We start from the raw sequence: 144,179 nt of genomic DNA, 5'->3' as shown, positions 1-144,179 counted from the left end.
ATGCAAGTCTGAAACAAGACTGAGGTGGCTGATTAGAGCTTTATATGTGAGGCAGGCATAAAAATATTAAAGGTATGTATGTCTTACATTTTAAGCTCTAATAAATAGCATAAGAGGGAGGAGCGTGCTGCTTTTGCAATTCTGTGTATTTGCTATTAGGCACAATCAAGTGCACTAATGTCAATGTTTGGAGCAGATAGAAACATTGCAGCGCTGCCTTTGCATATGTTATGTATAAATAATGGCATATTAGAGTCTGGCTTCTACATAATTTTGTTTAATTGCTCTGTTGATTGTTGATCCGCTGCTTCACAACCAATGCAGAGCATAAACCTTTTCAAGAAAACTTTGGTTATCATTTTTTAAAACTGTATTTTTTATTATTTTAATTTTTGTTATTAAGTTCTGATTAAAAAAATTGTAGAACTGAAGGAGGGTGCGTTATTTTTCACACGACTGTAGCTTCAGGATTATACGTTTTTTTTGAGATTATAAACCTTCCCACAATACCACCAATTGATAGATACAAGAACTCTTTATTTGTAAACCCTCATTTTAAACCATTGTTATTACACTGACAGTAACTAAGACCATTGACAAAACTCAATGAGGTTTTAACTGAGATCCTGCAAATGAACACAACAGTACTCGTGTTGTGGTTTTGTTCCTCCTTCACAGTTAACAGGCCTCAACTGCATACTGATGTTGAGAATTGTGCAACCTTTATGGGTGTTTTCAAAGATGACTCTAAGACAAACTAATTTTAGAGAGCTTTGAGCTTTAAACTTGACCTAGAAATGTACGATTATAAAACATCAAACGGAGTGACACAGACCGAGAAAGAGGCACATGCAGCTGCTGTGAACAACAACAGCTTCGTGCTCATTGTTAGTGAAAAAAGGAAAACAGAATTAAATTGAACTTAGAAGTGATAAGGGGATACACTGATTTACACTCTTGCATAGTTCTTGACTGATAACTGTGGCATTTCATGTAAACCTACCACGTTATGTAGTTTTAAATATAATGAATTTGGAAGGGTTGGCTTGTTGTGACAGTAAGTTTGGACAGATGTAAAACAATTAGCTCCTCATGCCCCTGCATGTGAGAAGTAGCTGAGATGTGAAATAAAAAAAAAAAAATAAAAAAAAAATATGTGTTATTCATTGGCCACAAAAAGCTAATTAGAACTTTTGGACCCTTGTGAGTTTGGTGACATATATATCTCATAAAAATACTAGTTAACTCACACTGACAGAATCACGTTAACTAAGTCAAGTTGAAAAATCTCATTCTCTTCCATTCTTTTCAAAATAGTGATTGGTCATAATCTGGAAGCTGTTGTTCTAATGAAAATAAATTTTAACTTGTCATGTGCATGTCCTCTTGTTATAGTTCAAGATTTAGCCTACATATTTAAAAGCCAGCCTTCCTTAAACAAGAAAAAAAAAAAAAAAAAGAGAAATCCCAAAGTTCAAGCATCCAGAAATATTGGCCATCTGGCAAAATATGTACCTACACCCTTGGAACGATGCATATTTACCAGCTTGCAGTGAGTTATTTTAGATTATGTTTTTCCTCTAAACTCAAACTGTGTCCCGAACTGCAGGCTTGTGTTTGTGGAAAAGATTCTTGGAAATGGACCCACAGACACACTAAAGATTACTGTTTCTCCTTGATCCAGGTCTAGGAACATAAACTAATCTTTGTTTTTGTATTTAAATAACGGTTCATTGTTGTGCCCTCAGAATTAAACTAACATGATTTAAATACTCTGCAAATTATCAAATGGTCAAAAGAGAATGGTTTAAAGTGAACAGATATGTTTAGTTTGCATGTGTGTGTTTTATCTTGTGAAAATTACGTCTTTTAAAAAGTTATAGGGTAAAATCTGAGTTGAACTTTGGTCTGAAGACATTATTACAAGGAGTGATGGTATACATTAGGCTGACCTTTAGTAAAATGGCAATTTATTTGACTTTGTTCATAAAAATTTCATGTGGTTCTCTGACGGCCGCAATAAACCCTCTTTTCTGCTTAACAAAAAAAGAACTTGGGTTCCTGGATTGATAATGATATGTTTATATTCATTTTACTCATATTGTGGTCTGTCAGTCCGTCATTGTCATCACATTTAAACACCACCTCACCTCTCTGACATTGTCAGCATTGAGGGCAGTATGAGTCATGGCTGTAGGACACTGCTGCAAAACAAAACACCAAATTGAACCCAGCTAGATTTACCACTGTGTGCCTGACCTTTTAAAGCAAAACAAGACTTGTTAGTGTCACCCGGAGAAAACCCTGCTGATTAATGTGGCTACTCCCCCATCCCTGACGTCATAATAAATCAGTGTTACCTGGCCACTGGTATTTGCATTGGTCAAATACTGCATCAGTTGTTGGGAAAACCCAGATTTAAGCTGACAGCAGGAGGGAAAGAGGTTAGCTCTCATATTTGCTGGAGTCTTTTTACGTGAAACTAAAATCTGGGGCAAAGTAAAGATCATGCTCTTCAAGTCAAGATAAAATCTTAGTGAGGAGTCTATGTGAAGAGCTGATTGAGGCTTTTGCTGCTTGGCGTAATAGAATATTACTGCTCTCATTTGAAAGCACAGACTAGAGCAAAATGCATCATTCAAACTGGCCTACGTAAACAGAAACAATTGGGTACATAAAAGTAACCCAGAAGAAATTATTTCCTACATTAGTTGTTTTTACATAAGGTATATAAGTGTGCACTATAGCATCACAATGCATGCTATGTACTTCCAAGGTAATGCCAGGCCATTGTGGACTAATATGTTCCCTAGACTAGCTGCACAAATGATCTAAACATAATGAACATCAGGACTGTAATGCAGGGTCCCTGGAACCTCTCATGAAAATCATAATCTGTGACCATGAGACCGATAACAACACTTATCAGCTCCATTTGAGCTGCAGAAAGCTGCAGCGGCTATAAAAACGTACAGAATGTTAAAAGCCCCATTTTCTTTTGGAGGAAAAAAAAATGCATGGATCCTGTCTTTGAAGTAATTTTTTTCTCTTCTCCTATCCATATTTTGTGATTCACAGAAGCTGTGCATTTTCAAATTCTTTGCCATCTGTATAAATGTGATACCTCTCCTTAGTACAATGAACTGGAAATGGAAGCTGTGTTTCATATAATCCCCAAATCCATCCGACTCTCACATCCTATCATGCAAATTTGGTGCAGTTTGAAGAGAATCCGGTCTCCCAACCATATGCTTGAGCCATGTAAAAGATACAACAATTTATTATGCATGCATTGCAGCAGGCTTATGGTAATAAGGTATTAAATTAGTGCTGGACATTATTGCTCTTCTATATCACTTCTGCTAAAATGAAGTTCATGTGAGTCACAAAAACAGAAAAAGAGATAAGATTTTTAAAAGAGATTTGTTGGTAAGCTATACCTGTATTTCCCTTTCATTAGTACTAATATTTGACCATTCAGAAAAACTCTTTTCTTGGAACAGTATTCATGTTTTAGCTTTTGGGATGTTATTAACAAAAAACTAAAAAAAAAAAAAAAAAAAAAAAAAAAAAAAACCCAAACAAAATTATTGGGTTATGTAATAAATAACTTATGAGTGAATCATTTTTAACCCACTGTGTGATCAGAGAATAAACTTATTGTAAATTTTATTTCTTGTCATATTCCATTCTTAAAAAAAAAAAAGAAAAAAAGGAGAGTTGACCAAACTTCTCACACAGAAGATGACAAAAGTTGCTGCAACAGTGTTGTGTCGGTGAGAAATGTTGTGTTGTCTGGGCAACACAACACCCCTCCCCATCCCTCCCAAAACATCATGCAGTTCTATACAATAGTAAGTTGAATAAAAATTAACTGAAGAAATCAAATACAGAATAAATAAGGATTTCTAAAACTGTACTTATGGCAGAATGTGTAATACTTATTTTGATCCACAGTCCTCTAAAGGACAAAACAGTGTCAAGTACAAGCACCTGGCTGGGTCTCCTTAAGTGTTTGAACACACAAAACAGCACTTCCACAACACCCAAAAAAATAAATCCAGCTGTTACCCAGAACATCTGCGCCTGTGCTAAAAGACATAGCCTACCAGTGTAGGACAGAGGACTAGAATGAAGATTATGCAGTAAGGTAAAGAAAAAGACATTGAAAAAAACATAAAGACAACAGCATGTGCTTTGTGTTTTACAAGAATATACAGCACTGTTGTGTCGTTCTTATCAGTTTCTTTCTTCAACATGGTCATGCGAATAATGAGTCTTGTTTTAGAGAAACGACAACAACAGACGAGAGGAGATTGTGTGACATGACAAGTTCGTTGTTAGCTTTCTGCCATCACTGCCATCTGAGAGCTCACACACTTGTTTGCGATACCGAACAAAGTGAGAGTGAGTACAGACACACAACCGCTATGGTGATTCTACAAGCTGAATTGGCCAAAAATGGAGATGGGGTCCAATAGGAGAGACAGGGCACATAGACTGATGATACAAAGGAGACAGATGCACATTTGACCACCCTTGACGTCAAAATATGACACTAATCTTACCAAACAACTCTCCCTTGCCTTTGCCAGATCAATTTGAAAACAGCCATAGTGTCAATTTTGGCTGACATAATTCTTAAAGTTTAATTTCTTTCTTGAAGATAAACCTCAAATATCAAAACCTGTTTGATGTGTTTCCCTCAAAAGAAAAGCTGAATAAAAGAAAAACCCCAAATTCTGCTTTCAAAGCATTCTAATGTTTCTACAAATGTAATTTGAGAAATTAAGACTTTTAAATCATAGAAATGCAACATATTCCAGCTACTTAATAACATGTGTTGGATGCTACGAAGGCCACCACAGTACGAACCCATTTTTAATGGAAATTCATCTATGAGACATAATGGAAAATGTTTCTCTTGGTTTACAGTAGAAAACTGACACAGTTGAACAAAAATGAGCTTGTTATGATATAACCTACCAAACTTTCACAATACTGAAACTGTTGCCTTGTTAGATTGTGTTTATGATGTGGAAAGACACAGAAGTGTGATTTCTGTAAGTTTCACATATCACCTCTAACTCTCAGGTTTTCATGGCTAGGTTAGGTTTGGTAGTTTCCCCTAGAACACAGCATTAACTTTCTGGCTGTTTTGTAATAGATAAACCTTATATTAGGCATTGTTTGCCAGAGAAAATAGAAAATAATTGCTGTCATGTTCGCACATGCATGATTTGTTACATGTTACATGAAGTAGAGCAACTACTTGGGAGTGCAGTATATGAACTTGCATGCTTTTTTTTTCCTTTATAGACCCAGGGTTTGCTCAGTGTGAAGTCACTCCCTGTGTTATTTTATTGCATGATTGTACAAAATGTGAGAAAACACCCACACTCTCCACGCTGCCCTTAACGTATGTGCTTGTTTTTCACCAGTGTAATCAAATGCCTTGTGGCTGTTTTTCCCATCGTACAGATTCACTGTGAACTTGTGCAATGCAAAGATTTACTTTCAGATCCAATGCAGAATCATTATGAATTTTCTCACCGATGAATCACCATTAGTAGCTTGTGATGCCAATGCTACTATTGTTGTTTATTTTGTTACTGCAAATTTGTAATGCATGGTCTTTAGGCAATAAATCTTAGGCAGGAGTTTATATGGTTGACTCATCAGTGAGAGAGAAGATGCTTGTGTAACAGCTGCCACTTTGTATGATGGATGGAGATCTGTGTTTTCTATCCATATATTAGGTGTGGCAGGGGTGATACGGTACATTGTAAGCTGTGACACTCATTACTCCATCTGTAGCCAAGACTGATTGAAAACGTTACGTATTAACTGTCTTTTCCTCCTAATCCAATTGTGTTCTATGAGATTAAAGTCAAACACTAATAAACGTTTTTTTAATGACTAATTAATGTCGCCCACCTTGCCAAGAATTATCCTCTTCCTCTACAAAATCTAATTGGGCCAATTAATCATGCGAAAGGTAATTAGCATAGCTTGATGTGCAGTAAAGCCACTGAAAGCCCATAAGGGGATTCAAAGAGCTTTTGTTTCTTGATACAAACAGAAAATTAGTCAAGGATGGAACTAGCGTAATGCCAAAGCACAGTGAATCACAGTACAAAGAAGTGTGTTCTATTGTGATGGTCTTTACAGGACTGACAGCCATATTTATACCGAAGGCAGATGTTCATTGCACGTGAATGAAGATGACTGTGGATGTTAGAGAATTCTGTACATTATCTTGGAGATTTAGATTAGGAAAGGCCATTCTCTAACACTCAGATGTACAATGAAGCATGCAGGAGCTTAATTGTCTGGCACACATTGGCTTTCAAAGGTCTCCTGTTGTTGTATGTAATGGACATGATTTAGATTTTTTGTGTGTGTGTGTGCTGGTCATTCTCTTTGTCAAATCATTGCTTAGAGCTCAGTAATTTCATGAAGATAGCTTCAAATTTTATATATACTAAGAGTGTATTCACTTATTTATAGATAGTTAGATAACCTATGAGTATTACAAAGAGTTACGAGTTATTCTGAAATAAACTACAAACAATAAACTACAAAAGATATGAGCAGTTGATATCTGCTGGCAGGAGAATTTCTGGAATACTAAGGCCACAAGCTATTGAAGATAATACATGCAATTAAGCTATATAAATCAGTCACAACATCACCATCATTATAAACTAAAGTGTGGAACTTGCTACCCTGATTGAGGAAGTGCCCCCTCTTGATTACAACTGAATTACATAACTTTAGTCATTCTTCGATCATAGTCAGTACAACGCAGACTTTATAGAAGCTATAACTACATCTGGATCACAATAACCTTTTTATAGTGGTTACCAGTCCTAAAGGCAGTGCTTTCTTTTTCTCATGTACACAATAAAGCAGATTTTAGATTATACAGCTCCCTTTTTATGGTCTTCATTTGCTCCTACCACAAAGTAGAAGCTTTTCTTACATAAAGGGAACAATTTTATGTCATAAATACAGTGGTACAAACAGCGTATAAGGTGAGTGATCATGACACAGATGTAACACTGGAGCTCACCATTACAAAATAACTTGTATGCATTGATGAAAGGTCTAACATAAATGCCAGCCATCATTAAAGGGTGGGGTTTGTTGAGGACTTGACTCATGTACCAGCAGCACACTGGCTGTCATTACACTACTGTGTTTCTAATTGTGGTATAAAATTAACCACGCAAGAAATACATTCTGTCAAGATTTTATTTATTTATTTTAAATCAAAGCCTTTTAACAAAACAGACAGAACATTTAAAGTACAATTACTAAAAGTACACAGCCTAGGAACGGCACATATAAATACAAACATATAAATATATATATATATATATATATATATATACAAATAAAACATAAAAATGCAGATAGTGACTCTTTTGCTTCCAAAGATATATTGTCATAAAGAATATGTAACTGAGTATGTCACTACAGCATAGTGACAGATTTTTAAAATATTTTCCACTGCAGATAGTTTATTAATGTATTGCATGTAAAAAAAAAGTTGTGAATGTTGTCCTTTGCCAGGGCTTTGTACTTCGAGAAAGTGAATGACATGTTATCTAAAACAAAGAAGGTTATAATTTTACCCAAACAAATGGAAAATACACTCTAAAATACACATTTTAGATATAATAATAATTATAATAGTATTAAAAATACTACTACTAATAAAAATAATAAGAAGAAGAAGAACTAAATGTTAGAAAATGTAAAGCCAATGAGTTCAAAAAGCTACTTGAGGACAAACAGATGTTAATGAGTCAGTGTCTAAATAGTTCAAAATCATCACTTTTCTGACCTGTCTATCTCTAAATCTGCTGAGTTTTTTTTTTTTATTTAAAGAAACTACGGCTGCAAAGTCACTGCAAAGTGTTACTGGCACAAAGCAATGACTAGTTAGTAATCTCTTACTGAGTTAACCACATGAAACAGTTGACACAGACTAAATAGTTGATGTTAATCTAAATTAACTGTCTGATGTGCATTTATGAATGCTATCATTTTCAGATTTCTTCCTATTGCTTCTTCATACCTGCTTAAATTCGTTCATCATTTTCCGGGCAAAATTGAGTAAAGATTGAAATATTTATGCATCCTAATGTTCTGTAGCCATCTTTCTTAGGGCTGAAAACATTATGGCCGGCTTGGTGATGTAATAGGTTTCTCCAGTGACTCAGCTGTGTGGCTTGTAGTAATGCAAACCATTCATCATGTCATGAACGAAAGCAATATATTATGTGGGAAATAACTTGCAATTTACTTGCTTTGATTTATTTATGCACAGTCGACACTGGCTGATAATCAATTTTAACATATCACAAAATTTTAAGGTTTTTTTTTTATTTTATTTTGATATATGGTTACTCAGTTTAAGAACATGTATTTTTCAGAGTAGGTTTGAGGAGTTTTTTATTTATTTTATGGAAAAGAGTCGCTTTTGACTCATGACAGCAAAAGAAAAAAGATATAAAAAAGAATTAGAAATCTCAAATGTAAATTCAATGACTTTACAAACTTGAATTTGTATGTTTTGTATTTAGATAATATTTTATCAAATGTTTTAGGGGTAGCTGGGCAGAATAACTAGAATAGAAATATATATATAGGCAAAACAGAAGATCATTAAATGTCTGCTCCAAGATGTTGCATATTTTTTATAAATCTGTTGTGGAGAGTGCAATCGGCTTTACAGCCATCTGTTGAAGCTGTGGCATCAAAACCAGAGACTTAAAAAGACTGAACAAACTGACCAAGAAGGCTGGTTCTGTGCTGGGGATAACTCTGGAGTCGCTGGAGCTGATTGTCTAAGAAAAACTTTATACAAGCTGCTAAAAATAGTGGATGGTTCTTCTTACCCTCTACACAACACAGTGAAGAAACAACAGTGTGTTCAATGTGAGGCTTCGCCAAGTCCGATGCAAGTCTGAAAAGTACATTCCTGCCAGCAGCTATCCCCCTCCGGAAGAGGGCAATATCTAATTATAATTAATTAAATTTGTTTTTATGTAAAAAAAAAAAAAAAAAAATCATTTCATAGATCAATATGCTGAGATAGCCCATAATACTGCATTATAGAGTGATACGGTTTTTGCACAGTTCATTTTAACCGCTTTAATCAATAATTAATCAGAGCTCAAATCATAAAAAGTCATTTAGAGTTTTGAATATTTTTTTACAAGACAATATAGCCCTACCATCAGCACTTTCAATCATCAGCAATCTACAGTTTAGCCCCTGCACATCTCTTATTATCTCGGTTATCATGCTCACATGCACCACAAAAAAAAAAAAAAAAAAAAAAGTGAAAAAAAGAAAATCCATGGGCAGAGCTAGTGTCAGCAAAAATAACAGGGTCTGTAATTTCCTTCTACAAGCTGAGGTTGATTATAATAGAGAAATTGGCAGCAGACCATGGAATATCCCTACGGTGATCTTTTTCCAACTCCAGCTCATTTCACGGGCCATCTCTGGGTCCTGATCTCTGGGACTGGGTTTACTTGGCAGTGGCCTTTGTGCTACTGGTGGTTTGATTGCTGTTTCATAGGCTTTCACGTGTCAGTGCAGCAGCACCGAAGGGAGCTGCAAGAAGGAAGTGATGCAACCACAAAGACATGTAAGGACGGCTTGAAAACACTGACACTGTGGTTTGCTGACCTCAAAGGAAGGAAAGAGACTAGTATAAGAAGAGTTAGAGACAGAAACAAAGAGAAAGAGAGAGTGACTGTTTAATAGGTGGTCAGAGGGTCTAAATGTCAGGTGGTGACAGTTTGGAGCATGAATGTCAAAGAGGTGTTGAGGATATTTTTGCACAACTGTGGTTTTGTTTCTCATGCATCTGTCAAACCCATAAGCATAACTCTGCAGCCCCGAGTGGCACGCGTAAATGTTTCCACAAAACTTGGATAAACATAAGACAGGTAAAACAAAACTAAACTGCTGCGATGTGAATTCTGACCTTAACAGCTGCTGCAGAAATATTTAATTTTGTGTAAATTACATCTGCAGTTAAAAGAAACAATCTTTGTAAAGAGAGCTTTATCTGTAAGTCAAGGCCATTAGCAGCCCTAGTTTCAAGTGCCCTGGGCTCCATAATTAACTCCGCTCAAGCGCAGCTAAACATTTTTGACATTTTTTTTAGTCCAGAATTAACTGTCACAGCACAGGGCAAAAGTAACCATCTTGTCACATTGAGTTTATCTGAGGATTGTGAAATGTTGTTTTTCCTCTTTCACTTGCTATTTGCTTTTCTTCCGCATTTTCTCTCTGCTCTCGTGACATAAATCTGCACACTGTTCCCAACCTGGATCACATTTCCAGTAATGATGAACAAGATGATGGAAAATGTGACTGGGTCTATTGTTTACACTGTTTAGTCAGTGCCATCATCAGGATACATTACACTATTACATTAGTTTTGAAGCAAAATGCATAGCTCTGACTTGTCTGTTTGAAGTACAGCTCTGGAAGTCACATGACACAAATAAAAAGTACTGCAAAAGATTTTATGGGGGGGACTTATCTAGAGCATGTTGCTTTATACTGCTTCTGCAAACGCACACATTGCACAGAGGTTGGGTAGAGAAGCAGATTCACCTTATTGGCTCAGCTGAAAAACAGACAAATGGGAGGGCTGATCTGAATGGAAAGGCCCAGGGTACTGTAAATATGTAGTATGCGTTCTGTCAACTCCCATGCCATCCTGGAACTGCTGGGTTTTCAGTAAAGAATATTTTCTGTGTCAGCACAAATACACAGTGTTTGAAGTGCAGTTTGTCAGAAAAAAGGACTAACTTTGTTATCATAGATGTGTGGGTAGATCACAAAGAGCTGATTCTCTATTTGCTGTGCATTACGCTCAATAATCACGATAAAAAATAAAAATAAAAATAAATAAATAAACATAAAAAAGTCTAATGTACTTAAACCCAGATATAAACATATGTAAGATGTAGACATATATTGTATATATATATATATATATATCTTGCACCTTGTTGCCTCTATTTTGCTTTGTACCTGTATATATTGTGTCTTGTGCTTGTCCTGCTTTACTGTTGGTGTTGTATTGCTGCAAATTTCCCTGAGGACTCTCCAAAGGGATTAATAAAGTATTTCTATTCTATATTCTATTCTATATATATATATATATATATATGTATTAAATTAAACTACACATTTTACAATTTATGTTAAATCATCATACATACAGATGATACAGATTCGCTTACCTTACCTTACAAATAAATAAATAAATAACTGCAAAAACATTAAGAAAAACTTTCACAGAAATTGCAGATGAAAAAATCCTGTCACAAAAAATTTTCTGTCTAGAGAACTGAAAGCAGCTAACAAACTATAAAGTAGACAGTAATTTCTATTCAAAAGCTGCGGCTGCTAAGCAGGATTTCCAGACTGTTGGAGAGCTCTTTAATGATGGTAGAGCTGAGCTTAGACATCACCCACACAAGTTAGTCATAATAAACGATTTCTGCTAAGTTTCATTTATTGAGAAGACTTCGCCTTCAATCATCCCAATATGCTGGACAGACACAATGAGTTAGGACGTTATGAAACCACATGTTAATGTCTGACAGGCCTTAAATGAAATACCACCCAAGAAAAGTCAGTAAGGTGCAAATTCCCCACTGATGAACATGCATTAAACCCTTCGCTGCACGTAGGATTTCAGTCGTCCACAGAACATTTCCTAGCGCTGTAATTATACCACATATTCCATATATTACTTTGAATGAAAGAATGCCAATTACAGTCCTTTCACTCTGTCTTTCTGTGTGTTGGCTGATGCCTACATTAAAGTCTGTAATTAAATTACTTACAGTAAAGCACTTACATTTTATATGACAACCTCTGACTCACCACTCAGCTACAAATTCCCCAACCAGCAGCAAATTTTCATTAAGGCTGACTTTGGACAGGTGGGTCCAAATGACTGAGAAAGACATAGGGGCGAGTCTTTTACCCTTGATGCTTTTAACTTAATTTCTGTTGATACAGATCTAACTTACCTACAATATATTTTATTTTAATCTGACAGGAGTATTAGACATTCTGATTTCCTTTTCTTTATTTATTCTTTATTAATTTTAATAAATCCAATGCGCTAGTTAAATATGCCAGTGAAGCAAGAGCGCAACGCCTGTGAATGAAGGGGCTCTCCAGATAAAATCATAACCAAAGGTTATTCAAAACCTTTAGCTTGATGTAGTTTATGCTTTTAACCACCTCAGACAGCTTTTCTCTCAGTTTAAATACAAAGTCTCAAAATACATGTACAGTAACTTTGTACTCCCACATGTTTCACTGAGGCTGAAAAATTCCCTCATGTGAGCTGAGTGACTGCTGCAGGCTGGTGTTGCTGCACTGATGAGCGCTGGACATAGACACACAAACAGCAAAGTAAGAACTTTACACTAAATTGTTAGCTTATTCAAGACATTTATCCCAGTTTTGAAGTATACAAGTCATTTTAGCTTTGCAGTGTGATTTTGCAGGGCTTTGGAAATTTCACTTCTATTTCACAGTGGAGAAATTCAGAAGTAGCTCAGATCACAGTAGAATGTGAAATGTGAGTTCTGGGAAGGAAGGAATGGGCCAGACAGGCACAAGAGGCCCTTCTGACAAGGACGGAAACCTTCACTTGTCAATCACGTCACTTCTCCTTCAATAGCTGTTTAATCCTCTGCTGAAAGCTGGTAGGTGCTGGATCTAAAGACAAATCTAAAGCAGGAGGTTAAAGGTGATGTAAATAACAGCCTACCCCACTCCGCAAGCTTTTTCTATTCACTGGTGCATATTTGGCTGAAAGGTAAGGTTTTCAATCATGTCATTGTTTTTATTCTTTTTCTTTTTTTATGGCCATTTTTTTCTTTCTTTTTTTTATGAAATCAGACATCTGAGTTATTAATATCAAAGCCATAGCTCTGCTAGTGACAGTGATACAGATGAAAGTGATAGTGAGAGGAAATGCAGAAAACCCGTTATCAACTTTTGCAGATGGCATAAAACATTGTTGCCCGAGAGCGGATCCTTTATACCATGCTACAGTAGCACAAAAAAAAAAAAAAAAAAAAAAGAAAAACAAGGAAAAAGGTGCATTGCTTTATACGGTTTCTATCTGAATAAGACAGAAGCTGTAAAATCTATTTACTCTTATGTGTGGGTATAAACAAATCATAATGAAATACACTTGTTTTGAACAAAAATACATTAGAGCTTATGTAAGCCCTATCGTCTCCATGACAACAGCTTTATTAGTAACATGGAGACGCATGATTTCTGTACAGCCACAACAGCATCTTCCAATTGAATTAGGCTGCACCTGTGCACATTATGGATGGAAATAACAGACTGAGAGTGACTGTTAGTGAACCTTTTGATGAGTAGATATGAGCATGAGGCTGTTTGATTCTGTGCTCTTTTCTTCACCACTGAGAGTACTTTTTTCCTCAGACACCAGACGTGATTCATGAAAGTAGAATATTTATTATCTGTAAAACAAAACTGATGGCACGATATTAAATTGTTCATTTTCACAATATCAATACAATAGTTATGTATCTTTTTTATTCATTTATTTATTTATTTGAACGTCATGTACAGTCCAGTTGTTTTAATTCTTTTGTGGTTTAGCTCTACATTATAAACATCCAAATCCTAGATTTTATTTTCTGATACATGACACATTCTCAAACTTGCATGGTAAAATGCACAAAGTGAGACAACATTCATATAAACATTCTCATTCTGAGCTTGTCCCTTTTCTGTTTACAATTATATCAGTTTTTAAACTCTGAATTTGTGGAGTGAGGGCAAGAGATGATATGCAACAAAAGAAAATCATGTTAGAAGCTGAGGGTGCAACATGTGGTTAGAGCTTTCTTTGACTACTGTTGGCTCTGTAGTGAATAACTGGATATTATTAGGCCAGATTATCAATACATTTAGGATAACAGTAATATAACTATGGATATTTATGATTAATGCATCAGTTCATGATATGTATTTCATGCCTTCATTGTATAAAATGAGGATTGAAGAGACTGAGAAAAATAACATTTTTATTATTCCTGCTTTTCACTTTTCAAAACAATAACTATTTTGCAACGCTTATACTTAGCTCTTCTTTCTAGTGCATGACGCATTTTGTTTTTCAGATAAGAAGATATTATGCATTTTAAATGTATTGTTCTGTAATGTGTCATGTCAGCCAACGAGTAATTTATTTTATGATTGTTATTTGTTGTTGCGTTGGTGTCAGCATTGTTTTTAAAAATAAGGGCATCTGACCTTTTCTAATACTTACTGGTTTTCCTAGTCTGTGGTGGTTTGAAAATATTAAATATGACTTTGAAATATTTTTTAACTAAATTGTAAACAGTTGTAGATGAGCATTGGACTTAATGACTCAACTGAGCCGACAGCACTAATAATGATGTTAATAACCATCAAAAACATTACGAGATAGAATGGAAAACCTTTGTCATGATGTTATATACAGTACAGTATGTCTCTATCAGGGGTGGAGAATGGTCTGGCTGCATCGTCTTAACATCTGGGAAAGGAGAAAAAAATGCTGTGAATTGTACAGATTTAAATTTGCAAAGACAAAGCTGTTCTTAGTGTGTCAAGCAGGAACATGCACAGGTTAAAGGAGGAAAAACATATAAAAGAATTCCTGGAAAATATCTTTGTAGGTCTTCACAACTTATGTTCAATAAGAACATGACAGGCCTGCATTATTGCATGATCCAAAATTTGTAATAACTTATCATTTTCAGCGTATAGTGTAAGCTACATAGTTAAAGTTCAAAATAGAAAACAATCACAGTCTCTCAAGTTTGATTAAAGTTTAATGTTTTATTGCACCCATCCACCCATCCTGCCTTCTTTCTAGACAAACTATTTGGAAGCATATACTGAGAAAGAGGTACAAAAGCTGAATATATATGGCATATGTTGACTCGTGGTCCTTTTGCTTTGTGCTTTTGGGCACAATGTAATCACAAAAAGGAAGAAATACAACCTATACAACCTTAAAATAACCACTGGGTTTCATATTAGACAAACATAATCATAATTTAAAAACAAAAGAAAAGAACAAAGCTAAACCCATTAAAAAAACATCTTAATTCCATTAGAGGCATCTCTGGTGGGGAGGTGGCTCACCACTCTAGATAAATGCTTTTGATGGAAGCCATGTCATAGTGCAGAAAGCAGATTATTTGGACAGGAAGTCAGATACAGGAAAGGTATCAAAAATCATTTCAGTTTGCAGTTTAAAATCCTTTGTACTTTCTTGATTGTTTACCACATCAGTAGACGTTGATGCAACTGAGTCAAAATTCACCGGTCAGAGGATTTTAACTATAGACTTTGAAAAATTTGACAAGTGGAAATCACACCTCATATGACATTAAATATCCTTTTTTTTTAAATGGAATTGGGCATTAAAGAGTTCAATATGTGGCAATTATTTGCAGATTTTTGGGAGCAGAAGGTGACTGGCCTAGTTGTGAGATACCACAGAAATGCATGATTCAGCCTGACTGATTCTAACTTGTACAATGCCTTTAACATGACAGCTTCACATCAGAGCTCTTAAAATTTAAACTAGCTACTCGTCAGCATGAAACCTAAGAAGTGCATTACGGTCTGACACCATGCTATTCATTTTTATGGAAATCAAAGTGAAATTAATTTCACTGAATGAGCAGTCTGAACGAGCAGAGAGCAATAGACTGAAGCAGACTCTGTGGTCAGTATAAGCTGCCAAGGAGATCTAGCCTGGTTCACAGAGGCCCAAATTACTGACATTTAGCACTCTGGCTGCGGACTCAACATACTTAGCTAAACCATTAATCTTGCTGTGAAGTGCATCCATCAGTCCCCTGTTACATTAGTTTTAAAATAAGATAAAATTTTAACACTTATTTCCTGTTTAAGCCTGAAGTTGCATGTTGCATTAATGTCCAGTATCAAAAATACAATAAAATGTATTTATTAATGGCAAAAAAATCTTAAAAAAAAAAAAAAAACACAAAGACGGGCTCATCAAATATTCCAAAATGTGCATTTGCAACCTTTAGTTCACAGTTTTAGTAAACATGACATTTATGTCTGAAATGTTATTACAAGCCCTCAAGTTGCTTCAGTTTGTCATTTTAAATGGAAAACAACATGAAAAGTTCACCAGGCAACATCCTGACAGCAACAAAGACTGTGTGCAACTCTTGCTTGGTGTGTTTGTATGATGGAGAGTGACAACTGATGCGATAAACATCACCTATGCTGTAAAATAATCTTTCTGAACAGTGAACAATTACATTAAAATGGAAAAGGGTAATATAAATATATATACATATACACACAAACATGCATTTTTAAGCCAATCTGCATGAAAACATGTAATAAAGGACTCATCACTTGCTAAATGTGTGGGCATGTATCAGTTGAAGTATAAAATATGACAGCTGCAGCAGCGACATAAGTGATAAAGCAGAAGTTTGGAATTATTGATATGTGCTGCAAATATGGTCATAATAGAGCTAGAGAAATGAGAGAAACAAAAGGCCTTGTCTTTTTGCACAAGTAGAAATTTTAATTTGTGATGTTGAAAGGGGGAATGAGATCCATGGAGGTATATGGCTGAACCGAGCAAGATAAAAGCAAAACCCTGTAATACACTGTGACACAAGGCTCACATCAGAGCAGAGAGGGGAAAAATGGTAAAACCGTTGGTCTGATAAAAAAGCCATGTTTTATGTCAAATATTAATGACTCTATGAAAGGCTTTACTCATAGCAGTCGCTGCTCTGAATTTATAAGAAGCTACAGTTACACAGAATAGTGATAAATAGCTTTTTCTAGCTCTACAACCACACCCCTTTCTCTTTTAATAGAAGGGTGCACAACACAAGCAGTCGTATCTGTCTGTGTCTCTCTCTCTCTCACAGGACATTGGGTGTGCATGTGCCCATGCATGTGCATGCGAGGCTTTGTCTTGGTGCAGTTTTGACTTATTTTTCACTTTTCCCTTTAACTTCCTGTGAGTCACCAGCAGTGGAGGAAATACTTTACAGCTGTACGTTTATTTTCATATGAAAACACAGCTTAACGCACATAAAGAACAAAAGCAGGAATTTGGTACAATGTTTTGCTTTACTTGTAAATTCCTGTGCACATACTTAATTTGCTTTGCTGCTCAATGGTAAAGTGCAGTTATAGAGCTGTTATATAACCTTGCTTATTTAAGTATGTCATGAGCATAGAGTGGCTTATGTAACTTTACAAGATGATATAAATCTGTAAATCCTCTCCTCTTTTCACTTATCTAAAATGCAAGATACATCTTTTGTGTGGATGGGAATTGCTCTCAGAAAATCTGTGAGAAAGGATCTTTGGTTAAACTGCATGAGATTAGCATTGCTAAAGTGCTGGCGTCTCCACAATTAATGCGATGTGCTGCAGTTGCAAATATTTCCTGTCACAAATGAGATGCAGAGAGATGAAAATAAAGATTATGCGTTATTTCACATGTTCATAATTAATGTTTTCAAGTCACCAAAAAAGAAATTAAAGCTCTTTGATGAATGTAGAGCTTGATAGTGGCTGTTAATTTAGTCTCTAACAACAACTATGAAGAGAGATTAAAATGGCAGCAGAATTTTGTTTTATTACTTGTAAAAAATATAAGAAAAACACCACCTTGAGTTTGAGTAAACTATGATCCTGTGCTTTGTAAAGGGTTGTGAACGTTTGAAGATGATTGGTTGTTAGTTTGGTCTTATGTAACTCATAGTGTATTGGGAGTGGTTGGTAACCTCTCCTATTTGTGGTTTTTGAGCTTAAATTATTTTATTTCTTATATTAATCATGACATAAGGTGAAGATTTTCACATATAGATGAATGTTTTTTCTCAGGATACATCTGTGGTCAGGCCTGACTGTGAAGTCTCTCACAACTATTTCTGCTCTGACAAAGATGAAGTCTGGTGTGAGTCAATGCTTGATTAGATTGAAAGGGGATTGAAATAATCCCTGATTATACCCGATATGGGTGTTTTAGGTAAGATAAAAAGTGAGAATAAGTATTCCTTATTCACGTTTAAACAATAACCTGTTCAGGGACTGCAGGTGGAAATTAAAAAGCTTTACTAAAACCTAAAAACAGGTTTTCTTTTGCGGTCAATAGATTGTTGTGCATGTCCATGTCAAAAAACATCATTTCATTCATTCATCAATAATTGATCAATAAAAAAATAAAGCTATTCCACACCAATGCCCTGTTTTTGTGTGACTGACTCTTTTTTTGTTGGAAGTATTTGTGCTCAGAATACAAATATTCTGGGTTTCTTTTTGTTAAATTTAATTAAAATTATGACCTTAATAAATTTTTATATATAATAACTTTAACAGCAATTTTGAACCTGTTGTGTCTGCGTCTGCATGTAAAATAGAAGCACAGCAGGTTTGTTTCCATGACTTTGTTTGGGGAAAATAGTTGTGCAGAGTCATCAGTATATGGAGGAATACAACGTGATCTGACTGCAGCATGTATAAATAGCACACCACCTTTGGCACTTGTACGTGTAAGTATTTAAAGTATTTTACCTAAAATGTATTCATGTGCATTTTAAGCTATCAAGATGTAATTTCACATTATTAAAGAAACAAACCAAATGGTTATGTTGGTGTGTGGTACAGAACTGGATGTGTCATTATCACAGTGCGTAGCATAGAAAGGTCAAAATAAATTGTGAAATGTTAAAAGTTATGGTAAAGATACATACACTACAAAGTGTTAACAAAAATGCTACACTACAAAAACTTATTTTAACAATGTGTCACAGGACTTGGTGTGCACAGATCAGCTCTGCTAGGCTATGCTGCACATTGCTGTACATAGTATTGTTTATGCTAACCAGAACAAAACTTTAATCTCTTAAAATCCTTAAATTTTGCATAAAATGTGTTTTTATGGAGAAAAGACTTGCTGTGGACCAACTGTTTCACTGGACTGCTTTTGCTGGACCATTGCTGATGTAACAGGGCTGTTTTTGGTGCAGTGGTAGTGGAGTACAGTGTGGCTTCAAAGATAAACTGCATTTGCGAATGATCAGAAACAAGTGTTTACTGACTCTAAAGCCTGGAATGGAATACATTATTCTAATCTCAAGAATCTTAGCTTTCCAATGGTGTATAAGATGTGTAGGTACTTGAAAGGGAGACTATAAAGGGATAATAAACTGATTATTTATGTGATCAGTCATGTGGGTAAGACTTATGTCTTACCACCTACTTTCGACCAAGGATCTATCAATCAAAGTTACAAGCAAACTTAAACCAGATGAATCAAAAGGAAGCATAGGAGCCAGTCAGTAGATAGAAGCTGTACATTTTGCTTGCTGCATCATTCTGTGGTTACCACCACAGGATGCTGACTGGTCCGACGATTATGTTTAGATTACAAATGGATAGTGTCGAGCCTGGCAAGATGGATCCTTTTATGATATTGAACTTGTAAATTTCATGAAGATTCAAGTCATTTAAAAAGAGCATCAACACAAGATACAGTAAGCTAGCTTACTGTAGCAGCAGTGTTGGGAGTAATGATATTACTTTTATGGGTAATGACAGTTGGAGATACGGGCTTTTGGTCAGTGGCGATATTCACATTATTTACAGCTCAGTCCAGTTTCAGTCCAAACTTGTGGCGAAAGATCCTGCTTGCCGGTCAGTGGAAGGAGTCATTCAGCAACCGACCCGTCTAAACAAGCTAAGCTTTTTTCAACATTTCCTGGAGCGCAGCAGCCGGTAAGACAGAAATTAACAAGCTAGTTGCAGGGTTTATTGTGGGAGACATGCTCCGCCTGTTGACTATTGAATCGCCCAGGTTTAGAAAAATACTAGATAAAATGATTATGAGACAAGTGTGCCCATTTCTTCCCACAGAAAGGAAAGTTGTTCTTACGGTTTCAAAGCCATTTTGATTACAATACACAATAAACACTATGCAGACAAGCCGTGGTGATTCGGCTATGATGTTTGTCTATGTCTACACAGTACATTAAGAAATGGTAAAGTAAAGTAATAAGTAGTGATGTTACTTTTCAAATGCAGTAACTTGTAAAGTAATGTCATTACAATTTACAGAAGTAATGAGTAACTAGTAACTAATTACTTTTTTAGAGTAACTACCCCAACACTGTGTTGCAGTAGCCAATTTATCACTGGTAAGACTTTTTATTGTGTGACATAATGGTATACGACAGTACCGACTGCCAGTAGAGGTGTTAGCTATAACGTTGGAGTAATTATATCCTGTATGATGACATTAGGATAGACAAGTCTTGTAATGCTCTAGATTATTTTGTTGAAAATCTTCTTGCCATGTTTGTGCTTTATACTTTTCCTTTCCTTTCCCTATTTTAGTCTGTCCCTCTCTGGCTATGTGGCGCAGTCTGGGACATTGAAAAAAAATCAGCTTGGCTTGGCTCGCTGCCTGACCTGCAGGTCGACTGGCCACCAGAAAAACTCCAGGCTTTCCAGATGGCCAATCCGTTTAGGAACACAAGTTACTGAGCCCTTCTGAACATCAGTGAAATCTAAATTTGAAATTATATTTCAGTAGCTTAATATTTTGTTATTAGAAACAAGTCTGAACATTGGTAAATTGCTTCGTACAGCTTGGTGGTTTTAATGGAAAGACGAAAAGTCTATCAGCTATTTTCTCTTAATTACCATTAAGATCATGAATGCAAGAAAGTTCTATATAACAAAGTCAATAGATACAAAAGGAAGTTACTGACTTTTTTGCTTCCTGTAGGATGCATATACTATAAAACAACCCCCACAGTATCAGTTCCTGGGCAGGATTTGTTCCAGACACATTATAATGGGTCAACAAAGCCTCTCCCACTTCAAAGGCCCCTCAAATATGCAGCTTTTTGTTGCACAAATTCTGAAGAAAGAATTTTTAAGACTTAACCAACCCATAAAATCCACAGTGAACCAGCCAGTGGTTTCATGAGTGTTCAAATGATCCCTGTCATGTTTTCTGTGTTGCATTTACAAGTAATTTTGTTTCAATTAGTTTTTTTTTTTTTTTAATCATAAGTTTCACATGAACGGAGCCAACGAAAACTTTGTGGTATAATGTAAATACTTAAAACCAGACATAAACACCATGATTCTTAAAAGCGTCTTAGACATGATGATCTATAACTTCGAAATTAAAGTTCAAAGTTTTTTCTGGTGAAGTATTTGACAGATGTTTACAGTATTATTGGGAAACTTCCACTGTAAACTTTGCTGTTGCAAACTCCACACACTCTACTATTCCTACTTTGTTACATATTACAGGGGTAAAGTTTAGAATATAGCATTTTTGAAGCTGACAAAAGAAACACCTGAATTTACAAGTTTTCTGCAAAGCTTAAAAATTATTTGGGGATAAGATGCAGCTTTAATCTGACCTTCAGAAACTGGGTCATGGCTCCTAGGTTTCTGGGGAGCGACTGAGTTGCTTTGATCTTTTTTTGGAGCGGTAGTTTTAGATGTAGATTTTTAGTTTAATGCAGTGCAGTGGCTTACTAAACATAACACACATCTCACTGATTATGTCTCTTAATAATGTCATTAGGATTAAACCTAATGATATGTTAATATATAAATCAATAGCATGCACATGTAAAGTAAATATGTTGCATTTTGCCACTGCACTTTTCATCGTTGTCAGTAACATGGATTAGTCACTGGGGATATTCATGTGAAGTGATGTGTTTAAACCATATGGTGTGCTGTGCTTCCAGAGGAGGTAAGCTTGGTCATCTATATTAATGGTCCTACACTGTGTCAGTATCTGTACGTTCATGTCATTTTTCTAAGTGATGTCTCTCCTCTCAAACATGTAAATATTTTAATAAACTTAATGGGTTTGGATTAGATCCATGGAGTTTAAAAGCAAGGTTTTTTACAGATAATACCAAACCCATATGAAATGAATGAATATGCTGCTTTTATTATCAAACTTAATCTAAAAGCATTCTAATCAAAAAATTACTTATAGACTATTTAACTCAGCCAAAGCGGGGAAGCAGCTTTTTTCTTTAATGTCAAAAAATGCATCTCAAGCTTCTTATAAGTTAGAAAATGCTGTTGCATTGTCGTCGGGTTAATTGATTTTTATTTAAATTCATAGTGCTATCATGCATGTTAAATACTCTACTAATGAAGCCACAGATGTCTCACTCTTGTTAAGGATACCCTACAGTAATTTATTCTCAGTGAAATGCAGCCACATACATAAAGGGTAATTATTTTGTTTTGTTTTGTTACTGCCTGCTTTCAGCGTTGAGCAGAGTGACTGGCAGCCAAACAGTAGACTCCAGTTTCAGAGGATGGGCAAATTATAGAACAGAGCAATAATTACACTGAATAGAAATAATTTTAAGACAGTTATTGAGGCGTTTATATTTCTCAGTTAACAAATAACCACAAATTATAAGAAATTGCAATAGCTTTTGACTCAGGAAGTGCAGATGTTAGCAGCAGCCTTAAGAGTGGAGGGATTAGGAGGGGTTTATGAAAATGGCCAATGCAGCAAGTGCAGCACAACACTTCTCAAAATCACGAACAGCAGAAGGACTGCTGAACTTTGTGTCTTTGCTTATGTCTTGCCTCGACACCCTTCACATTCAAATGACCTCTAAAGGCACCGGCGGGATTAGCCCAATAGATATTACAGTATTTTGTCTATGTCTGTTCTGTGCTCGACTTCATCCCAACCCTCCCCCACCACATGAGCTGACCTTTCATATTTAATATACCATGTTGGGTAAAGGTCAAAACTGTTTTGGTCTCTCTCCACTGGTTTTGTTTTGTGATTGGAAATGCCCACAGAGTCTTTGATATATAAATATTTTCATGTTGCTGTCAGAAACATGCAAAGGGCAAATAATCATGGTACAGTTTTCAGTCAGTGATTTCTGACCAGACCAGGCTGATCAGCTTACACCTGAGTTTGCAACCCTCTAATGTTATGACTTTGTCCACTCATTAATTTCAATTACTTTGACCTCAGATTCATGGCATACAGGAAATGTTTGAAATTAGTGTAGGACTTCAAGTATCATGTATCATGAGCTTAAAAATAACATGCTTTGTTATCAGGGAAAGCATCAACTGTTCAACGTATTAGATTATCAAGATATGTGCACATTTTGCCTTTCACTTGCGATACTAAAGCAATGGATTTTCTTACATAAGATTTTGCAATCACATAAAGTGCCTGCATGCCAGCTCCTCGTGACAGGTGCACAAACCTCAACAGCCTCTTTGAAAACTGAATACCTCATTTCTAAAGCATGTACATTATTTCATTACAGTAAGATCTTAAAATACTGGGTAAAACATGGCACTCTCCCTCTATATTCAGAGTGCTGTTGAAACAATTTTGACCTTCAACATATTTTTCTCATCTATGGCATTTTTAGACTTTGTTTCATCACTCTGTCTTTCATTCTGTCATCATCTCTCTTTGTGCCGGTTCTGTTTTAAGACTTCAGAATGTGAAAGGCTCCCGTTAAGCACCCCCCCACCCCCCTCCCTCCCTTCTCAATGAGATGGAAACATTAATCAATTAGGTTGGGCCCTTAAAGGATCTGAAGGAGATGAAGCTCCCCTCTCTCTGAAAATGAAATGCCACAGACTTTTAAATCCAGTCAAAGGGCATTTTTCCCAATCTTCCACTCTTCTTTTTTTTCTCCTCTCCTTTTCATTCCCCACTCCCTGTTTCATTCATCTTCCCTCCCATCCCCCTCTCATTTCTCATGTGCAACATAAGTAGAAGGTCGGGGAATGAGAGGATGATGAAGAGGAGGGTTTATTCAGGAGTGGTATGGGAGGATGAGGGAATGATAAAACTGAAAACATAAGCAAAAATAGTATTGTCTGTAACTGTATATAGAAGCTAAAATGACCAGAGATTAAATTAATAGATTTATTTGGATTAATTTGTTTATGAAACAAATCCAAATCAGAAAACACCAGTTTTGTATTAAAGCAGACAACAAATGTAAGGAATGATGTATAATCTAATTAAATGTCATATATTTCTAAATGAATAGTAAATACTGTGTGTGGTTGGTTTGCATCTGGTGAAATGCAACTGCAGCTAATTACTAGTGGGGAAAAGGGTCAGGCAGAGGGTGGAGCAGAGTCCATGAATGGCAGTTGTTTCAATGGATGATTGTCCAAAGGAACAAGAGACAACATAGTCTCATTATTGAATGTCAGTGGCCAGAAAAGGTTAGCAAAGGTTCAGCAGTGAACAGGCCTTTGTGGAGAGCTTGCCACGGCCTCACACGATTTATTCACGCAAGCTTTGATACAAAACTCAACTGTCCTTTGGTAAAGAGAAGTGCAAATTCTGCAAAGTATTCTTTGGCAAATAATTGTTGTTATTCTAGAACTGTGTTGCAGTCTAGTTTATTTGTACTTAAATTAGTTGATTCTCTTTAATTAAATGTTTCCAAACTGTGTTGTTATCGTTTAAAAGATAGGCACTTCTCTTAATGTATGGTACATCATCATTTGATTTTTGTTGTATTGAAAGAACATCCCAAAATAAAGGCTCATAGGAGCATCAAAAAGCAGCCGGCATTAAACCATGCTGAGGCAAGAACAGGTACAGTGTGTCTGGAGCAATTATTGTGCCTTGTTTCCTAGTTTCATGCAGCAACCTTTTTCATGTCATCATTTTCATTTTTTAGCTTGCCAGTTGTTTCCTTGAGCCCTACCTAAATTCATTCAAGCTTATTCTCTCTATGATCATGCATCTGTAGGTAGACAGACATCATTTAATGGACATAAACAAACAAACATACTAATGTGATTTTTTTTTTGTTTGTTTGTTTTTTATTAATAAAGCTTGAGTTGAGCAGAAATGTGGAAGTGGGAAATTAAGCAACTCTGCACCAGTTTCATGTTGCCTAAATTGGGCTAAAGTGAAATTCATTTTCCGAGAAGCAAAGTCAAAGGCAAATTCATTTATAAAGGCATGCACAGAGTGTATTCACAAGCTGTTCCTTGACAAAGTGATTCGTGGAACACAAATGACACAAATAAAAGCAAAGGTGAGTTTTTTTTTCCTTTTTTTCTTTAAAGCATAATCATGTTCCATGGATTTGATAATATTTTTCCTACCAACACTCGGCTCCTGTGTAATACTGCAAAAACAGAGTGTTTTCTGTGTAAATTCAGGTCATTAATGAGTCATCTCTCTGCTTAATGGACCTATTGAACTATTTCCTGTTTACCATCACTTTGCTGTTAGCTGTACTCAGGGCAACCTTATGTGGAACTACTGTGAGTGAAGCCAGGCAATATTGTTACCACATGAGTGTTAAATTAAATCTGAGTGAAAAGAAGCTAAAATCAGGAACTCAAATTTAGCTTAAAAGCTGAAATAGCTCATAATAAAACCCCATAATAACCTTGTTGTGGCCTGGTTTTCATAAAGACAGTGTTTGACCTAGAAATGTCCTGCTGGTTATTTCTGAAACTGGAAGCTCTGAACTGTTTGGGAGGAAAACAAGTGTTAATATTTGACACAAAATGATCAGCAACAAGAAGTCTTGTGGTGTCCAATAAAACTGCACCTTGACAGCTTCACTTCCCATAACTAGTGTGGAACTGATGCTCTTATTATAGTGACATTAAATAGCACTTGCATAACTCTGCTTATTTGTTACAGATGAGAGAGTAGCATAATGTGGCCTCTCTTATGTGGAGGAGGAGGAGAGGGTTGGCCTTTTAAGAATTACTGAGTTTAATGCAGGACTAGTAAAGTGAAGCCAGTGTAATACATCACACTGATCAGCCCTAACATTATGACTGTCTGAGTCCTTGTCATGCTGCCAAATGGGTTGGGTGGAAGATGAATAAACACCTGGTTGTCCCAGTATATCTGATATCAGTAGACCCTTTGGGCCCTGGAGAATGTGAGGTGGGGTATTTGTGGATGAGACTCTTTCCCTTCAGATGCCATCAGATCAAGGGATATCTGGAAAGTTAGAGGGCTAAGTAAACACCTACAAATTATCAACCTATGCTGTCAGTTACAGCGGTGCTGCTGGTTAGACCTGCCAACATCATATACTGCCAACCAAGCAATTCAGATGTATCAACCTCAAATAATTAATGATGCTAAAATAGATCAGCCAGAATGGCATGGTGAAAGGGACCTAGTTGTAAACTAATCAAACCTACTGTAGCTCCAGCTGCGCCAAAATAGGTCAATTACATGAGAAGTGAAGAGTTTCTTTATTAAAGAAAAGTCATGAAATGATGGTGACAAAATGGTTTTACTCTCCTTGTGACTGGCTTCAGCAAGAGTTTACTATAGGTAAAAGAGAGTCACACAGATGGTTCATCTGAAACCCCTGTCAAGTTTTTTTTTTTTTTTTTTTTTAGTGTCTGCACGTTTTTAAAAAAATTTCCACAGACAACTTCCCCGATCGTTTGTTGTATGAAACCATCTGACTCTTCAGTTTAGTCATAATCATGAAAGCAGCAGACAGAGCAACTAAAAAGGCATCATACTGAGATTGTGGTGGGCGGATCAGTTGACAACATGCCGGACTTTAACTATGGAGACTTTGTTTTCTGTTTCAAAGTTATAGTCTTGTTTCTTTTATTATTTCATAACCAGAAGTGAGCTTATATTATAAAGCCGTGAGAACAAAAAGTTTAAAAAATGACACGTTTGTAAGCAAAATTTTATTTTTGTCCTAAAACATTTGACATATTAATTTCATGTTTATTTTTAGACAGTAACTTTGAACAGTTTATATTTTGTGTCACCACTGCTAAGCTTGTGCTGCATTCAAGAGCACATACAAGCCGCAGTAAATAATCATAGAGGTTGTAGGCTCTTTTTGATCAAGAATGCTTAATTAAAAAAGGGATTCCTGTCAAAATAACATGATGTCTTTCAGCTCAATGAAACTTCACTGTTTACAGATCCTAGTGGACCAGATTCAGATTTTTACATGTGTTTCATATCTTTATGGATGACTTTTGTATCAAAACAAAACCGGACTGAGTAATCTTCTTGTACTTTTATTATGTTTTGGACTTATAACACTAAAGAGGATACGATTTCTATCAGTTTTTTCCCCCTCATTTTTCCCTGTCATTACCAAAGTGTACAGCTTTTAGTCAGATAGGTCTTTTCTCAGAAAGGTGTGGGTTGGGTGGTGTGCTGGTTTGAGAAAGTTTTGGGTTTAAATTCTTGTTGTGTCCTTTTTTGCCTTGAATGTGCAAGCTCTCAGGTGGATTTTCTCCTGGTACTCTGGCTTTCAAAACCTTAATGTAAGGCTAACCAGTGTTTGTAGGTGTAATGGCTGTTTACAGGAAATAAAGGAACATTTTTGTCACTATGCCCACTTTTTTTTAAGATACCGACAAGAATATAAAAACACATAAATTATTAAAGTGCAGGGCTTGTATCATATTCTTCATATTGGACAACATTTTTACCTTAAAACCATTCCTGCAGCTACAATTCTATTAGTGTGTAAGATTGTCCTTTTGCATTGGACTGAAACACCATTAGCTGCAATATTAGATGCCAAGAGAAAGAGTATCTGAAGTTATTTGTTTGTGCTTATGAACAAGCAACCAAAAACAAAGGAAGTAATAAATATATCAATTACAGTAGGATGCTCTTTTGCTGTCAAAGGAAAATAAAAAAGCACTGTTTGAGAAACTTGAGTTGCAAAGAACTGAAAGCTTGCTGGAATAAATATGTGTATAGTTTTCGAAAGGGATGTATTTGCTTTTATTACTTACTGATGAGTGTGTATTTTATTTCAAGTTAGCATAAAAAGCTGATGTTGTCTTTTCAAAGCTAATAGATTGTTTAAGCACAACTGAACATAAGTGATTTATTCACTTAAAAAAATAAATATTTGATGTCTGCAAGGGATTAATTTCTATCAATTATACCTTTATATATGGAAGGTTGGATTTTTAGGAGTAAAATCACTTTATAAAACCAGTTACTGCTGACATCATCTAAGTAGCAGCAGGGTTATGATAGTTAATAGAAAACATGGTTTTTGATTTCCCTGTCATTTACTGATGATAGCAGGAGCTCCTACCATCGCAATAAAAAGTGTTTGTTCCGCTAATTGCCTGAATGGATGAATATGTTTGATAACGGAATGCCAAATTATATGATTTGCATCCTGCATTGTAAAGTTTGCTCTCAGTTGTTAAAAGTTTACGTGAGTTTGCCACTGTCCTGTGATCTAACAACACATTCATCCATGTCTCATTCTTTACATCATTTTCTCACTGTTTACTTTTTTCCACTAACCCGTTCACTTCCATTACTGATATTTTTTAATCACCAATTTTCCTTCCTTGTGGTATGACTCCCTATCTGTCTGGCTCATACTCAAAACTGCATAAAGACTGCATACATTCCTTTCCAATGAAGCTATGAGTCCACTTGTGCCAGATCCCCCTGTGTACTGTATCCTCAGCTGTTAGAGTGACAGAGGGAGACTGAGTGAACAAGTGACAGTGTGGGAGAAAGTGACAGACAGGCAGAAAAGAATCACACAGACAGCAACACAGACGCAGAATGAGGAAAAAAAAATCTGTATCCTTGTGACAGTTAACCTTATGAGCTTGGAGTCAGGACAGCCTGAGCTGGCAGCTGGTGGCGAGCCACAACAGCAAGCCTACAGTGCAACCCATCTGTGCCTGGTATTAAAGCAGGCTCACACCCCAGGGCCAGAGCCACCATGCCGTGTAATAGCTACATAGACAGAGGCACAGTCCTAAGGGGGCCAAAGAGTCACCTACTGGGATGACAATGGCAGTTTGGTTAACACACTTGTGCAAAAAAAACAAAACAAAACAAAACAAAAAAAAACAAAAACAAACGCTGCCATGCATGCACCAAAATGTGCAGAAAAAAATACACATTTTAGCAAGAATACATACAGTAGCTAACATGTAGTCCTGCCTTGCAAAAACATTATAATCTCACACCTAGCTGTAAATAACTGCACTCCACCCATTCCTCCTAACAGTGTGGTACACATTTGACTGTGCGTGAGGTTATTTTCCCTCTCTACACCTATCTGCAGCTCTAGTTGGACATTGTTCTGTGTGTACATCCTGTTGTGTCGACCGCTGTGTGAGTATGCTTCAAGCTCTTCCAGGTGTATGAATCTGATTGTGTGTGCAAGGGTCAAAAGTGGAGCACAGTTGTGATGTGTATATTATCTAAGCTATCTTGTCTACTCTCAGCATGTGTTCCGCTGCCTACTGTTTAGCAGACATGCATCAAAAGAAGGAGAATAAAGAACATTTGCAAAATGCTGTAGGCAGTAATGTTTCAAGTAATAGAAACAGTTTATGAAACATAATAAATCATTAACTTTATGTTCTATATTATGCCAGAATTGCACAACACAACAAAGGCCATTAAAGTATTTTAACAAATTTATATGCAGGATCTTTAAAATGACTGCAGACATCATAGTCATGCATTACAAATCCTACTAGATAAATTATGTTTTTAATGCAATCAAAGCCCTTTGTGATGCTTTGAAGAGCTCATGTTAAACTTAAGCACAAATTCCTTGTTCAATCATTTGCATCTACAAGAATAGACCCACAGTTATTGATTTTAAACAAAACAAATAAAAACAACAACAAAAAATGATTACATGTCTGCTGGACTTACTACCTCCCCTTTGAAATGCTTCATTTTTGCTCATGTCTCTTTAAGCCCCCTCTGTGAGGTAGCAGCTCCTTCTTGTGCAGAGGCAAACAATCTACTATTATGCAAATGTGTTATGTTTTAATGCAGACAAGTAAAGGGAGAAAAGCCCAGCTTCTCCTCTTTTCTCTCTTTTTATATGCATGCATATAAAAGCTTAAATGGAAAAAAGGAAAGAAAAAAGAAAAAACTAAGAGCACAATGTGTCCCCTACACTGAGAAAATATAATATTTTACTGGCTTTCTGATATATCAAAAATATGAAAAAAAGATATTTTTGGTCTTTTTTTCTAGTCTGTAGTCTGTTGTATATTCTTCAGTGCTCCCTTTGTCACTGCTAATATCCAACACGGTCATATTGGTGTTAACAGACACCCATGCCAGTCCAGTCAGTTAAACTATGAAGAAACTAAAGAAAAATATGTCATGAAGAAGAGACAGAAGTTAACAGTTTTCCATCCCAGTCATACAGAAGCTTATAGGACTGTTGATATTTCAACGCTTCCATCCTGTTTTTTACTAGTTGTCCAATAACAAAATATTTCAAACACTCAAACTTTATAAAGTGCATGCAAAGACAGCACAGACACAATGTTCTGTTTTCACTATTATGGGAAATGTTTGAATCATTAATAGTGTAGCTTATTTTACTACCTAATAGGAAGACAAAATCCTATTTTCGGTTTGATCTGTAATAGAATGTAAATTTACACTAGCAGGCATGTTGTAGCCTAGTACAAACTTAGGGGCGTTTCATACTCAATCATCTTCTTTAAAGTAAAATAAAAAAAAACATTCTATAAAGTTTAATTGATTCAGGTCATAGCTATATCTCAATAGCTCAATTGAAATAAAAAACAATTTCAGCTGCTTTCTGTTTGAGGTTTCCTGAGCATCACGGTGCATCTTTTATTAAGACGGGGTTGCTCCAGTTCATGCACATGCTGTTTTAATTCTTTTTGTAGCACATTATTGTCAATGGATGACGAGATCCAGTGGAGATTATTTTATGGTTATTTTGCCATCAAATTATAAGAATGTTTATTTTAATCCAAACTCAAAATTAAATTAAGCTGAGACTGATCTAATGTTTTAATGTCACGCCAAGACAGCTCTATTCTGACAACTCAGAAGTCACTTCATTCCCCACTACATCCAATTAATGCTCCCAACTCCACTTGATCCTCGTCCCGCCTCCCCCCCACACCCCTCCCCTCTCTGGCCGGTAGAGGTCGCAGCCGAGCAGTCCCTGGGAGGACGGGAACGCATGGATGTGTGAGAGCGTTCCCTCATGACAAAGCTACACCGCGTCTGGAAACCAGGAACGGTGAACAGGCGCTTTGGGAGCAAGCGTCGACAAGAGCGTTTCTGCATCTTAACCTGCAGCATTCCCGGCTCGGCTCGGTCTTAAACAACTTTACAGAATCTACTGTTTCTTAGTTTCTGAGATCAGTGAAGCGGAAGGCTCCCCTCTCCCCCCCTCTCCTCCTCGGCTGAACTTTACAGGGATGTTAGTTCTTGCTGAGCATCACCGAATCTCCAGATATTGCTGAACTGTAGAGCGGATATTATAACTTCACATCTGGAGAAAGTCGGTCCTCTTCCTCTTGTAGTAGCCTACTTTTTGTTAGGTTTGACACCCAAGATCAGAAGAGAGACTGCGTGAGTGCGTGCGCGCGCGTGCAGGGGATAGAGAAGTCACATAGTTTTTTTTTTTTTTGCCTTTTTTTTCTTCTTTTTTTTGGAGCTAAGCTTTCATGCCGTCAGTCTTGCGGACTCAGAGATGGACGTCAGATTTTATCCAGCTCCCCCTTCAAGCGTGGGTTCATGTACATTACCGACTGATTCCAGTTTGGACTATTACCACTCCAACAAGGTAAACAACTATCTCCACTTTACGGTAAAATGTGTGAAATGTGGCAGCTCCAAGTGCAAGTTGCGCAGGAATACGTTGTGGCTGTATGATCGAGCATGCCGTGTTGACAAGTGACAAGTGCTGCACTTTTGCTTCCCTCGGGATAACAGAGTAATGATTCTACAGGCTAGATTAGATTTTTATTCAACTTTTTTCTTTCTTTTACTATTATCAGTGACACACTTGCTCTGATCTTGTGCACGTGGAGATCCCTTCGACTCCAATCTTAAACGTGTTAAACTAACTGTACTGTGGTTGTCCTGTGTGCAGACTTTGGAGCGCAGCGCCGTGCATGAGCTGCTTTCTCTGACCAAACTGAACAAACACTAAATGTGCGCATGATTGAGCCTTAACTGATATTATTTTTAACCAGCAAACAGTTATATGTATGTCTGAGACATATTCGACCTCACTCGCGGTTATCTGCAACACAAATATTCCCACATGGCACTGGTCGCAGTGCACAATTAATCCAAAAGCACAGTCAACATTTCCTCATAATCTGATGCTGTTATGCATCAGAGACATAGGTGCTGATCTAAGGTTGTCAGCGCATATAGGTCTATATTTTTTTGTTGTTTTTTTTTACAACTGTTAAGATGAAGAATATCCAATATAATATTGTAATACGCGTGGTTATCTACCATTTAGTGCGCAAAAGCTCAACATCATGATGCCTCTAATAACTTTAAAGGAATTAACCAATAATCGGCGAGCTAAAAACTCAGCATGGTAGGTTAAATAAACTTAATAAACTTTCAAGAAGATAGCAAATGAACTGAGGTTTTACGCACAAAATGTTTTTATAAGCTGATGCACTTGTTACACCAGTATCCATAATAAAAAGTGCAGATTTTTTTTTTTTTACCTTGAATTAATTATCACTGACAGGTTTGTTGTTGTTGTTGCTTTTTAATATTATCTGTTCACTAAATTATTTATATGTAATGTCAATAGCCTTATTGTTACACTCTTACCATGTGGTGCACACCAGCCCTGACTCTGCTTTATACAGAGAGGGAGAAAGTGAGAAAAACCTTTGGTATCCACAGATAAAAAATGTACACACAGACTTAGTTTTAGATTACAAGCCACTTTTCTTGTGGTCACGTTAAAACTTGTGTAAACATTTATCAATAACTACACTGAGCAGAGTTAGGGGATGGCATTAGCCTGTATCCACTCAAATTGCTTGCCTTAGCACCTGGAGGGAAGCCAGTGGGCAGTTAACATTTGCTGGTGACAAAGGAAAACATTAAAACACAGTGCAAAATTTGAACCGTTAATCTCACCTGAAACAGCACCCGTATATTTTATCCATGTACAACACATGCAGTTTGCAGCTCTTTCAGACGCCAGCACACAGCGTTCACTTGCAGAGGGGTTTAACTTGCCCGCCATAAAAATACCTCAACAACAGTCGTCTCCTAAATCCAAATCCTCTGCAATATCAACTTCAGTCCTTAAACTGCAACATGAATTAATCCTCATTATAATAAAAACCTAATTAGCACCAGCATAGTTGCCTTTTTAATTAAATTGTAAAATTCATAGTGGGTGTGGGTGAGTCTGGCACACAAATACATATAAAGTACACAGTTTAGCTGCAAGTGTATATTTAAACTTACAGGGCACGGTTTCCTCAGACTGAGGCCGTGTTCCAGGTATTACAGTATTAACACAATGAACTGTACAAGTTATCATGATTCAGCAAGCACGGACCCTGTTTGCCTGCTGAGGAACAGGTTTGGGTTTCAAGGACAGACTCATATAACATTGTCATTACTGAAGTAACAGCTGTGACTAAGATGTACAATGGCATATCATCTGTGCTAGTCCTGCTACTACACATAAATGTTGAATAATGATACAGGAACTTTATATGACATTTTGACAGTAGTTCATTCTTATGGCAGACCTTCTGGGAAAGTAATGGACACAAAGTGAATTTTGCAGAGGAGATAAGGAATATGTTTTTTCTCCATTTTATAGTCACTGTGGTAACATTATTTCTGGTATAATAGTTTCATTTGCGGTTGAAGTATCAGCAGGCTTAACAGTAAAAAAAAAACAAAAAAAAAAACTCCCAAATGAGGCTTTGTAGAAGGTTTCTGTATAAATGTAGAGCTTGTGTTAAAACCACTGGTGTGATTATACATCACAGTAAGTAAGCCAATAACTAGCAAGTGTGCAATATTCTAAATGAGACAGTCCATTTATAAACGGCTGTTTCTTCCTGTTAATGCGGTGTAAACTCAAAATGCATCTATAAATAAGAGTTACTGTAAAGCCTTGTTACAGTGTCAGTTTAAGAAAGTTCATAAACTAGAATTGTAGTAATTCTGTTTTTGCCTGAAGGGGTTAATATATAAAGAATGTAAAGAATGTGTAAACTGAAACTGGCTGAGGCTGATTGACTGCATTCAGACTGATGGATGATTGATGCATGGCAGGAATATGGATCACTCTGACAGAATGATTGAACGCCACAAATATATGAACACAGCTTGAATTTAAGCAAGACTTTGCTTTGAATGGGACATGAAAAATCAACTAAATGCAATCCGACTCTTGTTTATTTTGCAGACTTAAGCTCACTAAAACACATTTTACATCATGAAAGTTGCAATTTTCAAGCTTTTGGTTTTTGGCTTTTCCTTCTTCAAATGAAATATTTGAAACACCTTTTTATGGAGCACATTACAGCACCAACTTGGTATTGGTTTAAATCATTCAAAACTAAGAACTTTAATCTTCATTATTGGGATTATTTCTTATCAGATGACTTGATTGGCAAGTCTGATAAGATGCAACTGACTGTGACTAAAATTTTTAACCATTTAATTTTTCTATTTAAACCAAAATCTGATTATTAATCAACAAAACTATAGAAGTCATCAGAGAAAAAAAGCATTCTGTGCTGCGTTACATCTTATTGAAAAGGGCTTGATAAAACCAACCTGTGCATCCAAACTTCAGAACAGGGCAAAGGCAAACACAGGAGAGAAGCATCGATTTGTGTTTCGCTTAGAACCCCAAGGCTCTGCTGCTCTTCTCAACTCCATCCAACTTGTATTGTCCTGTGCTTGCACAATCACTATGACTCATCTTTACTTTTTGCCCAAGATTTCTCCTAATCTTTTTGAAGCCTCTCTGTATCTTTCCTCACTGAGTGGGAGGCTTGTTTGCTCAGTGTACACTCAGCTGTGTATACCAGCGCTGAAGGCCACTTCTTCGCAAATGCCTGTTTTAGTGGGAGACTATTTGTCAAATGCATTATGACTTGTGCATACCCCCAGGCAGAATCACTCCGGTAAAATGAAGTTGGACAGATTACTGTAGATGCTCCACTTTCTCCTTATCCCTCTCTCCTCTAACTGCACGGTACCCAAGAGAGCCTCTCATGTAATTATACTGTAGTTATTTTGTAGGTTTATAATCTAATGGTTTGCAGATGTTATTCTTTACATAGTTGTAGTCTGTTCCAACTTACTGCATGCTATTTATATACACTTAAACATTTTATGGAGGACTGTGTTTTTGTGTGCAATGCCTACATAATTGCTGTCGAACATTTAGGTGCAATGTGAGAAGTCTGTTTTAACAAGATAACTCTCATCTATATCCTGATCCAGGTTTTTCCACATTTCACTCTTTCATGCCTTATTGTGCATCAGTATGAGTGCTAGTAACAAGCAGCTGACATCTGTCCACTCAAAGAGCAATGAGGCCAGTTTTTTTCAGAACACGTACCACCCCTTCACAAGTTGTTCGTTCCTTTTCAAATACTATCCAAATCACTGTATTAGTCACAGGATACTTCAAAGTGCGGACAGGCAGAAAAAATATTCCATGTTGAATTCTTAGAATGTGATTTTTTCCTCTTCTTTTTCTCTTTGAAACACAACCTAGAAACAGAAAAAAAGGGAGTTATTTCAGTGGTACCTCGTTCTGTACACAGAGAAGTTAATTAGACGGAGGCAAGCATTCTTGGGTTGACAGCATGGACTTGGGGTTTTCATTGTGCCCATTCATAACATTCTGCTGACTGGTCAGTCCAGGTTGCAATATCCCAACCATTCTCCCTGGGAAAATGTTAACCCGTGCATCGCTCAAATGTAAACCAAATACAGTCTAAGTTGCTGGAACTGGGAACTCTCAATGGTGAGTTTATTGTTCTTATCCAGTTCCAGACGATTAACTCAGAACAAATAACATGGAATAAAGTAATGAAGTGGACATTTGTTTTATTTATTTATTCTTTTTTTTTGGGGGGGGGGGGGGTTCTTTGAATCATTACATGGTCTACTTTTTTTTATTTTTATTTTTTTCGTCTACCCACTTCTAGGCACTTTTCGCAGTCAAGTCTCTCTGTCTCTGCACTTCTCCCCCTCTCTGTGTTGAACTTCTTCTCTCATTTACCTTCCCAGCAGCAATGTCAAAAGGTTATGCAGGGAAGCTGGAGCGCCTGGGGCTGATTGTGTCTTTGAGTTAATGATAAGTAGCTACAGTGCTATTCTTTGGAGTAATGGGGCTTAGATTGTGTTGGGTGCACATGGTCCATTACAGCTGAAGGAGAGTGGACTACTTATGAGGGTTTTTTTTATTTTTAAATGCAAGTGAGACACAAGGAGATTTACTATGTGGACCACATTTTTCAGGCCATACTGGATGGATAAATTACAGCCATGCAAAACTTGATCCTCCTTGTAATGTGTTCATTTTTATGCAGCTATGTTACCGGTTTGTTACAACACAGAAAAAAGCCTCAGTGCTGCCACATCAATGATGCTGTAGTTTATGTTGCATTGTTGCACCTATGTAGGATTCCATGGGATATTTTGAGGCCAGTTGTCTTTTTAGAGAACAATGCAGCTTTTCATAACAGTGATTTACCTTTATAGACTTAAAGTTAAACCTGCCGGGCAGCGGAGGTGACAAGCCAGAGTCTGCTGCAGTCTCATCACTTTGCTCTGCACTTTATAATCTAGACCAGACATGACTCACAGCTACTAGAGGTGTTAAGAGGGTCATAAGTCATGAACGGCTGAAAATAGATTCTGTAGCTTATCCTGTCCTGTCTGGATTGCTACTTAATCACCAAAGTTCATAGAAACAGGCTATTTATGTCAATGATTGATTGTGTTAACTACCAAGAAATTAAGCGTGATGGTGCATTTAAAAAAAAAAAACTCTTCCAAGTGCACTTTTCCAATGAACTTCTACAATGCAAAGCATCTCTGTGCTGTTATCACACCATAATCTGACAGGTTTATTATGAGAAATCATCAAACTGCTTTTAGAATAAGACTGATAGCAGGTCTGTGGGCCTTATCGACACAAATGGCCGACTATAAGCCACTGTGAAACATCACCACATCACAAGGTGTCAGACTAATTCCAAATTTGACATTAATTGCGATTCAAAGGCTCGGACTCAGCTCATGCCCCTCATTAAATCACATTAACCCTAATTATCGTCACAGCTCCTTGAAACCTAGATACTATAGTTGGGCTTGACTCTTGGCTGCTCAGCTGGAGGCTTGGTGTGTTTCATACACTTGTGAGTTGTGTAAAGTCGAGTCCAGTCCTGCAGGGGCTTTTTAAACTGTCTTCACCTCAGGAGGCCACTGGTTGCTCAGTAGCAGTCACCTTGACTGGCTGTCTTTCTCTCTTCTCTCTGTCTGTACACTCCCCCCCCTTTCTACTACCTCCCTAGTGCAGCCCAGTTTCCTTGTGCTGTTTTATATTCACTTCTTGATTGGTTGGGGGGATGGGCTGATGAAATCGCATTTGAGGGGTTAGCTGGTTAGTGCAGGGAGGGGGAAATAGATTTGGTGTGTGCATAAAGATAGAGGAAGAGAAAAGGAGAAGGGGCAGAAGATGGAGGGAAAATGTAAAGAGATTTTTAGGGGTACTTTATTTTTCAGTCTGCCATTGAGTCTGTAATGTCATTCAGCGATGTGGAAACCAAAATGAGCCTTGCCACCAGATGTGTTCCAGTCCAGATAGCAACTTGAAAGACAGACGTTTATTGTTTTAGTGCATTTGGTGTGGTTCAAACCCAAACTGCATGAAATGCTGATTGATAGATTTCACTAAAGAATGTGCATGTGCATGAGTGTGTGCGACAGACAGAGAAAGAGTTAGAGAGAGCTGCTTTATCTGGTTTATTTAACCATTTTTGTGCATTGCTCTGAGCTCTGCTTGCTGATGAAAAGAGAATCAGACTGTATGTTTTGCTCTGAGCTCCAGAAGCATTTCAGTACAAATTCATCTGTTTTCCATCAACACTTCAATATGAAAAAGCACAACCTTTTTGATTGACTAATTGTTGTACTGAAGGATTCTTATACTAAGAAATGTTTCCCTTTTGTCATTCACAGCATGCTGATTATATTTTTCTGTAGAGCAAACAAACAATAAAAAAAAAGCTGCTTAGTGTGTTTTACTGGAAATAATTATGGTAAACCTGCTTAGTGGCTAGACAGTATATCACAAAGTTGTTGCATTAATGGATTTGTTGTTGCAAGAAGTCAAAGTCAATATTAACATTCAAACTGCTGTGACCTTCTGTTATGCGGCTTTATGTCTTTGGGTTACCAGGGGCAACAACTAAACTTATTGTCGTTGCTGACATTTAGCTGTATCCACATGCATGTGGTTTTGTCTGTAGGTCAGGAAGTGCGCAGTTTAGTCTCTTTTTTTTTCTTCTTTCTTTTTTTTTAGTTTACACCAGTGTTAGAATCCCAACTGTGAACTGTGTCTTGCTAATCATTATACTTTAAGATTTTCTTGCTCCCATTGTTTTATGATTAAGACATCAGCATGCCAATGTGGAGACAACAAAAAAAAGAAAAAATTTCATTGCGAGGAAAGCTGTAATTCCCCCAACAAGAAAGCTGATCTTCATTAGACTAATTGCTTCATGTCATTCATAAACAAATAGACCGCAAAGTGATTGTTCTAGATGCTGAAGATTATGAGTGCCGTTATTGGCCTTGGCAGATTGGTGTAAAGCAGGCTTTGCTACATAAATAAGGGTAACCATTGCACGAGAGAGCCATATCAACATTTCAAATAAGCACATACGGAGCTCATCATCCTTCCCTTTCATATTTACCACTCTGCAAAAAGCCCATGGTTTATCCAGCTATTTTGTTTTCAACTCGGTTCTCTGGGAATGTGGTGTCGAACTGTAACGACTTTATCATTATAGGCTAAGAGGGCAGAGTAAAGGAAAGGAGTAGTTTGTGCAATTTTGTTGACAAGTACATGACCGCAAGTTCTCCTATATGCTGAGTTGGTTAAAGTACCATATGACTAAGCACTTGTTGCATTCATGGCTTTAGTATGAGATAAAAAAAACAACTGATCCAGGTGGAGAAATGTTCTAGATTATATGAGAACAACAGTGAATTTCTCAGAGTTCAGCATCACATGTGATTTATTGTTAGTGTAGAAATCTTCCTGCTCCTTCTGATGGGTGCCACTTAGGAAAAAGCTTGTTGAAGATGCCATAATCCCACCGATTCCATAGGATACGTGTATAAAAACACTGATAAACACAATGTCTGCGCTGTCGAAGAATGCAGCTGTCGGGTGTATTAAGAAAGGCTCGCAAGCCTGGGCAAACATGAACAGTTGTCTTAGCTTCCTGAGGCATGTCCTGTGCAAACAGAACTGGAGACGGCTGGTTCAGGTCCACACTCAAAGACTACGAGCCCTGTGAGCACACACACTCCAAGATGTATGCTCTCTTGCAGGTAGACACACACACACACACTCTTGCATGCAGATGCAAGCATATCAACACTCACACATTGTAAATAAACACATGCACAGATGTGAACACACAGACCACAGAGATTTTATTGTTTTTATGCAGCAACAGATCAACCCATAGATTACTGCACTTTATAGTTTGAATGTTAAGAAGCTAACCCTGTGACCAATTATGTATTCACAGTTATTTTATTAAAAAGATTTTTTGTTAAGATGCATATAAGTAGCCTCAATGAAAATGAAAAGTGAGTAGTATCTACTTGGCCTTTTCAACAGATGTTTTTCATATCAGTAGATCATGACTGAGTTACTTCAGGGTTGCACAGGAAGTATGTTAGCTGGTAAGGCCACCAAGGATTGGTCCTCTGCCATGTGCCGTTTGTGTCTGTGCCTCTCTTAGCCAAGTGTGTGTGAGTGATTCCCCTCCCTATCACTACAAACCCACAGTCCCCTCAGGCCCCTCTCCGCCTTAGCGTTGTAAGCCACCTCTGGCACTTTTGGGCTTTGTTCATAATATTTCCATTGTAGCCACATCTTACTTTCTAGGAATTTTATTTTAGGAAGTGTATTCATAGCAATTTTTTCAGTGACAGTTCAGATATAATAATAACAGCTAATTGTAAAATGGCCTGAACCAAAAATGGAAATTAAACTGCATTTTGCTTCTTTTTGTATATCATTGCAGAATCTAATTTAATTTTACCGTTACATTTCTTTTTAAGAAATCATGATAATACGCCTAAATTTTTGACATTTTTCTTCAGTAGCTGTCATTTAGGCCTCACTATGTTGGTATGTGGGTGCAGCTGAATTTGAGTGTGTTCACTCTGCAAACACAGCATTGCTGACACTCCTGGTTTCACTTAATCTTTCACACAAAGGCATTGGCATGTTACAGGGCTCTCAGATTCAGTGACAGAGAGAGAGAACAAGGGAGAGAGATGTGAGAAAAAGTACATAAACAGACTTATATTTTAAACCATTTACATTTATTTGTCTTTTAATTATCTCCCAATCTAGACAGAGATTGCCTTTTTTGGGCTGGGGGGTGGAATGTTTGAAGGTCTTGGAGGATCAACAGTTATTAGGACCTCCTGAAGCAAATGACTGATACCTTCTAAGAAACTTTGGCCACTTTAGGACCTTATTCTAGACTGTAGTGTGCTAAGCCCTTCACACATACTGCCCTTTTGAAAGAATGTTTTATTTTCCTTTTTACAATAATTACGCACTGGGTAAATGGGAGGACCCTCTGAGATTACAGTTTGTCTTTGCAGTTAAAAAAACAAGAAAAAAAAAAAGAAAGAAATCGTGAGAGTCTTTAAACGATTTGCCAGCAAGCTTTATAAAGCATCTTTTGAAGTTCCATCATGGTTTGGAATATTAACTGGAAATGTAATCACACTTCTGTAGCGATAGAAATGGAAAAGCAAAAAACTGTGGGAAACATCTTAATATACAAAACATCTTATTTATTTATTTATTTATTTGTTTTAATAAAAAATTGTGGTGTTATGTAGAGTTTCATTTTTAATTGTTGCAGTTCTTTTTTATTTTTTAAATGTTTTTTTTTTTGGGGAGTGAAACATTTCCTCTTGGTACCACAAGCCGCTGTTTGCAAAGCTTGGTATCTTTCAAATGCAGAAGCATTGCATTGTGATTTGTAAAGAATGAATAATCTCACATCAAAGATTTTTTTAAAATGTTTTTTGGGGGGCACACAAATGGAAAGTGGCGACTTCTCATCCAGTTTTGACATTTTTTTTCTGACATTAGTCATGGATCATTATGAGCTTTATGGCAGGAGGAAGGCATCAGGTCTTCCCGGGTTCACACCACCTAATATTCTTTTAATTGACTTAAGAGAAAGTATATCACAATGTGCTGAGAAGGTTACAAACTGCTCATTCTGGCCACCAGATCTCCTTGTTCCTTTTGGTTTGTTGTGCTTACTGCTGCTTTGCGTAATGACAAGGGTGGAAGAGTGGAAGATTCCAATTACTCACAGAAAGTCAAGGAGACTGTTGAAGTTTGAGAAATACAACACGAGCCGGGATGCTGAGTGGAGATTTGGAATGTAATTAACTTGGTTTGGCTGCTTGCCAGTGAAAAAATACATTTTTTTTCTTCTCATCTCAAATGAAAATGTAAAGAGTGTTTTGCTGAAAAATACCTGGAGGGAACAGTAGGCTGTTGAATATTTGTAATACAGCTTGCATTGTGCAGTTGAAATGAGTTTTGAGATGAGTTATCCGTTGTGGTTTCCCCTTTGACATTTCAAAGGTATGCAGCTTTTGAACCATGGATTTACTGTAATCTGTTTTTTTCTGTTATTGATGTGTGGTTGAGTTATAAACTGTAGATTGGCTTCCCTGCCATTTCACTGGCTTTACCATATCAGAAACTACAGGGCCATGGTGCCGGGGCAGACTTTGTAATAATGTTTATATATAGTCACATGTAAAACCCAGTCGTTGCGCCCCTTCTACGTATTAAACTGTGCAGGACTGCTACTCACCATATAGGGTGTATGGATGTTTAAAACTTCCTCTGCTCCCCCTCACAGTCAGCCTAGTCTGGGACATATAACAGATGTTACAGAGCATTGTAATTTGTAATGTAAAGCAAATGTTGCCACTGAAATTACAGTCCAAGTTCACATTGGATACATTAGACTGAAATACCAAACAGGAACGTTTACATTTTATAGTTTTATTATAATCGCTAATGGCTGATAAGTAGAAAAAAAAGAACTGTATAACTTATTTTTGTTTAAGTGTGTTCAGATCAATGGTATATTTGACATTTCAGGATTTACTTAGGCAAACATTAAGTATGAAGCATTTTTCTACTTCTTAAAGTGACCACAGAGCTGCACTAACCACAAAAGACGAAAATGAACGTTCTCAGCTTTTTGGAAATTACACTGTTTACTTTCAAGTAAGTTTTGTTTTGTGGATTTTTGACTGAATAATAATAGCAATTTCCAATTGGTCACAGTGGTGTGAAAATACCTTGAAATTTGTATTTTGAGAGGAAGGAACTGGCAGAAAGATTCAGCTCTCTGAATGTGGGCTGTTGATTTTTTTTGTCCAGTATTATAAAAGTCCAGCTGCCTCAGATCCTCTGTTGGCTGATCTGCAAATGGATCGAGCTGTCCAGCGGAGCCTCCTAAATCAGTCTGGCATGCCGTTATAATAGCTTTTTCTTGTATGTGTCCTGTCAAATCATCTGAGCCTCTTTGTGTGCTATTTTAGTGTTAGTCACACAATCAATAGAAGTAACTACAAGTTCTTTGTGTCACCACTTGGTCCCCAGAGGAGAATATGCTTGCATGTCCAGTGCCATAATGCCAGTGTTATGACCCTTCAGGAAAGTGTAGTTTGAAACCAGATCCCTGAAGGCAGAGAGGTGCTGACACGATAAGCTAATTAGTGGACTCTGCAACTGCCACGCTAATGGCTGTTTGTGGGTTTGTGGGTGCTGTAGTGTGCATGCGTGCTGTCATGCTGCACGCTTGATTTTTAGAGGCTTAATCCAGCGTGCACTTGACAAAGCCTGCTAAGTGAATCAAAAGACAGTGTATCAGCTGAGACAAGCCTTCTCGGTCTCCTCAATGGAGCTGCTAAAACAAAGGAAAAGGGCACAAATATATGCCAATAAGTTTGTCTCTGCACCGTAGTGCATTTAATGTGCCACTCTTGTTTGTGTTCAATGAAAACTCACATCTCATTTGTGATTTTTAATGTCATCATCCATGTTTCTGTAACATAGATTTGATCCCCTGCTTAGGGATTCACTGTTAGTCTGTAACATGATGTAGGTTTCTAGTGCAGATCTGTAATTGTGCAAGCAACTATAAAACAAACAAGAAAGCTTGAGAGGAAGAGGAGGTGAAGAGATGGAGAGATAGATCTTTATCTGGCAGACAGAAAGAGGGCAATTGAGCAATTTTGTAAACTTAAAAGAAAAAAAAAGAAAAAAGTGAAATAAAGTAGATGTAGGCCGCACACTGCACTTGCAAATAAACAAAGTCCTCTTTGCTAAGTATGCACGTGCTGAAATGACACCAGTTCTCACTTTCAGTTGTGCTCATGCACCTGCTGACACTCATTGTTATTGTCATTAAAGGGAATGTTGTTCTACACTGACACCAAAGTTCCTACCACAGCGTGATCGCATAGTAAATAACAGCTTTATACAAATAAAAGACAAAAAAAAAAACCATTCAAAATGAGCTTTTATGGAGCTTTTATTAATGCATCATTAAACGCATGCTTTTAAACTGTGAGAAAACTAAAACTAAAGTAGATTCTATTTATTATTATTTACTGAATAATTTATTCTCACGACCTCGTATAAGCCTGGGTGCAGGAAGGAGCCCACACATAGTTTGTAACTAAAAATACGTTTGTCTTACATAAACCAAAACTAAAACGGAACCAAATAGACTAAATGTATGACAATTTGGTAGTAGCAAGATGAGAAAGGAAAACTGGCTTACTGCCCTCAGCCCATATATAGTATCTTGAGCAGGTGAGTTTTGGTCTCTCTCATGACCTGACCACACTTACCAGTCTCCCTCAGTCACACATCCATACTGGATTGAGGATTTTCCCAGTTTCATATCATTGCTAGTTCGATAAGCAATTAAATGTAGAATAGGATTTTCTAACATCCTACCTTTTAAGTTAACTGAATGCATCACCAGAGCTAGATGCAATGCTTTATGATTTGCTGATATCATTACTGGGGAAATGAACTTTAATCATCTATTTTCTGCGCCCTCTGTGAATGACAACTCATTGGTTACTTGTTTTGACAACCCTAACAATATTATATAAAAACACACTGACACATTCCTCAGCCTTTAAAGGAAAAGCACGTTAACCTCACACGCATACTCCACCCTGTCTTTGTGGGTTATAAATGGTCAGTCTTGCCTATTGTGATTTTATATCTATGAAACAGTTGAAATAAATGATGAGTTTCTCTCTCAGACAGAAAACACATGACTGAAAAAAATTTGCAGAGAACTGAAAAGGAAGAAGTGCTCTAAAAGGCAGCTACTGCTAAACATCTCAGCAGCACTTCAAGGTTTTCTAATATTACAGTGTTTTTTCTTTGTTCTGACTTATAGGAAACCACTCTTTCTGCTGTGGGTCAGAGCTTTGTGACTCTTCTTTATGTTGTTCTTACATACAAGCTCTGCTTCTTGAAATCCTCTTTCCTTTTTTTTTTTTCTTTTTAAATGAAATGAAATTTTCTCGTCACTCAGACTTGTTTAATATCCTTGGCAACAACTATTGCTAAGCTGCACAAACAAACCAAAGCAGCAAAGCAACATGAGGGGTAAGCAGGTCTCATGTATGACAGAGGTGAGGGATGAGCTAATTAGGGATTAACCATTAATAGCTGAAAAAAGGGGGACAAGTGCCAAGCCCCATTTTGTTCCAAACACAGTTATATGTCTTCCTTCCTAGGCTCTGTTCAGCCATCTTTCTCACCTACCATGCTTTTGTTTCTCTCTCTCTCCCTGGCTTCTCCTCTCTGTGTCTTTGCTAAATTTATTTTCTCTCCTCTCCTTTTATTCTCTCTTTCCTCTCTCAGGATGATTTTTATCAGCTTGTATTAGCTACAAATTCAGAACTAAGTAGCTGTGACAACATTCTCGGATGCTCCAGCTGCCACAGATTTATTGAGTTATTAAAGTAATGTACTGTGATTAAAAATGCTAATTTTCTCTAAATCGCATGCTGGCTTACACAGTTTTTTCTTTTTTAATAGCTGATTTAATTACATGGAAAATGAAACAAGGGCTGATGATTCAATCTTTGCAGCCAAATGCCTTTCCATATGAAAATGAATTACATCCTGATACAGGATCATTGTCTGATGCCGAAAGTGGGATTCTTTCAGACTGAATCAAAGCAACGCGCAAGCTGTTTTGAGCACAAATACTTATATTTAGACAATCACATATTTTAGTTTAGTCATCTTCAATATATCTGACAAATAGGTCTCGCATTTCAGGAATTTGTCTATGTATATCTACATGTGAGATGTAAAACATTCTAAAAACACCAGAGAGAAGGACTTGCTTTTATGTTCTCTCTTGCCATGATATGAAAGCACATCTTTGAATTGAGTGAAAAAGAAATCCTTTAAAATCCTCATCTTGCCTCTAAAGTACACTCAGTTCATGTAGGGTAGTTCTGCTTTTCCATTTAAAGCAAGGGTTTTAAATGAAGAGAGGAAAAAAGTTTCCCAATATTATTATGAATTGTGTCCTCGTCTACTCTGAATAATTTGCTCTCCCTTGGGGGATTTGTTCAGTGCGCTTTCCTTTGCTCATTTCGGCCTCTCATTATGCATTCATGTATTCGTTTATATAATGCGCAGTGCTGCAGCTACATTGGACAAATCTGAGTCGTTTTTTTTACACCACCGTGTATGGTACATAACATTTTTTCTTCTTTGAATTTAGTTATTTTCCTCACCTCTTACACCTCAAGCAGTTGGTTTCTCATGTTATCTTGCAAAATATGCAAGGCCCCTTTATAACATCTCAGGATTTAATTTCTTTTTCTGCTACTGAAAAAAGTCATTCTCATTTAAATAAGGAGATGGAACTTTTCCCCTCGATCACTTGATCTGTGCAGAGAGCTTTAGCTTTGCAGCAGATAGCATCTCGCTACATCATTATTTCAACACTTTAAAATCTCTTCAGGATGACCAGAAGAGCTTTAGATATTGCTTGGATGGCTTCCAAAATTCTCACTGTGTACTGTCACAGATCCTCAGCAGTATCAGTGCCACTTTACAGCCTTCTTCTCTAAATAGGACCTCTAGGTGAGTGTGTGAAAGTCCATGACCATGTCAGATGTCTTTTTCCTCTCTTGATCTCAGTGGAGTGAGTGTCTCTGGCCTTCCAGATGTCCCAGGCATAGCAGTGGCTTGTCAGTTCTATAGCAGGGCTCTAAATGGGTCACTTTCCTCGATATCACACAGCTCCTTTACAATGACACCACTGTTCTCCTGATATTATGGTACACCAGGTGGCTCCCTACGAAAGTCGTGGCCAGACAAATATGGACTGCTTATTTTTTTAATAGTCAGAAAAACACATAAACATGGTAGTTTATAATTAGAAATTTTTGTTTAACCTTTATGAATGCTTTTAGTAATAACTGCATCTGAAATTCATACCTATGTCCAAAGAAATTTCACTTATGTGTTCAAAATAGATTTGGATTTTCCTTTAACAAGTGGCTTTTCAGCTGTGTAGATTTATTGAGCTGCCATTTATCCTCTTCCAGAGCAGTGCATTTGCCTGTAAATGCTCTGTGGAGAGGAGCTAGGGTAGGAACCAAGAACAGAAGGAAAGGAAAAGGGAGAAGGCTGGGTGGATGGCAGTCCAGTGATTTCTGATTTATGGTTTGATTACAGTCTCTCCATCCTGCTGAAGTCTGGCTATATTGGTCTGCGTCACATGAACATTTTTTTTTTCTCACATGGCCTGGTCGTGCAGCGAGCTCTGGCTAGATCTGCTTCTCGTCAAAATGAAGCCCACATTTCCTCACCCATAGATATACACAAGTGTGATGGCATTCAGGCACACACACATACGCATTCACACAAATTAATTTAGATAAAATCAAGAATGGTTCTTTTAGTCAGTTAAAGCAGCAGCCTGGCCACCATTCAATGCAATTTACCCCTAACTGGAAAATAATTTTGAAATTCAACAATGCACCCAGCAAACAAAGCAGGAAATAAGCATTGCAATGGGAAGTCTGATGCAAACACAGGTGCCCACCGTCTTGTAATCATGATATCTCACTCAACAGAATGAGAATCAGCACATTTATTACTGCAGATATGAATAAGATGCCAAACTCTCTTCATTTAGAATGTCAATGCCACTGTGTTGCTGAAGATGAGCCTTGAAAATTAGACAATGCACCTTTTCCCACCTGTAGCTGACTGAATGTTCTCTATTGAGAGCTGCTAAGTGTGCTCCCTTTATGTGCCGTTTTTAACCAACATCGATCCACCTGCCTTTAGTCCACGTCGGTGTATGAAAAGGATGAAAGCTGCTGAAAGTGCTCTTCACTGATATTATGTCTCCCTGAGCATTCACTAAACTGACGTTCAGCCTTGTGTTCAGGCCTGTTACTTTAAATTCTTTCACTTAAATTTCTCCACCAGTTACTGAACTAGATCACCTGGCCACTCAGGTTGTTTTGCAAAATAGAGCACTGTGATGCTCAAAGGGTAATAGACTCAGTGTTATATTGAGTAAGATCTGCAAAAAAAAAAAAAAAGAAAAAAAGAAAAAAGAATGCACCTTAGTAAAAAACAGTGGTGACATAAATGCCAAACTTATTTTGGACTTGCAGATGAACCGTCCTATGCTTCAGTCAGTCTGACAGTAAAGAACAGAGTGGAACTGATTGTTTCTGGCAGCTTGCAGGAAAATCTGAAATTAACACTCACTGAAAGCTGATGTTAAAAACCAATGAACCCCCCCCCCCCCCCAAAAAAAAAAGGGCGAACAGGAGTGATAGCTGAGCTTACAGCAGCTCTGGTGTCAGCAGGTACATTTGAATATGAACAGCCCTGACTGAAAGGTTATGACCCATAAAGAGGGGGAATGATTTGAGCGAAGCGTGCAGAGGGGAGAAATGTCAGAGTGAGAATGGCAGGAAATATGTTAGTGACAAGGAAAAAGCTGCCCCTAGTATTCTAGAGTCCCTATGAGTAAAAATAGGGCATTGGGCAAGAAGGCAGGAAACCAGCCGAGCGAGGCCTCTAGTAGGAATTTCTTCTGGGGAGGAGAGATAAGGGACTTAACTCCCTCCTGTCTGGGCTGACCGGCTTCAACATGTGACATGTGATCACTGATCACTTATGCAGAGATGGACGGAGGAAGAGATTGAAAAATTTAATAAATGATTTGAGCTTCGACTGAACGATATGTGCACTACTGCACGTGTTTGTTATGTGTGTGTGGACTTTTGCATACTTTTCAGTGACTTATCTGTTATTTTACAGTTGACAGGGCATTTTGATTAGGTCAAAACCTTTGATGGAAACCAAAGATCATACAAACACATGAGGGCTCTGTCACGTAAATAAGCATTCATTCTAACACACACACAAGAGCTGAGGTAATGGCTAAGAAGTGGAAAGTACCGTGTGTATGTGAATGTGATGTTCGTCAGGTTAGAAAGTGGAAGTTAGACAATAAACAGTAGCCTTATCAGACTCATGGCAGAGTTTCCAACCTGATCACTAACTTCTAGAAACAAATATGACCTCTACAGCATTCGCCTCAGCTCACGCACTCCCATGAATAAGCAAATTTTATATATATGAAAAAAAAGAAACCTAAGTGGCAACTTGGTCTCAGCATTGAGGCTTTAGCTTGCTGTGTGTGCATTAGCCTCAACCCTGTGCTTATTCACTGTCACTTTACCACACTGATCATGCTGTTTTATTTGATTTGCCTGTAGTTACGTGACATCACGGACACAAGATTTATCAGGATTTTTTACAAATCAAATTTTCAGGCCTACAGTGGAACATGAGATTGATCGTTTGGAGGAGGGGAGACAACAAGGTGATTATCATATCATTGATTACAGTAATTTGTACACCCAGAGGCAGTGGTTCAGCTGGTGGGGCGTTCACTGACAACTTTATGGTTGACAATGTGGACATTTCTTGTAAACTGTGGGCGGCTCAGGAGTTCCCGATGCTATATTTGTAAAGTAACAAAGTCAGAACTTGCCAAACATCTACACAAGAAACTAAAAATAGTGTACAGCTTAAATCTTAGATTAGAGGTCGCTGACTCAAGTTGTTTTCTTTTAAGCATTTTTTTCCCTATTATTGGAGTAAAATTCTAAATCTGAATGACACTAATCAATGTTTTTGTTTTATCTGGAGGACTTATTCATGTTTATTTCAGTAAAATAAATAAAAAAACAGATGTTTCCTGAAAACTGAAGATGCTAAAAAGAGCAACGTCTATCCCAGTTTTTCCACTTTGACAAAAGTCAGTAAATGATACATTAAATAAATGGGAAGGGAGACTTTTCCAAATCCTTTTTAAATACACAATTTCTGCAGCCCCTATTAGACTCAATAATAATTCAAATGCATAAAGGTTTTTACTAAGAAAAGGAACCCTGTAAGATAAGTGTCCTCATGTGTCCTTGCTGTGTCCAGTTACTGTCATATTGAGGACACAGCCTTCCCTCCAGCAAGATTGCAGTATGAGACAATAACCTAAATACCTGTCGGATTTCATCCCTTCTTTCTCTGTGCAGTTCTTAGCCTCGCTCTATCTTTGTGATTCCATTTCAGCCTTACATTCTCACTTTTCTTTTCCTCCTTATGCACCCGCTTACCCACACTCGCTCGTGGTCACTCTCTTAAGTGATTGCTACATTTCATCTCATGGTAAATCGGCCGTCAGCCCGGTGAGCTATCATTATGCAAATGACGGGCAATTCAATTTCAGTTGGTCGGAGGGGGAATTTCTAATTAGGGTGAGGCACGGCACTCAAGATGGAGAGAAAGATGTAAAGACAGAGAGACAGTAGAGTGTAAATGGATAGCAGAGGTAAAGTGAGATGTATAAGAGGAGGAGGTTTGGCTGGGAAAGAAGAAGTATCAATCATGAAATCAACACCTGCATTACAGTGAATACTCTTCAGTTGGCTGCGAGTCTCTAACCGTCTTCTATTTCCCTTGTTTTTTCCTCCTCACCCAGTTAATTTTAATTAAGCACTGGTATCTGTGGATTTCTATTTTTCAAAAAGACCTGTATATAAAGCTTGATCACACTCCTGGACAAATTTATGAAAACATGCATCACTTTAAGGAAAACTCACATTCACATATGAAAAATAAATAAACTGTAATCTCGTTATGACACTGTAGTGAGCAGACAATTAGCAATAGGACAGTTTCATCGAGAAAGAAAGGAAGGGCAGTTTATGTTAACCTATAAATATCTGCCTTTCACATAACTTATTTGCCACTTATGTCACCACAGCTGTGTCATTCCTCGTTGCAAGTCATAAATGCAGCATATCTAAAATCAAAATCTGAAACACTTTCCATATCTTGGTACAGTAGGAATTTCCTCTTGATGGCCAAAGTCAAGTTTCAAGATCAACTTTAAGTGTTTCAGGGTTAAAGCTATATTATAGTTGAGAATTACAATGATGCTACAATTGAACTAGGACTGCAGCTAAGAATAATGGTATTATACAGATTTATAAAAGAGACAGAAAAGAAGCATTTTTGCTTTTTTTTTCTAGATCTAGATCTTCTACTGATTTTTTTCTGCAGTGATGGCCAACGAGATCAGACCACAAGGGCATAATCGTTATGTTATATACATTTTCTCCCTACAAATAGATATTTAAAACTGTAAAACTGTATTTCTATATATTACGGTGTAGAACCAACTTTTGTTTTTAACCCTAGCAAAGCAGTTTTTGTGTCTAACTCTAACACAGACAACTAAGAACCCCTAGAAGCTGTTCTGCCACCACATCTCTAACCGCAGGTTCAGCAGTGTCAATCTTTTTAAAGAATCAGTCACATGCTGTCACATCTGACAGGGTCATATCTGACAGAACAAACAATGTACATGCAGGCATAGAACGCACACAGGCTCAGAAACACAAGCTACAGTATGTGTTTGTCCTATATGCAGTATACTTGTATTTTTCTAAGATTGAAAGACTAAACTATACAACACCAAATCCTGCAATTTCCCCATAATTACTTTTTCTATAATGTATTAATTACATAAATAAGTTACACTGCAGCTGTGATGTTTATGCACAAACAAGTTCATAAGGAGCAAACAGGTGTCATGGCAATGTACCACTAAGTGCTTGCAAAACTCTTGCTGAATAAGCTGACTGACAACAGTGATGTTGGTCAAAGCTTTGTGTTTTACTGCATTACTGATTTGGCTGTTTGACCTCCTCCACTAACTCCTCACTAAAACATGATGGTGATGTGCAACATAGATCAGTTCCACCCTAAATTGGCAGAGAGAAGAGCTTTGCTGTGTTGCTAGTAGTGTTTAAAGTACATTAAAATTTTCAACCCGCATTGCCTTTAATATGCACCACACAGCAGCTGTACAGAAAATCATTTAATACAAGTGATGAAAATATATCAGGCACCCTGAGACTTAGCATGATGAAAACAATTAATGTATTTGCAGTATCTGCAAGTTTGTGAATTACATTTTCACACGTGATTTTTCTTTATGTTGTGCTGCTGTCAGAATAGAGCAGCTCTGTGCAGCAGGCTTATTTTGATGGAGTGTCTCTTTTTCTTCCCACCGCCGTAATGAAGCATCAGGCTTGTCTGTGTTTTTTATTTATTCAGCAGCCCAGAGGGACAACATATTTTCTGCAGGGAAAAGAAGACAGAGAGAGAAAAAAAGGATTTGGTCAAACTTTTCCATCTTGATTAGGAGAATGTTCTCACCATACCTGCAGATTAGGCTTGTTTGCATACTTGTTTTGATTTGTATCTAGGTGTTAGTTCTCCATTCACTGTCATTTGTGAATTATGTGTCATTTCATTTTCTGTTTTGCAAACTTATCTGAACATGTGAAAGTCTGTAATTGTGTAGGAAGCATACATACCCATTTGCACATACACACACTCAGAACAGAGGATTCAGCTGAGATCAGCAGCTCACCCTAGGCTGTCAAATATTCTGTCAGCACAACCCAAGAATCACAATTGGACTCTTTGGGAGGCATTAATTCAAAGCACCGTAACAATGCTCTCTGAAACCAAATCAACTGCCTGTAGTCAGCATATCAGCTCTCAACTAACTCTGTCCTTTTATTTCTTTAACGCCATCTCTTTTTGGGCTTCTTTTGTTGCACTTATACTTTCCTCTGCTCTGACTTAGCAGCACATTTATTTTTCCTGTCATCCTTACCCCTGTTTTGTACTCTTCTTTGTTTGATTGAGGTTCAAAATATCTTTCTGATGGTGACTTAATACCAGAATGCCTAACTAAATCTCATACTACATTTTCAGCTCAAATTTGGTCAAAGTTTAGTGTTTAGGAGTCACATCTATTCTGAAAAATTACTGCTTGGTTTTCATATTCCTACTTTGGTATAGTTACAAGGCTTTGGTGTTTTGGGGAATGGATATTTTAACCCTGCAAACATGTCCATTACATGTTTTGTTGGTCTGTTGCAAGACATAGCTTGGGCAAAATCAGCTATCAATGCTAGTTAAGGATTTCTGCTTTAGATGTATTCTCAAAACGACATAATAGCTGTGTCCCAATTCAGGGTCTACACACTTTGAAGTGCACAGTAGACTACGGAGTGGCCTATGTAGTCTGTGCACTCTGAATCATTAAATTAATCATTAAATTAATTAATAATAATAAATAATTCTATAATATTAAATTGACACTGGAGACACCTTCCAAATGAGACAGTGCTTGGCGCGTCACTGTGACGTATGTAGCTTCGAAGTGCGTAGTCCCTGAATTGGGACACAGCTAATATCAATTAAAGGGACCAATCCTGTCTTTTTGTGTGGGACTTTTTACTGTGACGCATATATGCAGCATTGTGGGATAACATAGATTAATGAAACCGAGATACTGATAACATATCTGTATGTGGGGTTTTATAATCACCACCATGCCAAAACTTGCCAAAAACAAATGCATTGCAGAAATGTACACAGAAAGCTGAAGTACTTAGATTTTCAATGTCTATACTGGACATTGAATAGAGAAGAGTTTGGTTTGCTATGATGCATACGTATCTTCTGAACATGGATGTCTCACATTAGGCTGAAACTCCCATCAGTTAGCCAGAAGCTGTAAAGCTATGGTGTGTTGTGAGGAACAGGTAAAAACAAGTTGCTAGCATAAGCTACAAGGGAAAGTTAGCCAAGGAGCACACAGAAGCTAGCAGCCACTCCAAGGCTGAATAAGCAGATGCAAGCTGCAAGCTGCTAGGACTGTGCTTACAGACTCAGCCTGTTGAACAGCTGTTAGCCCCTGCTCTGGCTAACTTCTCCTCATAGCTTTGCCAATTACTCATCATATGGTGGGAAGAGATGTGGGCTTATTATCTATGCTTATAGATACTTCCAGCACTGCTTTCCCTGACTCATGGTATTGTTGACATGGCACATGCTTTATGCACATAATGCTATTTTGGGCACCATATTTTCTTTTGGGCTGTCGATAAAATTTTTTTAACCCGATTAATCACAGGACATTACAAAATATAAACACCTAGCTTGTGTTCTTCAAGAAGCTAGTGTTGCACATGAATGTGCCTGGCATAGAGAGGGTAGGCTAAGTCACATTAAAGGTGCTTCAATGAAAAGAAAACTTATTTCTTCACTTTTTGCAAATGATTTTGATAGATTATTCTGCCTTTGTTTTTTTAATTTGCCAATTTCCTATGTAAATTGTCAACAGGTTTTTCAGATTCTTCCATCCCACTCAGATCACAATCAGCCATTTTGTAGACTTGGCCTTCTTCTTTTCGAGGCGGTTGGCACACAACAATTTGGTGCATTACCGCCACCAACTGGTAGGGAGTGTGGACCAGAATATCAGATGTAACGACTAAGTAGCCTGCACATGCATTAAAAAATTGTATGCATTAATTCCAGAAACTGACATGTTTGCATTAACATGTTAATTTTGAGACCCCCCTTATTTTCTTATTGAATCAAATGACTAATACAACCGGAAATATGTGAGTCTGGGCCCTCCGCAGCAATCCCAAGTTGTGAAGACATCATTCTATCTAGCTTCTGTCTGTAATAAAGTGATCTTTGCCTATGCATGTGCAGCTCATGAAAAAAAAAAAAAAGATTAGCTAAAGCTTCTCCGAGCCATCTGCTTTATGCCTTTAGCACACTAATTGCAGCCAGAGCAGAACTATCACCGATAGCTGTCAGCTATCAGTGGTAAGTGTTGTAATGGTGTGTTGTCTTCAGGAAACAGCCTTATAAAGATGAGATATTTTAACAGAAAAAACAGCAAGTTAAAAGAAAATGAAGTTTTTTTTCCTCGTCTCTGTATTGGAAAGAGCAAGGCCACCGACTGCACTTTATTAATGCACTCCATCTTCCCTGTTTTTGTGTCAGATGTAATGCATAGGGCAGGTGTGTGTCTGTATATGGGTGTGAAAGAGAAGGTGACTGAAAAGAGAGCAAGCAAATTTCTGCCATAGGGAGTTATTCCAGTACATTCAGTTATCCTTGCCAAAGGCTGTGTTGTTAAAAAGGTCTTTTGGGCCACTTTGAAACTGCCTTTGATATAAATAAGAGACATAATTCATAAATGTTGGCTCATCTCATGCATTCAGCTTTACTCTAATGTTCTTGAAGCCTTAGTATTGTACTTTGATTTTAAATTAGGCTTCTATAGTTTTGATTTTGGCACTTTAATGATTATTACACACACACACACAAAGATCTTACTAAAACTAAATCCGTGTTAACATCTATAACTGCTGCTCTATTTTTCATTGTGGAGAGGCAGGGTTTAATCTACTCTCTAATCCACACAGTGGACTGAATGTAGCATCTAAGCTTTGGCACAATTTAAGAAAATGCTTTCGGATATCCTATCACACCAGAAAACATGCAGCAAAGCTCTACATTGTTGTTCAGCAGATACAGAATCTATTTTCTATCAGGTTTGTGTGACTTGCAATGCAAAGTCAAGTCAGAAAGAAAAAGAAGAAATTGCAGAAGAGAAATGAGAGCTACAAAGTGTCAGAGTTTGAGAAAAGAGCACAAAGTTAGTATGTATCTGTGCTGCAGGCTGAACATTGTCTTTTACTTTTGTGTTTAATAAAGAAATCACGATGTTTTCAATCATCCTACTATACGAGATGGTCAAATTCAGTCTTTATCTCATTACTTTCTCATCAGTCATTTCAGTATTCCACAGGATTATGTTTGTGGCTTGTTTATTTAATAAAATGCATAAAATTAAAACTGATATATAAATAAGTAAAAGTATCATATAACAACAAAGATGAATAAACAGATAGATATACAGATAGGGAGAAGGATGTGTGGAGTATCTCCAGCGTCTCCAGCTGATTTATTGTGCCCCAGTGTAAACTATGATCTGTGTTGACTAATGGAGCTGAAACTATTGGAGAAATGTAAACACAAGATACAACAACAAGAGGAAGGGTGGAGGCAGCACAGAGGATTAGAAACGTGCAAACAGAAGAGGATAAGAGAATATGGGATATAATGTGAGACTATGTTGAAATTAAATTTGAACTTAAATGATTTGAACTTAATTGATTATCATATGCTTACTCTGCATAGAGGCTTATCCTTGTTTGTAAGTCAGAAAAGTTGCAGTTAGTCATAAATAGCTTCAGATGAAATACTGTTGTTGGTTGGTTATTTCCAGCAGGATGATAAGTAGATTGAGTTTCAGTATTGGTTTGAGAAGGGTAGCCCCAGGCTTCAAATGGTTATGTCAAGTTGTTAGGTCTTAGTTGACATGTCTTTTACCCATAAAGACGTGACTTTCAAAAGAAAATTAAATGGAATACAACTTAATTATTATTAAAGTCATACTTGAATACCTCAGAAACATCCTTTATTGTGTTTGTGGCATATATTAATGTGAATTTTATTAATATGCTTTAGTTTTAAAATGTGCTTCCGTTTGAAAAAAGCAGCACTTAATGTCTATGAGGTCTATAGGTTCGAACTCACATATGGTAGCAGAGATACAGTGGATAAATTAACATCAAAATATGTGTTAGTTCCATCCCAAGTCTGTGCTGAGAAGAGTTGGTTGCATTAAAAAATTTGGAGTTTAAAAAATCTGAGGGGGTTGCCATGAAATTTTTAATAGGATTATTGTACATACAACCTTCCATACCTTGATCTATTTTTAAGTTATATTGTAAGATAATGTAAAAAAAAAATACAGATGTAAAGCATGTCAGAATATTATGGATCAGCTCGTGTCAGGTTAGATTTATTTCACATTTGTTGCAAAATGTATAAAGGCAAGTGATTCATCCCAGTGCAATATGCAAACCAATGTTGCAGTGTGCAGCTGTATTTGTTTCAGACTAAAGTCTATATAAACCACTGAAAAAGTGATTCATAGTCTGTTATTGACTGTTAGACCACCACAGCTAGAAAATTGACTGATATTATGTTTGTGCAACATAGTTCATTTGTTTTATCAGCAGAATATCAGAAGCAATAACTTCAAGGCTGAATGGTTATTTGCAATACGTGTAATGTTTTGTCACAATTTTTTGACATCTGTATGCAAGCATTGTATCATGTGTACCCCTGAATGTACTGCAGTCCCCTCTTCATATATAAATACACATTATGTGTGCCCGCACTGAGAACCCTGTATATTATAGATGAGTGATAGTGTTTCCTATAAGCCTGTCTGGGCCTTGCATTCCTCTCATCACTGGAGTTTGATGTGTGCAGCCTTTCAGCTAATCTTGGAAGAATGTCGGTTTCAGACGGCACATGTGTTCCATTAAGTCCAGATCTGCATAAATAATATAACATGCAACAGCTAACATTACAGCAGGTAACTATACCCCCACAGCTGTGCCCTTGGCTTTACAGAGCCCTAACAGCCCAGCCTATAAAAAGGGAAAGCCAACATTTATATCTAATGAGAAAACATATTACAGTGCCTGCTGTGCCTGTAGCGAGCTGCTGATTTGTAGAAAATATACTGTTAAGATAATTAATGTTTATTAGGGAGCAGAGCCTAAGATCCTGGATTGTGTTGGATACTAACAGTAATAAAAATCTCATAAAATCATGTTAGCCATTCTTTTCCTCACAATTATGTTTTGTTTTTGTGTGTGTGTGTGTGCGTGTTTGCATAAAAACATAACATACGTGAACATCACTGAATGAAGGTACAAAAGATTCCATTGTAATGATAAAATTGTTTGAAAGTATAATTACATATTAACTGTTTACAGTAAGATAACTTGATTTATTTTATGATAAAACTGAAAATCTGAGTCAAATCTACATTAAAAACAATGAAGTGCTGCAGTTCTTTCATCTCATTGCCTCACTTACATACATATATCAATCCATTTGTGAAAACCTGATCCTAATATTTCAAATACTAGCCTATTAATGAATCATTTAGCCCTGATAAAATAATGTGTTGAAAAATATTTCAATTAGTCTCTGTAATTTATCACACTTTAGCTTGTCTGACTCACTTTGTCTTCCAGTTTGAAAGTGGTGTGAGCATTATAATAATCAGTGCAACGTAAATGTCTTATAAAGACATAAAAGGCTGTTGCAATGTTGGAGTTGAGCGAGAACATATATCCTTTCCTCTGTTGTTAATGGCTCTCCAGATGACTCTTATTGGGTCTTTGTGCTTATTCTCTTCCTGTTCTGCTTGCACCGGTTGGCTTGGCTCTGCCGGGCGGTGGGACAGTGTTTGCTTTTGCTGTCTGCTTGGGGAAGTCCCTCTTCATTTTAAACAGCCCCAGATACACTTGCTAACAAAAAATTCAGAGGATGCCAGCCTCTTCCTGGTCTGGTGCTGTGTCTTCCTGTTGCAGACCACCAAAGCTAGTCAGAAACTGTAAGCAGATATTTTTATATGTGTGTGTATTTATCATCTTCACCAGTTACTTTTACAATTCACAACACAAACGAGTGAACTCTCCTTTCTGCTCTGTTCTGGTTTGAACTAGAATGTGGATGTGAAAGATTAAGGGAAAAAGAGAGAGGTTAAACTCAGCATAGTATCTAGTCAGTACCACAAAAGACTTGGAACAACCTGGTTTGGTAGAAATATCACAGAAACCTAAAGCTAGCCAAAAAGTGAAACAGGGTGAGAGCGACTGATGTGAGGACTGAAAAACTAAAGAAAAGGTGTCAGAGAACAAGTGTAGCAAACAATGTTTCTTGCACTTGCAAACTGTTGTGAACCAGTGAGGAAATGTGAGGAGTTTGGCTGTTGCTGTTCTGGGTGCCAGCACTCCTAATGAGTCTGTCAGGGCCAGTTAGCACAACCAGGCCTGCTTGTGTCCCCTCCAGGCCGCAGACAGCTGTTATTAGCTGCGTAATGGCATGCCACAGAGCCAGATTAGCCTGCAACACTGGAGAAATATCAAACATTCACTTACTGTGGCTCCTTCACTGGTTAAAGCAGCTACTGTATTCTGTGAGGCATTCATTTAGCTGCAGCTCTGGCAAGCTACCTAACAAGCTTCAAAACAAGGAAAAAAAAAAAAAAAAACAGTGAGCGATGGATTTAGTTTACAGTAGTTCCTCTGCAAGTCCGGCAGAAAGAAATAATGACAGACTAGATGTATAATTAGAATCATGTTTCAAAAAACTGGTTTAGTCCCAATCAGACATTTTGATAATTATGAGAACATCATTCATTTACCAGCTTTTACTGTATGAGCTGTCAAGGAAGTGCAGTGTTGTCTTTAATAATGTCATGTCACCATTATGCAAACCATAATAGCAAGTTGTACCCTGCTATCTACTTATCTATTTTTATGTTTCATTATAAGAACAGGAAATCAAAACCCCCACACAGCAAGAACTCACCCAGTGGTGTGGGAAAACTTGCACTGTGTATGTTCTGTGACACACCTACACCAACAGATCAGCATACTGCTAACACATTCAGTACACTGAGCACAAAAAAAGAAAAAAGAAAAATCTGCTTATATAAATCAAGCTCACTGAAACTGCCATTTCTTTATCTTGTTTCATCCATGGTGCATTACACAATCCTTTGCATGTGTGGGTTTTCTTTGTGGTAATCAGTCACTATTTTGACCCATAGCTGCAGTCTGCTACTCCACTGAAAAAGCTGCAGCCTACTGTTGGTGTTTGGGTATTAGCTATGTGTTTGGTCAGACATGAAAGTCAGAGCAAATTAAAGGGATGTTTTCCCAGTTAGTTGTTTAATATAGTTAAACACTGCAGTCCCCTCCCCCTTGTAAAAAAATAAGCTCTATTTGTTCTTGATTGCTGCACTGGTTTTTCTCCCATAGAAAACTGCATTATATCCTCATTAGCAGACTGTTTTGATCAAGTTTGGCAAAGCAGGTGGCAACTGTAGTCATTTCCAAATATGAATACATGTTTTATTCTCTTATTTATGAGAAAGAAGTTTCCACATCATTAGTTTCAGTATTTATTTTAACAACAGGTTGCATCATACACACACAAAGCTGAGCAAAAATGCAGCTCTTTTTTAATCAATTAACACACATATGGAAGGACAGTCTTCTGCAAATCTGGTTGCTGAAATATGTGAAAACTGTTGAAATGAAGCGAAGAGCAATGATCATGTAAGAATAACAGAATATCAAGGAGTCACAGAGATGCAGTGAGGCACTTATAGTTGAGAGGGAAGTGGGGGAGAGAGATAAAGACAAAGAGTGTGATAAAGATGGTGAGATTTGAAGTGAATCCTGGTAGGTACTCATGCTGTGGCTGTGGGCCACAGTGTCAGCCCCACTGAGCTACATCTTTCCCTGGCAGGGACCACCTTTTCCTAATCATTAGTTTTCCAACTGCTGAGGGCGTTTGCCTCAGTTCTTTAGGTTGTGCTTTACAGCTGAAAGCCACATGTGGAAGTTCAGAGAGAAGCCGGCAGGCTTAGAACCCACTACATTCTAATTATCAGCTCTGCAATGTATAGAAAGATGGAGTCAGTAGAGTGGAGCAGTGCACAGGGACCCTGGCTACCAAACACAACGGCTTAGTGCCATTAGTGCCGCTGCATGAGCTAATCGTATGCAGTTATTATGTTTGGTGCATCACCATGGGTTGATGTGATTTAATGTGGCAGCCTGTGTACATGCTTTGTAACTTGTCAGAAATTTATAAAACTATTGATAAAACATGGAGCATTCAAAACAACTAAAGAGACTGTATTGTACGATTCCTGAATTCTTGATGAGAGAATGAAACTTGACTTTGAAACAGGGCTGTGTGTTGGATGTTTCCCTGTAAAAGTAAGAAAATGAAACAAAAAAATCTCTCTCTTTCTGCCCTTCAGAGCAGATACGGTGCTCCAGATCGAGGGGTAAGGCTCTACAGTTCCCTGCCAATGCGCCCGAACCCTGACGGCAAGAGACTGCCCTCTACTGGGGTAAGACTCATCTCTCTCAGCCCCCAACACCCATGCTCCCTCACCCTTTGATCTTTTACTAAATACCATATTTATTGCAAAGAGTGTTTTCTCATTAGCATGGCAAGGTTATCTAAACACTATCACACAGAGAGTGCAGAATTTGACAAAAACCCAGCTCCAAGCTTAACACCTTTCTCTCATTATGACTCCATAACCCACCTTCCACCACTAACTAACCCCAAAAGTTCCCCCACATCCACCCTGAGAGACCTGCTTGGTCCCCGTACTGCAAACCATCTCTGGCTCCCAAAGAAGCAGCCATCTGACTCGGCGGTCAGTGTGGTATCTCCCTGGTAGCTTCTTAAAGAAGCAGTTTTCTGCATGTGATAGCTCCAACCAACTGCCTCCTTTTTGACTCACACAAAATTTGATCACTTTGGAAGAAAATGCTGCTGTTTCAGACCTGTTTCTGGTTAAAAAAAAAAAAAAGGCAGGCATAGGGGAATGTTGATAAAGCATAACAATTATAATATTTTGTTGATTTCCCCTTTTTTTTCTTATCTTTTGTGGTGCATTTGGACATCAAATAATAATAATTTTTATTTCATTATATAACAGTTCATGAGGACACTTAGAAAGCTGAAAAGATTAAGTTTTTTGAAGTTGCAGCACTTTCACACTTTGACTTTGACAAAGTTCTGGAGCAGTCAATCTATTTTGTTTCTGAAACTGCTCCTTTATTCTTTTTTATATATATATATAAAAATCTTTTAGTATTGCGAAAATCATAATTAGAATCTGGCGTGCCTTGCTTTTATGCATTTATGTAACAAAGGAGAGAAAATGAAAGAACAATAGAGCAAGAAAAGAGAGAATTTAATTTCCCAGTTTTTCATGTTTCACTCCATGCAAGTGCTTTTTGAATTATCTCTTCAGCGCTCCAGGGCTCAGTAAGAGGAAGAGTGGGTGAGTTAGGGGGAGGGAGGGAAGGACAGAGAGAGACCGGCAAAGTGAAAGCAGTGTAATATTGTTGGTGCGCACCTTTTTTAATTACAACAGAGATTGTATTGATGTCTCTGGCCACATGTCCTAAATCATTTATCAAGGGGGAGAGTGCTAACAAAGCATTTCTAAGAAAGCCATCCTCTCCCAGTGCCTGGAATCATATGTTATCTGAAGTGAATATTGTTAATGCTTTTCAGTGGAGAGACCCACTTACAAATCATGAGAATGAGTTCCTTGTCAGAACGTGCGTGAGGTAGTAAAGATATATATCCTTTCTCATCTGATTATCTGTTGCACAAATTAAACCCTGCATCTAAATCTCTATGTAGGGGTTTTTTGTACAAATGAAGTTAAGGATAAACATCAGTGCAAGGCAACAAACATGCATTAATCACCCTGTTTTACCGTTCAGCAGCACATCAAAGATTGCATCTTTTGTGCAGAAACGTATTTGCAAAAGAAGACAATATGTGCTATTTATCCCCCCTCCCCCCTAACCCTTGGTTTTCTGTCATTTCCTTTTGTCTGTTATTACCTGAATGCGGAGACAGTACAGTAGCAGATTGTAGCTACAGGCTGCTCGGGGAGGAGGAGAATATAAACAACTTAACATGCAGGAGGAAACCAGACCTTTTTCCATTGCACTTATCAGGTGCTGCGGTGAGAGCAAGTGTCAAGGTGCAGTAACCCCCCCCCCCCCCCCCCCTGCCCCCATTTACCCATCCTCTCCTTCCTCCCTTCTTCCTTCCCCTGCACACCCCTTTTATTTTTGCCTGATCTTTATCTCCTTCTCTCACCTTTACCACTCACCACGCTCGGTTCAGTTAAAAGTGGGCTTGGCACTTCTGCAGCAGCTACCCCCTCGTCCCACCCCACCACAACCAACACCACTTCTTTTCTCTCTGTCAAACTAACCTCCAACTCCTGCTTTTCACCTCTATGTTTCCTGTCAAGGTGCACTGCCCACCCTCACATCAGCCACCCCCCTTCAAAAAAAAAAAAAAAAAACACTGGCTCTGCCCCCGCAACCTTTTCTTTTTACTCTTTCAACATCTATTACAGCTTACAGCTCCAAATGCCTACAGTTTATTCTCTAAAAGTTGGGTGCAGAGGGCACGATTTGCGCTGCTCTGCGCTGAGCTTGTCATCTCAGCTTACATATAGACATAAATTAATGCTTCTGTTGAACTAGTGGCTGCGATAAGTGTGTGAATCTCAAGCACACACATACATGAGGCAAAATGTCCACGTATGCATCACATACAAGGCTGGGTAGTGAAAACTTTTTTCAGAGTTTTCAGAGTCCCTGTCCAAGGCTTTTTAGTGGTGTTATTTGAAATTGCACATCAGAGCACATTCATGGAAAGTTTATACAGTTTATACACCTGAGATTGAGATTGTTTTCCCTTAATTTGCAAAAAAAAAAAAAAAATGCTAGTATGCATAGGTTAAATTGGGGGAAAAATTTCCACTCATATGATGTGAATGACAAATTGTACGAATGATCAGTAGTTTCTCCTTCTAGGGAATAAACATGACCAGAATTCAGAGAGAAGAAAAACCAATACTAGCACACTTGACCCCAGTATTTTTTTTATGTCTTTTTCCCAGAAATTTAGCTTCTAGCTTGCTTCCTGTTTATTGCAGCTATGCATTGTGCAGTCTACACAGCTACTGCCTTACAAAACTAGTTTATAAACTAAATGTCTTACGTTTTCTTTTTAGAAACATTTTTTGAAAGCTGCTTTCCACATTTGCTTGACATTTGGATGGAAACATAGCTACAGCCAAATTCTTAGATTTGTACTCTCTAGAGAGTGTTTGGCACAGACATTATCCTACTTTCAGAGAGGTGAAAGAGCTGATGCTATCCCACCATCCAACATGAATGTGGGTGGTACTGTGCTAATGTGCAGCAGAGCCAAATATTTAACCTCTTAATATCCTCTTTTGAATGTTTTCCCATAACACATCTAGAGGTAAGGTGTTATTTTTTTAAGCATTGTTAAACCTAAACTTGGTCTGACAAACTTCAGCCTCTGAAAAAACTATAACAATGAAGGTTAAGGTTTTAAAAAATGACTTGAAAATAATATCGAATCAAGTTAGAAAGTTAAAAATATGCAAACATCTGAATAAAAAAAATGTTAGATACATTTTCTTCATTGTAAAAGATTTGCAACTCTTGCTTTTCTGCTCTCTATTTGGTTTTACTTTGCTGTGTATCAAAGCTCACCTCCATGTACAGGTATATATGAGTAGGAAAATGTGCTGCATGGATAGGCTGCTTGTGTTTGTTTATACATATTGTATGTTCAGGTGCATATGCAAGAATGGACAGAATGACAAATCACTTGTAAAATGTTGATGCATAGTGCCAATAGCTTCAGATGACACTTTCACATGATTAGTTTAATCTGCTAAAGTCAATGTCAGGTCACAGTAATCGACACAATGACATAAAATAACCTTATCCACTGAATGTGAGGCCCAATAATTGCTTAATATTCTTGAGTTTGGGTTGTTTAAGTTCAGCTTGGATTCTTTTATGAAGGCAAACCGTTTGAGCTACAGCTCTGGCTGTTATTGTTGTTGTTATTGTTTTAGCTCTGCTGCGTTGACAGTGGTACATACAGAGGGTGATGGTTCAGAATCTGCCGTAACACAGAGATGACAGTATCGTTTCAGGACTGGTTTCTACATCTCTCACTCTCACTGCTGCTTTGTCTCTCTCTGTGTCTTTTTCTCCAAGCTGATTTGGAGCCTTGCATAGTCAATTATGTAGGGAGTGAGAGATGGAGTGGGGGCTCTGTCTTCCATATTTTGGTGGGATATTAATATTGCATGAGCGCTATTCTGTAGCGAATATCTAAGAGACTGCCTATTAAGGCAGCAGCAGGAGAAAAATGTGACAGACACATGCACAAATATGCACACACACACACACACACACACACACACACAGATTACATGCATATACAAAAAGCCAGAGAGCAGGGGTAGTTCAGCCAGGATCAGGCGCAGGTTGTTGTAATTAGTGTTTTCCTGATTTATTTTTAGTGGGATAATAAGAACGACTCATTTTACTGTTGAACATGTCATGTTTGTTTATCTTGACATGGCTCACATCACACTGTACAGTGAATGTGTTTGATGTTAGAGAGAAGAGTGATGCTCCACCATAATTGTGCTAAGAATGGACTATTTTAATCAGCCAGCTGAAAATAAATCAGAGAAAACAAGTGCCTGCTGTTAAAAAGAAAAAAAGAAAATAGAGATAATTGGAATATTGAATATTGCAAAACATGGATGATCTGATGGCAGGCTATTTATTTCCTGCTGCTGGGTGGGTATCAATGATGCATGCAGTATGTGTCAACAGTGACAGGCTGAGAAGGTCCCTAGCGATGACTGAGAGGCTCAGCATGGACACTTATTGCTCTTTGGGTGTTAAGTGGCGCTGACACTGTGTGGTATGCGATAGACATCTCATTTCATGTCACAGACTGACAAAAGCATCTGATTTTAAGGCATCACAGATGTGAATATGGCATAAAAATATTACGATTTCAGTATGTTTTGGGGGCTGTGAGTATGAAAATAACAACAGTAAAACCTTTTACCTTTGTTTTTCTTTTGCTGTCTTTCTTTTGCTCAACAGTGTTGTTTTTAAAGTTGTCTACAAATAAAATTTGATTGACTTGGAGAAAGCTGCATGTTAGGTGAAGTGATAACTAACCTTTGGAGTGAGTGTTAGCATGCATTCTTGAATAAATAAATTAATTAAATGTCATTTTGTCTCTATCTGTGTTGGACCAGCGACCTATTCAAGGTGTACTCCTCTTCTAACCCAGTGCAGCTGGGATAGGCTCCATCCCCATGCAGTCCTTAAATAGGATAGAACAGGTAAAGGGGAAAGGATGCATGGACTATGCTGAAATGGCACTCTGCTTTTTCCCCTCTTGCAGTCCCTTTGCCAGGTGCTGTCAAATACCCACAAAGCCCATCCTGGTGTGGCAAATGAAACCAGTTAGTCTTGAACCCAGAAGCATCACGCTGGGCTCAGTGTCAAACAAGTGCTTGGTGACCTAACAGCATCAGCTGGAGGTTAAAGAAGTCCTTAAAAGGCAGATTCCCCACAGTAATGTCATCATCCATGCCTCAAAGAGTTTGGGTTAAAGCCCACTCTGCCCTTTTCTGAAATGTAACAAATATGTATCACAGCTACTGCCATTGTGGAGAGAAGGATGTGGAAGGTGGTGTAAGAGAAGCAAAAAACAAGTGGGAAAAAAAAGTTTAGGAAACTCAACATCTAAACACCCAATCATCCCCCTCTGTGTGTGATGTATCAATGTAGTTGGCTTTCTCTGAAATTCAAATGGCAAGAGCAGATGAAAAAAAAGTAAAAAAAGAACCTCTGGCTTTGGAAAGGGAGGGTTTGGGGGGGGGGTTGAGAAAAAGACCTGCCATCTATGTATTAGTGCTCCGTAAATATTACATGAGCCCCACATTCGCTCAGTTGTTTGGCATTACTTCCACTGGATGGGTATATTATTTTAGAAACCGTGCCTTGTTTATGGAGAGGCATGACCTACTTCCAGACACTCCTCTCTTTCTCTTTGGTATTTTTTCTTTCTGTTCTTTCTTTCTCCCATTCTGTTTTCCTCCTTTCCTCCCTCACTCTCTCATTCATTCTCAGTCTGCAAAATCTCAACTGCTTGTCCCTGCTGAACAATTACAAGGCAGAGAGACCCAAATGGAGATGTTTGTAGAAAACAACATGTGTATAATTAAGGTTTAATGAGCTCTTGTCAGGGTGGAATGTGCAATTAGATTGGTAATAGAAAATTCTGCCTGAACGCTTGTGGCAGAGGCTGGATGTGGAGTCAGCATGGCAGTGGATGAAAGAACACTGAATTATTTTGAGTCATATTGACAGAAGAAGACAGCGTTGGATACTGCATTTAGATTTAAATACATGGTGAGGGCCCAGAAACAGAAAGAGGGATTTCTTTCTCCTTTCAGTGCTAAATTGTGTGCTTTTAAATTACTGTACTTGTCCTCACCAGGTTGGTTTCTTTGAAAAATATTTTCCGAACAGCTGAAGTTACGGTTCACTGGGAACTGTATGGAGAAAGTCATTAATATTTTTGCTTGCTAAATATAAAGGGTAAGCAGTTTGTTAAAACTGGTCTTGTAATTTTTAACAGGGCCAGATTTAAAGAGCACAAATCCTATGCCAAGACTAAAGGTTATGAGAGAATCAGGATTTTTTTCTTTACATGGAAATGTGAACATGAAAGTCACACATGATTTCTAAAAAAAAATGCTGCCTTAACATTTTTCATCTTAGTCCAGCGACTGCATGCTCAAAATTTATAATGTGCTGGGCTCATGCTTACTCACTTTTGAACAGATAAGTTTATGATGTTATTTTAGAACTGTAGCAGTAAAACTTGTGCTCAAACTATTTTCATTAAAATGTCAGAAAATGCAAATGAATACAAGTTTAGCTTTTTTTGCAGCACTTCCTCATCCAATAATTCAATATATAGATTTACTTTTTTTTTATCCTATATTGTATGTTAATGAATATATATAAATATTTTTTCCATCAATTCAGCGAATGTATAAAACCAGCATTTCCAAATCCTCATTCCCAACTTTAGTATCCTCTTTACGATCGCTTTTCAGTGTGGAAGGCAAAGATTTTTACCCAATAGAAGGGGGAAAAGTTTCAGTTTAGGACCCAAAATTAATATCTTTTTCAGACAAATGACAAACAGATGCTAGCAAGCGTGCATTTCCCTGCTGCAACAAGGTTCTACTGCATTTGTTGGCTTTGTTGGCAATGCCAGTTGCAGGGGGATTCACAGCTATGGGGTCATGGTGTCCATTTTAGATGTTCATGGGCTTCTATTACACCAGACTGAAGTGGCCATGACTACTCAGTGTGCCCAGTTGGGTGTGAGAACATATTAGCTATTGCTGAAAAACAAGTGCTGCTGACAGGCAGAAGTTTAAGTAAGTTGATGTTTTTTTTTTGTTTTTTTTTTAACTGTCTGTTTACTAAAACAGACTAGCCGGTAGAATTTATTTGTAGCCAAATCTCAATCATATCATTTGTGTGTTTGCCATGAATACAATCTTTTCTTTAACTTAACAGGAACATTCTTTTTCTGGTTACATATTAAAGAAAGCCAGGATCTTAAAAAGCCTTGGGTATCAAATTATATTTTTGTATTATAATGTGGGGGGTTTCAGATTCATTAAATATGTACAGTAGTGTGTGGTGGTGGTTAGTGAGACAGAAAACACAGCTAAAATGATCATCTCTGTGGTGAAAACAGTGGGACATGTACTGGTCAGCATTATCTGCATACATTTGCTCTCTGACACTATGTAGAGTTTTTCTGTTTCTGTGCTTTTTCATTTCAAGGGATTTAGGGATGTACACAAGACCGTTGTGAGTACAGTAAAAACAGATAATTTTGTTTCACTGCTGTTTTTTTATGGTCTCATCATCTTTTTTGACTGCCATTCTCTTGACTTGGTAAAATTACAGCTTGAGGGTCTGGTGGAGAATACACACACACACACACACAAAAATTGTGTTTGGCTTTTTTCTGAATTACTTGACTTGTCCCTGAAAGAGAGGGCCCTTTGTTGGCTTCCTCTGGGACTGCCTTTGAAAGGCTCCTATTGTGTTGTAGGCACTATGATATAATGCAAGTGGATTTAATAGATTTAATGGAAAAAGCAGACTTAGTTTTCAGGCTAGCATGTCATGAGAAGTATCCTGTTTTAAGTGATCAGAATCACATTTAAAAGAAATTAAATAAAATCTCCATGTAATGTTCCTACAGAAGCCTGTTAAGCTTTGATTCATTGTTATATATTCCTGATCATTTGGGCAAAGTGGAGTTTTTTTCTTACTCTTCTTAGCTATTGCTTGATATCTTATTGGTCAGAAAGCTGCATTGTGTCTGTCTTCTACTCGATTTGTGTTGAAAGTCAAGGTTAGGCAGAGTGGGGAGAGCTGAATGTCAGCCATGTGTTAGCTTTGTTTTCATTGTGTTAACAGGAGCACAATGGTATGATTGTGTGGCCATCTGAAACACTACACCTACCCAGAGCTTTCGGGGGTCAGAGGTGGGGGAGATGTGTGTGTCTTTAGCCTGATGAACCATGCATTTTGAAAAACCCAGAAACCCAATAGTAATCTATCCAGCATGCCATCGAAACAATTCTGCATTGCCTGCTCGCTCACATACCACATCTCTTCATCCAACGTTCTTGTAGCATTCTCTCATTCTCTAAATATATAGACGACTTTTTTTCATTTTTTTCCTTCTCCCTTGTTGCTTTGTAATCTCTTACTGCATTGTCTTAAGGTGCCATTTGAAGAGTGGGCTGCCTCTTGAAACCCCTTACAGTGATTGACAAGACCATAAAGCTGAGCAATAAACCTAAGATGAATGTTGTATCTGAACACTGATAGAGGCAATTAAGTCCATCATAAGCAATAGAGAGAATACTCTTCCCTTGGGACTTATTCACTTGCATGGTTTAACTTGATCCCCAGCTAAATGCCTTTCTTTATTTCTCCTCTCTGCTCACAGCTTACAGTCAAGCACAAACTGAGCTGATGTCTTATTTATTTATTTCCACACATTTTGGTCTTTTTGTCTTGTCTGTCCTTTTCTGTCTAACATCATATGTCTTTCTCTCTCCCTTTCCCTAGCTTTCCCTTTTTTTCTTTCTCCTTGCTGTTTTGCTGTATTTGTCATGGAAATGAAAAAAAGAAGAAAAAAAAAAAAAAAAAAAATCAGCCGCTCTGATGCATTTTGTGCTTTTTCAGCCGAGAAAAAAAAAAAGGCCAATTCTGTTTCTCCTCACTGGTTTCTGTGTGTTGAGGTTTAAAGGTAATGAAGACCATATTTTATCTGCATGGAGTTATATGACCGGGCGTGGCAGAGCAGGTCTGTTATGGGAAAATAAATATTATGGAAGGCCTAACTTTGTTATCTTTATCGCACTGGGATCAATGTGTGTGTTATTGGACAGGATACATTAAACAAGCATGTAGACCAGTTTGCAATATGCACACATCCTAAGTCTAAAACATAATGCACACATACTAAGTTGTATGTATAAAGAATGCAAAAATGCATGCTTATTAGCAACACATAAAGGAGAAATACACATGCAGCAGCAGCAGATTTATTGCCACCATGCAATCCATATCTCCTTTATAGCAAACCGCCCCCCTATATTTTCTACACTTTGGTTTTATGTGTGTGTGTTCTTGCCTCTTTCTGTCTATGTGCCGGCCAGTGAGTCATTAAATGCTCTAATGACCACAGTCCTGACACAGGTATTTTGACTGCTGCCTCTTTCTATTGGCACATTGACTGACATGTGATTAGTTACGCTGGGCTGAAAAAACTAGGGAGGGGCATGCTGTTACCGTGAAAAGATTCCAGGAGGAGGGTTAAGTCCCCCACTCCTTCACATCTCTCCTGCCTCATCGTTCTTTAAATCTGAAACGACTCAGGCTGCAGCTAGACTCTCTGATTTGGTAGTCAGTTCATACAGTAAAGCACAGCTGGATTCACAGGCACATTATGAGAAAACCCTCACCTCCAGATCAATGCTTGTTAGCTGTGGTGCAGAATGCAAAGCAACTGCTGTAGTGCAGCAGGAATCTAGAAATGGTACACAGCTAATCCAAAATCCTATTTGAGTCGATTGTGCATTGATCAGACTTAACTGATCCACTTTAAATACATGTCTTATTCAACCCAGCCATTTGAGATTCCACACATTACGATCCCAAATTAGGGCTAAGTATTGGTGGGTACTTTTTGTTTTGGATCATTAAGACAAAAACAAAAGGATTTCCACAGCCTTATTTGAACATGGCTGGTTTATTTGATTTCCTTACAAAATAACAAGTTGTCAAGTAACGTGGCAATAAAAAAAAATATAGACCATAATTATATAAATAAAAGTACTGCCTACAAATAATATTCTAAAATATTAAATTCATTCGGCAGAGAAAACTAAAGGGCATATTTATAGTCCAAATCATGAATGAACTGATCAGTTATGCTTATATTTTATGTCGTCTTGTGAGTTTGTAGATTTAATAGCATCTATTTTTTTATGCTGATCCTACGTGAACCTAGTTAATCTTTGACATGAAAAACTCCATCCTACTGCATAATCTCTACTGGGTACAGTTGTAAAAATACTCTATACAAAACCAAAAACATAAACATACCATGTAAAAAATGCAGCTGTAGTTATGTTTGCCTTTAAAATTTTCTGTGCTCCTTAAAAAACATGATCTAAAACTTCATCAAATGTCCACAAAAGTCTTAAAAGTAGATAATGAGAAACCAATTCAACCAAAGACAGAAATTATTATTACTGATCCTTTATTTATTGAGTGAAAAAGCCAATTTTAAATATCTGTGACTGGTAAAAGTACCTAAACTACTAGGGTAAGCAGTTCATTTGAAGAGGAAATTAGAGTCAGGAGTTTTCAATCAATTGGGATGACAAGGGGGCGGCCTGATCTAAAGAACAGGGATCTGTCAAAGTCTGAGCTCCATTACACATGTTGATGTATTATGTTAAAAGCTCAACAGTCTGGAATAGGTTACAAAACCATCTCTTAAGAATTTGGACTTCCCCAGTCCACAGTCAAACAGATTATCCTAATGAATGAATTTAAAGAACACTGATAATCTCCCCAAGACTGATCGACCTGCAAACATCAGTCAAAGTGCAAGGAATGCAATAGTGTGAAAGCTCACAAAGAAATCCAGGGTGACTTCTAAGCAACTCAAGGCCTTTCTCACATTGGCTAATGTTTATGAGTTCACTATCAGGAGAACACTGGAGGTTGGCAAAGAGAAAACATTTTTTCCCCAAAATAAGTCTTGTTGCTTCTCTGCAGTTTTTGTCAAATGTACAAGTTGGAAGACACTTGGAAACAAATTAACAAATTAGTTATTGATACAAATTTTAAGTCTTTATAAGAGATCTTATGTTGGAAAGAATAAAGTGGAAATACTGCAAGAATACAAATGTAAGAACCTTTTCCCAACTGTGGAACATGGTGGTGGCACTATTATGGTTCTGTCCTGTTTTGCTGCATCTGAACCATCACAGTTTGCCATCATTGTTAGAGAGATACATTTTAAGTGTAACAGTGATATCGGTGCCCCTCCAAGCTGGTGTTCAAGACTTACCACATTTAGATGTGTAGTGTTGTTTATAACATTATATTTATAACATTAACAACATTGGCTCTATTTATAACAATTACTTTCACATTTATAATGTTACGATTTTACCAAGTGTAATAGTTTAGCTTCATTTGTTTAACTGAGTTTTGTTTACATGTTTAAATGCCATTGTATCCTAGCATGCAGCATACTGTAGATCCCATTCATTAAACCTAAGTATGACATGATTTAAACACTGCGATATTTACACTGCAATAGTAAAGGCAGAAATATCCATTACACCTAGAAAGAAGTGAAAAAACTAACAGAATTGCTTTCACTGCCACATTTTTTCCTCACGTTTTTCAGCATTTCTGTGATTTTAATTTACTTAAGAAAACATTTTACTTAATAAAAATGAAGTTGTAAGCTTAAATTTAAAATCTGTACAAAATGCTTTCTTATAGGCTGTGCTCCAGTCAACTGTTCTATAACGTCAATGACTGTGTGCACTTCCTGCATCAAACTGACATTGGTTTGGCTTTACGCAAACACAAAGTTATTTATAGCATCTCTCCCTCTTTATTTTCTCCATCCTGTTCTCTCCGTCTCTAACTCTCCTCTCGTCTGTTTGCATTTCTGCTATGCAAACTGGAGTTTGATGTCAAGTGCGTCAGCTGTGCAGGCCTTGGTCGCCCCTTTTCTTCCTCAGGCCTCAATCCATCTTAAGAATTTTTCACCTTCATTCCCTTGTTCTTTCCCTCTTCTCCATCTCACTGTAGCTTTCCACCCCTCTCACCTTCACTTTCCAACCCCCTACTTTCTTCCCTTGTCCATGTTTTCCTTTGCCCAATTGTTTTGCTGTAGATTTGACCGCTATGATTAATGGCCTGAAAGCCTCAGGAAAGCAAACACAGAGAGACACGCTATTTTCACCCTTCTCTTGCAAACCTCCATTTTATCGTATGCCAACGGCCTGTATATTAACACTGAACATAATGACCTGTGTTAAAAGATTCAAATAACAGGAGCCAGATTATAAGATACTAAGACTTAGGGCAGGGCGATATGGAAAAAAAAAAAAAAAAATCACGATATATTTTTTCATATTGTCCGATCCTAGTTTTTAATCACGATTCTTTTTAATATTGCCTGTTTAAAGCATCTGTACTAAAAACTAAAGAAACTAGAGGTTGGTTAAACATTTTACTAACAAAGTAAATAAGAAAAATTAAATAAGATCGTTATCAGTATCTTTATAAATAAGAAATATAAAACGTTTTTTGCTGGCTGCTGTTCACTGATGAAGATGATGTATCTCTAAATGAAAGTTTTCTTGCAGAGAACAGGTCAAACTCGGATATTTCAAATAGCACCAGTAGTAGCGTAACTTCATTTCTGAACATCTGATGATGAATATTTTAAATGTAAGGCTTGAAAACTATCAGAATCTTCATTAATAAGTAGGATGAAGTGTTTTTTGTGGATTCCATGCCCAAAATCAGCTACCCTCACAGAGATAATGCCAAATTTGTATTTTTAAAATAGCATCAGTAATAGCAGTAACAATGTGTGATTTTTCTGCTTCTACTTTTATATTTATGCTACTACTACATACTGTATTATCTACTGCATACAGTAGTAGCATAATGTATTTGACAGTAGCTATATTTTTGATATATTAATCTATATGCGAGTGCACATAACTCGTGAAGGCATGTGCCCAAAAAAAGGCTCCCCCGAGGCCCCGGTGTAACTGCTTCGAAGTGAAGCAAAGCTTTTGCTCCTCCTTAAATGCTGCTCATACAGCACAATGGCTGCAAACAAGTATGCTATTGACTGCTGTTTTGGTCATGTGGCTGCACATGCAGTAGCGGCTAAACTGCTAGGCCTACTTTGTGCTAAACGTGCAGGCTGTGTGGACTGTGCTCCCATTTTCATGCTTTCCGTATAATCACTTGGATGGTATTCGGCAGTGGTTTAGAGATCTCCAAACCACTGCCGTACAACCAACGTTGTGGCCTCGTCTTTGGCCTCTATTTTGCTGCCCTCAGTTCCATGTTCGACCATTCTGCTTGCCTAGCTTCAACTTCTCATATGGAAGTGGAGCAGGAAAAGGTTGACTCCCATTGGCTGTTGTTGCACACATTTCTGCCATGTTTGATCGAGTAAATAGGCTCACAGCTGATCACCTTGATTAGAAATTTATTGCGATCATTAAGCACGATCATATGGTCGGCCACATTAATTTCATATTTTTATGCCTGTCTTTGGCATTGTATGTCAGGTTAAAGTCACAAATTCTATTTCTGGCACAAATCTTGCCCTTGATGTGTAGAACATTAATGCACCAAATATCAGGTTTTTTTGGCATGGTTATCATTCATCTTTGAGCATTTCTTCTTGTCTTCTTCTTGAAATGAGGTCCATTTACTTGATTTTCAAGCTCCTATGTTAAGTCAATACGCTTTACTTGTTTCCTCACTTCCTGGGCAGGTTTAGGCAGTAACATTACTTAACCTAAGTTAGAAATAGAATCTATTTGGTTGGGGTGAGAAAATGATTTAAGTTAAGGCTAAAACACATTCTCTTTTTACAAGGTGACCGTAACATTTTGGCCATTGTTTAAATGCAGCAGTATTACGCTTAAGTTGATGACTTAAGGAGGTGCTCCACCAAAAGCCTGGAAGTCACTGTGCAAGACATTTTTACAAAATTTTGTTATTAAAAAAAGCACAACTTCTTGTTTCTATCAAATTACAGCATGGCAGCTTCAATGAACCTGTTTTACTTTAAAGATCTAGTAGTTGTGTCCCCCTGCTTATAATCTGCTCAGCTAAAACCAAAGTGGATCACCTACCCTTTAATCATGTGTGCAGGTGTGAGTGGTGTTGTTATTCTTATCTAGTCTTAGGCAATAAAATTAAAGTATTTCCAAAAAGAAAAGAAAAAAAGATTAAATGATTTCCTTTAACAATTTGCAGATTTAGAGTAAAACTGGTCAACTAAGATTTGCACAAATTAAATGTTAGATTTTCTTAAGGTCATGAAGGAATTTGTTAGCCCAGATCACTTCTCTTGTACCACTGTTATAGCATGAGTACAGTACACTTAGCTGAAATGACGAGTTGCCAACCACAAAGAGCCAGGAAATATTATTATTATTATTATTATTATTATTGTTATTTTTACCTTTCGCCCTGATTGAGATGCTGTTTGTTATATTAACAAATCTGTCCTTAGTGCATCCCTCCCATTGTGCAGCAGAAGTGCTGTTGCAGACCGCAGTTTGCTCTTTGACATTTTTATAACTGTTTGCATATTGAGATCTGAAGGTGTGAAGATACCCTTTTCCAAGACACCATCACATCTTGCAAAGTGTGATTAGGCAGCATGTAAAATCATTTTCCCAAAGCAATAAAAAAGGAGATTTCATTTTCATTGCAGAGCACAATGATTGTGTCTCCAGCTAGCTAATAGTGCTATCAAATAGAGGTCATTACACAACAAGTAACAGTCCCATCAGAGGCTGACTGATAATGCTTGGCCTCAAACTGAATGATGTCGCAACTAATTACTTTGTACTGTAGTTTGTTTAGAGCTCCAAAGTGCAAGAGAAGTCTCATAAATTAATAGAATAATTAAATAGCAATGCAAATTATTCTTATTAAAATAACCTAAGCTTAATTGCTGGAACTTGTGGCTCATGACATGCAATCAGACACAGTTGAATAGACGGTGGTCCATTTTTAGCTCTTAGCACAACTTGAGAAAAACATTAAGTAACTTCCTTTAGGCACATATCCATCCCATTATTCGCTCTACAGTATCAACAGTAATTCATCTCAGCTGCTACTAGCTGTCTTGAGGTGTGTTTTGTTTTCTCATAAATGGTTAGTGCCAAATTGTGTTAGACAGAGAGACAGGAAAAGCCTCTGGGAGTGTGGTATGTCTGTATCTTTCAAGTTTTGGCCTCTAGCTGTGACCCCAATGTTAATCACTACAGCCAGAACAACCACAGGCTCTATTGCCATGACTTCTGAAACAGCCATTCTCCTCTCCTCCTCTGCATCATCTCTGTGCTAGTTCTGTTATTATTTCTCTTTCAATACCCCCCCCCCCCCCCCCCCCCCCCCCCACACACACACACACACACACACCTGCAGTATCTCCCCTGCCTGACCTCCTAGTTACACAGGATTGCTATCACCCTCATCATTAGCTTAGGGATACACCCTTGTCTTTCTCATCCTCTCGCCATAACCTCAAACTGTCACCTTTCTTCTAGCCTTTGCCTTCGCTTTAGGCTTTCTGAGCTTGGTGTTTCTCTGCTCTAAAATAGCAGGGTTACCCTGTTCTCATTACGTTAGCAAAGTGCAAAAGAGCCAAAGGCTATTCTCACCTCTCTGGTTTATCTTTGGTTAGGAGGGCTGGTAAAATTGGCAGTTTGTGATTTATCAGCCATGTTACTGATTAGTTTAGGTAATTAGCTTAGTGCATAATAGTGGGTTTGGCAAGCTAAAATGTGAGCATTTGTCATCCTTTTTTTTATTTTTTTTTTTCAGTGCATGCATGCGTGCACTTTGTCTAATCTGACAGTCAGAGCTTGACTCACAGCCTCTTATCAGGAAAATGGGTTAATCTGCAACAGTACAGCACAGATAATGAAGATCAGAGAAAAAAAAACAACAAAAAGTGACTTCCTACTGCTTTAAAAATACAATTTTAAAAGGAATTATTTTGAATAATTATCTAACATGGAAAGTAGGTCCCAGGAAATTCCTGTAGCTGTTCCAGCAAACTGAATGCATAAGTTTTGCCTGTAAGTCTATACAGACTGTGAGTTTATCAGCAATGTTAACATGCTAACAGTAATGATGTTAACACAATTATAGAGTATTTACCTTGCTTACCATCTTATTTTAGTGTGTTTGCATCCTTATATTTGTTTACCAAAAGCACAACTTAAGCTAATGTAGTAAAATTAAAATTAAAACTTATGTGGTTATGAAGAAAAATGTTGAGGAAACATCTGAGACATTAGGATAGATCCTCGTGGCACAACATACATCGGTGAAATATGTCATGATTGAGTAAAAGACAGTCCAACATTCCCATCATTGGAGGCAGAAGGATACAGCAGGGTTGTAAAATATACTCAAAGTTAACTGTTGCTGTAATATCAGCATGAGCAATATCAATATTGCTAAGACAAAAATAATATTGCAGAGACAATTTCACTTGAAATAAGACAAGCACAGGTATATAAATGTGGGCTGCATACCAATTAGGGGAAGTTCTGCTTTGTGCATGTTCTACATTCAGCTAGCATGTGGAGGTGCAGAGGTGGAATGCAGCCCTTATTTATACACCTGAAATAAGCACCGTGTATTGAAGTGTTTTATTTATTGCAAATCATGTAATTTTACAACAGTGATAGCATATCATGCATTTTCATAATATTGTGCATGACTATTGCACACTGCAGTACAAGAATGAGTGGCTGACCAATTGGCTGACTTGATTTATTGATTTATTGTGATTTGCACATATAAACATAACATCATAAAAAGGAAAAAAAATAACGATAAAAGAAACATGTTAAAAGACATGTTCAAAATGTACAGGAAGAGTCAAGAAACCCAAAGGGCTTATTAGCCACTCTCCCCAAAATATATACAATATACATTATATAACTAATACCCCCTCCCCTCCCCTAGCCATCCACTGCAACACATACATAAAACAGACACATATGAGCAAATCTTCTCATGGACACAGGCATGTACAATATCACATTAAACCTCATAAAAAAAATGCATACAAGTCATAATATAAAAGTGACTAGGACATCTGAAGGGATGTTTTGAGCCTGGTTTTAAACATATTTGAAGAGGAACATGATTCTGTTAGTTTTTTTATGTCATTCCACAGCATTGCACCTTGATAAACAAAAGAGAATTTAGCAACAGAAAGGAATGTGTAAATCATTCTTACTTCTTGTAAGACGTGCATGATAGTAACAATTAGACTGAAAATAACTTTGAAAAGAAATAGGAAGAGATGTCGAAAGGCAAACCACTTTATACATAGATCCCCTGTTTGGTACTTGTTGACCTCATAAATTTGAAGTAGTTCCAACTGTTTAAATAATGGTTTAGTTGAAGCTAAATAAGAAGAACTGGTGGCAGTTCTTACAAAGGATTTCTGAACTCTATAGATTGCTTGCAAGTAGGAAGGGTAAGTGCTGGCCCAAATTATATTACAGTAAGAAATGTAAGGGAAAATTAAACTATAATTTAAGGTTAAGAGTGTGCTATTTTTAAAAAAATACTTTTTATAATGCCCAATGATTTAGAAACCTTCTCATAAACAAATTCACAATGATTCTTAAAGCATAACTTTTCATCAATATAGACACCTAAAAACTTTGCTGATGAAACTTGTGTAAGTGCATTATCAATGATATAGATTTTGGCTCTGTCTGCATTGTAATTCTTGTTCTTATTTCTAAAAATAATGAAATTGGATTTCTTGACATTGAGTGATAACCTGTTTAACTTAAACCAGTGGGATAAATGAATAAGTCCAGCATTTGCCTTGGCAATAAGGGAATCAAAATTTTGGTCAGAGACAAAGAAGTTAGTATCATCAGCAAATAATAAAATGGACCCTTGTGGAACAAGTACAGCCAGCTGTGATGGATAACCATTAAAAAGAACAAACTGCTCTCTTCTATTTAAGTAATTAGCAACCCATTGTAAAACCTGTTTTTTAAAACCATAACAAAACATTTCTGATAACAAAATTTCATGACTCACCATATCAAAAGCCGAGGGCATATTCATTTTTCTCCAGAGCAGCAGTAATTTCACTTACTAACTAGACATCCGTAGGAGCCAACATTGAGCTCAGTGTTGTGATTATCACTCTGTTGTGCCTTTGTCACTTTGTGACACCCCAGAAATCGCAACAGTTACGTGTGTAAAGACTTGTGCACACACTTGCACACATGCACATTCAAGCTGTGGGCAAGCTGAGATGGAGAGTCTGAGTTACACAAGCGTTGACAGGGCCTAATTATACATGTCTCTAATGAACTGTAATTACTGACATCCACCAGAGCATTGAGGTCTATAAGCCGAGGACTTGCAGTCATTAGACTACTGTGTTACACCGTTTCTCTGTCCCAACTGACTGACTGAAATTTGCTGTCCCTGTCTTGTGCCTCACTGTTTTTTTTTTTTTCATTTATCTCCCTCTTTCAGTTTGATGGTGACAACATGTACATGAATGAAAACAACCATGAGTTCCTCCCGCCAAACCAGGTGAGTTCAAATTGCTTTTCCTCTTATTTCATCCATTCCTCATGACTGTTTACTGAACTGGTGCAGAGTCATTTTTCTTATACCACAGTTTATTCTTGTTAGGATGAGTAATACGTTGTTGTTTCTAAAAGCAACATTAGCAATATGTGACATCAACTCAAAGTAAAAGGATGGAAATATTCTAAAAATATTACAGTTATACTCAAAGAATCAATGAAGTCATGTTTTATAGATTAAATAAAAATTTGTTTGCACTGAGTTATATTACTTATGGTTGGGTTAACATTATTTTCTAGAGTTAATAAAACTTGTTATAAAAAGATACTCTATTATATTATTTTCTGTTCTATTCTATTCTTAATAGGGAAGGCTCTCAGTTTATTTGGGTGAGTTGAACTAATTTTACACAAGTTGTGGAATGAATGAACCCTTCTACATTTTATAGGGTTCACACAGTGTCAAATTATAATAACTAACAGCTGTCATAGTATAGAAAATTTAAAAACTAAATCTATATATTTATAAAACATGTTATTTAATGCTATCATGCATGCTCTAGTTAAGTTTATTTTGAGTTTCCTTAAGGTACATTAGGAAATTTACTGTACTTTATGGTACAGTAAACCAACAAACTCCATATAGTTAATACTTTATGACAATTACAGTATCACTGGTACACCTGATAAGTTAAAAAAGAATTAAAATCAAACACTCCATAAAGACATAATAAATAACTGCTCAACATTAAAATAATAAAAATTTCTAAACATCAGTATTGTAACATGTGTAATGTCTTTAAAAATGACCACATTAATTAAACTGGATTAATAGATGAGTATGCTTCCTCTAGGGGGGCTTGTCACAGTGTGTGTGTTTGAACGTCCCAGTAGATTGATTCCTTACACACCATCTTAGTAGATTTAATTAGTGAAAAAGCTGTGGAAAAAAAAAAGAAAAAAAAATCGAATGAAGCCACCAACAGGCTAAAAAATACAAAACAAGCAACTGGCCATCTTTAAATTCATTTATGAATCACATGATGTCAAATGAAGGACGCCTCAGCTTGCAGCCTCCATGAGCAAACAGGTGGAGGTAACATTTGCTACAGGGCTTCTAGTTCTCACATTTTTGAGCCTGAATCCCATGCAGTTGTAACTTTTCACACACTCTCATCTAAAACACATGTCTTTTCATGCAGAAAGATACAAATTTACAAGACAGAAGTGCCTTTTTTTCCTATTACCAGATGCTTTGAAGACTTTTTCTCAACTTATTACATTTTAAAGGGTTACATTATTTTACATTTTTACTTGACTAATGATCCAAATTGCATTTTTGCTTTATAGATGTAAAACCAGAGTTCTTTAATCAACCAAAATATCCAAATGCCACAAAAAGGCACTGGGAACTTCTCTCTGAGAATCAACCATTAAAATAACTCTGTCATCATAAAATTTTAATCCACTTTATTCCAGCTGTGACATTATCCTCACACCATTTTTTACTCTAGTAAAAGAGCCAACATGCAAAATGTTTTGGCCTCATTGCAAAGGATTTGTTAAGTTAGAACAGAGAGGGAGTACTACAGTGCATTACAGCCCTGCCAGATACTGTAGCACAGCTGGGAGTGAACAACTGGAAGACCATATGGTTGTGTTTGGACAGGGGGATTTGTGGAGTTGGGAGTAAACCCATCTGACATACACAGGGGAGCAGGGAGTTTGTCCCTGTCAATTACAATTATTAGAACGAAGCCACGGACTACAGCAATTGTGTGTTTCTGTTGCACTTGCTGTTTCTCTAAAATTCTTAATGCCTTGGTTTGTTCAAATATGGCTCTCAGCCCAGAATGAGAGCTGCTAATATAGCCTTGTTCTGCAAGTGTAGTTACTTAAATGCTTGTGACAACACTTGTATTTGTCACAAAGTAATTTTCATTTGGATTTGGCTGTTTTTTGACATTTCATACAGACATTGGGCTGTAAATAAAACCCCAAGAACAACAGCTTTTATCGACCATTTTGATTCAGCACATGCAGCAGTACTGAAGTGCTAATTGGCTGATGTTCACAGTATTATTATTTAATTTTATTTTATTTTTTGCTGAATTACTGATGGACAGATGATACATTACAGGTTTGGCGCAGTAGACGGACACAACGTTTCAGTGGGAGAAAGGAAAGTAGGGTTCAGGGAAGCAAGAGAGACGGACAGAGGGAGAAATAGCGTGAAAGGCTGTGATGGGATGAGAGACGATTTCGCTTTGCTCTGTGTTATACTTTGTTTACTCAAGATCCCCTCATATTTGACATGTGCCTTGCTCTATTCTCCGCTTCAGCAAGTTTAGCCTCTCCTTCCCTCTGACAGCTAGAATCAGGGAGGCCTTAAGGGTGGACACACACTCTGACAACAAAACACAAAAAGAAATACAAAAATCTCTGATCTGCTCCTCCTTTTTTTGCAATTCTGCATCACAATCTGATTTTAAGTACAGTGCGCCATGCATTCACTCTGAAAAAGTATAATCAAACAGATTTTCATGTAAATTGATTGAGGCAAATGGGTTCTGTATATCCATACTGCTTACAGGAAATATATTATTTTTGTCTTTGCAGTTGCACTATAATGAATTTACTCTGCAGATTTCTTGTATACAAATATTTAAAAATAAATTTACTTTGTATCTTATGCTAATTTTATACACCTATTAATTTTAGATTAGTGGTATTGGTGCCTTTTTGCTAAAAAATGTGACTAAAGATCTGCTGCTAATTATTAGGCTCCGCTTCTTTATTTAATTTAAAAGCAGCACAACAGTGACAAATTATGCAAAAAAAAGTGGTAGAAACACACTTATTGCACAATTATGCCACAAGATCATGATCAGTTCAAATTAGACGATTTAGGCAATAAGAACTCTGACCCAGTTAGATCAACAGTTCATCTACCCAGATTAACTATATATATATAGCTTTTACCTAACACATTTCACTTAAAGGTTCACTTAAAGATATTTGATTACATCTTGTAGTTCATACCAGAGTTTTGAGTTGTTTAAACAAAACAAAAATATATTACAGAAGTATAAAATCAGTTAGCTTAATATCTATTTATTTAGTTTGTTGGTTTTGGAATAAAATTGCCACATGGAAGTATTAGAAAGCTAAAATAGCTTTAGGACTTTTTATAACTATTTTTCTCCTAGAAATACGTTGTGCAGCATGCTTAGTTACCACATTGTTTTCAGTATATTCAATCTTGAACAAAAGCAAATCATAGTGCCTGAAGCTGACTTTTCTCTACTCTGTATTTTATCACACTTTACTTATCTATCTTTTTTTCACCGTTACTTTCTGACTCCCCCTCTTTTGCTCATTCACTCACTGTTTCTCTAATTCTCTCTCTACCTTCTGCTGCATTTAAATGCATTTGGGTCAGCAGTTCTGCTTCAAAACTCTATGAAAGTGCTTGGCTGTCTCCCATTTCGGTTTCTACATGTAATTGCTCTCTTTAATGTGGCTCACCTATATGAAAACACTTAAAATACATAAAGCACATTCATTTAGGTCATAAGCTTGACTCTATTCTGCAAATCTGGCCAAGTAACCACATAAAATAGTGCATAGATGGGTATCTTCTTATAATGAGTAACATGGAAATGGGGTCAGTGCCAATGTCATATCGATGTTCCCATGAGTATTGTTTTCTGACTCTTCTTAGTCTCTGTATTGTTTCTTCCTGTCTCTCTTTTCCCCCTCAGCAGAGTGACAAAGTGTTAGTGATTCAATGACAAGGCCATTGACCCTGGTCTTGGCATCAACAAGCTCTTTGTCTGCCCCTGTGGCAAGTAACCATTCGTGGCAACAATGCAGAAAAGAGTAACCAGTAATAAAGAATTTTGGCATCACTGAGGTTTGATCTCATGAAATTGCCACATTGGATAATCAAAGAGCACCTTCTATGCAAAAACTCTTGTTTTCATTCCATGTGTTAGACCTTCACCTGAAGTGAGGTTTCTGTTCCTAATACTAAGCAGAACAGTGCATAGAGCCCTATCAAAGATAATGCTCTGTAGAAATGCCTTCTCATAGCACCACAGAAAAGTAAAAGAAACACGCACTTCATCAGCACTTTACCTTGACAATGCTTTCTTTTGATGTCTTTTCTCCCTGACTTATGAATTAATTTAGCAGAACTGCTGTTTGAGAGAAATATGTCACAGAAAAAAGAACAGGAGGAGGAAACTGTGTGGGGGATGGTAGAGATGGAAAAACTGCACAGGGGAATAATTCGGCTAATGGAGTGACTGTTTGGATATTCAGCAGAAGTAGGCACAGAGATTATGATCTTGCAATTAGCGTAACAAGGTTTTATTGATTGGCTGTTGCTGTAGTGTCTTTGCTGCCAAGATGCTACATGTGGTTTTAACATGCATAGTGTGTGTGTGTGTGTGTTTGTGTGTATGTAACCCAGCCAGTTACACTATGGTAGTACTACCAGATCAGAATCCAGCTCCGTGGTTGCTATACCAATCAGGCTACGGCCATTTCCTGATCATCAAAGCTGAAATATTATGGATTCCTGAGTTAAAAGGGTCTTTTTGAATGACTAGTGATAAAGTAGACTACATTTGCATTTTCAGCTCACTTTTAAGTTAATGCATTGCACTCCTTCCTCTTTGAATAAAATGATTAAATGCAGGTATGAAAAGATGGACTCTGGTAACCAGTAATGTGAAAGTTTGTCTGTTTTACATATGAAGTGTTCAAATAATACTTAAAGAGTTTGATGCTATTTATTGTTATTAGTTCGTAACTAATTTCTGGTAAAGATAATGCATTCACTTGAGTGTTGGGATTGTAATTAAGGAAGCAGTTTAGTGCCAACAGCAGATCTGAGGGTCATAGAAGCTAGTGATTGATCACAGTTGTTTTTTTTTTCTTTTTTTTTTACTGTTTTTAATAGTAAGGCAAACAAATGTGATTATGATTAGACTGATGAAGCAAGTTGACAGACTGAGCTCATAATGCATGCTATTTTTTATTCATCTTGCTTTAAATGAGAGATTTAGAGGTGTAAGAGTTCTTGTTAACAAATTGGAACAGATATGAAGTCTGTCACATTATTCAAGTGCCTAAATTTTAACTCCAGTCTTGCGAATATGATTAAGCGCTACTCTAAAGCTCCCAGGTGTCTCTCATCTCCCATATGTTTCTGATGAGCTATTGTAGAACATGATCCTGCAGTCTTTTATGTCCAACCTTTGACAAATCTATCACCTCCTTCCTCTGTGCCCTGAATTAAATACTCATTCCTCCTTTCCAGTTTAGATGAGTAATTCTCTTGTTTGGCCACAGCCCAAAGCCCAGCCAGCATGTCTGGAACCTCGCTGGAGTCTGATTGGTCCGGTTCAGTCGTGTGTGACTGACAGGAAGCCTGCTGATTGGGGGAGACAGTATCTTTGGATCATTGCACTGATTAAAGCCTTGCAGCAGCGGTTTGTAAACTCCCGCCGTTCGGGGTCCCACACTCGCACCCTGGCCCTGCTGGTCTGAATTACCGCTTGGTCGCATTAGTTTGATTTACAGCTTCCTCGTGCTGTTTAGATTGCAGCAGGGCAGCGGAGTGACAGGCTCCTCCTCTACACGTCCACCTGCCCACCCCCCTCAACTTTAAGCCTCATCATCCTTTTTTCACCCCAATCTTACTAATTCTAAATCTCTTGTTTTTCCTTTAAAAGCTATTCCTTCTTCTATTTAGCTTGTCTTCTGTTTTTCTTTGGCTCACCCTTTTGGTTGCTCCCATCCCCCTGTAACTCTTCTTTATCCTTGTTTTCTTGCATGTTCACCTAACCTCTGTTAACATCCCTTTACCTTTCCTACCCAGCAGCCCTCCCTTCTGCCCCCCAACCCATCTCGTTCTCCCTATTTCACTCCCCCACTACATCTTTTGTGAAAATGAAAACAAAGAGCAGCCTGCCAAAATATTTCTATAGCCATTCGCTGACGAAGCAGGGTACGGAGACAAAGCAAAAAGATGTGCAGGCATATTTGTCGCAGCAGCAGAAAGATGGAAAGCTCTCCGCCCGTGGCCTTTTTTAAAGCCATTTGGAAACTCCCCACCTCACCCTCCTCACTCTTTTGCCCTGTTTAAAAGCCTTCTGTTTAGAATACTCCTCTTGACATGGCACCATGTATAAATGCACAGCTGTATATTTGTGTAAGGCCCTCGCTCTGCCAAGCTGTCCATCCCCATGATGCCTTAGGTGATCAGATGAAGCTAATGGCAACCTTAATGTGTTTGTGTGGGCCTTTCACTCCAATGGACAAAACGATGGAGACCAAACACACTCTTGTGCTCAAACACATAAGTTCTCTGAAAGACATTAAGTACACCATGTATACTCAGCCATTTTACAGCAGAGCAGATATTCTGTCTATTTTAGAAATAAAACTTTCAAAGTTGGCCTTGAATTAGTTTTCCCTCTAATGGCTGTGGAAAAAGCTATGGGCTTTTAAAGAGAAAAAATGTTACATTGAACCACAATTTCTTAACAAAATGTTTGCTTAATTATTGATGCAGTATTTTCAAGGTGAGAAAAAAAACAAGAGTTGAACATTTAGCAGTGAAATATTTCCATTGCTTAGAGAAACTTCTTAGATAATTTCTCTTAATGAATGAATGTGCTTTAAGGTGGCAGCAAACTGTAGTAGGTGTGACCATACTGTTGTGATTTTCAATATACAACCAACATTTTTTTTGTTTTTTTTTTTTTTTTTTTGTTTTTTTTTTGTTTTTTGAGGGCAAATAATGTGCTTTGGACTCTTTCAAAACTTATTATGGTGAGTTCCCATGGCAACGGAAGCATTGTTTACCAGTAGGATCAAATGATGAAGCTCACCTAAATCAAGATAATCAGCAAAATAAGCAAATTCCATAGGAATTGAAGAGGAAGCAAAGAGGATGCAGGGCAGGAGTGAGGCAGAGAGAAAAACGATGGAAATTCAAATGACTTCTGCCGTTCTGATGAGTATTGCGAGATCTCTAGCTAGTTCGAGTTGCTAGCAAGGTCCTCAAAAAGAATACAGGGAAAGCAATAATATGTGCTTCACCGACACATGGCTGTATGAACACATACCAAACTCTTATTTGACTGGACACTGCTTTCAGATGCAATAATTAAGTCAGAGAAAAGGTAAGGGGGAGGTGGAATTGCAGTGCCTTTTTATCTACCATTGGTACCATCCAGGACATGTTACTGTAAAGGAGAAAATCTGCACAGGGAACCCAAAACTGTTAGCCATGAATTTTTGTCCTTATTATTTACCCAGAGAGTTTACCCGTGTTATTCTGTTAGAGGTTTATATCATACCTGGCACCTCTGTGGACACAACCTATGATGTCATCAGCTCTGTCGTTGCTAGGCTACAAACACAGCATCCTAGTGCATTACTGGGATCTCTGGAGACTTCAATGTCTCCCTCTCTGCAACATAACTAACATCCCAACAGTTTTTCAGATGCTCCACCAGAGAAAATAAGATGTTGGACTTATTTTATGCAAATGTCAAAAATGCATAGTGCTCCTCTGCTCTGCCTCCTTTAGGAAGATCCAACCATAATCTGGTTCTTCTCACCTCCACCTACAAGCCCATCATTCAGCAGCAACCAGTCATCACATAGACTATTAAAGCTTTGCCTTATGAAGCTGAAGATTCTCTGAGAGGATGCTTTGAGGCCATAGACTAGAATGTCCTCTGTAAACCACATGAAGATGACATCAATGCCATGACATGACTGTCTGATAGATTTTATCAACTTCTGCGTGGACAGCATCATCCCAACAAGAACGGTGAGGTGATTCCCCAGTAACAAGCCCTGGATCACCAGTGACCTTAAAAAGCTGCTAAAAATGAAACAGAAAGCCTTCAGGGAGGGAGACAGGGAGTAATTAAGACAACACCAAAACAAAGATTAAGAGGTACAAGGAGGACTACAGTAAAATGTTAGAAAGTCAACTCCATCGGGGGGATCAGACTGACGGAGGTGTGGACAGAACTAAAGAGCTAAACATGTTCTTTAGTAGGCTTAGTTTACCCCTTGCCTCCCGCCCAACAGACCACACACCCGCTACGAGCCCACAACTTTCCTGTCACACCGTCACTCTGTCACCCTGCAACTCACACATGGACCTTAACACAACCACATCAGTTCACATTGAGACCTCCTCTGCCTCCACCTCTAGCCTCTGTCTCCTGCAGTCAGGCGAAGAAGCAACTGGAGAAACTGAACTGGAATAAGGCTGCAGGTCCAGATTGTGTCAGCCCTGGGGTTGTGAAAACCTGCTCAGAACAACTATGTTGGATTGTTCAGCACCTTTTCAACATCACTCTGAGTCAGAAAGTAGTTCCTGTGCTTTGGAAAACATCCTGCCTTGTTCTAATACCTAAAAAATTCCAGCCATCTGAACCAAAAGACTACAGACTAGTTGCCCTAACATCTCCCATTATGAAAGTCTTAGAGAGGCTTATTTACTCAGCATGATATGCAAGTGAACACCTTTCAGGACCCATTAGTTTGCTTATCATAATGGGCTTGGGGTTGAAGATGCTATCATCTGCCTGCTTCAGAGAGCTCTCTCTCATCTGAACCAATCAGGCAGCACTTTGAGGATCATGTTCTTTGATTTCTCAAGTGCTTTTAATACAGTTCAGCTGCTCTATTATCTGAGAAGCTTTATAAATTTAAGGTGGATCCAACCACCTGGATTTATAAACAGACCAGGGTTATGTGTCTGAGATGGTGGTCAGCAACACAGGAGCACCACAAGGGACTGTACTCTCACCATTTCTCTTCACACTGTACACCTCAGACTTCCAATACAACGCTGAGTCCTGTCATCTGCAGAAATACTCTAATGACTCAGTGATGGACAAGAAGCTAAGTACAGGCAACTTAAAAGGTGAATTTGTGAGATAACAATAATCGTGAGCACAAACAAAACTAAAGAGATGGTTGCTGACTTTAGGAGAAACAAAAGTACACAAAGCACTGTTTACATCTTGGAAGAAGAACTGGAGGTGGTGGAGAAATACCTTACCTTGGACAATACCGTGGAGTTTAGTTAGACAGCAGACTGGACTGGAAATGCAACACAGAAGCATCTACAAGAAAGAGCAGGCTTTTCTTCTTAAGGAAGCTAAGTTTATTCAATGTCTGCACCAAGATGTTGCATATCTTCTGTAAGTGTTGTGGAAAGTGCAATCATCATTGCAGTCATCTGTTGGGGCAGCAGCATCAGAGCCAGAAAAGAGACTGAACAAACTGATAAAGAAGGCTGGTTCTGTACTGGGGAATAACTCTGGGGCTGCTGGAGCTGATTGTCCAGAGGAAAATGCTGCACAAGATGATAAAAATAATGGACAATTCTACACATCCTCTACACATCTCAGTTAAGACACAACAGTGTGTTCAGTGTGAGGCTTCGTCAAGTCCAATGTAAGACAGAGAGGTACTGGAGGTCATTCCTGTCAGCAGCCATCGCCCTCCAGAACAAAGAACTAAATTCACCTAATTAATTATTATTCTTGTTTTTATTTTAAAAGAAAACCAAAGAAAAGATTTAAAGATATCAGCTTATACTGTTTACTTTTAATGACATAAATACAGTGATTGGATCTGATGATTGAAGACTGTTTTTTTCTATAGAGTTGAACATTAAAAAGCTAAGGGATCATCATATACTTATGTTACAATTATCTTCTCATATCAACATACAGTAAAAAAATAATTATTATTTTCATTAAAAACAACATAAGTCTTTAAAGCTTTCCCAAATGTAAGAAGAAAAGCAGATCCATTCAAACCTGAAGACATAACACCCATAGTCTAAACATAACAAAACCAGAAGTAACTCACAAAAACACATTTTCATTTAACAGTTCAAGGAATCTTGTAGAACCGCCACCCTGTGGAATAATCATGCCTGTCATGTGATGTCATTACCCAGAAATGATTGAACAATAAAGGCAATAATACCATCATATGAATGAAATAATTTCTTTCTGATATAAAAAACAAACATCATGAGTCTCTTGTAAATTTAATTTTTATTGCCAAGGAAAAACTTAACTTAATAAGGCATATAATTTAAATTAGTTAAGGTTATTTTTTAAGGGTCTTCACTAACTTTATTAGCAATTGTTGTAATATAACCTTTACTCTAATCTTTACTTTTTTGAACAACTTTAGTAAAGATAAAGATAAAGTGCAATCTCCAGAACAGAACTAGTGAGAGACAGGGAGGTTCATTGACATTGAAGAGCTGTCTCCTCCACTCACAACCAGCCTCTTAATAACAATAGCACCATGAGTACGAGGGTCCAGATGTTAGTCTCCTGCTCCCACCAGCTGTGCCAGCCTCCGATACACAGCGTCATTGACTCTACATCAGAGCAGACAGCCTCTTACTGTTTTTGTGTGTGTCTGTGTGTGTGTGTGTTCTTTAAAAATAAGAAAGCAGGAATTTAAAGGAAATAAGCACAAAAATGTTCAAGAACTACTGGACAAACAGCTCTACAGTACCAAATAAGTGACACACATATGGACACACAAATACACATGCAGTATCCACTCTCGCCAGCCACATGCACTTTACAATCCCTTTCTCTTGATGTAGAGTTAGCAGCATGAGTTATTTGTGGGTGACAGGATCCTAACAATTCTTAGAATAATGCACATTTGTTTGGATGACTGCACCATCAGCGCTCCCTTTGTCATTTTGAACATTGTTAGAGTCAGTCGGTACAGATCCACCATCCCTTTATTCTGTGTTTTTGTCCATTTACTTGTTCTTATAACAATAATTAGTTTTGTCATTCAGACACAGTAGCACCATTGTCCACATGCTAATGATGATTTTTTGACAGTGGGCACGAACAGAAGATAACTGTGGAATCATTAATTAAAAAACAGTTGACTGGCTGCTGTTTTTTGGCCTTGACGAGTCTCTGGGCTGCTTCTTTGCCGTTGTTGCAGTGGCTGTTGTTTAGCATATCAGAACAGGCAGCAGTGCCTCAATGAACAAAGTTAAAAAGGTTTCCCCCTTCATGTGACATGTTTGCTCCCTACAGGAAGAGACAGAGAGGAAGTAATACCCTATTTCAGTTCAACATTGTAATTCCAGATTCACCCTGTCAGGCAATAAGTTTGATTATGGTCCTTATTTGAAATGTTGGATTCATTTCTTTCCCTTCCCCCCTTCTTTTCCTGCTCCCTACATTCTCTCCTCTCCGCACTCCTCCACTCCCCCCTCCCCAACCACCCAAAGCACTATCAGCATCGGCATCGCAATCACCCTAGATGACTATTGGGGAAACATGAGCTATTTTGTGTGCCCATGGTTTGTTTTCCAACCACATTACTGGAGATCACAGTTTTCAGTGACACTGTGGCATCTGTGTACCGTTACTACAACAAAGACTTGAACTCTTTCCGTTGAAACACCGCCTGAACAAAACCCCTGTCTTTGCTACCTTGTGTTATGTTCTTTTCTTTTAGAGTAATTTGACTGAGATTTTAATTTTGTGTTAAAAAGTGAGAATCCTGTGGTTGTTTGTCTGTAAAAACAGAATTAGTCTTCTAAACTTGTTTTTGGCTAAACTCAGGTGTGACTTGCTAGAAAGGAAGACAGAGACAGCATATTCTAACTGAATCAAAGTGGAAAGATATTTTTAAAAAAAAGAGGAAAGGAACAGCTCAGTCACAGAAGGCAGCTAATGTTCAGGAACTTGCATCAGTTTGCAGAATAAAAAGAAGGTGTATGAGAAGCAGACCGAGACAGGGGGTACAAGGGAGGTTGTGTTTATTATTTGATAAAGCCTCCCTTATAACCTCAGCATGTTGTGCAATAGCTCTGGCTCTTCTTCAACTCTGTGGTGTGCCACTTCAAATTAGCCGCTTGCAGAGAGGGCCTGTCCCATCTTTGCAAAATGCACTCAGAGCCTCATACAGCCTAGGGTTAAACACAAATTATATCATTTCTGTCATCCAATCAAATCACACTGACCCTTAGACCTGCGAGATGAGTCAAATGTGTAATGAAATATGACATGGCACAAAAGCTCTGATTCTAATCTGTTCTGACACGCGATCAGATGAGGATGACCTGCTGACCCTGACTGACAAGTGAAACGGGCACTGGGAACAGGATACACGAGGGAGAAGAAGGGAAGGAAACATAAAAAGGAAGGGGGGAAAGGTATATGCAATTAGAAAAGCTAGTTTTAGTCAATGGGAGGTTAGTTAATAATCTGAGGGTGAATGGGGCCATTTGCATCTTTGGACAGCAATTACACTCTTCATTCAATCCATATTTTCTCTCCTATTGAGCTTTATTTCCTTATAGGAATGTGTCCCACCTACCAATCTCCTTTTTTCTCTCACCTTCCACCTTCCTGATACACCTTTCTATCCCATTTATTCCCTGAAGAGAAAGTGTGTACATGGTGGTTCAGCACCCCTGTCCCCACCACTCCTTTCATGGTCTCCTCACAGTAAAATAGTGACAGATAAATAATGCAGTTTGGCTGTATGAGGGAGAGATGTGATGACAGAATTATGGCTGAAGGGGGTAATCAGGGTCATTGTGGATGTTGAGCAGGGACCAGAACTGTTTTGGCTTTACAAGGGATGGAGCCAACTGATGTTGGGCAAGCCAAAGAGAGGAAGAGAAGAGTGGAGGTGTAGGGTAGCTGTAACCAGATCCTCTGCGTCCCCCCCCCCCCCCCCCCCCCCCACACACACACACACTCTTTGGGCTCTCAGAGAGAAGGCTCTGTGGTGTATTGATACCCTCTGACATGATATTGTAGCAAAAGAACAGCTATGGCTTTAATTAAGCCTGAGATGACGGCGAGAGGAGATGGATAGATAAAGAGAGAGGATGAAAAATGGAAAGGGTAACAAAAACAGCCAGCAAAGACCTCATACTGTTTAGATTACGCATTTGAAAGGAAGTGATCTTTATGGTGATACAAGAACTATTTGCCTTTGTGGTGTTACATTTAAAACAAGAGCGGCTGTGCAGCCTGGTAAACAGGAGCATTTATAAATATACTGTATAATCTTGCTCCGCAAGAGCGATGGGAGAAAGAATGAAAATAGATGATGCTCTTAAATTCATCCTAAAGATAAATCTGCTGTTTTTTTTCTGCAAACCGGACTGCATGGAAAGAAGAGATAACAGGGCCTGACTCTGTGAGCAGAGCGCTGCAGGGTGGATAGGAGAAGGTGTTGGAACGAGGAGCGTTGGAGGTGATGGAATTGATGGTGGTGTATGGGGGATTTCAAGCATAAATCACCACTGTGACAAAGCTCTCCAATAGGCAGATAAGTGCACATTAGTGTTAAGACAGATATGTCATCGCCTGTCTTCGAGTCGTCCATTCTGTTCTCTCTTCAAAGGAGACGTTGACTTGGGAAAACTGCAGACTCTTCGTCTGTGTAGAACACTCTGAACCGACCTAAAAGTAGAGCTCTCGTGTCACATTGCATTTCTTTAGATGAAATGTTCATTTCATGGCGCTCCAGTCAAAATAATAATTGCATAACAATGTTTTTGTGGAAGTCAGGAAATATTATGAGTTACAATAGATCATAATAGATATTTCTACAATTTAGCGGTGTCAAGATAATATCTTAATATCTTGTTTTGTCCAAGCAATGGCTCGAATAACAGAGAAAAGCAGCAAACTCTCATATTTAAAAAACTGGAGGCAGAAAATATGTGTTTTAATATCAGTTTCCAATATAGATAGAAGATTCATTCCCTGTCCATCAACCGATAGTTTCAGCTCGAAATGCAATAATATGCCAAGATCATGTTTCTTACATACACTGCAAGGCATGGGGCTTTTTATCGTACAAATGCAAACAAATGAATTATATTTGGCAGCAAAACATTTTAAAAATGGATATACGATTTAATTTGAACTGGGTGATGTCTTAAATCCTGATTTCTGGAGGCAGCACAACAATAATCTAATAGGACGAAGAATATACCGATAATGAGCCATTAGCCACAGTCAATATCATCTCCAGAAGGCCTTGAGTACTCAGGCAGTGTTACAGAGGGAGAGTGAGATCTGTGCCAAATAAAAGACAAGCTGGAAAGCTCCCCAATCAATGTTATTTTCTCTCTCAGTCCCAGACCAACTGTCTATTCATCTGTTTCTCTCAAAATGAAAGGTGTGCTGGTATGTAACACTTACAAACGAGCGATCTGTCTCTTAATTAAAATGTTACAGATTGTGTTTCGCTCGCTGTGCAGACAGCATACTGTGTAGTGGAAATAATGTTCCCTATAGTGGGCTGCATGGAACAGATGAGGTTAATGAAGGATGTTTGCGTGTTGCAATAGTCTGTGCAAAGCAACTTTTGGCTGAAGGTGATTGAATGTAATACAATGACAAGATCTCAAAAAAAGAAAAAAAAGAAAAAGAAATAAAGAAATAAATAAGAGCAAAGCTATTGTTTGAAAAGCCAAGTTCATGCCACAATACATGCTAGTCTGTATAATCCATCAAGTGTGTTGCTTTTGTTTGGATTTTACTTTTAAAGAAGAGAAGAGTATATATTAGCCAGAGTGTACGTGTGGTTCTGTAGTTGCAGTCTCATTCTGAATAGAGGCGTATGAATAATTTATTTTGCCACAATCCAACTGGGAATGTCCTTGGTATTTACATTTTATCATCAAGGGCACTGGATGAGCATTCATGGCAATCTAACACATGACACATCCTCAGTCCTTGTCCCTTTGCACAATCGAATGCAGTGAGTGGGAGCAGGAAAAGGTTTCTGTAGCTTGGATGTTTATTGATATATGAAGCGAAAACAACAGATTGATGAACATGCTATGTGATGACTAAGCATGATAGTCTTTAGATAACACAGTGGTCTTCCACACACGGAGTGTAGCACCTGATGGCTCATAGGAACTCGCAAAGGGACTCTTTTTACACAATGGAGCCAGTGTTTACATCAGACAGTTTAGTTTCCTTCCAACAATTATGAGGGGAATTGAATCTCAGGAAATGTTCATTTTCTTGTCCATTAGACCACACAATAACACCATCCCTGAAGGTTTACAAAAACATCTGTCTTCAAAGGACAGTCCAGAAAATTAATATCAACTTGCTTGCAGGGTATGTCAGGACAAAGTAAATTAAACTGAGGTAATCACACTTCTGTCTTTTTCTGGTGTAACGTTTCAGAGAAAGAAACTGTGGTTATATTGTTGAGTGTTTTTCTACTTTCTTGCTTTCCCATGACACATACCTTTTATTCTCAAAGTACAATTACTCGTGCTTATTTTAGATATTGTGACTTAATGGATTCATCTCATCTGGGTTTGAGCATACATTAATTATTATTTACATAAGAGATGATGTGCATTTTAATCCTGTTTAAAGGTGTGAACATGGACAATAGTATATTTTTATTGGTTAGTATAAGTAGAAACAAAAGCTTACCCAACTGCAAAATCTAAAACAAAAACATTTTAAAGTGCTTTTGCCTCAGAACGATCAAACTCCATCATTAGATAGTTTAATCTGATTTTCTGATGTCGACTGAAGTTTGTATTATCCTGTGTTATTCCAAACAGATGCAAATCTTTTTTTGTAATATTGAATCACCATTTTTCTTTCCTAGCTTAACAAATCTGTTTGTTTTTTTCTGCCCACAAATGATTAAACAGGCCTTTGCTCTCATCTTTATCCTAAAGCATGGTTGAGAAACAGAGAAAAAATGTACCCTGTATACTCTCTCCTTCTCTCCATCTCTCCATGCCCCTTATTTTCTAAAAGTATCTGTTTGAGAGATAAATGACCACTCTGCTGCTGAGGATGACAGCCTACACAAAGATGATATTGAATTGATTTCAGAAATGTTGCAGAACTGACTGTTTGATGTATACTGCTAGACATGAATCATAAAAATTCTATTAAAAAACCCTTGAATAGCTGACACCAGAATATTATTTGTGATGATTAATTTGACTCAGTCATTACAATGGGAGTCAAGTTGGATCGTCTCATACAAAATTGCTTTTCATTCCCCTTTGAATTTCCCTGCTATTTTTCTTTTCTTTCTTTTTTTGTGCAGAACTCTGATCCGATTGGACTTGCTGTGTTAGCGCAAAGCACTCACCTACTCAGAACACTGATCTCCTCCATTTATTTATGGTTGAGAGTATTTTTTTTAATCCAAAATGAGGCATTTGATATTGGAAACAAAATTAAACAGAGCTAAATTAATCAGTTTTTAACGTCACTTTTTATGGAATATGTAATTTAAATACATTTTTTTTTATTTTTATGAAGCTGTCAGAGGTGCCCCTCAAAGACATTATCTTCCAAGTAATGCATCTAATCCAGTAATTTTGTAAACTGAATAGAAGTGAAGACATCAGTGTAAGATGATAATTAAGTCATCAAAGCTATGGTCAGTAAATAAGACTAATTTAATGTTCTGTTTGTTACTTTTTTCAGTACATTTTTGTTTGTTTTGTTTTGTTTTATTTTATCTTTGTCAGCTACAGGGTCGAAATTATTTTATTTTAATGCACAGGAACAGAGAGAACTTTACGTTTTTTCCCCCCAATACATCCAAAACATAGAAACATCACACTTTTGTTTTTAACAAGCTATTTCAGCCCTGGGTCTTTGCATTTCCACTAAGGTGTAAGCTAGAGGTAGAATAGGCAAAGTAAGAGCCTGAACATATTTCTGCAGCTTCACAAACACAAGTCTATATGTTGTAGCTTTTTGCTGCCACTTGGTGATAGTATAAGAAGTAGGGATGCACCCGATACTGATACCAGTATTGGCTGCTGGTCTATGAAGGTGAACTCGTACTTGTGATTCGTAAACGTGTTCTGATACTATATAAAACCCAGTATGTGAGAAAAAACAAGGCTGTCAACATTAACATGTTAATGCAAATAAATTAATGAATGATTTTTATCAGCAGGTGTCCAGAAAAAAAAGTTATTATTGATGCTATTTTAAAAATCCGAATTTGGATTTGGGCATATAGGTACTTTGTCACAGCTGTGAACATAATTCATCTAAAACCACTTTATCCTCCTTATTCATGAAGATTCTGACAGGTTTCAAGCCTTATATCTAGAGGATGGTCACTGGGTGACCCATATATATCACACAATTAACCACTCAGTCATCACATCTGACATTCAGGTCCACACTTCTTACCAGTGAACTGTAATGGGATTTGTTACTCAAATGGTCAAGTACTCCAATATAAGAATTTTTACTTGTATTTTTACTTGTAGAATATTGTGAAATTAAGCAGTTTGAAGTATAGTAGAAATGTTTAACTGCCATTACAATAATATTGCATTAATACCATTATAGCGTCTTTGTATTTTAACATTGTGGAACCATATTTAAGTTGGACTTCATATTTGTGGCATTAAGAATAAATAAAACAATGGCACAAAGCTTCACAATTTTGGATTGTGTCAAACAAAGAGCCCAAAAGTTTGGATCAAGCAGATTAGATGTGACTCTAAGTCTTAATCTCCCAATTATACATGGAGGAAAAATACCATGATGAGCCTCAGCCATCTCCACAGTTACATCCTTCCAAACCCCCTTTAATAACTGAAAAGTAAACATTTCTTCAGGAGATCCTGCTCCCTGTTTGGTGACAACCTGACTTAATTTTAAGTGAATGATTAAATCTTTTACTTCAGAATGTACTTTAGGACCTCCAGCCTTATATGTTGAACTTCACCTGAAAGAACTATATATTTTGTCATGCAACTGCTCTTCTCGTGTTACACCGATGAAACCCATCATACTGTACATAGAGTATATAGAACCTCTATGCACTGCATTTGTCTCATAGAAACAGACTTCAGTTTTATCTGTTTTTACCTCATCATAAAAAAAAAAAAACCTTTACTTTTATGTACATTTGTCCCTTCACTCAGAGCTACACAGGCCAGACAGGAGGTAGCGGGGGAGGAGGCGGAGGAGGTGGGACCTCCAGTGGAAATGGACCCGGGGATGAAGACTACGAGATCCCCCCCATCACTCCACCTAACCACCCAGAGCCTCCTCTTCTTCACCTGATGGAGCATGACTCTACAGGCTACCTCTGTCACTCACTGCCACACAATGGGCTCATCAATCCGTATTCCTACACCGAGCTGCCCACACTCATGATGCCGAACATGCTGGCACAGGACAACCACCTCATCTCCAGCCAAATGCCCTCGGTGAGTAGAACCGTTAGGACTGATGAATCTCACAGGGGCTCCAAACGGTAATGCCACAGAGCTGACGTGTAAATGTTTTCATCAATGGTCAGAAATGTTTCAGACAACTTAATTGTCTAATTATGGTAGAATAGGCTTAAATTGTCAGAGGAGTGGTTTAAATCTAAAAGCTACTTTCTGTTGTAAAACTTTACTAAAGCAGATGCAGCATCCCTCTGAAAGCCTAAAATTTATGATGGAATACCTGGAAATGCTGTCAGAATGATTTAATATGATCAAAGCCGCCAAAATAGATCCATTTGAAAAGATATCAACCTTGTTACGACAGCTGATTTCTAATATGAAACAAACCAAACCCTTAAAAGGTAAATGGAATTTTCAAGATAAGTAGGCTGGGGCTAAGTGGGGGGACCAAATGATTGCTCGACGGTTGCCTTGTCAGTGCTAATGCATTGAGAAAAGGATTGTGGGTAAATCCATCAGCATCATATCTGCCTCGACAGCATGCATCGGTCAATCTGTCAGGGCTTCAAACATGAATACGTGCTGATTACTCCCTCAGCTTCACACAGAAAAGCTCCTCTACAAATTAGCATCTGCAAACCATAATTGCTTTCATGAGAACTGCTGGAAAAAGCAGGTTTTTATCAGCGAAACACACTGATTTAAGCAAAGTTTATGTATGAAAAATATGTAAAGACTGCTATCTTTATTTAGAATCCGTCTTATCTTGTAGATAAAGTGGTATAGTGTTGAAAATGGAGCTGAAGTTTGAGTTCAGATTATTTAAATTATTCTATTGTACCGTACTTTGGAACAAAACTCTAAGTAACTCACTGAATGGCGTTAATTTAAAATTAGACAGTGTCAGATCTGAATGCATCCCTTTGAAATATGACCTGATTGATGTTTTTATTGATTGCAGCGCTGAAATCCTAATGAAAGAATAGATATGATAAACAACATTAACATAAACAAGATTTGTTTGTGTTTAGTGTTTGAAGGTCAAGAATGTCATACTTTCATAATTTACTTGATATTGACTGAAATATTATAAACAGTTACAGAAATAGAGACATGCCCTCCTGGTAATCTAATAAATGACCTATAGCAGTTTAGATTAAATTTAGTTCTCCATGTTTTTTCTTGCATTATCACAACAAAACAGGACTTACATGTTTTTTGTTTTTTGTTTTTTTTTGTACATTATTACAAATATAAGACTATCTGTAAAATGCAGTATACATTAGATGCAAAAAGATGCAAATCAAGGTAAAGTATGGTGTATAATGTTGCTAATAAACAGAAGAGGTGGAGGTAAACAAGAGTCAAGGTAATTGGAATATGTCTTGACAAATATCTGAAATATAAAAATCCTATGCATTATATATAATGAAGGAATATTCCCCCTGATGTATTAGAGTCCTGTGTCATTTATCTTCATATTCATTTCACATTTTGGTCATGACCTTTAGTGAGGAGACAGTGGTTGATTGGCCAGTCTTTCACTCTGCAGTCAGTCTGTTTCTGCTAGAGTCATACTCTGGTTTTAATAGATTGAATTCAGCAGGCAGTGTGATAAAAAAAAATGCATGAGATTCTAGATGTTTGGATAGCACACAAGGAACATATATTTAAAACACATGTATAGACAAAGGCTTGCAACTGCTTCTGGGTGCTGTACTTGCAATTTATCTAAAGGGCACTTTTTTGGGATAGAGGTTCAACTATCTTAGTACCAAACTTTAAATGTTATTTTGTTTGAATTAAGAAAAGGACATAAAGCACATACCTGTGATTTTCTAACCAGTCCGAAACCTACACCACCTTTCTCACCATACCATTTAGATAAGAAAAATAGATCTAAAGCTTAAAAAATACTAAATATATAAAAGGAAATTACAGGACTGGATTTAAAACTACCAAAATGAAAACAGTTTCAAATACGGTGATATGTGATCATTTGCAAAATGATATTTTTCAAGCAAACCTCCCAAAAGTGGTGCTCTTTCTAACTCTGTCTCAAGTTAAAGCTTAGAGATCTTTCTGTGCTCTGCTTTAACTCCTACTGCAAAAAAAAGCAGCATATAAAGCAAACTCTCTCTAAATCAAATAGTCTGCCTGGCAAAAACTACCAAACCGTGGCAGAAGTTCATTTGTGCTGAGAACCAAGTGTCTATTAAATTGGTGCCTCACCTTGACACAGTCTGTTGAGCAGAGTAATTAAGCAAATTCTGCAGTTCAAACATGAGATGGTATCATTATGAATTCTTCACTTGACATGAATGGATAAATAATGAGTTCTAATCCTAATTTAAGGTAGCTAAAACATACACTGTACAATGCAGCTGCTGCTCATGTTGACATTACACTTTATATGTGTGTCTATGTGTGTATATGTATTTCTGTGTCTTCAATATAAACAATATCACTGCTGTTGAAATGGATCCACTACATCTGGAGGTCAGGCCTTATATTCAATCTTGAGCACATTGAAAAAAAAAATCCATTAAGGTTCATCTTTCCTGCATCAGCCATTCTATTGTGGTGCTGCAGTGAGATCTGTTTTCATCAGGCAGATTCAATACGTGAGCTGGGCAATGAAAAGATTGCAATAGAGTTGGATGGAGAGGGGTGGGAGGGGAAGGGGGGAAGGGAGGTGGGGGTGGCAATGAAAGTACGAAGGAATTGTAAAGAAGAAAAAGGTAACATTCAAAATGAGCATATACCTTCAGCTTTCTGTACCTCTTGGTTTCATTATTAGATATTTTAGAGATAATTCATTTAAGTGAAATTAGGATATTTTTGTCTCAACAAGAGCGGAGAGCTTCTGGTTTTATAAATGTGAGTCTACTTGATACAGGCATGCAAGCATTGGAAAGTACTCCAATGTTGGTACAACATAATATAAACATGTAAAAAAATAGGTTGATTATATAACAGCAAGGATTTAGACTAGAACAGCTTTACTGTAGAGGTTGATCATAGATCACAGTCAGGGAGCTAGAATTTACTGGCCAAAAGTACAAAGATTTGCACATGCTAAAAATAAATATGCATCTGTCATCCTTAATCTAAAGTTTTAATTGGAGACATAAAGTTTTGAATATGCATGCCAAATATAAAGCATAATTAATCAAGAAGGGGGATTCTAATGTATGTGTTTAGAATTTGGTTTATATTAATTGACTAATGCTTGGTTTGTTAGTTGGTGCATAAAGAAGATTGTGTTTTTAGTATCTGGTTTTTAGATCTGGTTTATGTAGCTAGTTAATCAGAGAAGTGGATTATTTGTGGATTTTTAACAGGTCCTGGGCAACAGAAGGGAAAGCATGTTAGTGAAAGCTCATTTTCTATAAACAAATGTCTGCAATGGAAATACAGAATCTGCTGGTTAGGCGCACATTTTTGGTACCAGAATTTTTCTGTTTCTAGTTTAAAGTGGTGTTGATCAATCATACAATTAAACAATCTGCAGAAAACATCTGTAAACCATTTTTTCACTACTTATTATTTTTTTTTTTTATTTTATTTATCTGTGTTCAAATGCTGGAGTTTTTAAAAAAAAAATTAAATTTGCTGATAATAATTATCCTTTACCTGTTTAGCGGCTGGATACACCAGAATCCCCAAAACATCGCGTTTTTCCCCAAAGGAACTTAGTTCCAGTGTGATGGGCGGTTACATCTGTACTTTAACTAATTTATTGGTCAACATGACTATCTCACATTACCTTCTGACTATGTGCTATTATGGATACTTACTGTTTTGCACAACACAGAAAAACAATAAACAAACAAACAAAAAAAAAACATGCTTGGAGTAATTAAGGAACAGTCAGTTTCTCAGTTCATAATACTGTAGGCAGCACATGTAACAAACATTACATTACAGGTGAGCGTACAGTGTGTAGAAATATCAACAGATACATTCATTGGTGGCTGGGGGTACACATTCTGTTCTATTGTTTTACTTATCAGGTCATAAAAATCATCTTGTCCTAAAACGAGTAAAAAATAAGCTCAGAAAAATAACATATGATGGTATTATTGACAAAAGAAAGTTTAGCTAAAAATGTAGAAGCAGTGAGTGAAAAGCTTTGTACATCCTATTCAGGTGTTTGTGGAATCACTTTTGGCTGAAATGATTTGAAATAATTGTAGTAAAAAAAATGTAGTTATCATACATCATTATGGTGAAATTTTGGCCCACTCTTCTTTACATTGTTGCTTCATTTCTGTAACTTTGTGCGCTTTTGTTTATGCACAGCTGTCTGAAAGTCACAGCATTTCATTCAGGTTTGGATTTGAGGTTTTGGACCATGGCAACACCTTGATTCTTATTTGTTTCTGTTGTAGATTTACTGTTGTGTTTGAAATCATTATCCTGCTGCATGACCCAGTTTCAGCACTCACGTTTAAATCTACAATACTTTGGTATACAGAGGAGTTCATAGTCGGCCGAATGATGCGTGATGTCCTGTGGCTGCATATCAAACCCAAATCATCAGCCCTCCGCTACCATGCTGGACAGTTAGTATGAGGTGTGTGTGCTAGAGGTGGCGCTGCAACAAGAATAACTGAAGGCGAAGATGAGACAGACAACAAAGAAGAAATCTCGTTCATCAGTTGGTTAATCCTGAACAACTTCAGTTTCTAGTACATATCAGCTAAATACGGAGCTGCATCAGATCCTAGCAGTCTTTAATAATTTTTCTATCAAAACCTTTTACAAATTCTTCCACTTCTGACGGTGACCCATTTCTCCCGTCTAGAGCTGCCTATCATTATTAACGTACTTATGTTTTGGTCGTGTTTACCCGCGATGCCATGTTCCAAACCCACAATCCACTTTGTTTTGTAGTCTACTTCCTGTTTATGGTCCGCTTAAAGCAGACCGAGACCTCCAGAAATCTTGTAATTTGTTGAAATGTATCAAAGTCATGCTCCCATGTTCCTTTTTGGGAAATTAGGCTTTTTCCCAGCAACCAATCTAATCTAATCTAATCTAATCTAATCTAATCTAATCTAATCTAATCTAATCCAAATTTCTTCTAATTGTACTGTCCTGAACTTAAACATTTATCAGACAAACTGAGGTCTACACGTTCTCCCACCTTACTTGTCATATATGGACGCCTGGTCAGGCTTCCTCTGCGTCACAAATTCATGCACAGGGTGCTCTCATTGAATGTTATAGAGCTTCCTAAAAACACATCTACATGCCAAAAAATTACATTATTAGAGGGCATAACTTTCATAGCATACAGATGGTATACTATGAAAGTACACGTCCTTCTGACAACACGTCAGAGCAACACCATTGATTTATCGCCATGATGGGTTTAGAATTTTGTAGGATATATAAGAATAGCTGGGCATTATTTTTTTAGTAAGAAATAGAATAGAAATAAAAATTATGATAAAAATATATATATATTTTTTTTTCTTCATTCGAAAACATAACTTGTGCCATTATTTTATTTTTCTGGAACCAGAAAAGTCGTGCAGACACCGAGACAAAGCTCCACCGGTGACTTAACATTACCCTGATTTCCGTGGTCCCGGCACATAATTTTGAACAATTACACTCCTCGAAATCGTAAAGAAGTGTTAAGACCTTGAAATTATTTCAACTATTTCTGTGAGATCAGGTTGTTCAGAGAAGTGGGACAAAATGTGTTAAAGCTGAATACTAATGAACAAAAGCGTTAAAAAAATTGCAAATACATCAGCTGTGAAAGACTCATAGCACATTTTATATTCCAAAATACAGGAACAAGCTCCTCCTCCACCTGCTCATGTCATCAATTACCAACATTTAGAGAGCTCTATAACTTTCAGTGAGAGCACCCTGTACGTCAATTAATGATGAAAGTGGCCATCCGGCACGTGAATATGTGTCACAGAGGGAGCCTGACCAAGCGTCTATGTATGATGAGTAAAGAGTGAGAACATGTTGGGTCTGTACAGTCTGAGATTATACTCTTGGCAATTTCTCTAAGCATTACACAGTCTGACCCTGGAGTGAAATTGCTGGCAGCTGTTGTGAATGTTTTCCACTTGTGAATAATCTTTCTCAGAGTAGAATGATGGACTCAAAACTGTGTGGAAATGTTCTCTAACTCTTCCCAGATTGATGGACAGCAACAGTTGTATCTCTAAGATCGTTGCTGATGTCTTTCCTCCTTGGCTTGTGTTATCACAAACCTGAATGCTCCATGCCAGCATACTTACAAAACCCTCTACTTGTGATTATTATGTGTGATTATGAAGGACTTGGTGTGTGTTTTTAATTCGGTTAGGTTATATATTTGGGTATGTAAAGGCTTATTTTTAATTTGATGTTGAAATCATTTTGGTTTGATATTTTATTGTTATGTGAAGTACTTTGTGCTGCTCTTTGGTATGAAAAGTTCTATATAAATAAAATTGAAATTTGATTAGATTTGATTAGTAGCCCTCTTTTATGTTTCTTTGTTTTTTACATTCGGCAGGTCAAATAATTAATCAATCCAGTAAAATACTCTGCATACTCCTTTCTAATGAAATTAACTTAAAGGAATATTTGTTGCTAGTTTAAAAATCTGAAACACCTTTTAGTTAAATCCACACTTCATATGGTAGGAATTGTTTTTTCTTTCCTCCACAGACTGTCAAAGGCTGAAAGGCATAATTAACTTTTTTTTTCTACTTTTCTAAAGAGGCCTTTTTCAATTCATATTTTTTTTTCTCTTGGTGGTTATTGTGTCGTGGTCCAAAACCCCTCCTGGACAAACCTGATATCTTTCAGAGAGCCCTTTTCTCTGATGCTTTGGTGCGCTTGGCCGATCCTCTCTCTGCTTCTCTCTGTTCATGCCCCCCCTGTCATAGCATCTACAAGTTCCAAAACACATTAGACATTTAATAGCCTTGCTCAAGTTGCATTGATCTTATCAAGGCAGCCCAAAAAGATACACACCTCTGCTGCCATTGGTGAATAATTTCTGGACTCTCGAGTAAAGTGGCCTCATTGTAGCCAGCTCCACCTTCATTTGCACGAGAACATGGTGAAACAAAATCTGTTTAATTATTGGATGGATAAATGTATTTATATATGCTTTGCACCTCTGCTGTGATAACTGCTTTTGAAATATATTTAAACAGAAAAGCTCCATATTCAATTATGATGTATTTAAAATGCTGCTCAAATCCATTTGACCTGTGTCTGCTACTGGAATAAATTATCTTTGATTTAGTTTTTTCTTTTTTTTCATGTTCTTCAGTGGTGCATGCAGTATTAACCATCATCATACTGGCTCAGGTGTGATGTTTTGAATATGTAACAGATGATGAATGTATAATCAGCTTGGGGATGTTATGCATCACATTAATGTACGAGCGGGCCAAGCTATATGCAGCAGCAGCCTTAGCTCCATCAAACACCCAGATATTATCTCATTTGTTATTTTCTCGAATACAAGACTTGAATCTGGCAGAATGAGGGTCACTTAGTTCATAATGACTAAGCTGCATTCATATTCAAATTCAGTCTTTAATTTCTTTTGTTACAACATTTCAGTGTAAGACTTTCCACACGGGCTCTTTATCCTCTGTTGTTGAGGTTAATTATCAGGTATTAATCCCACCCAGATTGTCATGTTAAGTTGGATGGAAGCCTGTGTTTTCCTCTCTTGGTTTAATTTTCTTCACAAGGTATTAAGTGCTCCTGGCAGGTGCTCGCTCCACAAGCCTGTGTGAATGAAATATGAGCTGCAATGTCAACTGAACTTGTCACAGACAAGCTGGGATGAATTAATGATAAGGGGAGGGGAAGGCGTGTTTTAATGTGTTCTCTCTTGGATGGAGGGTCCCAGTAAACATATTATCTCAGACTGGACACCTGCTGGTTTTTGTTTCTTTTAGAGAGGAGAAAAAGTAATCCCAAGTTGAATAAGTATGTTGAATTACTTTTTTTTTTTTTTTTTGTTAAAGTCTTGCAATTAGATGTGTTTGCATTTTTTTTCCAATATGGACTTTAAATTTGTTTTATAGTTGCCTTTTTAATGCTTTGTGCTCTTTGAGGCTTATTCTGTACTTTTCGTTTAGATGAAGAAAAACCCATTTCTCCTTTGAAAGACCTTCATCTTCTGACAATTTTTTAAGGGATTAAAGCGTCTGCAAAAAAAAAAAAAAAAAAAAAAATGATGGAATGTCTGTCGCTTTTCACCACAGTTCAACAAGCCCAGTGATAGAATGAGACTTGTATTACTTATTCCAATGTTGATTCAGGCGTAGATGATTTTGAATGATCAATGCCTCTGGTGGAACAAAAATCGCTTTGCTTGTTTGATGGCCTCTTGAAATCTACAGGAAAAATGTTGGCTGTTCTGTAAACTGCCTTCCCTCTTTTCCTTTTTTGCCCCACATTTTGTGATTATTTATTTTCAAATTGCCCCTAAGGCTAATGTTCCATTTTGGTTTTTCACACCTCCCTCTCCCATAAATGAACCATCAGAGCCATAAATCACTGGACAAACAGAGACTTGTGCAAACCGTGAAAGGTTCAAAGATTTATGTAACACATTCATGTTTTCCACTTCCTCATTTTAGTACTCCACTGGTAAAGCCTAGCTAATAAAAGGTCCTATTAATATTTCCTGTTGCTTAGCAACGGCAGGCAGCAAGTAATAGCATTCTGTGAAAAAATAGATGACCGATAAGGAAAAATTCAATTCTTTTCTCATCTCCTGGGAGAAAGTGCCTTATTTCTCTGGCAATGTGATATGAAACTGTAGTTGTGTATTAAGAAATATCTTAAAAGAAGTATAGGTTATTTTCCAATTTCACCATTTTGGAAGGATTTTTATTGTTGGCTGGAATGGCAGCTCATCTATTTTCTCTGCCCTGATAAAGTCAATTAACCTAAGCGCATGCAAGGATAAGGGGCTGACTTCATTTTTTTCTTTTAAATAAAAAACTCTGAAATGATGGTTTTAAATAACACTAGCACAAAACTTAAAAAGATCAGCTATATGAGACAAATTGCATTTCATTTGTATTGCAGGTGTAATTTAAACACAGGCCAGTCTCAGCGGAACGCCATGCACTTTTTTATATTGTTGCTTATCAGTGAGATCACAGGTAATAGAAGAGGATCTCTATAGTGACAATGTCCAATTTAGATAATTTATCATATCAAAATTCAAAACAGTTGGGTAAAATATCACACATATGTTGTCACCACCCTCCTTCACATTGTAGATGTGATCAAGAGTGGCATTCAAGCAAAGAACAGAAGCTAAAGAAACAAATGCAGATCCAGCTGCAGCAGATAGCTAGCGTTATGAAGCAGACACAGAGATAAGGGATTCCATATTACACTTAGCCACGCGCCCCTGCTGAGATTTATCATGCCATGAAATCGTGTCCATATTGCACTGTGCCCCATCTCAACCATCCATCAGCTCATTCTGCTTTCACTGGCAGGAATATTCAGCCATGGTGGCAGTGGTGAGCCATGTCATCTCCCTCTGGGACGGCTCTCCTGCGGTGCCACCAGCCACCACTTCAACACAATACTGCCATTCTGTCTGTTAACATGTACAAGAGTGGCTTGGGTCAGGGTGATTAAAAACAACTTGGTTTATTCATGTGGCACATTTCGGGGTGATGTTCAGCCTTTATTCATGGGCGGCAGGCATCCTCAGTGCTGTCAGCAAAAACTGGTGACCAGTTTGAATGAAACATTCAGTCATTCTCTGTACCACTTAGTTCATCAAGGGTCGCAGGTAAGCTGGAGCCTATCCCAGCATTAACAGGTGAGAGGCAGGGTACAACCTGGACAGGTCACCAGTCCATCGCAGGGCCAACACATAGGGGACAAACAACCATTCACACACACACTCACTCCTATGAAGAATTTAGAGTCATCAATTAACCCTAACATGCATGTCTTTGGACTGTGGGAGGAAGCAGGAGTACCCGGAGAGAACCCACGCATACACGGGGAGAACATGCAGAAACACAGAAAGGCCACTGCCCTCAAGGTTCAAACGTCCCCCCAGTCAAGATTCGAACCAGCGACCTTCTTGCTGCGAGGCTGCGGTGCTAACCACCACACCAATGAAATGAATGAAACACAAAAAACTAAAAGAGTGGATTGATTGTTTTTTCTTTTTTAAATGGGTTTTAGACAAAAAAAAGAAAATCATACAACACAGAATCCACTCTTCACAACTACATTCATACACATACTTACATGAGGAGTGAGATGCCCTTAATTAGAGAGCTCACAATAGCAGACCACCAATAACAAAATTGGTAGGGTCTCCAAGGAAGCAGTACCCCAGTCTACTCCCTTGATGTCCTGCCAACACAAAGCATATTCAAATTAGTTCATAAGCACATATCAATAACAATAATTAATGGTACCGGCATACAGGAAGAAGAATTACAAAAAAAAAATGAAAAGGGAAAGAAACAAGTTATAGTTTATGTATCTATATACAGTATTTCAGTAAAGGGTTCCAAGTTTCATTCACCAGTTCATTAAGCCAGTTTCTGAAATCTGGAGCAGATGATGCTTTCCATTCTTTGAGTATGAGGTTTTTGGCCAAAACTGTACCAAGAAGCAAAGCAGTCCTAAGAGGTTCTGTGTTTCTGTTGAGCACCCAAACAGAATCATATCTCTATCTGGGATTAGATCTTTGTGATAGGCCCCTGAGTAGGAAAAAAATGCTTGAGCAAAATTATTGTATAATATCACATTCCCAAAAAGAATACAAAAGTGATCCCTCAGCTGATTTATATTTGTCACATATCTGGATACCAAGTTAGAATTCGGTTAATAAACCTTTAAACTGCATCAGCTTATGTTTGCTATTAATTGAGCTTGAATTTAAAAAAGCACCTGTTTCCATTGTTATTCCAGTATTTGTGTTCTCATCTCCTTTTCCCATGCTGCTTTTACATTGTCTGGTGAGGTAATGGGTAAAAGGAAGCATTTGGTAGATTTAGCAATAAGGTTTTTACTTGTAGGTGGTAAGTTGAGTGTTTTCTTCTTTTGACTGCAAATTTGATATATTTGTTTTAATAAATTGTCTTAATTGCAAGCTCTGAAACCATTTGGATTGGGATAGATTATATTTAAATCTCAATTGCTCAAATGAAGCAGGACTGCCCTCAAGATAAATATCTTTTATGCATTTGATACCATTGGAGTGCCAGTTAGAAAATGTTTTATCTAATATTGATGGTATAAATACATGATTATGACACGTAGGTGAGTAAATACATAAAATGGGGGTGTTCTATAGCTTTTTTAATATGAGAAAGAATTTTGATCGAGTTTCTCACATCTATACTATGGCTTATAGATTTAATAGTAGAAACTGGTTTAGTAAATTGGTTAAGTAAACAGCAGAGGTAGTAATGAGGTGTACTTTTGGACTTTTGGATGAGCCTACTGGAAAGAGGGGATTAATTTTAGCCTAAGCAAATTGTTCAGATGTCCCAAAATTGCAAACACAGGCTAAAGGTATGTGTCTCCTTTCGATTGCAGACTAAGTTTACAACATTATTAGATTTTTTTTTAAATTAAACTTTGCATGACACATGCGTCCTGTGTAAGTTTTAAAAGTACCAGGTTTACTTACTTTATACTCAAACCTGAGTCATTAGTTTATTATTTTAGATTTGCCCTAAAAAGAAAGCCAGAAAAAACAGTAAAGATATTTAACAGTCTAACTACACAAATTAGCTTTTGATATGTATAAAGCAGCTACTGTGTAACACACACAACATGTTTCAATGCAAGTCTGAATTTTCTTCGACTATAAAGAATGACATGTCAGTCTTAACATTTACAACACTGGCTGTTACAAATCTGCTATAACGAGTGTATTTTAAAATGTTCCTGTGTAATGTTTATGACGTCCCATCTTGTTTGAATTCCTGCTTGTGTTGTTCTTCCTCTCAAATGTAAGTCGCTTTGGATAAAAGCGTCTGCTAAATGACTGTAGAATAGAATAGAATAGAATAGTAAACCAGCTTTTCCAAACATTGACCTACAATGTCCAGTGTTGTCTTGCAACTGAAAAGTTAAGAATAATCTGCTGCTTGTATAAACTTTGGTACTTTTTTAACCCCACAGAGAACAGAAGTTCATTTGTTTGGTAGTCTGTAATTGTTCAAAGCTTGAGAATAAAGTGACGATGGCCCCTAAGATGTGTGAGATGTGAGGGTTTTACATACATATATTACTTTGACATGACCTCCACTTGTATGGCATATACAGTACTGTATGCCTTTTGAGATGTGTGTGCTCTTTGTTGTTTTTGTGCTCATTACTTCTGCATTTTTTTTGTTTGTTACTGTGCAAGCACAAGCACACACCCCCCCAATCACACACACACATGCACACAAAGTGAGTTTGACACGGCAGTCAGGAGTCTCATTAGTGGCAGCGGAGGAGCCTTGCCTTCTGCTGTCAAGAGTGTGTGTCCCTGCCGCTCCTCACAACCGTCTCCTACATGTCATGTCAGGCAAGGCTCTGATTCTCTGACGCTGTGCTTTGTGAGGTGAGCTCAGAGACACACCCGGGCTGAGAGGGAGCATGGAAGGGGGAGAAAGACATTGTGAGAGAGAATGAGAGAGAGAGAAAAAAGACTAAGTAACAAAAAAAAAAAAAAAAAATTGGGGTGGTGGTAGGGGGGAATAAAAGCAAAGGAGGCTCTATCTAACATTACCAGTAATGAGGAACATGAAGAATGGTGCCGTGGGGGACATCATGACATTACTATCTGCAAATCTACCACAGGCTTTTTCTACTTCACATTCACTCTGAGAAACGTTCAGGGTGGTAGAATTTTTTTCAAATCATCTACAGGCAGAAACAGCCATTATTATTATTATTATTATTATTATTATTATTATTATTATTATTATTATTATTATTATTATTATTATTATTATTAACTCCCTCCAGTTTATTGGGTTTAGATGACATGTTCTGAATTAATTAAAACAGCATTTGTTGGGATTTAAATTGCTAGATGTAGAAATAACCAGTGTGTGTGTGTGTGTGTGTGTGTGTGTGTGTGTGTGTGTGTGTGTGTGAAATAGAAACAAAAGCAGTCATGGTCTTGTACAATATATTACCTTTTTAAAAGATGTCTTTATAATTAACTTTCAGTTTCCTCCATAAATAAATTAGCTTTTATGTATTTACCTAAATAAAATTAATATTTTATTTCATTCATTAATATTTTAACCCACGTTACATATTTAATAAAGTTATATATTTGGTCAGTGGACAAGCGGATTTAAACTTCCACATTGACCCAGCAGTTTTCTTCTATGATGCTTCCCAACCCTGAGTGGATTGAACCACCTTAAAGCAGCTGTGCTGGAATAAACACTTAAGAGTTGTTCAGCTTAGTTAGCTCAAGCTCTTTTCTGGAACAGGCTCCAGCAGATGTGTAGGTATGAACTTTGTATAAACAAAGAAGCTAATTCCATCACAGCAGTGTGGCCACTCATGTTAATTAAGCTGCCATTTTTCCCCCTCCTTTCATAAGGTTTATAACTAAATTATTATTTCTGTAAACAGCTAGTTTGTGAGGGGATAATCTTTTCCTGACAGATTAATTATGATTGCAGTTCAGCTCAGGAGGTGCAGCAGCATATATTTTCTATTTTTTTTTTTCTTTTGACATGTTCATTTTCAACTGGAATGATCAAAAGTGACCTTAAAGTGTCTTGTTTTGACAACACAGAGCAACCTCTAAGGTAATAAGTAAAACTGAGGATTTAATAGTGTGTTGCTTAACGAGGTTAGTTGGCACAGCAACGTATAACATTTGAATCAATCACTCAGCCTAGGTTTTAATATTCAATACAGTTGTTGCAGTTTCTGTGAAAATGCATTCAATCAAGCTTTTGCTAATTTTTTGAACATGTGTTTCCCTGTTAAACATCAGACATCCACTGCTCATCATATCTCCTTAGCTAGAATCTTTCTGATGTCACAAGGAGGCAGATACAGCATTTTGCATTTGCTTTCATACTTAAGTAGCGTATGATTCATGAATCCACTCTCTTATTAATTCTCCTCAGCTTGTGTAAATGACCCTCCTGGGCATATATAAGCTTGATAAACCAAAGCCATGCATGAAGGGAGAGAAAGAGACACAGAGAGAGAGAGAGTGAGGAGGATGAAGAAGAGGGAGGGCGAGGTGGGAGACTGGAAGGCTCTTTGAGGAACAGAGTTGTTAGCGCTTTGCCCTCAGGGTGAATGAGAAGTAGCTTTCAGGGCTGTGAGACGCAGGGTTTGTTCCCAACCTAAAGGCGTGTTTACCACCTTGTTGCGCGGCGGCTGTGCTTTTGAAGGATCCGTCTCGAACGCGCCTCTAATTAAAGCTGTCATGGCCGGGTGCCTGCAGGGATAATGTTCTATTATTATAGTCATTTGTTTCAATTAAACGCTGGCTGATTTTACAATAGCAGCCGTGAACCTGTGTGAGTGAGCCATCACTCCAAACAAGATGGCTTCAGTCAAGCAGTGAGTGGGAAGAAAGAGTCTTAGGAGTCACAGAGGCATTGATCGCTGCACCATGTATTCAAACAGGGTGGGACAGGATTGAGAAAGTTTCTGTTGCTGCTGATCAAAAGAATTAAGAGGTGATGTATCCTTAAAATCCAAATCAGACGGATCAGGCAGCATCTGAGAACAACGTACTCCGCTGATAGGAATGCAGCTCTTGTTTTAATTCACAGTTTTAAGTCTGACAAACAAGGGTGAATTGAATCTGTACTTTTGAAGCTCTTAATTAAAAGTGACAGAGCGATTTTTTGTAGATGATGCTAAGAAAATTATATATCACCACCACATTTATTTATTCCAGCATCTAGACTCTCTGCTTTACTGTGATGCTATTGCCATTAAATCCACTTAATAATGACCTTCTTTATTTAAATGATGAAACAGATGGTACTGTGGTATAATAATCATAGAAGATAGTAGTGTTTAGCTTTAGCTGCTCTACTCTGGTGTGAAACTTTCCTGTTTCTCCTTGTAGTTGTATATAGGTCTTTCTTCTTTGCTCACATCTCAGTGCTAGTGGTCAAATCCCCTTAGCTAAATCAAATGGTGCAGGCAATTGGAGCGGCCGTGAAACCATTTCAAAGGTAAGGTCAGAAAGAGCAGGGGGGGAACAATGGCTTTGTGATATTCCATCTCTCACACAATGTGCTACACATAATTGGAAAGCCTTTGTTATTTAACTCCCATTTGACTATGATGTACAAGATGTGAATACAAATACGACAGGCACAATCAAGGCAGGGGGACACGTTCACACTGAGTTTCCAGGCTTTACATCACAGTTTAGGTCTGCCTGGAAGCTCATCACCAAAAAGCACCATCTAAATGTCCTGATGCTATAACTTCTGGGAGGAATATTTTATTATTTATATGCTTTTTTTTCACCTATAGTTTCTCTGCTATTTACCCACTTTTTTTTCCAACTCTCTCTCTCTGTCAACATGACCTCTGCCCTTCCCTCTTGCCTCCCATTCTGTTTAATAATACAGATATTTGTATATTTAGTGGTGAGGTCAGTATTACTAGTGTGTTGTTTGTGTCACAAGGCCATTAAAATCATTATTACTTACATGCTAAAGAAAGAAAGCAATGACCAATTAAATTACGCCGCTCTTTGTTCACTCCCAACTCGTTTAGACAGCTGTTTGGTTGACACCATTAGGAATTAGCATACAGTACCTATAGCAACCCGAAACCTCTGTCAGATTCTTTCATAATATTTGTGCAGCCGTCTGCAGCTGGCTTTATTTAGCTCAGGCTTTATGCTGCTATGTGGTAACTTCTTGCTTTTTTTCTTACACATGTGAACGCACCAATTAAAAGCACTCTAAGACTTTTTCAGAAAGGACATATAATGACTGTTAAAAAGCTCATTATCACAGTGGGAGTGTTTTGAGTAATGTCTATTGGTTCTGTCACATGAAACTAGCTTTAGTCATACTCAGGAAGAGAGATATTTTATACTTGTATAAACATATGTTAGCTACATGCTTGTGAAATAGCTTATGTTTCCATGGTTTAATGACTAACTGCTTCATTAGTTAAGACAAAACATGGAGCTTTAAAGAAACTGAGCTAATGCTGTAAGATATAAGACTGAACATAAATGACTAGAAATTAAAAAAAAAAAAGAAAGAAAAAATTACATTTAGGCTAATGATGTGATATAACTCATATCTGTGAATAAAATGATACAGTTAAACCAGCCATTGAAGAATTTATTTGCAGATTTTTGTGTCTGTAAAGCCTGAGTGACCCTTTGTTTTTTGTTTTTTTTGTATCTGCTCTTATGAGGTTGACACCAAGTACCCGTGATGCAGTGGCGTATTCCCTTCTGTGAACTGCTCTGCTCTGCATGTCTATTTCTTGTTTATATTAAACACAGTGTGACTCAGATTAAAGGGTGACAATTTTGCCTGGAGGCTGTTGCTATGGAAATGCATCTGCTATAGCTATGATAGGCCATTCATGTTTGATTAATTGGTTTTTCAATGCTTCTTGGTTCGGGAGGACCCTTAAAGACCAAGTCTATGGAAAATGGAAAGTAAATGAATTTCCATTTCCCACTTTTTACTTTTTCCTTTTTGTTTATTTATATATTTTTTTGTCTAACCATTTATTCTTTTTTTCCTTTTTTAAGCTATTTCCTCCTGTTTTAAGAAGTGTAGTAATGGTGTTTTGAATTATGACTGGAAGTTGAAGATTTCTATGGATGGGGGAGGTTACAGCTTGGTTATTTGAAATGCAAAAGGCATGTCTTTGTTCACGGCTGGCTTTTGTGAGCAGCTGCTGAGGCAAACACAGAATCTAATGTCGTGTGAATATTATGAGTTTTCAAAGCAGGCCTGAGCTGTGCACAACATTACTCTGTAGTGCATTTTTATTTTGGCAATCTACTGGGACCAATTATGATTAGAGAGCCAAGCCTTCATCTCTGAACCTCTGCTCATGTTTATCAAGACCTCATATGCTTGGGTCTTTTCAATTTGATCTTTTTAGCACTGCATTAACGTGTAATGTATTATTTAATTCATAAATGTTTAAAAGATCTAAAAATGCAAGATCATCACTTTCTGATCTGTAAATTGCCAAACACTCCAATCTGTGCTTGCATTAAAAGCATCCTTTAGTCTGAGTTCATGTTATGTCCGGATGAATGTTGAAGAAAAGCTTTTGATGCAGTTTTTATTAAAGATTGAAGATGGCTAAGAACAGAACTTTGTCAGTGTCTGACTTAAAAGGGAAGTCTGCAGGTAGGGGTCATTCTCCAGCTGCTAGCACCATTTTTTGTTTCCATTTGCACTCCAAGGCGTTGCAAAAGGTGTTGTTTAACATAGCACTTTGTAATATTTCTTTTCTTTACAGCACACAGTGAGCATAATATATCTACAGGGGGTTGAAGGTCTTGTAGATCAATATCATTGACTCAGTGATCGCTTCACCAGGTACTGAAAGCTTTGGCTTCTCAGGAATTAATTTTCACAAGTAAGAGTTGAGGTTCTGCATCATCACCAACCAGACCACTGTGTCTCAGGGTTGGAGTGGCTGCATTTGTTGCTTGTGGGCGTCATCAGGAGTCAATAGGAATCACAGATTGTGCCATAATAAATGAGACGAACAAGCATTTTTAGGCCAGTGGGGGTTATTTTCAGGGGAAAGTTCCAAATGTATCACATTAATGGACAAAGATTAGTTAATATGGTTTAATCATCATCTGGAAAAGGATATTAAAGTGTTTAATTATTGTGATTTTTAGGCTCCCACTAATAGATATAAATAGATGAATGGGTAATTAAACAAAAGTATCTAGCTTTCAAATCAATAGTGAATTTTACGGATGATAAATGTATATACTGCTGGTCTCAAGAGTGGATTATTAGTTTTCAGTCTTCATTGGTTTAACTTTGAATTTTGAGCTAATTAAGCCTTGTTTTCCTAGTATTCAAATTCACCTGTGTTAGGTATACACAAGGCCTAGATTTAAACTAAGATGTGCAAGTTAGCGCATGGTCACATATCATAGATAGCACTGATGGGAGTGGTTAGTTCTACTGGTGACATAGTAAAAGTCATCTAATCTAGAAACACAGATGTAACCAGCTCATTTATTTAACCAACTAGTGTACCAGGAGTAGTGTGAATCAGCATAGAGTCATTAGAAAGTTTATAATCGGGAGATTGTAACTGACCAGCGTCTCAGGTATAGCTTTGTAAGGATTGCAAGGAATTACTGTTCCAGAAAACAAAGGCATTTGGTTATAAACCTGCCAGTGTATCACTGCATCCTTGTTATTCGATTGATCATTTTAAATGTATTCAAGTGTTTCTTATCTACTCCAGGACATTGCAGATTGCATCCCAGCTAGAAAAATGATGCTGTGTTCATTAAAACAAAGAAAAATCCATGATGAGTTGCAAAAGGTTTTGGTGGATTGGGTATCTCTTGAAGAGATTGTAATTGCCCCTTCAGTCAGTTAAGAATAACATGGCTTGACAGATATTCTGTGAAGGTCTCCATACAATTAAATTTACACAAATAGATAATTCTTCACACGTGTTCTCCCAGTGGTAATTGTTTACTCCACACAACAATAAGTCATGTCATATCTCACTGAACCGATTTTTTGTCCCTGAATAATGGTGGAATCAGCAGTGAACGGTGAGTCCAAAGCTAAGTAAATAACTGCAAGATTCATTTTGAATACTTTTCTCCCAAAATTTTTCTCTCTGAAAATCCCGTAAACACATGTGCAACAAAGCCAGACTCAAAGTTTTCAGTGTCAGACACAAAATTACATTGACGCTGGCATAACCCGTAATACCAGGTGTAATTCTTGAAAGCTAACACAAGGTTTGTGCCGGGTGCAAAGCAATAGTATATTTGGACCCAAGTTTGAAAATACAGTCCATCTCTTTTGAAGACAGGTAATTTTTCTTACACTTTGACCTGTGAGACCTGATTTTTTTTTTTTTTTTTTTGCTTCTACCTGTTTCTTCCAACACACACAGCCTTATAACAGTTCATTGCATTGTGTATTTTTTGCATTATATTGATTTATCCAACACACAGACATTTGCTCAATTTTGAAAATGTCATCTCCACCTCCAAATATCTGGATATTTGGCTAATTGGCAAACTTTTATTATTCTGAGTAGAGGAGAATATAGTAAATCTGGTGTTCTTCTCTCACCCCAGATGCAGGACATGGCTTTGCACCACCACCACCAACAACAACAACAACAGCTACACCATCACCAGCACCCAGACGGCGCTCATTATGATCCCGCCCGTAACCACCCCATGATAAACAACTCGCCTCCGATACTGCCCAACCCCATGAGCGTATTGTCCCAGCTAAACCCTCAGGGCAGCCGGAGTGCACTGCCTCATGGCTCCCCTTCACCTCCCGGAAGTAAATCAGCCACACCCTCCCCTTCAAGCTCCAATCAGGAAGAGGAGACTGATCCTCACTCAAAGGTATTAATGTGGCTTCTCTGGCTTGTAGTAGTGGAGATGGAGACAAGAGCTTTGCAGGACTTTTCTTAAATGGTTCACATGCTAAGTGCAGTGTTAGGTTCAAGAGGAATGAAGGGATTGGTATGTTTGTGCACCTTTATTTGGTCGCCTGGAAAACTGATATGATTTTGCGGGAGTTGATGTTGCGCAATATTTTTTTGTTTTGAGAGCATATTCACAAAAGTGTGGTGTTGCATTTGAATTATACTTTAGATTTTGAGTTTGGTTTAATTGAAGAGTAGAAATCAAGATTAGGGTAAAGAAAGAACCTGATATGAAGCCTTGCTTTATTCACAAATGTGTAGGGTGTTTTAATGGGTTGACCATCAACAACACATACACGATTTCTTCTCAGTGTTGCCCGTCTCTGTCACTGTTTCACCATGTTCTCAGTAACAATCTGGCTCATAAGCTACCACTCCTTCATTTCAATCACTCATTTGTTTGAGTAAGGGGAGACAGATGCTTGTTTATTTTTATCTGGTTTATTTAAAACTGTAAAACTTCTTTTATAAATTGCCCAGAACCCAATGTCTCCATGGATTTGCTTCATTTCTATCAGGGGGAATGTAAATGAGTGCATAATAAAATCTGCCACTTCCTCAGTGTTTCAGATTCATCTGTCTATTTAGCTGCTAGCTTGCAGTAATACAATATAACAAGAGTGGGATCCTTTAGTTAAAAAAAAAAAAAACAACATTTCCCTGCCTATAAATCTCTGCTGCACTTCGCACTGCGTATGTGAATAAAAATGATTACCATCTCTCCTATCAGAAAGTAATTCCATTTGCTCTCTCCAATTCATTCTGAGACCACATCAAAGCCAGAGCAGATACATCAGGTGATTTAAAATTCCTTTCACCCCAAGCATGAAAAGTCTGAATTTATGACTTGCTGAGCAACTGCAAAATAAAGATTTGAAATGGTTTGATAAATTCTACGAGCGCATGTTATTTTTGTAAAAGTAAAGCATACAATAAAAGCTGCTGTTAACCAGGACCTGTGTGTTAAAGTCTTACTGTCAGTGAAACATTGCTGCAATATTCAAACGTTGGTTACTGAACAGAGGAATTGAATAATAGAAGTTTACTCGCTTCACCTGGACCCAGTGTTATAAGCATTTATCACAGATACAATTATTCATTCTACGCATTGGGAACTGGGAGACTTAGTTTCAGTGTCAATAAGCAGTTGTGTTGTTTTCTGTTCACTGATGGTCTTCCAGATAACGGGGGAGAAACGGCCATCTTCAGAGATGATCAAACCCAAGCCCAAACCCCAAAAAAAGAAGAAGAAGAAGGATCCCAATGAGCCAACGAAGCCGGTGTCGGCCTACGCCTTGTTCTTCAGAGACACCCAGGCAGCCATCAAAGGACAGAATCCCAACGCCACATTTGGAGATGTATCCAAAATAGTCGCCTCCATGTGGGATGGACTGGGGGAGGAGCAGAAACAGGTACATTAAAGATAATTTACACTGTATCTCTACTTCCTTTAGTATGGATTTGTCCCTTGGTTAGTCAGAAAAAGTTCATATTAATATATAATGTATTAAATATAAAAGAAACAAAGAACATTGTCAAACCTTACAGCTGAACTAAAATGTTTCAGAGTCAACACTGCTGGCTTTTGAATAGCAGAATCACATTTTTTTTTGTATCTTTCAAAGGATATCAGAGAATAAGGAGAATAATTTTGAAGAACTCATTTGAGAACATTTTTTTAAACATCCAGCAACTTTATTTGAACAAAATTAAAATGGTCTGTCCCCTTGGAAAATAACAGTCAAGCAGCCCATTCATGGCCTTTCTTGCTCAGCATCTGGTCTCCACCAGCTCTTAAATGACAAATTGGCCCTTACAAAAAGGGTTTGCAGATTTGGTGACGTCTTTTTTTTGTCTTTATAAGTGTTTATTTAATTTTTTTTTTTTATGGCACATATATGCATATTTGCTGTTTTTTCCATTTCTGCAGGGCTTGAAATGTGATACATGGAGGAACAAAGTCCCTCTGCTTTTTATTAAGTATCCATTAATACCACTTTGCATCACATTTACAAGGCAACTAAGTCAGTATTTAGAGGTCAGAAGGGTTGGGCTGAACACTTTATCTAGTTCATGGTCGCAGTAGGGCTGGAGCTTGTCTATGCCATAAAGCGAGAGGCAGGGTACACCCTGGCCAGATGGCCAGTCCATCACAGAGACAAACCAGACAAACAACCATGCATGTACATTCTTAGGGTCAATATAAAATGACCGATTAACCTAACATGCATTGTTGCACTTTTCGTTGCAATGACAAATAAAGTTCAATTCTATTTCTGACTTGTGGGAGAAACTGACCCATGCACAGGGACAACATGCAAACTCTACACAGAATATCCTACTGAAACATGTCATACAGTCATCCTGGATAGCAAGACACTAAATACAGAATTTGCACTGATCAAAACAAGTGCAGCTTTCTGTTTTTATTTAACATTTTTTGTGAGACCAGGCTAGCCGACCTGATCGTTTTTTTGTTGTGAGCATGACCACGAGGCACACGACACCTATTTAACAAAATGAGTCGTGTCAGCTTCTTTGTGTATCTATGGATAACACTGAACATTGAATAACCTTGTTTATTGTAGGAAGCAAAAAGTTGTTTTCAACCATCAGCAGCTATGTTCTAATTTAATATTTCTATTACTCGACGCCTGCATTAACATTTGCTGCAGTTTATAGCATCTCCCATGCAGCAGTTTCAATTTAATTTAACATACCAGAGCAACAGACAAAGTCAAAGTGCTTTCAGTGTGTTTGTGGTAACAAATGATGGTGTGAAATGAACGGAAAACGAGACAGTCTGATGATCATGCACAGACTCATATTTTTAGAATATCTAGTCAGGGTGCAGCCTATTGGGTGTCAAATAAAAGCACCTGTCTTCATGACAAAGTGCAGCCCATTCCTCGCAGCCCCAGCCACCATCTACTAGACCTCATCCAGCACGTGTGTCTTTTTCTCCTACCAAATCTACTTTATACGCTGGACTTTGGAGGCCGTCTGTCCCTTTTATTTGCAGTTAATTTTTGCCGCCTTCACTGGGGCTCTTCACCATGAATCTTCATTTCGCTGCTGACACCCTTGAATGTGAATTCCTCATTTCCTGTCCTTTTATTTATATCTGTTGCCTGGTGATTTGATCATGCTGGGAATACAAGATTAGCAATTGCCTCGTCCTTGGTTTTGCCTCAAGGACATCTGCTCCAGAAATGTTATTGTTTGTGCTTCTTAACCCTTTGTGTCCTGGTGTCTTTTTTTTTTTTTTTTTCCCTGAGATTTTCTGTTTTTCTCTCTCTCATGGTAAATACATTTGTCCTTCACAGTTGACTCAGGGAACAGAAACAAAACTACCAAAACAGTAACTCCACCAATAAAAACAACCTTTCCACTCAGCTTGCCGTTACACAGCTAATTTTTTTATTTGTGCATTAATGTGTTTAATCAAACATGTCACCTTGCAGAACAAGTAATTAACTTGAGGTAATGATGTCATTATGTAATGAAATGCAGCATCCTGTCTGGGCAATAACCCTGTGATTGCTCTAATTATTCTTACACACTGTCATTTATTACAGCACAACAAATGAGTAAACTTCATAATAATGTATTTACAGAATAGAATCAATTCACTTAGTGGTCAATAAAGCCATTAAAATTCCTGTTGTCGCTAAGGGAAAATACCCATTACAGTGTAAAACTACGTACCAGCAATGTTAGAGTGAAATACTTCAAAAATGAAAACTTTCCTTACCAAGTTCTCATTCCTTGGAAATGTGTAACACAGAAATTTAATTCCAAACTTCTTTGATCTGTTGTCATAAACACAGAAATGCTTTTTCTTCCAACATCAACTGTCACGTCATCTCTGCAGGACCGATGAGGTGTGTTCAGTAACATTACAGTCAGACCCTCTGGAGCCATGCAGGAGCACCAGAATGTAAACACAACCTTTCCCCTACACACAGCTTTGTTTTAACTAGATCTTGGCTCCTGTTTCCAGTTACCTATAGCACTCCTCAAACATACCTTGCAGTAAAATTCACATAAATGCAGTGAAGGCAGAGCTTTTTTTCCCCCCCGATCAGAAGTTTCACAGTTGTATTTTGTGTTCATCTTGTGATTTCTTTTGTTGAGCTTCAGTGCGTTTTTTCCTACTTTCCATGTATTGTGTATTCTTCAGCTCTGTCCTTGAGCTTGGCAGAACAAAGTCTTTTTTGGTCTCATGTTTATGTTCATATATATATATTTTTTTTTTATTAAAATGTTTTCAGAGCTATACTTTTTATTATTATTCCCAAAGGCTTTTTGCTTTATAAGCATGAGATCAATGCATTATTTGGGTTTTGTTATTCCTCAAGGTGACTACATGTTAAAGCTGCCCCAGAAACATAAAACAGCATTTTTCTTGTTTTTGTTATTTGAGATTAAGATCAATTTTTAGTTCCAGCAGTAAGGGGGAACAGTGATGATGGGGTTTGGGGAGGAGGGGGGAAGAGACCTTAGCTTTATTTAATTGAGTCTGTGTTTTGGATTTGTTTACTGGTAAAAGGTCAGATAGAAACGAAGAGAACACTGTCACTTTGTTTAAACAGCATGCTTTGATATTAAATCCCTTGAGTGCTGGAGTTTTAGCTTCAATTAAAGCCATTTTTTTTTACCTTTTCTGTCTTTCTATGCTTTCTTTATTCTTGTTTTTAATTTTCCTGTTATTTACACCTTTTCCATTTCTTCTCTGTGTTCTCATTTGTTTCCACTCCTTCTCCTCCCCCTCCTCCTTCTCTCGATGATCGTTCAGTCTTTGGGTTGCAGTGTAATCACTCCCTTCAGTGTCAGCAGGGTGCAGGGCTATTGTCTCCTGTAATTAACTGGTTATCTAACAAGAACAATTCATTAAGGTACAATTAGGGGCTAATTCAGGCGGGACACCTCTGTGTCAGGATTACGATGGAGGCATATGCTTTCCCCTTGCAGCTTTGTTATTTTTAATTCATACTGACCTGCAGCCTTTGACGGCTTAGATTGCTAATGAATCCACTCACTTTCGAATAATTAGACATCCTTAGGCATGGTAATTTATTTAAAAGTATCAGTCATTGTGCAAATCATTAGTTGTGTTAAATTAATTTGAAATTAAAGCTGCTGGGAGTAGTTTGTGTAGATGTAGACACAAGTCTGTTAGTGTATAAGAGGCGAGGAGCTACCATTTTCCCAAGTTAGGGTTTTCTTTTTTTCATTCCTTAAATTATGAAATTTTGTATTTTCAACTCTTAGTTCCTCACTTTTGCCTTCATCCAGAATATCTGAACATATATCATGGATTTAAAATAATGAAAATATTGTAAATGGTGATGAGTAAGATGCTAAACATCAGCTGTTTGAGCAGGAGATTGTATCTGCCTTCATCCCGGTTTGTTTGCTGTTCTATGCGTTTGTCTGTTTGTTTATTGACTTTGTGTGTTAGCGGCTGCCAGCCCATGTGCATCTGGCCACACATGAATGCTTAATGGTTATTCTATCCCACCTCTTTCAAAGAAATGACCCTGTCCATGTAGCCACAGACAGCCTCTCTCAGAGGATCAGTAATTACCCTCTGCATTCACTCACTCTCACAAACACACGCTTTGATACATATTAAAATGCTTTAGAGATGAGCTGAGATCTGAGTCTCCTTCATTGATTTAAGGGTGGACTTTTTCTGACTGGCTTTCACTTCATCAAAAAGCCAATGGCAGCTTCAAAGAGTCTGTGAATGACATGTGATGACATTAACTTGAATTCCCTGTCTGAACGCATTATTTTAAGGTTCATTCAGAAGGCTAGAGATTGCCTCTTTGCTGATGCTGTTTTCATTTCTTTTATTTATTTGTTTTCCCCCCCATCCTCGTCTGAATGATTTGCTAGGACATCAGCTCTGATTAAGAGATAAGCAGCAGCTCTAATAGAGTAGACTGAAAAACAGAACACAAAGTCAGAAACAGCATCTCACTCCTCATTTCATTTCTGTTTTCAGGTTTATGTGCACTGTGTTGACATTTCATTTTGGATGTTTTTTTTTTTGTTGTTTTTTTTAGAAATGAATGATTCAAATGCATCAGCATCATGCAGATGGTCACATCACCTTGACCTGATAATTGTTCAGTGAATGCATGTGAAATGTTTTTTAATTGCTATCATGACTCCTAAAATTCCATCCACATCAGTCAGTGTGAAACACGGGGTCATTTTAGCCTTTAGCGTTGCCTTGTAATCAGACATTGTTATTGTTGTGTTTGCTCCTGCAGAGCTACAAGAGGAAAACAGAGGCTGCTAAGAAGGAGTACCTGAAAGCCCTGGCCGCCTACAGAGCCAGTCTGGTTTCCAAGGTAACAGCGGGGGTCACATCTTTGATATACATGGGTCAGTAGTGATATAAGGGATGATAAATTAGACAGAATTCCTCTCACTCTCATTCCAAGGAAAAGGTCCACTAGCTTCACCAAGTAGTTAGTATATCTGTGCATAGCCATGTGTATATACATATATATATATATATATATATATATATATATATATATATGCTATATAAGTCTGTATAAATGTATATATATGTATATATATGTATGTATGCCTGTGTGTGTGTGGGTGTGTGTGTTAAAGAGAGAGAGGCTGTGTATGTGCCATGAAGAGAACAGTGAAAATTAGGCCTTAAACACACCCGATTTGCAACCTGTGGAGAAATGGAAAGTAATAGCACACATCTGTGTGTGTGTGTGTGCTCATCAGTGAGCACATGCACGAGTAGAACTGGACATTACCTGTCATTTGCTGTCCTCCTGGTGTTTCTGTCTTCCCTGGTGGGCTACTAATGTGTTGGGTGAGGTTTGCCCACACCCACTGCTCTCTCTTTGATGCAGTTTAGCCCAGGACTTTAAAATATTTCTTCCCATGTTAGAGTTAAAAGAAAAAATAAAATAAAAAGAAAGAACTTGACATTGTGAATGTCTCACATCTGCAAGGTGCCACAATAGTTACAGGACTGTTTCAATCTGTTGGTGTGCTGCATTTCATTTCTGCCTCTCTGCATTGTTCTTCAAATTCAGCTCTAAATTGCATTAGCATATAGCAAGCTCCTCCTCTTCGCCTTCCCTCCCTCCTCCCCCGAGCGCAGCGCCACACTTCCTCTCATGCTCATGGGCCGAAAACAAGCACCTTGATTAAGGCATGAATAGTTAATTCATCAGCCTCTTCACTGCAGCATATTTTCAACTAAAAAGACCATTCTCATCTCTTGTCTGGGGTGCGATTAGACATTCATGGCAGAGCTCCTATACAGAGGCTTGATTGATGCCATATGCTGGTAGATTGCCAGTCAAAAGTCTGACTGACAAAAATAAACCTACAAACCTTTCCTTCACTCATTCAAAAACAGCCAGACTGAATCTCATCATTCATCATGATCCTCTCTCTTTTTTAATTACCAGTAAAGGAGTCTTTTCAAAGTGAATTGGGGTGGATGGAATTGGAGATAATTGAAGGATCATTTATAGGATTTACATCCTCAGTGTGCACCTGTTGCCTTTTTGTTTTGTGATGCTTGTTAGTTTGTTCAAAAAGAGTTTAAGAAAAAAAAAGTTTGATTACATCTTACTAGATGTCATTGCGTTTCTCAGGTCCATTGGTAACTTATACCTCCACATACAAACTAAAACTGAAAAAAAAAAGAAAATAACTCAGTTTCAAAGACCCTTTAGCATATGTACATGCATGAACATACAAAATCCTTTTGTAATAAACAATCCTTTAATATTTGCTTAGAATATAAATGAGCTTCAACAGATCAAAACTACTAACATACTTACCCTTCTCCCTTCATCTAATTTCTTCAGTATTTCACTTTCCACTTGACCCTGCAAATGTGTCTCTCTGCTTTATCCATCCCTTCATCCCGGTCCATTGATTATTTCAGGGATTCAGTTGGATGGATGTTAGCCATTATTAAATAGCAGACTGCCACACATCACTTCAGCCAGTCTGACAGTTAATGAGAAACACTGGATGTATATCATACATAGACATATTCCCTCCCCATGATAGAAAGTGAGACAGATAGCCCTGCAGAATAGACGTTCGTGTGTGCACTTTACAAAGTGAATGAAGTAGTGCAAGTACCACATATTTGCATCAAATAAACATTTCTTTAAGAAGAAGCCATGCCACTTTTTATTTCTTTCATAAAGATCCTTCAATAATTGCTTTTGAATATTAATTTCCACATACCTGCTGCTGCTTTTCTTTTCCTTTACTCATATATAGTTTAGAAACTTCCCCTGAGAAAGTTGCCTCTGTGGAAATGAGAAGGTGCCAAGAATTATGGGACAGTTTTATCATTAAATGACCCTCAGCTTCATCCTTTGTTGTGTGCATGTTCATATCTACCTCAGACCATATTTGCATACTAAAATTGTACTGCATTTCCACGCTAATATATTATATGTGTGGAAAGAGCAGTTCAAAGCTAATAAGGACACTAAGGAGCAATAAATACTAAAGATCTTCTTTTCCATAAAAACTCTGTCCAACAGGGCAGTTTTTAAATAGCTTATCAGAATTAGCCACAGCTGCAGCCTTTGGCGCTACAAACAAAAGCTAAACTATCAATATTCCAAACTAAACCTAGAATGCTGTGTAAAAACCAGAATGCAATGGTCTACAAATTGTTTATACCCTATTTGTATAAAAGTGTCTTTCCTGGAGTCCACACCTGTCAGTCACTGAAAACATGAAACAAAACAACAACAAAGCAGCCGCTGAACGGTGGACACTGCTGTTGAAAGACGAGGTGATGCAACACGGGGGCAAACATGCCCATGGCATCAGTTTCAAAATGAGGACATATTTTTTGGACAATAAATAAATTTCTTATTCTCTTAAACAATTTACAAATAAATGCATACGTTTTAAAGCTCACCTTTGGGTTTTTATTTATTTTTTTATTTATTTTTCATTCTTCATAGATCTGTAACTGCAGTTTTCATGGAGTTTTTGTCTAATGATACCAATAAATGACTGCCTCACCATACTTTGAAGGATCAGTCATATTGAATATTTTTTGAAAGCTTATATTATATAATATTATATATGTGTAAACATTGTAACACCAGTAGTCAGACAGGTAATAGCAGTAGTCATTTAATCAGACACATAGTAAACAAGCCAGGTGATCTAAACTACTTTGTGGAAGTTTAGATAAACTGGGAATAGGGCTGTTGTGATAACAAATTTTGCTGTGCGATACATTTTCTCAGAAATAATCGCAATAAACGATATTAAAGCACAAAGTGATAATGTTGTCATTTTGAGACCATTCTCAATAATAATGCAAGTACACCCTTTCAAAAATCAATAAACTTTCATTTCTAAAGAACATTTTACACTGGAACTGTAAGAAATTTTAAACAAAACAAAATGGACTCTCAGTCTCATTAACACTGAATGAAAACCGAACAACCAAAAACACTAAGTATGATGGATACAGTCTCTACTCTGTAAACAAAATTGCTCTTCAAAAAATATATTAAAAAAATATTGAACATGGGGCTCAACAGGGAAAACCGGCAAAACTGCCAGTTAGTACCATTGTATTAAAAAAAAAAACTAGAAAAAAATATACTGCGCATCATTTCCATTTGTGAAGCTGAAATAAATCCACTCATCACTGCGTGTCAGATTGACCTATGAGCAGTGAGTGAACTGCCCTGCTGCAACACGCCGGGACACCGGCCCAAAAGTAATGCGGCCCACTGAGAATCCTTCAGAAACCTCTTGATCAACTAGCATTGCTCTTGATGTGTATTCCAGCATGAGAAATCGGAGGTTTAGAGCGAGAAGCCACTCAAATGCGCGAGTCTCACGGCCAGTGCTTGGCAGCCCTGTAATACAAATGCGGCAAACCGGCTCGCACAGGTTAAGTGGTTAACATGATGCTATCAAGTGTGACACGAGAGAGATCACTCCGCAAGAAACGAGAGCGTTCTGTCGAGATACTCCATAGTGAAACCTACTGTCATACACAGTCTATGTTAAAGTAAGAAAGAAAAAAAAAAACGAAAATTATCATGGTCAAACTTATCACGCGCATTTTTTCTTATCATTCAGTTAATTGACTTATTGCTTATGGCGACAGGCCTAACTGGGAACACATAAAAATCTCCCTTTAAACAACAACAGTGTGTTACAAAAGCTAGTTCTACAGTATTTTAAATGTGATTAACTAGAAACTTACACTAGCATAACTCTTTTCATTCCTTCTCTCTTCCGTCCAGACCTATAACGACCCAGTGGAGACAAAAAGTGCCCAAACAAGCCAGGCTTCTCCACATATGATGCCAGCCAACCCACCCCTGTACAGTGTGCCACCTCCCCCTCAGACGTCATCGCCATACCTGGGGCCTGGGGCCTTCCCTCTTACTGACCTGCAGAGCTACGCAGGACATGCCCCTCGCCACACTCTGTCACAGACGCTCAGCCCATCGCAGATGCTGCCCAGCATTAGTGCCTCACCCCCTTCCTCCTTCCAGATCAGCCCACCGCTTCACCCCCACCAGCAGCTCTCCCTTCACCAGAGCTCGCTCCTCAACCAGCCTATCCGCATGCAGCAGGTCCAGTCCCAGCCAATCATCTCTCACCAGATGGGGCTTCAGGCCTCTCTTCACTCCCCACCTCCAGGGCAGCAGGTACATGAACTGTGTAATTGGCTAATGTCTAATGTGAAAATATTTCTCTCAAAAGAAAATTGCCTTACTTATTTGATGCTCCACCCGTAGGGATTTTCCCACCTCCAGTCAGAGTACCAGAAGAGCATTGGAGGTTCCCAGTCCCCAGGAGCCCCTGGCCCTGGTCCAGGCCCTGGAGTGGCTCAAACCCATGACTGGGACAGTGAATACTGCAATCGAGAGTGTGGCAACCACTGCAGGTTTGTACAGACAAATTTATAGTGGCATTTAAAACTGGTCCAGTTCAAAGAAATGGACATGTGCTGTTTCATGCATTAGCTCAGGAAAATCATGTCTTTAATTTACTGTTTTCAGGCTGCATGTGTAAGATAGATGTAGCTCAATCAAAGTCTTAAACTGGAACTCAAACCAGCATATAGTAATGTAAGATACCTCTGCCACTGCTTTCATCTTTAAGTGTAGAAAATTGTCAGGTCTGTTCCAGAGAGACAGGGGAGACAGCTGGAGAGGTAGTGGTGACATAATAGGGGCCACCATGTGTTAGTCAGACAGCAGTAAAAAAAGAAAAGAAAGACAGATGTTTTCACTTTTATTGTACCAAATGCCCTGGCAGTGTGTGCAGTCCTGCCTTTTCTGAAGATGTTCCTGCTCAGTTTCTAATCAATTAACAGAGCTAAGTTAGAGTAATGAAAAAAAAAACTCATTTGATTCTTTTTTTTTCTGTACAGCTGTATCTTTAGCTGGAAACTAATCTTTGACTCTGTTTTTGTTTTTGTTTTTTTTGTTTAACATTTATTTATTTATTCTTTTTACAGTGGCAGCATGATAGGCAGGGACAAGCCACTCTACCTCACCTGAAAGTGAAGATCATACTCTGCTGACAAATACGACACCAAGGAGTCTACTCTTAACCCCCCCTCCCTCCATCCTCTTCTCCCACCTCAAACTCTCTTCTGATGCACACACTTACATCCTGTGCTCACTTAACATACAGTTACACGCATAGACAAACACATACACATGTCCAGCTCCCTGAACACCATCACCACCACCTTTTTATGTCAATGTAACTATTATTTCTCTCAGTTTCTAGAATTTGTGACCAGAGTTTTTAGATGACTACTGTCTGTACCACTTATTGTATTAGCAGTCCTCTTGCTGTTTAAATTTGCCAAGCACTTATAAATCCTCCCTTCCCTCCTCTCTGCCCCCTCCCTAAACAGCACCCTCCCACCCCACCCCCCACCACAACCCATGGTGCATCTAATTCCTCTCTAATGTGTGTCACCCTCAAAGTCCCCTCAGGGACCCCATCCAGCTTTGATTAGAATGAGAAGAAAAAAGAATACTCTTCCTCCTCTTTAATCACTTTATTTTCCTTTGTTTTTCTTTTTGTTGTTGTTGCTGCTGTCTAATTTATTTCTGGCTTGCAAAATTGTTCCACTTTTACTTTTTTTTTTTTTTTTTTTTTTTTGCAAATAAGCGATGGGCCCTGTTGTGTAGAAAAATATTAACTTCTAGTAGGTTCAGCACAGGCCTTTATGTTATGATAGCTTTGCTTAAGGGCCTGAAAATGAATACAAAAAGCTTGAGTGGGGAAGCGAAAGAAAACAACAGAATCTTTTTCTTCTTTTTTTTATATTAAAGACCTGTTGAGGTCTACTGAGCTGTCACAGTGTGATTGTAAATATCACTTTTATGGGATCAAATTGGGAATTGGAAGTCCAGATAGATTTGTTTCTTCTTTAATATTACATGTATGTTATTGCGTGTGTGTGTGTGTGTGTGTGAGTGTCTGGACGTTAGAATGTACCACATTCATGACGTAAACAGTTGAGTATGTATGTAAGTGTGTATGTGCACGGGCACACCCTCAGTGTGTGTGCACGAGCATTTCGGTGTTGGAGTCTTTCTCGTGAATTTTAACAGCATTGTGCAGCTGGATTTCAGAGGAGTATTTCACACTTTCGTTCTTGCATTAAATCTGTGCTCACTGGTGTGTTTTTTTCCAATAAAGTTCAATCTAAAACTGAATGCACAATATGTGTCCTGCAGATCATTAAATGGAAAGAGCCAGGTGAGAGATAGAGCGCATAGAGACAGAAAAAAAGAGGAATAAATGCTGTGAGACAAACTGAGATGTAATGATGCAGGTGGGGGAAAAAGATATTCCCTCAAAATGCCTGCCCCTCTTTTCTTTTTCTTTTCTTTTTGTCTGACCACATGTCCATGTTGTCCCCTCAGTATGCAGAGGTGAAGAACTGCAAATATGTGAATGGAGCCATTACATCCACATTAGAGTGATTTTTATAAGTTTCTGCCTTGTGTTTGGTTGTGTTGATCATGTTTTTAGCTCTTGTGTGATTAACAGAAATGCGTTTTGCTGACAAAGACATCTCGTTTTTATCTCTTACGTGTAGCAGAATTTTAGTTTTAGTTGCTACAAGACAATAACATTTTAACTTGAGTAAAAAAAAAAAAAAAGGCAAAAAAAGCAAAAAAAAAAAAAAAAAAAAACCTGCCAACTGTAGGTATTTTATTTGTAAAGCCAGTAATGATAAATATTTGAAATGGTCATCAGTACATTGTTTTCTGCTAGTTGCCCATCAGCTGTTTGACAGGTTTTCTTATTTATATAAATATAAAAAGACATCGTTTTTGCTTCTTACAATGGAGATGTATTTTTATTATTATTTTATTATTTCTTTGCTTTGGTTTCATAAAAAAAAGATAATGCGACCATGACAATGATTTTTTTTTATATATATATTTTGGGTGCTGCATCTTTCTTTCCTTGCCAGCAGCATCAGTTTGTGTCACAATGCTTCTTTTATTTCAAACCTGCATAATAAAGGAAAAAAAGTTTAAAAGTGAACCTGCCAAATGTCTCTTCTTTCCCCACAGACTTCTTGCATCTCTGTCATCTTTTCTAATTAGATTATCACACCTTTTATTGAAGACTTGATAATAGCTATTTTAAAGATACACAAACACCCCCAACTCACTCTTCTGCACTTTATATTTTCACATAAGAAAGGTCACACTTGTATCCTATATTTAATTTTAGCCCCAATGGCATTGGCTAATTAGGCATAGACAGATAAAGCGTACACCAGCCTGCATGGATATTGCCAGTAAACTATCTCAACAAACAGGAGAACAGATGCGAGAAGACGTTAGCTTTGCTTGTGAAAGTAGTGCATCGTAGGCGTCTAGTGCGAGATGAAGAGAACAGAAAAATGCAATGTGCATAGAAACTCAGGCAACCGTCCAAGTGCTGATTTTACCCCAATTGCACACGTCTTCTCAGAGACTTCATGAGAGAGGGAAGGAGAGTTTGAAATGAAACTATCACCAGCCCTTCATTCTATGTTTTATTCATTTTATGCCTTCCTGCTGTCTCTTCTTCAGTGGTATTGAATTGGCAAATAGATCATTATTGGACAATTGGAAAACCTGCCACTTTGTGATATGACACACATTATTTGAAAATCACAGTCATACATTCTTAATGCAGTGTCAGATGAAAGGGGGTTTGGGTGAAGCCACACACACTTGCCTCTGTGCCTTTCGTGCACATACAATTATGTCTTTGGCTGAATATCTCCTTATGAATGTGTTTGTGTGTGTTTGTGTGTTGTCTCTCTCTATATAAAAGCTGTATGATGACAATGAGGTATGTCTCTTTTCTCTTATTAGTAAATGGACTTGTACTTATATAGTGCTTTTCCAGCCAGTTTGACCACTCAACGCGCTTTACACAACTTATCACATTCACCCATTCACACACACTTTCACACCCCGATAGGCACATCAGGAGGCAACGTGGGGTTAAGTGTCTTGCCCAAGGACACTTCGGCATGTAGTCAGTGGAAGCCTGGAATCGATCTGCCTACCTTCCGGTAGAAAGACGACTGCTCTTCCTCCTGAGCTACAGCCGTCCAGAGAGAAAAAAAAAAGAAAAAGGAAACTGTAAATTTGATTTGCTCTACCATCCACAATGATTATCTGTATTAATGGTGTCATCGTTAAAGCAAAAACACAGCATCATTTTGTCAGCTCTGTCAGCACCTTTAATCCAGTCTTTTAACCCAGACTTAAAGTCATAAACCCAACAGGAGTGAGGAGCAACATTTCATGATGGAAGAAGCCACTGAGAAGACTCGCATGTAATGATTGTGTTGGTTTCTGTAGATTTAAAAAGATCTCTTCAGCAACTTTTAATGAATGACAACAGTAAAAGCAGGCTATCAGCAACCTATCTGCACAATACTAAGTTTCTTAAAAAAAAAAAATAAAAATAAATAAGAAAAAAACTTTAAAAAAAAACCTAAAAAAAAAAAAAAAAAAAAAAAAAATATATATATATATATATATATATATATATATATATATATATGCAGTTCTGTTTTCTTTTCTACTCTTCTTTTTTTTCTTTTACATGAGTATAGATTTGTTTTGAGTTTAACAAGTTTCAAAAAAAGATCATTATGTCTAAGTAATTTATAGGTTTAAATGATACTAAATTCTACATTTTAAGACAATGCTACGTAAAAATACTAGTTTTTGCTAATTTATTTCTCAGTGATGAAAGACGCATTATTATTTAGTTATCCTTTCATTTATGTAAATGACTAACAAAATTACAATAAAGCATGTACAGCAAGTTCATTATGTTTCTAGATTTTTTTTATGTCACATAATACAGTTATTACATTAATTTGAATTATTCTGATAGCAATTGTATTTTTATATAAATAGAACAACAAATACTTTTGACTATGATAATTGTGCAGTAAAAATTGAAAACAAAATGAACAGGGCCGCCCTTGTTGTGGATAAATAACTACCAATTATAAAAAAGAAAAAAAAGAAAAAGAGAATTACAAAAACTTTATTTTTTTTTTGTATATTGTAGTGTCACAGGTTTACTTGTGCTTGTGAATGTAAACAAAAAGTCACCACAACAAGTAAGATGGATTTTAAGTTGCGTTTGACACAGGTGAGAGGGTCAGCGCTCATGTGGTTTAACTAAAATGTCTACATGCAGTGAACTCCAAACACAGCAAGCCTCTCACAGACCAGCCGCTGTAGCTTTCAGCCAAAACCTGTCAGTTGCAACTTTGGTGCTGCGGTGGGGAAACAAACAGCAGGAAATGTAGGTGGTTTTAACAAGAAATGGGTTTCGCTTAGTGTTCACAATCAGTTAAGGTTTCTCTTTTATGCTGACTGTAGAGCCCCTGAGCCATTAGTTAATTTAGAAAAAAGAATATTTGTCTGCATTTTCTAAGCAGGACTCACAACTACATATTAAAGTCATGAAGTTGCTTTTATTTAGTTATTTATTTACTGCTTTTGTCTGTTTTTATTAGCCTGGTTGTTTATTTGTTGTTAGTCTGTTTTACTTTTAATAAATAATAAATTACTAAAAGTATAATTATGATTATTTTATGTATAGGAGACCAGTGTTGAAACAAGATTGAATTATTCATTAGTCATTATTCATTATAATGATACTTGTAAATTTCCTTCTCGAGCAAAAACAAAAAACACCAAAGTAAACAGAGAATGACATGGTAGTTCATACAGGCCATGACATGAGGCTCAGAGCACTGTTGTGGTTTCACACTTGAAGGCATTTACGTAATCCATCCTATATGCTATGTCAGTTTTGGAAGTCATTAATTTGTGCAAGCAGCAGACAAAATTTGATCAATTTCCTGTTTTTCTGATGTTAAGTGTAATCAAATGTTTTAAGTGGCTACCTTGTCTTATCAAGTATCAGGGCTTGCATTTTTTTTTTTTTTTGTGAATTCCCCTCAGACTCATTATGAAACATCAGGTGAGGAACAGTTTCTCTCTATGACTACATTAAACTAAATTTATATGTCTCAATATCAATTTAGCTACCTTGTCATACACCTCTTAACACCATTCGGAAAACTCTACTATTCATTGCTGCATGCCACAGCTCTCCCCATGTTTGTTTGATTTCTCTCGGGATTCATCTTCTCATTTGTATGATGTCAGTGTTAATCTAATAAACTAATTAGTTACTTTACATTAATGTTAGAAATAGAGAATCTACCATCTCTTCCCCCTCTTCTGAGCTTTCAGCTCCTTGTTTTGGTTGCTCTCCAGCAACATTGCTGCTCTGGTTCAAAAACAACACAATTTAATTACAGAATGTATACTTGTCATGTTGGCTAGCAGTGCAAAATGATGCAATTTCATAAAAAAAATAAAAATAAAAAAAGGCTCCAAAGTTGTAACATGATTACATACATACTGGTATTTGATGAGACATGCTGTACATCCCATGTTCTCTAAATATGATAATGTTGCCATCAAATGTTGCTGCATGGTGACATTGTTTTCTGCAAAGTCTAGCTATATGGCAGCATACACAAATTACACCATCATACTGTCATTTATTGGCAGATGCAGGGTGGTGCATGGTGTTACACTGCTAACTAATACACAACATCACTAGTTCATGACACAAAGGTACTTTACTTTTCTATTCCCTCTCACACTCAGAATGCTCACGTCTCTAATTGGATCACATCTGCAAATGATTAAGGATAGAAATATTGTACATGGTTAGGTTTAGCTGTTAAAAATACTAATTTATGGTCGGACAAGTGATGTTTACACGTCACATATTTTAATTCTACTGGGTTGCAGTTAATGTCATGCTAAGTTTAATGCTGCTGTACAAAACATCAGCTCAGCAATACAGTATAAATATTACTAAGATTTCAAAGTGTGCACAAAAATACCTTTTTTTCCAAAAATTACCTTTTAGCTTTCAAAAATGACCACAAGCGACCTGGCCTACATCAACGCAGAAAGACTTAGCAGCTTGAGAAGGGGATAATACTCTCAAGTGTTTTTGGAGACCCAAAAAAGACTAAAATAATCAACTCAATTAAACTTCTAAAACTAAAAGAGTTACACATTCAAATGAGACTAAAGTGTAGGATGTGTAAATAGGTAGCTAGCTACTCAGAATATTTACTTCTAGTATCAGAATATTGCTCACTGCTTTTTCCATTCCTCAGAAATAGAAAGAGGAAAGAAAAAAAAAGAAGATTTTTCAGGTTTAGATTTTTAAGAAAAAAGATATACAAAAGCAGATATTTATGGATGTGTGAAACTTGTGGTTGAGAGCATTATGGCAGTGGTGACAGGAAGATAAACCTAGTTGGTAAGACAAAAGATCCCCCTCTTCTGCACCTAACCTCTCATTTGGCTGGAGGCTGTATGGGATAGGAGTGCTCACTGACTAAGAGGTAAAATAATGAAGCCGCACATCTCTCACATCTCAGCAGTTCTTAAGTTTTGATTTGAAGTGGAGATGAGTCAGGTTGAGAGCCACACAAATAACCATTTTCTCATCAATCATTTCAGTCATCTGTGAAAGGCAGGTCTCTTTGTGCCCTGCATCCCCTCAAACTTGAGCCACAGAAACACGGACAGTCATTTTAGATGTTTCTTAAATACCACAGCTGCTCTTTTTGAGCTATATCGCCTACACATGCTGCACCTCAGAGCTTCCAATGATCGCATGCCAGTGAAATTGTTTGAAAGAAACGGTTATGTTATTGTAATACGGTTCTGGTCCAGATGTCTAGGATTTTCAGCTTGTTATGGAAATAGAATTTAGTTACTTGGGAGGTTAGGTATTCAGTACTGTCATGCATATGGCATGTAACACTGTTTGAATAAGCCTGAAAATGAGATTGGGAAGGGATTCAACTGACTATACTGCAACATGTTGGTATGTTGTGTAATAGATAGTCCTAGCATTTGGCTGGCAAAAAAAGTCCTTGTTCTTAAAATCAGCACCATAGCAACCAAGCTGTGGAACAAGCTTTGCCAATATACAGTAAACATCACAATATATTTTACTGACACACTTATTTTTTCTCCAAGGCTGTGATACTATTACAAAAAAACAAAACAAAACTCTGTGGACTATGAAATATGTTTCCCACAAAATGATTTCTAATTTCAAAAACACTGAGAACAGCTTATGTGGTGAAAGCAATCCTTTAATTAAAAAAAATAAATAGGGGAAAACCATATTTGCAAAAAAGATTAAAAATATTATAAACACACTTATGTGGAATAAATGATTCCCTCAGTTATAAAAAAAGGATCATTATAATTTTGAGTGTGGTTCACATATGCTTGCCCCATAAATAAAAGCTATCTTGAGTATTTACCAGTAGTTAAAGAGGGTTAAAACAATCACTGTTTCCATTTTTCGGAAGAGGTAGCATTGTCATTGACAGCAGAACCTGTTGCTCGATTATCCAAAGATTTGAGGACAAAAGTTTTATTGATGGGGCACATAAAAAAAAAAACAAAAAAAAAACATGATTATGTCCAAAACCTGACTGGGCAGTTTTGCTGCCTAAACCAAACCACAGAGGAAAAATCCAAATTACCTAAACTGTTCTTAGAGCATTTTTCATCAGTAACAAGTCATTTCTGGCGGATTTTTTTTATTTATACACCTTTTTTAAACTTTGTTCATATGCAAAACCAACCATAAAATAAACACTGTAGTGACTAAATATGGCCGTCAAGGACACCAACCTCAGTCAGTTCATTGAAAAGTGTGGCATCTCCAACACACATTCCAAACCCCATCATTCATGCTACCTCTCATTTACCATCACACATATGTTAAACTCTTCTTTGAAAACCACTTACCAACCTCCTTTGTTGTTAATGTATAAGGACAAGTTAGGAAGAAGACAAAGGGGCTTTGAAAGTTTACAGCTGATGATATATGTCCCAGAATCTCCTGTAGTAAGGTTGTGGTTGTGCATTGATCTACATTGATGAGATTCAAGGATCAACAAACCAATAGCATAGAGCCAAACCCAAAACATTCATTACACATTAAAGCAGTAATCATCTGTAAGATCAGCTTAAGAAAGAAGATGTTGAATAGTATACTTTTTAGCAGTCAAAATGTTCATTCAATGAGGAGAAAGACAATATCCAAAGGTGTGGTGTGCTACAATATAACTAAGCTCTTAAAATATTTTAAGATTTTAAATGGGAGTAAGTTTCTACTGTATTATTATAAAGTTCAATACACAGTTATGGCACAGTCCATTTTTATCAAAAGAACTTTTTTTGAATGTCTGATTGAGCTCAGGAATAAAATTATGTCATTAGCCTCATTGTATAATTGCCTAAATCATATTCTGACCAAACTGTGATATCTGCCTAACTCTACTCTCACACGGTTAATTCACAGTACATCATTGCCAATTAAAAACCTTTCAATTTGACTTAAGCCATTCTGCTATGAGGCCAACAATATTCTGATATTTTAGCTGATTTTTATCATTTTATAGGAATAGCAGCATTAAATCAGCAGATGGTGTCATTTCATATCAACTGCTCGGTCCTAAATTGAATATAATCACAATTGCTTTGTGGCAGAATTTGTGACATCAGCAAACATTAAATCTTTACTCATCGAATAAATATGATCATATTGTGATCAGCACAATATGACGATGTTCTCTAGTGAGCAGTCTCTCAGGATTTACGAAGAAATGAAGCACAAGCAACTTCTTACATTCCTAATGAATGGTTTTGTTTACATTTTAATGTTAGCTAAATTAAATTGTTGGTGAGATTGTTTTTTAAAGTAAATTGCTGCAGATGGCAGTCATTTCTGGAGGTCTGTTCGTCAATGTTGTAGCCTCACTTTCATGTATCACTTGAAACTGTGTATTTTGCTTAAACTTGGTCCAAATAAATCAAAGGAAAACTTCTTCCATTATGCTGTAACTGCACAGACTGTTTCAGGTGATGCATTGCGGATGATTCTTCACCTTCTAATGGGCAGAATAAAATATATTAAATTGATTATCCAAGCCAAATTAATGTGAACCTGGTTTTATTGGATGTACTGTATTTCCTAAAACTGTCACATTTTTTGCAATTTATTTGTAGAATAGTGCAAAACTGAAATTTTGACATTCTTGATTTGAGCTTGAGTTTACAAGGAGTTAAAATGAATATAAACTTAATTTTCTTGTTTATTGATTGTGAGCCCCATTGCTTCTGACACATTGTATGTCGTGTTCAAGCAGTTTTCCTTTCTCCCGATTACAGTGTTTATGTACCAGCAGAATCCAGAATGCTTTGTGCATGATTGTAATTTTCATTTTTCAAATCCAATAAATCACTTCATCTTTAAAGCCTCTCACTTTCCATTTATGTCTGTGTGATAAACTTATTTTTTCCTCTTGAGGGACATTTATTTTCGTCGGATGCCTCTGCATTCATTAGAATCAAATACAGGAGAGTGTTCTCCCTGTCTTTGCTTTAGTTTTATTCCTTTCTGTGTCTCTTCCAAGTAATGATACTTTCTATCATTCTAAAGTGTTTTCAATCAGCCTCCCTGGTTTTAAAGAAATTGACTTCAAAGGCTTGGAGCGACTGAAAAATGTGGATTGAATTTTAACTTGGGTTTCAGTTAAAAAAAAAAAAAAAATCATCCTGGGCTTGAGTCATCCACACACAGCTGCAGGTGCCTCCATACAAAGCACTTGAGGGTTAAATTTTGATTACTGTTGGATTTTTCAAAATAATATGCTTTATCTGTTAAACCTATTAAAACCTTTGAAGGGGCCCTATTATGCTATTTCGACTTCTTGAGCTTTCTACAATGTCATAGTGTTGAATACTCATTAGACAAGTGAGCAGTTTGTTTATCACATAAATGCGTGGTTGAGTTTTAAATGTCAACATGTCACACAGGAAATGCTTCTTCAGCTGTAAGGGTTTGTTCAAGTTCCCAACTAAATAACAGCTAGGCAGCAATGGAAGGAGTTTGTTTGTATTTGTGACCGGCAATTCACCAAAGACTGCTGGGTGAATAGGGCCTGTACAACGAAGGATTTGCTACCAGGCTTTAGCTGAAAGGAGGGTCTGTTCCTACAATCTGGGACCACGTTCCCAATCCTGAGCCACAAGCTGTAAGTAAAACCGAATAAGTTGTCTGTTTTGTTTTGATAGTGTGTGAGCAATGGTCAAACTAATAGAATTAACCTATCTGATCGCTACCAGCAGGTAACACACATGCAATGATGACCAGAAAGTTAGCGATCAACACTAACAAAATGCTACAAACATAACAACCAGGCTAAAAACATCTAGCTGGTTAGCCACATGAAACAATATCTGTACACGGAGTGGCTAGAAATACAGCTAACTACAATGGAACAATGCATGAAGTGTTTGGAAATAGCATCATCACCTTATCTGTTGGCAGCAGATGTTTTCCACTTCTGTTGGCATTGTGGTACATTTGCCACATGTGCACCTATTAACAGGTGCATGACAGATATATGGGGCAAGTGAAGGATGGCAAACAACGTTATATCGGACTATAGCTGGTAAGCAGAGTACCTAAACAGATACGTCCTGCTGCATTCCTTGCTGTGGGTGGCTGAGTTGTTTACTCATTTTCAGGTCTGATTTGGATTTGAACATGTACAGCTGTGTGTTTGGTGTCGACATTGTTTACCTAGTATTTATATTATTTAGGTTCTGGTGTTTTCAATGACGAAAACAGTGCACGCTCCCAACAACTACTTCCGACAGTTGACCAATCAGAGGAAGCAGGGCTTAGGGCGGAAGAGTCTCAATCTGCTTGTTTAACTTGCCAAAATGGTAATCGGTTGAAAATATACCGTAAGAGAAATTGTATTGTGTCCTGTACACTGCAAACAGCATATCAAGAATCAAAATGGGCAGGGTTTTGAGAAACTACAGAATGATTGTTCTTTTACCCTGATTTTTTCGAATGAACAAATCACCAAGTGACTGAACTTTAATGCAGACATTACTGCACAACCTTTTAAACACAATATGCAAGAAATAGTTCCTAGTATGCACAAGGACCAAGTGCCAACCTCTGGTGGTGAAATGTGAAGCCTATGCGAAAGTGCAAAAATTGCAGCTCACCCCTCATTCGCTAGGGGCTGGCCGTTTGGAAGTGATTTAATCTTGAAAGTTGGCATAATTAGGGGCGTGTCCTTTTGATTGACATGCATCCAATATCAGCATCAAGAAGGGAGAGTAGCACAAATGCAGTTTTTATCTAGTTAACAGTGCGCCTTAGCTTTAGCCCACCTACCTTCATTAGCTGGTAAGCTCACGTTAGATCCGAGTTGCCTCAATTAGCTTTTAGCTACAGGCAGCTCGGAGTTTGATAGATGGTAATCATCCACCCCCACACTCAGAGCTCCGCCACTTTGTCCATTTTTGGATTTTCTGGGAGCAATGGCAGGCGTGACGCTGCCAAGATGGTAATGGTAAGAACCGCCCAACGAACTTCACTTTGGCTCTTCACAAACTTATGGGTGACACCACAGAGGCTCCGTCCATCTTTTATATACAGTCTACGACAAGGACACATCACCACTGATGGGTTTCACAAAATTAGACACCCTTAAAGTGTAACTACCCCCCTACTTTTTGTGTAACTCCACCCACTGCTGAATTTGAAAAGTACCTGAAACTGCAAGGGTTGGGGTGGGAGGTGTGGGGTGATCAGGGAGCGGAGAGTGGCCAGGTCTGGATGCACAGTGCAGAAATGATTGACAGACAACAGCTCAGCTCACTGGCAAGATGCAAAGCGAGATTCACAAAGCACCTACACCACAGAGCGGTCTTTGAGGTGGAAGACTTTTGCCCTCCTGAATCTCCTCAGCTACACTTGAACAAGGTGGTCCTGAACCATATCAGCCTGAGCCGTTAGTGCTGTTACGCTGGTCTGTCAGCAACTCCAGCAGCTCTGGAAAGCTGTGGAGACTCATGGCAGGTTGTGGCAGCTGCAGAAAGTGACTCTGTAAGTTGCTGCTGCTACTATTTGAGCTGCTGACTGTCGCCAGATGAGGATCAGCAGGTAAAGAACAAAGTCCAGTGTTACTTTTACACCCCTCAAAAGCACAAATTTGTCCCATTGCAGGAATATATAATCAGAAACTCTGTGAAAGAATAGAAGTCTGAAACTAGCAAATCTACACCACATAACTCTGCATCCCTTAATAAGCGTTGGTGGGCGTGGTTTTCTATGCCTGCAAGACGAGGACCTGTCTATCTGCATCTGGAGGGAGGGGGCTGTGAGGTTTTTAAAATTTTCTCGTGACGTAGATAACCTCTATGTCACGAAAAACATAACCTGGTTTTATCCTGTAGAGGGCGTTATGAGCCATTTTTTACACACAAAATCCTGTTTTTAAAATAAACTAAAAAAATACAAGTTTATCAACAGTAGCCTATATGTTGATAAAATTAGTACCCAGTAGTAATAGTACCCAAATTTCCCTGAGGACTCTCCAAAGGGATTAATAAAGTATTTCTATTCTATTTCTATTCTATGTGATTTTCATCACAATTAAGTAATTCTGTGTTGTTTACAGCTCAAAAAACACATTTTTGGGTGCACTACCCCTTTAACCAGGGGACTGAGCCAGAGAGAGTTGTGCCCATTGAGGCTTTCCCCAAAGCAGGGGTGTCCAAAGTCGGTCCTTGAGGGCCGCTGTCCTGCAGATTTTCCAATGTTTCCTGCTTCAACACACCTGACTCAAATAAAATAGGTCCAACAGCCTATTAAGTTTTGCACAATGACTCATCAGTTTGAGTCAGGTGGTTTTGGAGCAGGGACACATCAAAAACCAGCAGGATTGTGGCCCTTGAGGACCGGAGTTGGACACCCCTGCCCTAAAGCTTCTCTTCCACTGGATCCTGGTACCTAGTGGGTTTCCAATTGGTAGCTTTCTGAATATACTTTTCCGAGAGCACTGTGAGTTCCAGCATGATCAGATGTTTTGTAGCTTCAGAGGTGATGGTCATGACTGATGTGAATAATGCTTCAGAAATATGCCCTGGGAACCTCAGTTGCTTTCCAAAATCGGCCTGCAGCTGCCAGTCCCAGGCTGTGTGGAGAAGGCAGTTACATTGAGTGATTGAGCCATTTTATAAGTTCCCTGCAATCTACATTGTGCATTAAGCATCTAATAAACTTGACTATGACATCATGTTACATGTTGCACACTGAACATTGATGATACCCGAATCAAAGCAGGTAGCAAACTATGGAGAGCAAAACAGATTCTAAGTGCTATGTTAATGTTAATCACATAGAAGTTCTAATTCTTCCGCTATTTACTTCCATGCAGCAAATTTCTTGGCACAATTATAGTCTTACCTGAGTGACTTAAAAAGAGTTCATTTTTGTTTGATTTCCCCAAGTTATGTTTTGGTTTTGGCTTCCATGTACACTAATTAGGTCTGTTATTATTTTTACACAACAGCACCAAAGTCACATTCATTCCTATTGTAAATAGACTATTGCTTTGGTCAGAAATACTTTTAAGGAGGAAGGAAAGGACGGCAAGAGATAAAAATATATCTTAAGACTGAAACTGATTCTCCACATTTTCCACACTTGTCTACTTCTTTTTCCCATGGGAATGGTTTGCATTAGAAATGAAAAATAGTGTTGAAGCGTTGATATGAAGCAAAACCAACTGTCCAAATAGCAACTATATACCAGTGTTATACAACAATTCTTAAACTGTTATCAATTTAAGTTTTTTTTCTTTCTTTTGTTTATTAGCAGCAAACAGAATAAGTCATAGAAGCATTTAATTGCATTTCATTTACCAATTTTACCAGGCAAACTTGTTTACTGGAAGAATTGTTGGAGTTATTTGCATGACTTTCATCCAACAGAACTCAGTTTCTCTCTTCTCTTCTCTTCTCTTCTCTTCTCTTCTCTTCTCTTCTCTTCTCTGAATCAGAGTATGTTTTATACATGATTTAATTCTAAAATACACTTGTGCTTTCACAGAATCTGTTTGGAAAAGTTTAGGTACTTAGATCCTATCTTACTGATCAGGTGACGAGTTCTCTTCCCATTTATACATAACAAAAAAGAAGGCAGGCATGAGAGAGACCCCACCCTCCTATTGAAACACATATTTAAAAGTAGTGCTTGTCAGAAAAAAAAATGCCCAGTTGTATGTCCATCAACACAAAAACAATTTCTCATGTTTAAGATTTTATAGTTTAGCATGAGACTTGGCTGGATTATTATAGATACTATTATAGATAAGCCTGACTGTCAGTCCACTGCCATTTCTCCAGATAAAAATAAGATAAAAAAAAACATTTATTTTCAAGAGAGATGACCCATCACCTACAGTAACAGGTTAACTTTTCAGCTGTAAATATGTTCCTGTGTTAACCACTCAGAAAATGGCCTCACTAATCTGATAGACTGCATTAAGCTGAACCATCAATTCATATTAGAAACACTGTAATTTACACCTTCATTAGTAACTTTAATTGCATTTGTTAACCAAAAGCCATGTAATGACTTAAATCCTGTTTTCTTCCCACACCCACATACATGTACAGCAGTTTGCGGCCTCTATCTTTTCTTCATGTCATTCTCAGATGATAGACACATCATTCAGGAAAACACACTTTTTCATACATTTCTTTAGAAAAAACGGATTATCAGATTAATAGAAACTGCTCAATAACTGCTGCAGCAACGAATACTTCCCACCTAATTGAATTAGGGTTTTCATTTCTATGATTTCTGTTTGTTTTTGGCAGCTGCCATCTGTTTGCCTGGGACCAGCTCTATTAATAAGCTATTCAGACTGAGAAAGGGCTTTATTCCAGCAACTGTTTCTCACCTCCTCTCTCTCTGTCTCCCTCTCTTTCCCCCCCTTTTCTACTTCCTCGCTAGCTCAAATGATTGTCATGGAAATCATCAGAGGTGCCAAACCGCAGACAAAAGAAAGAGCTTAAGCACACACCTGAGCCAAAAAGAACAGAACTGTAGTCTAATTATGATGGGAACAATTAAGGCTGTGCATATTTATTGACAGGGGACTTCACACTTAGAACATATGCTCATGAATACCAAAAAGATAAAATGAAGGTAGGGGTGGATGGCTGATGGTGTTGAATCTGATGGATGTAAACTGTGCAATAAATTAATGTAAGTGTCCTTTTCATCAGCCAACATAAACTCCATTCCTTTTTTTTAAAATCTTTTCCTGTTGACAGCTACAGTCTCCTTTCAATGCTCCAAGAACAAGGAAGTCCAATCTGGG

General features: G+C 37.5%; 1 protein-coding gene across 4 annotated transcripts; it reads left to right on the top strand.

Annotated features, from left to right (window-relative positions):
* The first annotated feature begins 31,152 nt into the window (after positions 1 to 31,152).
* Positions 31,153 to 130,876, top strand: tox2 (TOX high mobility group box family member 2). Of its 4 annotated transcripts, none has more exons than XM_041981146.1 (10): positions 31,153 to 31,751; positions 60,694 to 60,786; positions 79,280 to 79,339; positions 97,355 to 97,642; positions 116,922 to 117,203; positions 118,468 to 118,698; positions 123,571 to 123,651; positions 127,591 to 128,001; positions 128,092 to 128,240; positions 128,817 to 130,876. In XM_041981146.1, the coding sequence occupies exons 1-10, from the start codon at positions 31,659 to 31,661 to the stop codon at positions 128,857 to 128,859; spliced, it is 1,731 nt and encodes a 576-aa protein (XP_041837080.1). In that variant the 5' UTR covers positions 31,153 to 31,658; the 3' UTR covers positions 128,860 to 130,876. The 4 variants fall into 4 exon arrangements, with proteins under 4 accessions (XP_041837080.1, XP_041837079.1, XP_041837082.1 ...); XM_041981145.1 differs by having other exon boundaries at positions 118,456 to 118,698; XM_041981148.1 differs by lacking the exon at positions 116,922 to 117,203.
* Positions 130,877 to 144,179: the final 13,303 nt, after the last annotated feature.

The sequence above is a fragment of the Melanotaenia boesemani genome, chromosome 3 (assembly GCF_017639745.1).
Source record: "Melanotaenia boesemani isolate fMelBoe1 chromosome 3, fMelBoe1.pri, whole genome shotgun sequence".
Taxonomy (NCBI): Eukaryota; Metazoa; Chordata; class Actinopteri; order Atheriniformes; family Melanotaeniidae; genus Melanotaenia; species Melanotaenia boesemani.
This window is presented reverse-complemented; position numbering and strand designations above follow the sequence as displayed.

Excerpts from the sequence above, each read along its gene's own strand:
- tox2 (XM_041981145.1), top strand. The coding sequence starts at position 31,659 with ATGGACGTCAGATTTTATCCAGCTCCCCCTTCAAGCGTGGGTTCATGT. Across the intron at positions 79,340-97,354 it reads AGTTCCTCCCGCCAAACCAG|AGCTACACAGGCCAGACAGG; the intron begins GTGAGTTCAAAT and ends CCCTTCACTCAG. Across the intron at positions 117,204-118,455 it reads AGACTGATCCTCACTCAAAG|ATGGTCTTCCAGATAACGGG; the intron begins GTATTAATGTGG and ends TTCTGTTCACTG.